This window comes from Pinus tabuliformis, chromosome 5_1 (genome assembly GCF_031772625.1).
Source record: "Pinus tabuliformis cultivar Carrire ecotype Pingquan chromosome 5_1, CPIR1, whole genome shotgun sequence".
NCBI classification, from domain to species: Eukaryota; Viridiplantae; Streptophyta; class Pinopsida; order Pinales; family Pinaceae; genus Pinus; species Pinus tabuliformis.
Window position 1 is genome coordinate 723596224 of NC_142305.1, and position 144179 is coordinate 723740402.

Here is a 144179-nt window from a genome sequence, read left to right on the forward strand (position 1 = left end):
AGCCAAGACATTTGTTATTAATATCTGCAGAAATTTCTTCCAACAACTTCCATCTGAAACCCAAATCATCCTCAAAGCAGTCGATTCTTCGTTCAAGACACAGTTGACCAAATTGGAAATGATCTAATTCTTCAATTGACCATACAGAAGTGGACCCATCATTGAGAAGGCATATCAACTGATTCATGTATATTACTAACGACATACAATGTATGTCAGTGATTGGGACAAACGAAAAACCCCACTCATTTTTTATTACGTCGAACCAATAGATTGTATACCCATACCAAGGATAATGTTCATACTCCTTGTCGAGATACAACCAAAAAAATTTACTTTTATAAAACACTACATTCTTGGGGGGTGAAGTGCCATCAAATGGAACAGCAGCCCTTTTCCATACCCTATGAAGACTACTACAAACATAAAATTTACACTGCATTCCATCATAGATATGTTTTAGAACAACCCAGTCATATTTTCTGCTGCTTACATTTTCCAATAATGAAAAGAACCCCGAGTCTCCAATTCGTATTAGCCCTATGTTTTTAAATTCCTTTGTAAATGGATTTGTTACAAAATAGTTGTGCATTAGGTAGCATTCTGTTGGTAAGGATAAAACCACCATTGGTCCAACAATACACTCTACTCTGTATCTTGAATCTATGAATCCCAAATGAAATTGATATATGTGGCCATTCTAATTAAGGTATTGAGCAGCAAAACATTTGTCTTCACTATTGAGGAAATGAACAAGAAATCCCAATTGGTTGGTGGAGACATTCTTGAAACGTAAAAAGAAAGAGGGGTTCTGCAAAGCATACTTCCATTTTTTACATACAGTGCCAAACCTTATCACAACCGATAAAGGGAGCCATAGCAAGACAAGTTCAAGAAATTCGAAAGGAAGAGAACTCCAAATAGCTAGATCCATGATGAAACAGTGAAATCACCTAATAGTAAAAAAAAAAGGTATTTGATATCAACAAAAAAATTTGATGTTGAATAAAATTAAAAGTAACATAAATACATAATTTACCACACACAATTTTCCATTTTGTTGAGACTATGTTAATTGAAATCATATTAAAGGATTATGAATCCATCATGACGATAGACACAGTGCAAATAGCCATGGAAGTGGTTGAGATAGTCACTAAGAAGGAAGGACATCTACTGAAAGATGTTAAGAAGGAAGAAACCTATGCAGAGGATTTAACCTTGGGAGAAGGAACACTAACAAAGGAGTGTTTTACAGAGGATGACCAATCTTTTGAAGTTGTCAGAAGTATGGAGAAGTATCTTTCAGAAGATAAAAACTCTAAAGTAAAGGAGGATGGAGAATGTCTCTTAAATGAGAGAAGCAATGATTTATTGTAGCAGAAAGAATTTGATAATACATTGATATTTGAAATTGTGACAACACAGGAACAAGTTGTTGTGCAAGAAGGAGATGAAGTTCAGTTTGAAGAGTTGATATGTGAAGCAACAGTTGAGACTGTTGAACCTTATGATTTCCAAACTAATAATTTGTGTATAAATGCAGGAAACATAAGTAATGATGAAATACTTATAAAGTGTCACAGAGAAATTGAATTGCTTACACTTACTTTGTAATTATGTATTGATTTATATATATGTCCAGAGATTTAATCCCAAATTGAATAAGTGTAAGCATTGAATGGTGGAAGATGAGTGAACTATATCATTCTGTGTATATGTGTGTGTGTGTGTGTGTGTGTGTGTGTGTGTGTGTGTGTGCAGGTGAAATGCAGCGATCACATAGAGAATACATAAAGAGGAGGATCGAGATCGGGTGTTGAATTCATTAGAAGGACCAATCAAATCTCAGGAGGAAGAGTGCGCGGCAAAATAATAGCAGGAAGAAACCTTTAAAGAAGAGAAAAAATGAAGACTTAGCATAAATTCTAAGTAAAAGGAACGAGCGGAGGAGCGAATATTAATGCTCAGGAACCATTAGATTTGGAAAGATCAATGGCTGAGATCGAATCGGGAAGGATAAATATCACATCGGTGGCTTTATTATACAGTTTAACTCCCCCAAGCAGAAAACCCAATTACACTAAGAAACGGTGAAAAACACAGTTGGAACTAAGTGTTGGACTTGAAATATTATAGGGAATGGTTTATATCCCTATTGGGTCCGTAAACATATCGGATTAGTGTATGGAAGAAAAAGGATTCTGGCATTGAGGTTGAATGATATGCAATCGTGTGACTTAATCCCAACTGTCGGATCACAGATCGATCGGGAAGGTGAAATATCACATCGCTGGGGTCATTATACAGTTTAACTCTCGCAAGCAGAAAACCCAATTACACTAAGAAACAGTAAAAAACACAGTGGGAATCAAGTGCCAGACTTGAAATATTATAGGGAATGGTTTATATCCCTATCGGGTCCGTAAAGATATTGGATTGGCGTATGGAAGCGGAAGGAGTCTGGCATTGAGGTTGAGCGATATGCGATCGCACGACTTAATCTCAACCATCAAATCACGGATCAGATTGACAGTCAAAATCTTATCACAAATCACAATCAGAGGAAGCGCAGATTGGAGTGCGTAATGGCACGGCTTGGAGAGCCGGAACCAATGGGCCTATAGTGGCGAATCTATAAGATTTGAGATCCGCTATATATGATTCGGAGAGGGTTTCCTGTGTAATCGATATATTTCCGTTAAAGTGGTTTAATGCTAAAACATACGTTAAGGAAAGGGATTATTATTTAAGGAAAGGGATTTTGGCATAACCCACAAGCCTCAAGGTCGATTATTTTTTAAGGAAATGGATTTTGGTAAACCCCCAAGATCTCTTTTCATCAAAAGCCTAAGATAAACAAAAGGGACTAATATTATAAACCCGAGAAACTAATAAACCCAATGGTTTAATATTATAAACCCAAGGAATTATTGAACCCAACGGACAAATATTAAACACCTAAGGGATCAAGAAGTGCAAGGGATTCATATTACAAATACAAGAGATTAATAAAGATGACCATGATTGATATTATAAACCCAAGTTAATAATAAACCCAAAAGATTAATACTAAAACCCCAAGGGATTATGAACCTAAGGAAATAATATTAAACCCAAGGGACTAATATTATAAACCCAACATCGATAAACCCTAATATAAATATTAAAAAGACTAAAATAAACATGGTTTATTTTCATGGTGAGATAATCCTTGTCACGATGTGACATTCAGCCATGGTTGACCATGCTTGTCTATGATTGACAATGGTTCACCATGATCTATATTATAAACCAAAGGGAATAATAAACCCAAGGGATTGATATTACAAACGTAAAGCAATAATAAAACTAAGGGATCAATACTAAAACCCCAATGTTTTATGAACCCAAGGAAATAATATTAAACCCATGGGACTAATATTAATATTAGTCCCATGGGTTTAATATTATAAACCCAACATTGTTAAACCCAAATATAAACACTACAAACACTAAAATAAACATGGTTTATTTTCATGGTGAGTCAATCTTTGTCAAAATGTGACATTCAACCAAGGGACTAATATTATAAAACCAACATTGTTAAACCCAAATATGAATACTACAAATACTAAAATAAACATGGTTTATTTTGACGTTGAGAAAATTCTTGTTACAATGCAACATTCAACCATGGATGACGATGTTTGGCTATGATTGACAATGGTTTACCATGATTTATATTATCAACCAAAGGGAATAATAAACCCAAGGGATTGATATTATAAACCCAAATGAATAATAAACCCAAGGGATAAATACTAAAACCCAAAGGATTATGAAGCCAAGGGAATAATATTAAACCCATGGGACTAATATTATAAACTTCACATTGAGTAAAGGCAAATATCAATACTACAAACACTAATTATAAACCCAAATGAATAATAAACCGAAGGGAGTAATACTAAAACCCCAAGGGAATATGAACCCAAGGGAACAATATTAAGCCCAAGGGACTAATATTATAAACCCAATATTCGTAAACCCAAATATAAATATTATAAACACTAAATTAAACATGTTTTATTTTTATGGTGAGTCAATCTTTGTCAAAATGTGACATTCAAGAATGGGACTAATATTATAAACCCAACATTGGTAAACCCAAATATAAATACTACAAACACTAAAATTAACATGGTTTATTTTGATGGTGAGACAATTCTTGTCACACTGCGACATTCAAGCTTGATTGACCATGTTTGGCTATGATTGACAATGGTTTACAATGATTGATATTGTAAACCAAAGGGAATAATGAACCCAAGGGATTATGAACCCAATGGAATAATATTAAACCGAAGCGCCTAATACTATAGACCTATCAATTGTAAACCCAAATGTAAATACTACAAACATCAAAATAAACGTGATTTATTTTGACAGTGAGATAATTCTTCTCAGAATGCGAGAATCAACCATGGTTGACCATGATTGATATTATAAACTTAAGGGAATAATAAACCCAAGGGATTGATATTATAAACCCAAAGGAATATTAAAACTAAGGCATTAATACTGAAACCCCAAGGGATTATGAAATGAGGGGAATAATATTAAACCCAGGGGACTAATATTATAAACCCAATATTTGATAAACCCAAATATAAATACTACGAACACTAAAATAAACATGGTTTATTTTGATGGTGAGACAATCCTGTCACGATGCAACATTCCAACATGGTTGACCATGGTCGGCTATGATTGACAATGGTTGACCATGATTGATATTATAAACCTAAGGGAATAGTAAACCCAACTTATTTACATTATAAACCCAAATGAATAATAAACCCAAGGGATTAATACTAAAACCCCAAGGGATTATGAACCTAAGGGAATAATATTAAGCCCAAGGGATTAATACTAAAACCCCAAGGGATTATGAACCCAAGGGAATAATATTAAGCCCAAGGGACTAATACTATAAACCCAACATTTGTAAACCCAAATATAAATATTACAAAGACTAAAATAAACATGATTTATTCATGGTGAGACAATCCTTGTGAAGATGTGACATTCAACCATGGTTGACCATGGTTGATATTATAAACATGAGGTAATAATAAACCCAAGGGATTGATATTATAAACCCAAATGAATAATAAACCCAAGGGATTAATACTAAAACCCCAAGGGAAGATGAACCTAAGGGAATAATATTAAACCCAAGGGACTAATATTATAAACCTAGCATTCGTAAACCCAAATATAAATATTACAAACACTAAAATAAACATCATTTATTTTGATGGTTAGAAAATCTTTCTGACAATGTGACATTCAAGCATGGTTGACCATGTTTAGCTATGATTGACAATGGTTTACCATGATCGATATTATAAACCTAAGGGAATAATAAACCCAAGGGATTAATATGAGAAACCGAAAGGAATAATAAAACGAAGGGATTAGTACTAAAACCCCAAGGGGTTATGAACCCAAGGGAATAATATTAAACCCAAGGGACCAATATTATAAACCCAATGTATATAAACCCTAAGGCAAATATTATAAACATTGAAATAAACATGATGGACCATCATTGATTTTCATATTGAGACAATCCTTATGACAATTCCATGTTGGACCATGCTCGACATCATAATAAACCATGTTTGACTCAGGAATAATAAACCCAAGTGATTGATATTATAAACCCAAGGGATTAATACTAAAACCCCAAGGGATTATGAACCAAAGGGAATACTATTAAACAAAAGGGACTAATATTATAAACCCAAGGGAATAATAAACCCAAGGGATTGATATAATAAACCGAAAGGAATAATAAACCCAAGGGATTATTATTTATTTTCATGGTGAGACAATCCTTGTCACAATGTGACATTCAAGCATGGTTGGCTATGATTGACAATGGTTTACCATGATCGATATTATAAACCTAAGGGAATAATAAACCCAAGGGATTAATATGAGAAACCCAAAGGAATAATAAACCCAAGCTGAAATAAAAATGATGGACCATCATTGATTTTCATATTGAGACAATCCTTATGACAATTCCATGTTGGACCATGCTCGACATTATAATAAACCATGTTTGACTCAGGAATAATAAACCCAACCGATTGATATTATAAACCCAAGGGATTAATACTAAAACCCCAAGGGATTATGAACCAAAGGGAATATTATTAAACAAGAGGGACTAATATTATAAACCCAAGGGAATAATAAACCCAAGGGATTGATATAATAAACCGAAATGAATAATAAACCCAAGGGATTATTATTTATTTCATGGTGAGACAATCCTTGTCAAATGTGACATTCAAGCATGGTTGGCTATGATTGACAATGGTTTACCATGATCAATATTGTAAACCTAAGGGAATAATAAACCCAAGGGATTAATATGAGAAACCCAAAGGAATAATAATTCCAAGCGATTGATATTATAAACCCAAGGGATTAATACTAAAACCCCAAGGGATTATGAACCAAAGCGAATACTATTAAACAAAAGGGACTAATTTTATAAACCCAAGGGAATAATAAACCCAAGGGATTGATATAATAAATACAAAGGAATAATAAACCCAAGGGATTGATATAATAAACCCAAAGGAATAATAAACCCAAGGGATTATTATTTATTTTCATGGTGAGACAATCCTTGTCACAATGTGACATTCAAGCATGGTTGGCTATGATTGACAATGGTTTTCCATGATTGATATTATAAACCTAAGGGAAATAAACCCAAGGGAGTAATATGGGAAACCCAAAGGAATAATAAAACGAAGAGATTAATACTAAGACCTCAAGGGATTGATATAATAAACCCAAAGGAATAATAAACCTAAGGTATTAATACTAAAACCTCAAGGGATCATGAGCCCAAGGAATTATTAATATTAGAAAGTTGAAGAACAAAGAAAACCAATAAACCATTAGGAATTAATAAAACCAAGGTAAAAATATTAGAAACCAAAGGGATCAAAAATGGCATGGGATTAATAGGAATTAAATTTTTAAACCCAACGGATTGATCAACCCACGTGACTATGCGATTGCGCGACTTAATCTCAACCGTTAGATCGTAGATCGAATCAGGAAGGTGAAATATTGCATCGGCGGTGTCATTATACATTTTAACTCCCGCAAGCGGAAAACCCAATTACACTAAGAAATGGTGAAAAACACACTCGGAATCAAGTGCGAGACTTGAAATATTATAGGGAATGGTTTATATCCCTATTGAGTCCGTAAATATATCGGATCGGCGTATGGAAGAGGAAGGAGTCTGGCATCGAGGTTGAGTGATATGCGATCGCGTGACTTAATCTCAACCGTCGGATCACAAATTAGATTGATGGTCAAGATCTGATCGCAAATTGCAATCGGAGGAAGCAGAGATCGGAGTGTGCAATTGTTGTGGGGAAAAGTATCCGATGCGGATGACACTAACCCTTTCTAAAGGTGACAGACTTTAGCAACAACTGAATGACAAAGTTTTCATGTTCATCTTTATAAAAGCACAGAGAGAATAGAAAGAGGATCAACCAACCTGGTGTCTTGCGCTTAGTCGATCCTTGCCCTTCTCGCTTTGTATCCCGTTCCCAGCTCTTTACTCTCCAAGCCGATCCAGCTACACACAGAATCTGCACAACAAAAGGGAGCAAACTACGAGATACAAGCAATCATAATTGAAGCATGGATTAGGTTGCATCAAATATACATGTAAACACAAAAGCATCTATGTAAAACAAGTATATAGAAGAACATGCAAACTTTATTGATAGAAAGTAACAGGGTTCCAGAGGAAGTTACAACCAATGATGTTGGCCCCAATCCAGCAGCACCTCCTCGGCAGCAAGAACTCTCTTCTTCACCTCTAGTAAAACAATCACCCAATAATCCTGGCAGTATACCAACAGCACCTCCTTGCTTATACAAAATTCCAGCCTCCTTTAGACCTCATAGAAGAGCTCTATATATAGGATAGAAGAAGAGAGGATGAGTCAGCTTGAGACTGACATGAAGCTGCCTTGTGTCCTCTCCCTCTTCAGTTAATCTTCAGTTCTTGAGTCCACTTGGAGATCCTTGGTTACACATGGTGATCAAGTACCTCTTACTCATCATAGGGCGAATCTTATGAACCAAGTGTCAGTTTGGAAGCTTCCTGGGCAGTTGACACCTTGCAGGATGACTGTGCCACTTGGCCAATCTCGCCCAGCGCAGGTAGCCTTCATTACTTTTGACTTCCAGCGCAGGTACAGAGTGGGACAGTTGCATTACAGCGCAGAAGCTCAGTTAAGCAGCTGACATGATCCAAAATAAGCCTGTTTTGAAGTGTTTTCAGGTGGAGAACTGATTGGAAGTGCTGTTGTTTGATGACCTTGTTCTTTTAGGGGTAAGAACAACATGTTTAGGGACTGAGGATCCCTGTAATTATTGACATTCCATGCTCCATGATGCGAGGCACAAAAATGTCTATAACAGTTGCCCCCTAAAGTATGAGGCCGTTTATCGGGTGAAATGCTTTATCTAGAGGATCCGAAGTTCGTTCCAGTGCTGAGGAGAGTGCCCTGTAATACAATACAATACAATACATTATTTTTCATTCATCATTATTCTCATGATCTAGCTGAGGCGGGCATTCCCATGCTCAGCTTTTATAAATACATTTTGGTACATATGACAGACGATCGTCTGAAGATAGACTGATAATTTTCTGCTGAAATTATCATCCTTTGAGTAGGATGATCATCTGCTGCAATGATGTACATGGCAAATGCTTTTATATTTCCTGAATATATATCGCAGCCTGGATGGATGAAACTAGATCCGGGGTCTTCAAACTCGTTCGATCTTCACTCTAAGTACAAGTCGATCCATGTGAGAATTGCGCTGAAGTCGAACATGGAAAGACATCGCTTGATTACCGGTCAATAATGAAAACCGTTAACAAGCGCGAGAGGAATCACCAATAATGACGATGACCCTCAAGGTACGGCAGTACAATTCACGTGGCGTGAATAAAGGACTTGGCGTCGAACGCCACGCAAAATCTTCTGGTCGAAGGTCATTGATGTATACCTGTCGCCGGAAGTGAGAAACTTGCCATTGAGGCATGCAAGCTTCAAAGTACTGATGGGGGTGTTCCTAGATCGACTTCTTGGATAATGAGCTGAAGTCGACAAGAAGTGATCCGTCAAAGGAGGGCCTTGATGAATCCCACATCAATGACACGGAACGGGGCTAATGATTTAGTGGAGGTGAAACAAACTGTGACATATGATTCAGGGTGGCGATCATGAAATGGATGAAGGAAAATGTATGGTAGTGGATGGGACACGGTTGACACTTTCTGAATGACCCCTCTTGAACATATAACGACACTGATGTGATGGATCGGTAGCATTACCCCGAATGGATGGTGTGGCGAGGACCATGGTGATGAAACCGGTGAATGAGACAACCCAACCCGATGTGATACGGAAGAAAAGTGTCATGTTCAAGAGTGACTTGCTACCTCTAAACTTTGATGTTCTCCCAATTTTTCCCCAGTCATTTCTGACCAGTACCTCTTTATTTTTGTCAAGCTTGAGGAGGATAACATATGCTTGTTCTATAACCTGCCCTTCGGGCAAGCCCATCGCTAAGATTTAACGAGCCTAGCGATAGGGAAACTCGTTCTCGTCTAAAGACAAGTTTGTCGCTATTTAATCATTTTAACGAGTCTAACGACAAGGAGGACTCGGTCCTTTTCATCTTTAGAGAGTCTGAAAAGGTACAGAAAGTTAACTCCATAATTCCTTTTTCGTCATCTAATCCCTTAAGTCCGAAAAAGTATAAAACAATACAGAAGGGATGGGTGTTCGGTACTTTTAACGAGCCGAACAAGACAAGCGCTCGATCTTTTTGTGTAATAATCCCTCAGGTCCAAAAAGATTAAAATCTAGAGGAGGGATAGCGTTCCGGTCGTTTAACGAGCTGGAAGGCCAAAACTCGGCAAACTTTTCATATTTTACGAGTCAGTGAAAAGAGCTGAAAGAAGACTCGTCTTTTGAGGAACGAGTGATAAACAGGGATAGCATCAGATTCCAGGTATAGGTTGGAATTTTCCAATCACGGCAGTGTTACGAGGATGGCTAGGTGGAATCACTCTTCGCAGCTGTTTCTCAAAAGAGGTAAACACTCAAATGGAAGTGAATGATCGGCCAAATGACGGTGCACAAACACGACCAAGGCTTTTATGGCTGATGAATTTACGATCTCAGAAGGGTATTTACCGGTTCATTTTTTCTGAATGAGCTTGAACTCTAAAGGAAAGCCTGCTCATAAACTTATGTTTATTTTTTAACGAGCATGAACTATGCGCTAAAACTGCTCGGATCTTGCGTTTATTTTTTAACGAGCATGAACTATGTGCTAAAACTGCTCGAAGATAAGTTTGCATGCCCCCAGCATAATAATGCAAATCGAGGTGCATGCCCCCCAAGCTTCATTGCATCCAACTCGGTGGTTGGACTGAAGGTTTACCTCGGGGATTTCTTTCATTTTTTAATGAGGTTGACATAGTAAAAGAACTATCCTCATGACTCCTTGTTTCATTTTTTAACGAGGTTGACACGAGATAAGAACCGTCCTCGGTGCCGACAAAATATCTAGGAATCTTCCGAATCCAACCAGAAGATTGGATTAGATTTCATTTTGTAGGTTTCCACCGTGGCTACTCCCGCCAGATTACTTGGAGGCGGTAGGGCGAAAGTACCCATTAAGGCAGGGTCTTTTAGGAGACCTACTCCGATATTTTGAAACAAAGGGTCGCTTCCATGGATCAGAGGAACGCTTCCTGTAACTTGTGAACCATTAGGGAGGAAATTTTGTTGGTCAATGATCGTAATCCCTCCTTGAGAAGGGAATGCGATTTTCCTAAAATAGGTCGACACAACAGCTTCCATGGCATAAATCCATGGTCTCCCCAGTAGGATGTTATAGTCAAGATTGCCATCGATGACTTCAACATCTATTTCTACTGTTTTGCTCCCTAGTTCAACTTTCAAGTTACTAAGGATACCGTAAGGGGTATATGTCCTTCCGTCGAATGCTTTTAATGTTGTCGATGATCGCGACAAGGTTGGAGATCCTAAAGTTTTCCAGCAACTCATCGACATAATACATGTCGATGCCCCCTCATCAATAATTGTTCGATGAACAGTTTTGTTGAGGGCTTTCACTTGGACGAGGAAAGCTAGTTGAGCTGGTAACTGAGGATCATATCCTTTGTGATCAAAGGATACAAGATTGGAATCTTTAGGATCCACCCCACCAATTGCCGATAACAATGCCTGCCTTTGGGATGGGCAATTTTGTAGTACTTCAAGAGTCGACATAGCAGACGGCGATTGCGCCAAATCTTCCACTATATTATAATGCTGTGCTGCTCTGGCACGAGGATTAAATGTCGACTTGTGTACTACTCCCTTTGGTGGTTTTATTGTTAATTCATGTGTGATGGTGGGTACAACTTCTGCCGAAGTTGTTGTCGAACTGCTAGGTTGATTTTTACCTTTATCGTTCGACACCTGTGGATTCCCGTAATCTTTGTTCCTTGTCGAAATCAAAGCATCATTCTGTTGCTTCGATATTGATAACATAAGCACTTGCGACGGTGAAGCATTTCCACTACCAACCAGATTTTTTCCTCGATCGGGAAACGGATCAGTTAACACAGCTGGAGTTTGCGAACTCTTTAAGAATCTTTTTAGATCAGCTTTGTATGGACATTCTCTCGTCCAGTGATCCTCATCACATATCTGACACCCGTAAGGTGGTTTCCTATCTCGAGGAGGGCTTGAAGAAGTTTTTCGAGGAGATGACTCTCCTTGTTTCTTCTTCTTCCCTTTGTTTTGATTTTTCTTGCTTCCTGGTTGATTGGTTTCTTTGCCCTTATCCGTAGATACCGCATTCACCTCCGAAGCAAGAATCTCTTGATTTGCTTTTTGATTCGAAGTCTTACGGGCTTTCTTATTTGAATCCTTTGTCGACTTAGCGTTTGCAGTTCCAATCACGCCATCACCGGCATGAGAGTCATTATTCGATCCGGGAGGAGGAGGGATTGAAAATTCCGGTCTGGGGGCGTCAGGTATCTTATCATAGAGCGTGCCCGACTGAGTATATACTAAGTCCAAATATTGAGCACGAGCAATAACCTGCTCCTCTGTTACGACTCCTCCCTTGGCCACATCTTCTGTTATTGCCGGCAGAAGCGACTTTATAAACCACTCAGCTAATAGCTGATCTGGAACATAGGTTTTTACCATTCTGCGACGACGACGCCACTCATGTATATGATCAGATATATGTGTGGCTGTTGTCTGCTTGAAATTGGTCAAGATCTCTGTCCCAGTTTCGTACCTTATAGGTAACTGAAAGTGTGTTAAGAAAGTCGTGGCTAGGGAACTAAAATTGTCGAAAGAGGCTCTAGGTAATTCAATATACCATTTGGCCGCCGGACCAGTCAATGTCCTCTGGAAAAGACGAAGCCTTATCGAATCATCATTCAAGGTATTCGACGAACACCACAGATGGAATGTCATCACATGATTCGACGGGTCTTCGCCCGGATTTCCATTGAATTTAGGAATGTCCGAAGGAAGTTTGTGAGGAATCGCTGGCCACCAATGGGCATAGGCGATTGGATCGTTCGTCAATCGATGTAAATCTGGTAATTCTAAGGTCGCCACGAATGGCAACTGCTGATTCAGGTTTGGCGAGGCGTACCCAGGATATGATGGAATCGCCTGAGCAGTAGGTCTTTGCACACCAGTATGATGCAACTGATGTTGATATGACTGATATGGTTGGTGGGCTTGGCCACTGTAAAGTGGTTGGTTTAACCCATTCTGAATATAGGGTTGCCCACTATTTGCAAAGATCTGTTGCTCAGACCCCTGGTACACCTGTTGAAACTGAGGTTGTTGGCATTGCACCATCCATGGTTGTGAAGCCATGTTTTGTTGTGCGACACTAACCGACGGACCAAGATGCGGGGTTATGGTTCCCGTTTGTATTTGTGTCATCCCGGCAGTTGGCGATCGTGGTTGTGTTGCAGGGTCAATAGGCTGTTGCATTACAACTTGGGGTTGACATACAACAGGCATCGATTGAACTTGCGACACGGTTACAATTGCTGGCGTCGTCGGGATACTAGACATAGGTACACATTGTTGCATGGAATATACAACTCTTGGTTGTTGGGGTAACATAGGTACCCAACCACTCGTCGTTACTTCAGTCAAACCTGAATGTGGTTGAAAACTGCCGTATGGGTATCCCCCCGAAAGGGGAAGTGAAAGGGCATATTGCCCCCCATACGGTAACAATCCGGAGCTCAAAGGTATAGATGGCCTTTGAGGACTGGATGGCCCAAAATGATTCCCAAAGGGATCGATTTGTCTAGTTTCAACATAAGAATTACCGGGTATTATACCGGAAGAACAAACTGGAACAGACCAAGTTGTCATAATAGTCCCTGGGTGGACTCCTTCTAGCTGATGAGAGCTAGTCGGGACGGCTGGTATGCCGGCAAACATCGTTGGATTGGCAGCAGGAACTTCTGCTGTCGCTGTGTCGTTTGGCACAGTTCTAGATGTCGACGGTTGTTCAGACATTTAAAGTCTATCCAATAAACTTCCTAACGATTCTTCAGGAACTTCTGGTGGCGATAGACAAACTTCTGATGTAGAAGGAAAAAGAGGGGTACCTACTCCAAAATGAATTGGAGTATTTGCTTGCTGGTCCTCTACGATTTCCTCTATTGCAATCAGACCAGGAGGAAGAGGCAGACCGTCAGGTCCGTAAAAGATTTCTGGTGCCGAAGAAGGGGTTGCTTCGACAGCGACAGTCGTTTGAACAACAAGACTCTGTGGACCGGTTTCAGATGGAACTGGTTCAGTTATGCAAGTACTTGTCTTCAGACTAGGATCAGTACCACTGTCCTTCTGTTGCTGTTGAACTTCTTCAATAGAGGCAGGGATTCCAGAAATATTGGGAGTGACCAGAATCTCAGATGTTGTTGGAACTTCCATTCTAACTTTAAAAGGAGATTTTGACCTGGTCAAGCAAGTTCGCTTCGTCCGTACTACTCTCGGTTCCGGAGACAAAGGCGGTTGACTCGCAAGCCTCCCTGAATGACGGGGTTTTAATTGACTTTCCTCCACGGTTGCGGATTACTTGATCAACTAAAATACAAAAAGGGGAATTATGTTTCCGTATTGAATGAATTTTATTAGACGCTTTTAGACACAACTTTGCTTTTTCATGTTTTAAGAGTCGAGAAAAAGCTAAAGATGACTCTAGTCGCCTTCGATGTATTAACGAGCCCGAAGTGACAAATGCTCGGTTGGACTTTTCCAGTTATAGAGTTTGAAAAAGGCCAAAAGAAACTGCTCTGGAGATCTAGGCAGAGGGTGTGCAGAACCTTTCGCGAAACCACAGAATACGTTTTACGGTACGGGTGGTCGATCTTCGTGAATGCTGTGTTCACTGCATCGCGATCAGTAGGGCGGTCGACACGGCTTCCTAAGGATAAAGGATAAAAGCCTATAGGGGTCTCCCAATATACGCGACGGTACGCGGGAGCTCAAGTCCGTATTAGTGCTATCGTCCCTCAGGAGGAATCACCCACCTTCGTAGAGATCGACAGTCACTACGTTTAACGACGCCGGAACACGTCTCTACCTAGACCTCTACTGTGAGCGTTATGTTACAATGCGTTTTTAGATTCATTCAATATATTTTAAGTTGATCTTGTTTAGCAGTTTGTCTTTCAGGATCACCACGAGATGTATTGGTACAAATTCCTAAATGCAGCTAAAATGATAAGCAAGCTTTACAATCTTTTTAGCTTTGAAAATCCTAACTACTGAGGGGAGAGAAAAACATTATCTTTCCACACAGAGCACAAAGCACAAACTAATGCACTTTCTCCTAGATCAATCACGCAAACTTATCAAAAATGCAAATGCAAGATGCATGTATTTCTTTTCTTTTCCCTTAATGTTGATGTAAGACAAAAAGGAAACTGTCGTATAATTTTCGAATTCAATTTGAAGCGTAAACAAACAAGTTTTGTCTAAAATCAAAAGACACCTTATAGGTACTTGTTTCGACACTAAAAATGTATGAATTCAAACCATAAGATGAAAAACAAACAAATTCAAACAGCCATGAACAGTAATAAAACTAGCTCTTAAGATCACTACGACACTTTTACAGTTCTGGATCTAAGAGGTCACAGCTAGACTAGTTCGCTTTTCACAATGGGAAACTGTAAATGAAACAAGAAATACTAAAAGAACAATCACAGTTTCATCACACAACTGAGGCGGAATAATGGCAAGGACAGTTGGTTTCAGCAAGGTACAATGACAAGCAACAGCAGCAAAAACAATGGTGAAAACAAGGCAAGAAACAGCAGGAAACCCTAGTAGCAATAGGCAAAACTGGTTCAGTGCAGGTGATACACTGTCAGTTTGACATTCAGCGCAGGTAGCCTTCACGGGACCTGCGCTGAAATGCAGAATGCCTTTGGACAGCCTGCACTGAAGGACGAGAGTTGCGTTTTCTACAGTTTCCGGGTCATAAAATGCTCAAAAATTGACAGTTTTTGCTGAAATCAAAAGCTATAGGTCAAGTACAAGCTAAGGGATGATCAAGAGGATGAAAAGCTATCACAAAGAGCACAAGAGTCTTTGTGGATCAGCTCTTCAAATCATAAACTTGCTCAGAAACTGAGCCAGAGCAGCTGCCCTCTACTTTGCAATTGAAGGACTCAATTGCAGTTCGATTTGGTGCTCTCCTTGTTTATGAGATGAATAGCAAGAAACACAATAAACCAACAAGATACTAGGGTCCCCAGCGGAGTCGCCAGTTTGTTGTGGGGAAAAGTATCCGATGCGGATGACACTAACCCTTTCTAAAGGTGACAGACTTTAGCAACAACTGAATGACAAAGTTTTCATGTTCATCTTTATAAAAGCACAGAGAGAATAGAAAGAGGATCAACCAACCTGGTGTCTTGCGCTTAGTCGATCCTTGCCCTTCTCGCTTTGTATCCCGTTCCCAGCTCTTTACTCTCCAAGCCGATCCAGCTACACACAGAATCTGCACAACAAAAGGGAGCAAACTACGAGATACAAGCAATCATAATTGAAGCATGGATTAGGTTGCATCAAATATACATGTAAACACAAAAGCATCTATGTAAAACAAGTATATAGAAGAACATGCAAACTTTATTGATAGAAAGTAACAGGGTTCCAGAGGAAGTTACAACCAATGATGTTGGCCCCAATCCAGCAGCACCTCCTCGGCAGCAAGAACTCTCTTCTTCACCTCTAGTAAAACAATCACCCAATAATCCTGGCAGTATACCAACAGCACCTCCTTGCTTATACAAAATTCCAGCCTCCTTCAGACCTCATAGAAGAGCTCTATATATAGGATAGAAGAAGAGAGGATGAGTCAGCTTGAGACTGACATGAAGCTGCCTTGTGTCCTCTCCCTCTTCAGTTAATCTTCAGTTCTTGAGTCCACTTGGAGATCCTTGGTTACACATGGTGATCAAGTACCTCTTACTCATCATAGGGCGAATCTTATGAACCAAGTGTCAGTTTGGAAGCTTCCTGGGCAGTTGACACCTTGCAGGATGACTGTGCCACTTGGCCAATCTCGCCCAGCGCAGGTAGCCTTCATTACTTTTGACTTCCAGCGCAGGTACAGAGTGGGACAGTTGCATTATAGCGCAGAAGCTCAGTTAAGCAGCTGACATGATCCAAAATAAGCCTGTTTTGAAGTGTTTTCAGGTGGAGAACTGATTGGAAGTGCTGTTGTTTGATGACCTTGTTCTTTTAGGGGTAAGAACAACATGTTTAGGGACTGAGGATCCCTGTAATTATTGACATTCCATGCTCCATGATGCGAGGCACAAAAATGTCTATAACAGCAATGGAAAGGCTTGGAGAGCTAGAACCAATGGGCCTATAGTGACGAATCTATAAAATTTTAGATCTACTATATATGATTCGGATCCGGTTTCCTGCGTAATCCATATATTTGTGTTAAAGTGGTTTAATGCTAAAACATACGTTAACACTCCAATATCGCATATCGGAGTGGAAGGGGCAATGAAGATATATATATATATATATATATATATATATATATATATATATATATATATATATATATATATATATATATATATATATAGATATATACGTATGACCGTGGAAGGAGCGATGGCCGATTGTGATGAGGTTAAACCTTGGAAAACATGACAAGGCTGTACGGAAGGGAAAAAATGTATGTTTATGTGAGCATTTTCCTTTGTAAATGGTTTATAAGGAAATATGCGTTGATAAGATATTTATGTGTTAAAAACATATGTAACCAAAGGTTTTGTAAGGGGAAGGTTATATATGTGTGATTTAAGGTTTTGTAAAGGTTGTGAAGTGGTTTTAAGTCTCGATCTTTCGGGAGAAGATCAACGGTAGAGAAGTAATAAATTTTGGGAGAGTGTTTAAAAAAACGACTAGAACCTTCTTTTTTCTACGGGCTACGTGACTATGAATATTATAGAGTAATAACACATTTATATCACTACATTGTAAACAATAAATAGAATTTAAGCCATAAATACATTGATATCAATACATGAATGTATTAATAGTATAAATCTGAAGAATATTGATATAAACACCTAGAACATGAAATCCCAACAATAATATTATAAATGTAAACAATATTTTTGTTTACGAAAGACGTGAACGAAGTGAAGGGATCCACACAGAAGACCACAACAATCAGAAATTCAAGAGAAAGATATAAAATAGTAACACTCCCATTGGAGAAAAGCAATATAAATGAAAAGAACACATCTAAATTACACACATTGGATTTAAAGTAGAACATCATAATAGGAAATTTTAAGACTAGAGATATACAATTTTGTACATAAAAACAACATTAGTGTTTAAAATAATCAATTTAACCAACATTGCAACCGCAAAAAGAACATTGAGTCTTAACATATATTTTTTGTTTTGTTTGCATCAAATAATTCGACTACAAAATTGAAGTTCAAAACTATAAAGAAGGTCACAATGTTATCAGTTGTATTTCATAGTGATATCGACTTCAATCGCTCCTCTTCCTTCTTCCTAATTGTAACATATATGCTATCTTTCATCTTGGCATAACGTTGGAAAGAAAAAGGTGGTGCAATGCATAAACCATCTATTTATTTCGCTCTTAATATGGCTGTGAAGGTAAGGCATTGCTACTCTTTATTCCCAATATCAACTGATATTCGTTCTAAAGTCAATCCTTGTGACTTGTGGATTGTAGGAGCCCATGCCATCTTCAAAGTAATTTGTTTTCGATTTCCTCTTATCACTGGGGTGATAGGGACAATGTTTCGATTGCTTGCATCAAATGGAACACCAACATACTTATCAAAAACAATAGTTGTGAACATTGGAAGTCGAGGAGGGTTAGAGGTAGGCGGATAGAATATATCCTTAACAAAACCAAGTGCACCATTCACCAAGCCAGCTTCAACCCGTAAATTACATGTCAACATAACATGCTGACCACAACACAACAAAACTTCACAGTCCAATTGATCATCATCAACACCACCGATTTTTCAATGCCTTGAATACTTAGCAACACATCATGCAATTGGAGAATTTAATGATTTTAACATATGCCTATTACGCAAGGAGACAAAATTATTTGTTGGAAACATGTGAACTGTTGCATTAAATAAATCTCTTTCTAAAGGATGCAAACTCATATCAACCCAAGACATAAGAAACTCCCAATCTTCAAGATTGGGTTCTACGTTTCTTATGTTATTGAGGACTCTACGAAAATAAGATTGTTTCTCATTATTCCCTTGTTGGCGAAAGATTGTGTCAAGAGTGACAAAAATGTTGAATTTGTTCGACAAGACTTTCCCTATTGTATTACCTACATACAAAGGCTTATCTCTGACAGGAGGCAGTTGGCCAAGGTCTCCCACAAGGATGATGGATCTGCCACCAAAAGGATAATTCTTTTTCTCTAGAAATGCTTCTCATAATCGAGCATCTATTTTCATAAACAAGCTTGATCCTAGAAAGCTAGTTTCATCAATCAATATATATCTAACATGTCACATTTCTTCTTAGAATACTGTAAGTGACTGCCCCTGTAGTGACTGCATATCTTTAATTGGAATTTTTAGAGCTGAGTGTATTGTTTTTGCATGTATGTTAAAAGCAACTATTCCTGTTGGGGCAAGAAGAAGCAAAGGGCTTCTTCCATCACTTGACGAATTATAAAGAGCTTCAAAAATACATTGGATAAGGAAGGGCTTCCCAGTGCCCACAGTGCCCTGAATAATCATAAGAAGAGCTTCACGAATCTCATATTCAGCAAAGTTCCTTAAGACAATTTCAAAAGCAAGTCATTGCTTTTCTGACAAAGAATCTGGAGATGCAAATGTTCTATTTGAAAGGTCAACAATATCACCCGCTAATTTTTCATTCCTTATAAAATTAATAGCTTCCTCTGCAACATCATCAGAAATAGTTGTACTTTCCCAGTCAAAGGATATATCAAAGTCCCTTCGACCAAGGGTGTGAAGATCATAAACATTCACATCGTTTGGTGGAACCAAATGAGAGAAAATCTGTCATTCTTGAAAATCATCTTCAAGATCCATTTCCTGGTTAGAAAAATCACCATCTTCTTCATCTTCGATATTGTCTATAATTAATGGGTGTTGATCAACATGCCATGCTCGATATTGAAAATTCCTCCAACTTTCAATAATAATTTCAGCTGAAAGGCCAATTTCTGCAGGAATGTCACGAAATGGCTTGTAAAATAGCAATTATGTCCAGCAAAAGGTTTCAAATTCCTCTGAAGCCTCACCAGGAATAGAATAAAACCGTGGCAAAACCCGAACAATAGCATGAACATCTCTAGGCTTCCATGGATCTTTTTTACGCTTGCTATCAAATGTCCAAGATCTTGTTGTTTCTATCAAAGATAGATGTTCAAGGAAAAAAGGTCTCTTCTGATAATGTTGAACGAAAGTATTCTCAGATGAACATTGCAAGCCATCCCTTGATATTTTCCTAAAAACCTTTCTTCCAACATTTAAGGAAACAAATTTCCAACTACAAACAACAAGAGGTAGCTTAAGCAACATATGGCATGTTTCTTGTGCTCCAATGTCACGGTCAACAATCGTTTCTACAAGAAACTTTCTATATGCACATAAAACATGATCGTCAAAGGCAATAGAATTTGAAATTCTAGCTAACATATGATGATAAATTTCAGACCTTTTTTCTACTTTTGATGCATACTTAGCAATGTATTTCAACACAGCATAGCAAGAAAGCACTGGCTGGCAATCAACATTTGCACGCCACATTGTTAGAAGGTCAATGTTATGTACATTAAGCCTGTCATCATTTCTTGTTGGCTCATATTTTTTTCTTCCTTGATCATCTATGAACAATCTTGATTCACCACAAAGATCCCATGGAGCATTGTATCGACATGTTAGAATAGCGCCCTTTTTGCGCAAACAAGAATCCACAGTACACTTTGTGTGCCTTTGGACATGGTTTAACAATTCTTCATAATCATTATGAGGATTACAAGAGAAAATCTTACCAGTATTCAACAGGCAAGGATCATCATTGAGGTTTCGTGGAACCATTATGTTGCGATGATGTATGTCACGCGGATTCCATGCAGTTACATATTTGTTGAAGAATATCTTTGCAAGTTGTACATCAGAACTATTTGACCAATCAAGTATTTCCATGTCAGGAGCACCTTCTAACCATAGGAAACCATGGATATGTGCTGAACCTCTGTGTTGCCACTTATATCTAAAATAAATGGAGATATAGTTACTACAAACAATATAAATAGAATCATAATAAAATTTGAAAAAGTATAGAAAAAAATTCAACACAAACCTGTACCAAAAGTCTTTAGCTTTAAGATATTTTTGGATAACTTCCTCTCGAAAAATATTGAATCTGTGGTGCATAAATGCCGCAACAATATGAGGGTACTAGATAACATTCTCAATTTTCATACGATGCTCATTTGAAGAACCAGAATGTGAATGTATGGGCATGAGGTTATGCAACTCTAGCCACTTTGTGTTAGCTGCACTCAAAGTAAAAAATAAAGATGGACATCCTAACTGAGTAATCATGTCCGTCAATTCAGATCGACACTTAGTCCAGTATGCCCTTGTACCTCTCAAAGAAGAACCAAACTGCATAAGATGCTCAGCCAACTTATTATCTGGTAAATCAAAAAGTTGGTGACGCAACTCCTCAACTTTTGTAGGTGAGTTATCATGTAAATGTTTCTTTGAAAAAACTGCAGCAGTTGCTTGGCTCCAATGCCACATTATCATGTTTAATAAGTAATATCGAAAGCGAGGATGGCTTCCAAATCTCTAAGCATAGTACTTAAGAAGATGCAATGCATAATCATGAAGTTCAACATTACAAATACGTGGTTGCAACCAATCAGCATCACTAGTGGGGAACAATGTTGGGAATGCCATATTGAATAACCCCTCTGTATTATATTCATTCAGTGGATAGGTTCCAATAGTGGGCCAATCCATGTCTTGAACATGTGAAGAATGAACATTATCAAGAAATGCTCTAATTTCTTCCACTTCTCTTCGTTCATTTGGTAGGCGAGCAACAAAGGAAGAAGGATGAGAGGGCAAATGGTCAGCATGAAACTCTTCATTATTAGTTTCATTGATCTCAGATTCTTCAATATGACAATCAACAAATTTAAGCCTGGAGGAGACATCTGTTGATCTTTCGGGCAGAGCATTCACTGAATCATAATCAATTACAACATCTCGATAGTATTGATCACGCTGGATTTTGAAAAGCAATGCATCCATCACTCGAGATCTTTTGACATAACACTCATAATATTTAGACTCAGCACCATGTCTCCTCATAATTAGAACATCAATATCTTCAACACATCGGGGAAGGCTTCGTACAATTGTAGAAATATCTCGAGGAAAGCTAATTGTATGACCACTATACTTATATTGCCCAGCTCAAGCATGTGTCACTTGCAAAATGGGATTCACACGTGCTATTAGCATTTCTTCAACTTGAGTAAGAACTATTAAAATATGAGGTTGCTCACCAAGATGCATGTTATTATATCGAGAAAAATGATGGGCTCCTCTTTCACTCCTACATTGTCTACAAACAGGTCCTTCAGAATGTCTCACAACAAGGATTCCGAGATATGATTCTTAGCAAATGTGGCACATCTAGACAACTAACAAGCTATTTGTCTGTGCTCAAAACCTTTTATGCACTGCAATCATGTTTTCATCAAAATGAATATGATATCTACTCGTCGAACCATGTTGAAAACCATTTCGATGACTAAAATATCTTCTAACATTTACTTCATCTTCAATAACATGAGATTCCCTTCGCAAATTTGAACCATGTGGAATGGATCTATGAGAATGTCTTTCCAAATTTATGGTGTGCATTTCCCAAACCTGAGAGCATGTAAATGTCTCTTTGTCATAAAAGACTTTAAAATTTAACTTCCAACTAATTATAAATGAAGAAAATGAAAAAGAATCAAATGCATTTGAAATTTACATTTGTGTCTTCATGTGAATGAGGGTTATGAGATGGTTGCTCTTGGATTCTAAGAACAATGGATGGAACATTTTTGGATGTAGTTTCTTTGCCTCTATTCAAATGAGTTGTTTCCTGTTTCAAAAAAATGAAATACGTTATAAAACTAAATGTCAAAAAAAGAAAGATTCAAAAATTGAAAACCATCTAATACATTGAACATCTACATTAGTTTTACAATTTTATCATTTGGATTCCAATTTGTCAACCTAACGAGATGACATCATGGTTTCTCCATGAAATGTTACAAAACACAATTTCGAGGCAATTGTAAATGAGAAAATGAGAAAAAAATCAAATGCACTCAACATTTACATTTGTTTGGCGATGTGGATGAACGCTATGAGATGGTTCCTCTTCACTTCTAACATCAGTAGATGTAACATCTACGAAGTTAATTTGTATGCCTCTATTGGAATGACTTCTGTCATGTTCAAAGAAAATAAAATACGCCATAAAATTCAATGTCTAAGCAATTAGAAATTTAAAAAATGAAAAGCAAATCAAAAACATTGAAAATTTACATTAGTCTGGAATGTAGTAGAACAACCACTATTGCAGCAAAAACCAAAATATAATTGTGTTACCTCCATTGTGCCATGCGAAATGCTATCAAGGATGACTGATTCTCTTGGTGGGACCACATTATTTTGAGAAGCGGATTTAAAGGTCTTTTGTTTTGAGCAGCTGGATCCAAATTATCAAACAAATGGCCAAGTAAACTATCATCGAAATCATCACACAAAATGTCATCATTACCTCCACCATGGATGTTTTGCAACCTTTGGCCATCAGAACATGCAATTGGACACACAGAAGGGTTAGGGTGGACATTTGCATGCACAATATCGATATGGCATTCTTCCCAATTGCAATATGTTTCCCCAATGTTATGAACATTTTCAGAAGAGCATCGAACAACAAGATTATGCTGAGGAGGAGCATATCCTGATAATGAACTATCAACAGGAAATGTTCTTTCCATTATATCGTCCATACTACGATACTTACAAGGAACTATAGAATCATTTTGAAGAGTGGCTTCACTCATTTTTCTCTTATATGTAGCTCTCCTATGTTCATTTATTGCATCCTTATTTTTTTGATACTATAAAGAACGACTTTCATTAGACTCTCACATGATTGTGATGACAAAGTTCTTTTTCTTGTACGCATGATTGTGCCTTTGGATGACATGTCTACAATGATTAATAATTATTCATTATGGAATCATAAAAATGGAACATAAAAAGTGTATATGTTATTTTTTTCCAACCATATAAACTTATCAAAATGTATAAGGCTTTTTCCAAATGCCTAAAAACAAAAACAAAAAATTTCAAAATGGCAAAAAAAACAAATGAATTCTTCCAAATGGCTTAAACAAAAAAAGAAGTCTAAATTTCCATGTATCATATTATAATCAAAATGGAACCCATACTATTACGACACAACAATCTAAAAATTTGGAACTATATATACTATCAAAATATAAATATAAATATTAAAATGAACATAAACATATAACACTGTTTGAGAATCAATGACAAAAACCAATAAAAATATAATGTATAACATAAATCATAGAAATTATAATCATATAAACAAAGGAAAAAACATAACATCGAGAAACATCTACATGTAAATAAGAAAACTTTAGTGGAAACAATATTAAATATTTTACATCACAAAGATCGATACAAACATAATTTTAAAGTATTACCATAAAGACACATAGTATGTATAGAGGCAAAAATGGAAATATTTTCCACAACCACAGAGAGTATATAAAATGGAAATATTTATAAGAACTCCTAAGAATACTAATATCCTAAGAATCCATCACCATATCCAATGGTGGAATCTCATCAACAGAATCCATACGGGTAGCAATTGCAAACCATCTCCATACTCAATCAGATTATTGCAGTCCTCTTGTGCTGGGTACCAAAACCGAGACATCTGCTCATTAGTTGAATTATCAATATCTATTGGAAAACAGATGTGAGTTACCATGTCATATAATAGGAAAGGAACTTCACTGTAGTTGCACATAAGAACCAAACCATGGACTATTCGGAACGGAAGATAGCCAGGACATTTGTTATTTATATCTGTAGAAATTTATTCCAACAACTTCCATCTGAAACCCAAATCATCTTCAAAGTAGTCAATTCTTCGTTCAAGGCACAGTTGACCAAATTGGAAATGATCTAATTCTTCAATTGACCATACAGAAGTGGACCCATCTTTGAGAAGGCATATAAACTTATTCATGTATATTGCTAACGACATACAATGTATATCAGTGATTGGAACAAATGAAAAACCCCACCCATTTTTTATTACGTCAAATCAATAGATTGTATACCCGTACCGAGGATAATGTTCATACTCCTTGTCGATATACAGCCAAAAAAATTTACTTTTATAAAACACTGCATTCTTGGGGGATGAAGTGCCACCAAATGGAACAACAGCCCTTTGCCATACCCTATGAAGACTACTACAAACATAAAATTTACACTGCATTCCATCATAGATATGTTTTAGAACAACCCAGTTATATTTTCTACTGCTTACATTTTCCAATAATGAAAAGAACCCCGAGTCTCAAATTCGTACTGGCCCTATGTTTTTAAATGCCTTTGTAAATGGATTCGTTACAAAATAGTTCTGCATTAGGGAGCATTCTGTTGGTAAGGATAAAACCACCATTGGTCCAACAATACACTCTAATCTGTATCTTGAATCTATGAATCCCAAATGAAATTGATATATGTGGCCATTCTAATTAAGGTATTGAGCAGCAAAACAATTGTCTTCACTGTTGAGGAAATGAACGAGAAATCCAAATTGGTTGGTGGAGACATTCTTGAAACGTAAAAAGAAATAAGGGTTCTGCAAAGCATTCTTCCATTTTTTACATATAGTGCCAAACTTTATCACAATCGATAAAGGGAGCCATAGCAAGACAAGTTCAAGAACTTCGAATGGAAGAGAACTCCAAATAGCTGGATCCATGATGAAACAGTGAAATCACCTAACAGTAAAAAAAAAGGCATTTGATATCAACAAAACAATTTAATGTTGAATAAAATTAAAAGTAACATAAATACATAATTTACCACACACAATTTTCCATTTTGTTGAGACTATGTTAACTGAAAACATAGTAAAGGATCATGAATCCACCATGATGATAGACACAGTGCAAATAGCCATGGAAGCTGTTGAGACAGTCACTAAGAAGGAAGGACATCTACTGAAAGATGTTAAGAAGGAAGAAACCTATGCAGAGGATTTAACCTTGGGAGAAGGAACACTAACAAAGGAGTGTTTTACAGAGGATGACCAATCTTTTGAAGCTGTCAGAAGTATGGAGAAGTATCTTTCAGAAGATAAAAACTCTGAAGTAAAGGAGGATGGAGAATGTCTCTTAAATGAGAGAAGCAATGATTTATTGCAACAGAAAGAATTTGATAATACATTGATATTTGAAACTGTGACAACACAGGAACAAGTGTTATGCAAGAAGGAGATGAAGTTCAGTTTGAAGAGCTAATATGTGAAGCAATAGTTGAGACTATTGAACCTTATGATTTCCAAACTAATAATTTGTGTATAAATGCAGGAAACATAAGTAATGATGAAATACTTATAAAGTGTCACAGAGAAATTGCATTGCTTACACTTACTTTGTAATTATGTATTGATTTATATATATGTCCAGAGATTTAATCCCAAATTGAATAAGTGTAAGCATCGAATGGTGGAAGATGAGCGAACTATATCATTCTGTATATGTGTGTGTGTGTGTGTGTGTGTGCAGGTGAAGTGCAGCAATCACACAGAGAATACATAAAGAGGAGGATCGAGATGGGGTGTTGAATCCATTAGAAGGACCAATCAAAGCTCAGGAGGAAGAGTGCGTGACAAAATAACAGCGGGACGAAACCTTTAAAGAAGAGCAAAAATGAAGACTTAGCATAAATTCTAAGTAAAAGGAACGAGCGGAGGAGCGAATATTGATGCTCAGGAACCATTAGATTTGGAAACATCAATCGCTGAGATCTAATCGGGAAAGAGAAATATCGCATCAGCGTGGTTATTATACAGTTTAACTCCCCTAAGCGGAAAACCCAATTACACCAAGAAACGGTGAAAAACACAGCGGGAATCAAGTGCCAGACTTGAAACATTATACGGAATGGTTTATATCCCTATCGAGTCTGTAAATATATCTGATTGGCGTATGGAAGTGGAAGGAGTCTGGCATTGAGGTTGAGCGATATGCGATCGCGCGACTTAATCTCAACCGTCGGATCGCGGATTAGATTGACAGTCAAAATCTTATCACAAATCACAATCGGAGGAAGCACAGATCGGAGTGCGCAATGGCACGGCTTGGAGAGTCGGAACCGATGGGCCTATAGTGGTGAATCTATAAAATTTGAGATCCGCTATATATGATTCGGAGCGGGTTTCCTGTGTAATCCATATATTTCCGTTAAAGTGGTTTAATGCTAAAACATACGTTAACGCAAGCGGAAGGGGTGATGAAGATACATATATATACATATGATTGTGGAAGGAGCGATTACCAATTGCGATGAGGTTAAACCTCGGGAAACATGACAAGGTTGTACGGAAGGGCGGAAAGGTATGTTTATGCGAGCATTTTCCTTTGTAAATGGTTTATAAGGAAATATGCGCCGATAAGAGATTTATGTGTTAAAAACATATGTAACCAAAGGTTTTGTAAGGGGAAGGTTATATATGTGTGATTTAAGGTTTTGTAAAGGTTGTGAAGTGGTTTTAAGTCCTGATCTTTCGGGAGAAGATCAACGGCAGAGAAGTAATAAATTTTGGGAGAGCGTTTAAAAAAAAGACCAGAACCTTCTTTTTTCTACGAGCTAGTGATATCACGAAGATTTTATACACAATTGATTCCCTTCTTTTTTTCTATGGGCTAGTCATCTCATTTGAATTAAAGTGGAAAAATATCGTGGAAGGAAAATCTGTACATACCTGTAAGATCGATTTCTGAATGCCTTTGAAACTTGAAAAAATAGTAAGGAATAATTGAATCACACACGAACTACACCAAATTATCAGAGACAACCGCGAGAGCATGGAAACAATTAAAAATGCAATCACTGAGAAAGCGTTTCTCCAATGCTGAAACTTGAAAAAATAGTAGGGAATAATTCAATCAGACACGAACTACACCAAATTATCAGAGACAACCGTGAGAGCTTGGAAACAATTAAAAACGCAATGAGATTTGCCACCTTTTTTACCAGATAGAAGCCGAGAGAAGCTAGCATTCCAGTTATCCTTCAACAATTCCAACAACCTTAAGTGCTAACAAAGAAATGCATGCATCCATGGAGCGTTTGATTATAATATATGGAATGGGCCCTACTATGAGGTTCAAACTTTTGTAATGTAACTAAAAACTCAAAACCCCTGGTGGAGGAGAATACGAATAGGCAGAACGTTTCATATTTCGACTGTACTTAACTGAATTAAAGAAATGTTTCATCAATCGATGCCTACATACCTCATTGTCGTGGTTATTGATGATTGTCGGGCATAAATGCTTCAATCGTCATTGTAATGGATGAAACGTGTCCTTATTACTTGAATTTATCCCTACATACCTCATCGTTGTGGTTATGGATGATTGTTGGGTTCGATTGTACTTAACACTAATTAAAGAAATGTTTCATCAATCGATGCCTACATACCTCATTGTCGTGGTTATTGACGATTGTCAAGCATAAATGCTTCAACCGTCATTGTAATGGATGAAGCGTGTCCTTATTACTCGAATTTATGCCTACATACCTCATCATCATGGTTATGGATGATTGTCGGGCATAAATGCTGCAATCATCATTGCAATGGATGAAAACGTGTTCTTATTACTCAAATTTTGAACATTCATACGTTTCAGAATGCAAAGAGACCACTTTCAAAGATGGGTGTTTGACACTAATTTTTTTATTTCATTTTTTCGTAATCCTACATACGTGGTTGTCAACAAGAGGCACAGTAAATTTTTAATCATGCTTTGTAAAAAATTAATTTAAGTATGGTTTAAACATGTGATCTAGGCATGCAAGAAAGTTACTGTTGCGAATTTCATTTAGTGACAACTACGAAAATATACTAACATCTTTCAATTCAAGCCATCTGATGGAAAAGATTAATTAAAAAAATGATTAAGTTGCGATTCCGATAGGGGCATAATTAACTATATTTTACATAGATGTTTGTAATTTAAATGGGTTATTATTAACTTTTTGTATTGTATGATACTTTTAATAGCTTTTAAAATCATAAAATTTCATTTTAAGAGTAATTTCTCCTCTAAAAGTAATTATAATTTCCAGCTGCGTTTTGCTACCTCAAAGTATCATTTTCAAGTTGACATGAATTTCTTCGAAAACAAATTTTACATTCCAGGGGCTTTCCCTGCTTGGAAATATTATATTTTAAATCGTTGTTATGTTGTATTCGTGAACGTAATTATACTTTCCGTGCTCGGTAAAATCTTATTTATAGTTTGTTTTCGTGTTGTAGTGTTTGTTTCGTCACTTGCTTGTTGGGGAAGGCAAGTGTTGTCTTAATCATTGTAGAGAAGGAAAGGATACAGAAGGCGAAGCCGTGTCGATGTTGACGTTACCCCTTAAGAAGAGGGGCTATTGACTTATCGTTTTTTGTGGGTGTTGGATGACTAATCAGCCCAGGCAGAAGGATTGCGTCCGAATCAAGAAATGGAAAGGCAGAAGGTGCCGCGTTCTTCTTTGTCTCCTTCCTCCTGGACTCATCGGGACTTTCCTACTACCAGGGAGATGTCCTGCCATTTCTCCTCCTTTCACTACCTCCTCTTTATCTCACCTTAGCGAATGACGCGCAGTACGGATAGGGGTAGGGCGGGGTGCTTTTAAGCGAAAGGAGGGAGGCAGGTACCCGGCTAGGAGGAGTCAAAACAAGGTTTCATCAACGCCGTCGCGATCTTCAAACCTATTGTTTCCTGTGTATTGATTTCAAGAGGAGAGTGGGACAGGAGGGCAGTCTCTGGAGGAACAAAATTCAGGTAAGCGATGATTCAACCTGGCAAGATCTGCAGGTCAGTGGGGGCACAAAACAGGCTTTACCTATCTTAAACGAGATTTCGTGAAGTAAGAGACATTTAAGGAACTTCGTCGACATTTCATCGCCACTTTGACTTAACCTCACCTGAGTCACCTCCCCTCCCATCCTCTAAAAGGTTGCCAGCCTACCACTTCTAACCCATCCGATTAATCTCGAATAACGAACGGAGGCATATTGATCTCCGTTTCCTTTCCAATGGCAGCGGCAATGCGGAGGGCATGGGGATATGATGCATTTCTGAGCTTCAGAGGGTCAGATGTTAGAAAAGGCTTCGTAGATCATCTCTACAGTGCCCTCACGATCAGCAAAGAAATCAATGTTTTCCAGGAAGCCAATGAAGTAAAAGAGGGTGAGAATATCGATGCAGCTATAACGCACGCCATTAAATGCAGCAGAATTAGGATTCCTATTTTGTCCCCAGATTATGCAACATCTGTATGGTGCCTCAACCAGGTGCAGGGAACGATGATTCCTCTGTTTTATAAAGTAACTCCTTCGCAGGTGCGTCCTCCATAGCGATATGGCAGCCCATTTGCACAGGCATTCCAACATTATCGCAGTAGCCGAATTCACAAAGCAGAAGAAATTGAAATATGGAAAGCGGCTCTGTTCAGAGTTTCTGATTTGTCATGATGGACACTCGACCACACAAACGGGTGTGCCACCGCACCCACTAAAATTATATGGAGTAGTCTACCTAGGCGGAGGAATGGCCCGTTTTCCGTCACTGCCCAGAAAATCCTCCGGCTTCGGCCGCCGGCAATCCCTCCTAGCTCCGCCACCCTCCCCTGGCAATCCTGACATTCCCTGACAATGGATCCGATCGCAGCTGGAAATCCTGACATCCCCTGACAGATCGAGGACGAGCTGGAATGGTAGCCGTGAAGAGTTATTGCCGATTACAATTCGAATTGAGGAGGTGCGATCCCACCGCTGCTCACTCACCTTCCTCCTCAAGCTGGCGCCTCCCGCTCTGCAATTTCGCTCTGCAGCTCCAAACCCAGGGACAATCCGCTCTGCAGTCCTACTTTCCTATGTTTTAAATTTCGACCTAGAAACAATCATCTTTTAATCATCTTGAGACCTGTAAACCTTGGTGGATAGCAGTTTCAGGCTTGTAAATCCAAACATACGCTTCTGTTGGTATGGAATTCTCACATCCTCTACAGGTCCGTATATCCTGAAAGGGGCAACAATAGATTTTTTTAAGATATTTTTATGCCCGGGACCTGCACCTGGTGTCAATTACTAACTAGCACAAGCATGTCATGTCACTGGCAGGACATAGAACCCTGGTAAAACCATATTAACTACCCCTTCCACCCACCAAGAAAGCCGCACTGGATAATATAATAGAAACTGATACTACATACCTGAAATAGTTGGAAACATCCTCCTCCATGAAGGTGCTTTCAGCAGGAAATGTCATGTAAATTTGACGGGATCCAGAGCTGACACCACTCAAATAGTAGGGATCTCGTTCACTTGGCCTATAAGTTGTGAACCTGTTAGCATCCTCTGCTAAAACAATGGCGTGCTGACCATGAGGCCTATCAATGAGGCTTACTGTATTCTTCAAGCGTGCTAGTAGATTTGTCAAGTTGTATCCTGCTTTCCCATGCCTCTGGCTCTCAGTCAAGTATCCCTTGGCTTGCAGGGTTTTCCCAAATCTCTCGTAATAGAGTTGAGGTAGGGAAGCAATGGAAAAAGGGGCCCGTCTTCCTCTCAATAATTCTTGAAGTTCTAACTCTAATCTCTCCAATGATTCCACAGAGAAAGCTTCTTCGAAGCGGGGATCCAAGCGAATTGAACTCGAGACGTTGTCAGAGCGTGAATAACGGTGAGTAAAACGGCAGCTGGAGCCATGCTTGCAATATCCCCTGGCAAAATATAGGCATGGTTTCCAAGAAATTGGCTCACAGCTTACAGAAACGTCTGTCATGGAATAAGATCGTCTGTGATTCAATCCTGTCTCACTTCCATTCAAGAAAAAGAGCATCTCTGTATAGACATGACTATCATTTGGTAGGCTGTAGGAATCAAGATTCTCAGTGGGATAGAAGAGATGATCTTGGTGCTGACAATCATCCCTGAGGTTCAGTAACTGGTCATGATAATCTAAAAATTTGTGATCACTGGGTAAGCTTTGTTGGTGGCTCAAATTGATAAAGTCGCTGTGCTCATCAGTTACAAAACGGTTTGGATTCAAGACTTCATGATGGGCGAACAACGTTGAATCCTGTTGTTGCTCATGTGGAATGTGAGTTCCCCCATGAAAGCCATTAGGTGTTGGAGAAGAGAATGAGTGAGACAACAAATTAGAAAACTGAGTGTAGCGCAGAGGTGACTGAAGAGGGGACAGAGATGATAAACCAAACTCTGTCTTGGCCTTGGAAATCATGCACTGTAAGAGTGTATTAGGCCCAAATTCCAGGCGAATCATTTCTTGATCTCCCAGGTCTTGAAGAAGCAAATACCCAATAATCTTAGACACATTCTCTGGTTCTATGCTCTCAATCCTTGTGAACACAATCCTTGTTGCTTCATATGTATCCATTTTTCCTTCTACAACTGGAAACATCAAATCCATAATGTACACTGCAACACAATATATTACGATTACATTACATTACATTTCCTACAACTAACTTAACTTCTGAAAAAACCACACAATGCATTTTCAAAAGCTCACCGTAAGGCCACTCAACCTAACTAATCTGGTCTAACAATCCTTCTCCATGAAATTCATAGAAACACACAGAAATTGAAACTCTCTGCTATCAAATACTGGGAACAAAGAAACTGAATCAGTAAAGCTTCCAACCATTGAAACTTGGTAATGGGCAAAACAATTTTATAAGAAGCCTCAAGGGTTCAAAAATAAGAATGTTGGGAAATGATGATGCTGTACAGGATGGTATTTATGACACACCATAATACACTATAATTCTCCCCCCTTTAGTGTAATGGTACCTTTGTGAGGGGACTAATATACATAAATGTTTGAGGTAGGCTTTATTTCATTCTCGTCCAAAAGGCTAATAGATGTTTAAGTACTTTTCATATTCCCTTTTTAGCCAATGAACTCAGTGAAGCGCGAACTCTTCCCCGTTCTTTTACAAGCTGTAGAGACAGGTCAGTGTTCTGAATTAGTTTTCCAGAGGGGTTTCATCATTTTCTTAGTGCTTTCTTGCTGTAAGATTTTTTCACAGAATTGCTTTCGTTCAACACCACTTTGAATTGTAGCACAACAATTCAAGTATATTGCTTACATCTTCTGCAAGTCAGCGTACATTTCTATTGGGTCAACTGTCTCTTTGATTCCTCTCTGCCTACACAAACCATCGTTTAGTGTGGTTGTGCTAGTATTTCCCTTTATCTAGCATTTTAACCTACCTCTAGAAAGGAAAGACAGAACAGTATGCCCCACAGAAAATCAACTGCATCTGCAAGTTTTGAGAACTTAAGCAAGTAAATATAGTATATTTATGACACACCATAATACACTATAATTCTCCCCCCTTTAGTGTAATGGTACCTTTGTGAGGGGACTAATATATAGAAATGTTTGAGAATAATGAAGCAATATGTTCACTGTGATCTGAATTAATCTATTCACACATCCTTCGGAGGGGCTAATTTATTTGGGCCAATATCCCTTCTAGTACCATTAATGATTCTACTTATTGTGGTGCTTTCGTATTAGGAGGTCATACTTCTAGTACTAGATATAATCCCATTAGAATTCATTATTTTGGGAGTTCCTTTATCCCTAGGGGAAATCCCCTTGGGAAAAATAATCCTTCTACTACTACAACTAGTCTAGAGGTTCAATACTCTAAGAAAAATAATTCCTTCATCTAGAAACTACACTATGGAGGGACCTTAAGCTTTGTTTGGGGTGAAAGCTTTATTGCTAGACCCATTTAATCGAGATCAACATCCATTTTTAACATCGCTTGATTTACTGAATTTGGAGAAACTTTCAAATGGCCACATCCTCTGTGATCCTTAGTGTCAACACGTGCTCGTTAAGTTAACCTTTGACATATTGAAATTCAATGGTAAACTAAAAGAGACCCTGGCCACACACACCACCACCTACCATTTATATTGTTCCTTGAACTCCTGGTGGATGATAGTATTAGGTTGTGTCTTTCCAATAAAGCCTAGAAGAATATGCCACTAAATAGTACATTGAACTTGGTAAGACATCTTACCATGATTATGCCTCCTTGGCAGGAACATTTATGAACCATTTCCAATTAACTTTAAGGAAAGAGATCACAAATGATCTCCAACATACCTTTAAGTAGGACACTTCCATTCACATTTCCAATCATATTCATGAGTGGAGGTAATATAAGTGGTTGATCATGACTACTAAAAAATTGGTTTACTTGATTCTTGTTACCTCAAATTGTGAAAGATGTAGGTATGGTTAGGGTGGTCACTGAGGAGTAAGATATATTGTATACCCAAAATATTGACTTAATATATTCATAGTTGAGCACCTTGTGTGATATTATTCCTCGTGCTCCTCAACCATTGACTGATCCACCACATTGAAAACTAGGACCGCATGCTAATGGTGTAATTGATTTCATCTTACTAATGCTATAAGCTAATTAGCTGATCAATTTGGGAAATTGATCATTACATCACAAGCCCTTGAAATTTCACATAGTTCTCAACAAGTGAAGTCTCTTGAGCATACCATTGAAACTACTACGGTGCAATCCATGCAATCTAAAAACTCTCAGAAACATGGTAGTAAAAAGGAGAAGAATAAGTAGAAAAATTCTCCCACAAATTTCCTCGAGACACAACAAACTCAAACTGGGATGGGTTGGGGCACCACCAAATGCAAAAGTAACGTCAAATTTATTTGTAAGATTTGTTAAGTTGACCCTTTGACAAAATTCCCATGAATGGATGAGATTCATCACCTCTTAACACAACTAGCTATTGGGTAACAACTTGCTATTTAACACATCCATTCCTTGCCCAAACCCAACAAAAAATGGTTACAAATCATCCTATTCCTCTACCTAGGGAAATTGAGGACCATATTTCCTGTTCCTCTACTAGAGTAGTCTACCTAGGAGGAGTAGTGGAATGTGAGTGTAATGATTGCCTGCTATAAATTTCACATATATTATGGCAGCACCGAGAATCTTTGAGGACAGACTACTAGTAGAGTTGTGATGTAAACGTACATTGTAGAGAGCCCTTTCATTCAAGTCTAGTCCTGCTTAGCGATGGTCACCCTAAAAAAACATGGCCAACATTCATTGGATTGCATCTGTTCATGTTGTCAAAGGAATCTTTCCTTTAAGGAATGCCTTGTTGAAAGTGAATGAGGCAAGAAGCAACATCTTAAAGGAAATGCTTGCATCCCAAATTTTTTGCATCCTTTTGTGCTATTTATTTTTGTCATTATTGAGTGATTGATATTTTAGACCTCAAAAAAAGCATAAAAGAGGTTTTATATTTATATATATGTTGAATAACTTGCTAAGATTGAAATTTTGGTTTTGATGTCTTTGCATATTGTTTGACCAGATCAGTTCAAAATGGGCAAGCGAAAGAAATGGCAATATATCATGGATCTTGAGGTGCAAGACCTCAAAGGCAAAATGGCGTTCTCTAGTAAAGACACAAATCAAACCCCTTATTTGGAATTGAAGCCTGATTTGGTATTTTTGAAGAAGGAGTGTTTAATTTAAACTGTCCTAGAATCGTTCTCATCACCAATGCTGGATTGTGAGTTGCTGGCAAGTTTGGAAGTGAGGAATAGGGCATGTGTCTTTGTTGCAGAACCTGGTGGTGCATTTATATATCAGACACCCATATAGCAGTTGTACCTACTGTCAATAAGTTTGTTTTCAAGGAGCTGAACAGCAACTGTGATTAATGCCTGCTTTCACCCTCTAAGAGAAAGCATTTCAAGTTTTAGCTTCTAGTTGTATTACATATGAGATTTCTCACAACTTGGTAGTTCTTATTTACCAAATAGAAAGCACTGTGCTGATGAATTTTCCTGGCAGAGATTAATGAAAGCTTTGTACCATTTTTCTGGGCTATCTATATGTAAGCCGTTTCTCTTATAAATATTGGTAGTTAAGATATGTTAAAATATCAATTTTGCACTTGATTCTGTTAATGCTGGTCTTTTAGATTAAAGTCAAGCGAGTTTAACTGAAAAAATTGCTCAATTCAACTCTCTTCAAGTAGTTCCTGTGGTGTTTTAAGAAACTTATTTGCCCAATTCTCGTGGTGCTTAAGAAACTTATTTGCCCTTGCTCTGATTTTTTTTTGCTCTGTAGTAAATGTACTGTAATTTAATTTTCTGCAGTAAATGTATTGTAATTTAATCTGACATATCACTCTCTGCCTTATGTGGGTAGTTGGAGATTTGATTTTGATTTTTCCATCTTTTGTTTAAAAACATGTCCACAGGTAAGAGGTTCATACCATACTTCATATATGTTTGATTGCTTGTGTTAGGAAGTTTGCTATCCTGGATCTACTTCCCATGTTTTATGTTTAATTCACAAGACTCTCAAGTTTCTATTAAAACTGGCTTACAACTTTTTCAAGTTTTTACTAAAATTGCCTCTTTGTTTCTAAACCAAGGCCTGTTTGCAGTAAAGCTAAGTAAAGGCTTATAGGCTTATGGGGATTTTGACTTTTGATGCTATTGGATTACTTATTTTCATCTAAGGATAACAAAATGGAGCAATTGATCCTATTGAGACAGACACTGGTTTCTGTTTTTAGAAGGTTCTATTAAAATTGGCTCACGTCTCTTTCATGTATCTACTAAAATTGGTTCGTTGCTTTTAATGCAAGATCTCTTTGCAGTAAAGCTAAGTAAAGGCTTATGGAGAATTTGACTTAAGGTCCTGTTGGGTTACTTATTTTCATCTAAGAAGGACAAGAGAAAGGAGCAATTTTTTCTTTTCATTCCCATCAATTACCATAGCATCGTTTAAATTCAGTGATCTTGGCATCAATGCAATGCATATTCAGCATGTTAATCCGGATAAAGAAGCACATTATCTTTTGAAATGGATGAAATATGTTATTAATTTATTAATATTAATGTATATTTATTTTGATTTTTAATTTATTAAACATGGAGAAGATTAAAACCATGGAAGCTTTAGATTTGAGCAGAATTAAAAAAAATGGAAATTTCAGAGTTGAGTAGAATTAGGGAAAATGTAAAGTTTAGAATTAAGTTGAATTTATGTTCATTTTTTAAGCTACACTTACAGGATTTTGAACCAGCGATCTTCACATAAAAAGGATTTGGAATCAGCGATCTTCACATAAGAAGTGCCTTAAAACAATGAGCTTTATCATGGACTCTTCTAAGCCCATGGATTAAATTAAATTAATGTTAATTTATTTTATATTTTATATTATTTTTTAAATATTAAATAATATAACCAGTTTCAGGCTACCTCTAGAATTTGGCTTACCTGAAATTGTTGATATCACAATTTTTTTTCTTTAAACTGTGATTTCAACAATCTAGGTTGATTGAGAGAACCTGTTACACTCTAATATTGCAACTTCGAGTACTTGAGATTCCGAGATTTGATTTGTGGACAATAGATATAAACAAGAAAGATTGTATGAGTGCCCTTTATGAACAAGTATGTCACTTGTTTATGTACAATATCTCATCACATGCATTGTAAAAGTAGTTAATTTCATTTTATAAATAATAAAACTGAGAAATAAGATTTTGCAAGTAATCACGAGGGTCAATTGAGTTTATTTCTAGTGTTTAAAAAGAATGATTGCTATCTTTGCTACTCAAATTTAATTGTCATTATATAATGACTTTAAATCTTGTTATACGGTCTTGAACCCTAAAAAAATCCATGAAATGCTTGATTTACATTAAAAAAAACAAATACTCATATAGATTGAACAGATAAATTGGCAAAATGCAACTTTACTTTCGAACTATCTCTCAAAGTCTTCCAAAAACAGGTACTATCCAGCCAGTTATGTAAACTGGAAGAGAAATAAATTGAAACTAGTTTCAAGAGAAATATGTGTTATTAAGAATAAATTGCTTATAAACATAGTAAAGAAACCTTTCATCACTGATCAACGACCAACGAACAAATCACATAGCATATCAATATCTCTCCAGAAACAAAGATCTGAGAAGGTGTTTGGAAGGATCAGACAACATCATAATGTATTGATGATAATCACAAAACCATGAACCAGTTACTTTTCTCAAAATACATTTGTCCATGTACATGGAATATATTACATTTGTCCATAAATTTGTCTCCCATACAAAAAACCGTAATCATTGCATGTTGGGGAAAAATAAAACATTAATAGGTTCTTCTTTAGTGAAAGAACCATGCTATGATAGACCCCAGAAAAATGATAACAACAACCCATTCGCACAATGGGGATTTATATTGATGGTGATCAATGATTTCTGTTGCAGTGGATGGTGATCCTATGTCATATTTGGCATCTACATATGTGCTTAAAAATGCTCTGGACATTATATCAGTGGACATCTTTTCAATATCTGCAGAGTGATTGATGGTAAAATGTTGAAATTGACAACTCCAATTTATTGCTTCCTTATGAAGAAGTTTTAAATTGTCCTTCCCAACCCGATAGATAGATGCCTTTCATCTGATTACATATCAACTCCGAGTTGGTGAAGACTTCAATATCATTGACATCATGTTGTTTTGCCTCTTTTAACCCTTCAACAAGGGCAATGTAATATGCCTCATTGTTTGTCGTCATTCCAGGCACTTCTCTCTTTCCATGAAATAAATGATTTGTTTCCATATTGTAAAGGACGAATTTAATAATTGCTCGACCTGGATTTGGAAAGCAAGACACTTCAATGCATAAACGCAACTTTTGCACCATTTTTTACACTTCAAAAACCTGAAAAATAAATAACAATAAATTCATGTTAAACAAGTAGACAATTATCTATTTCCTAATACTCAACATGTTTTTCAATCATATATAATTAAAAAAAAAGATAATTTGTGTTCATTTACATTGCAACACTTTCAATACTAGCAGCTATTCTGCAAAAAACACATTTAGCAATCACCACTTTATATAGATGAAATGCTCATTATAGGACCCAAATACATCTATGAGTTTTAAAATAAATGATACTCAACAAAGTGAATATTGTATGCATTTCCCTTATTTTTGGATGTGTGAATAGGACTAATTCTGATCATAGACTAATTCACATCATTCTTTGGTGTGTCTGTTGATAGTAAGTACAGATTCCCTTATTTTGGGATGTGTGAATAGATTAATTCAGATCACAGTGAACATATTGCTTCATTATTCTCAAACATTTTTGTATATTAGTCCCCTCACAAAGGTACCATTACACTAAAGGGGGGAGAATTATAGTGTATTATGGTGTGTCATAAATACCATCCTGTACAACATCATCATTTCCCAACATTCTTATTTTTAAGCGACAGCCAGAGTGTGTACATAAGGTATTCAAGGAGCTGAAGAAATTTTCATCCTTTACAAGCCTGAAACTGCTATCCACCAAGGTTTACAGGTCCCCTGACTCGTTTGCAAGGGTTTTGATTAAAAGATGATTGTTTCTAGGTCGAAATTTAAAACACAGGAAAGTAGGACTTCCTTTAACACATGATGTACTCTGATTTGCATAAAAATCACATCTTGTCATGCAATTTGTCAAAAGCTTGGGCTACCATCATCTTTTCACAAAGGAAATCACAAGTTATTCCAATTTACGCAAGCATTAGATCACAAACTGAGCTAGCATAAGTTTCTCATTCCAACGTAATGCGTTGTGTTGAAGCAACAGGCAAACAATCTGCCAGATCACAAATACCAGCCAGTGTTCAATAAGCATCCACTTGGTAATTGGAAGAAGATTCCCAACATAGTAGTGGAGCATTAGATTTCTATTCAAGAATGGCATTAAGGGCATGGTCTAGGTTGAATCTTGGTCTATGCTTCGTATCATTTACACAGTGTATTCCAATTGAACCTTCTGCATGTGGTTGATAGAAGGTTCAACTGGACAAAATAACCTTGCTCTAAACACAACTATAGAAGCCTGGAGATTGGTATTGGCTGGAAAATTTCAATCGCTTCATAACTGTTGTGACTTTTACAGGAACATTCCTAGCATAATATCTCCAAGAATACTTGGAAACTGCTTCTAGAATTCACTCAACATAAACCCACAAATCTCAAAGGCTATGATCCTCAGGGCAGAAGATAAACTCAACTTCATAAAAAATATGGAGTGCCTCTGTTAAATACAGCTCTGTCTACTCAATTAGCATTGCAAGCAAGCAGCCAAGCAGTGGACCAATCTAGAATGGAGGCTTTGATATTGCCATTTCTAGTTTCTACAAACAACACCAACTTCACATGCCTTCAGAAGAATGGTGAGTATAGAGGTGATCGTAGAGAAGTTGCACTCAGAATTGCATTGAACAAAAAAACTAAAAGCCCTGATTGGCATACTGAACAACAAAGGTACATCTTGTTATTCCATTGCCCACTAACTGTTGTGCAAGCTACACTGAAGACAAAGATCTTTGTACAAGACATAGAACAAAGGTCAGAGGTCAGAGGTCAGATATTATTACTTGAATACACATAGAATTGTATCTCATAAATAGGCCATAGGCAGAAAATAGAGAAATGCATTAACCTTACAGCCACAGACTCAAATTAGTAATGTCGCAAATCCAAAGGAGTAGTTAATGAACATCCCCTGCCTCTCTAGCTACAGAGAGAACATGAAAATAAGTCCTTTATATCACAGGTTAGCTTAGTCAAAACTTCATCCAAGGAGATTGTTTCATGTATATAATTATGTAATCACAAGTCATTTTAGTGCAATTTTGGAGTGAACTTCACTTGTGTTTGCGGTGTTGGTTTATCATCACTCAAGAAACTCAATATTGTATGCAGTTCCCTTATTTTTGGATGTGTGAATAGGAATAATTCTGATCATAGACTAATTCACATCATTCTTTGGTGTGTCTGTTGATAGTAAGTACAGATTCCCTTATTTTGGGATGTTTGAATAGATTAATTCAGATCACAGTGAACATATTGCTTCATTATTCTCAAACATTTCTGTATATTAGTCCCCTCACAAAGGTACCATTACACTAAAGGGGGGAGAATTATAGTGTATTATGGTGTGTCATAAATATACTATATTTACTTGCTTAAGTTCTCAAAACTTGCAGATGCAGTTGATTTTCTGTGGGGCATACTGTTCTGTCTTTCCTTTCTAGAGGTAGGTTAAAATGCCAGATAAAGGGAAATACTAGCACAACCACACTAAACGATGGTTTGTGTAGGCAGATAGGAATCGAAGAGACAGTTGACCCAATAGAAATGTACGCTGACTTGCAGAAGATGTAAGCAGTATACTTGAAGTGTTGTGCTACAATTCAAAGTGGTGTTGAACGAAAGCAATTCTGTGAAAAAATCTTACAGCAAGAAAGCACTAAGAAAATGATGAAACCCCTCTGGAAAACTAATTCAGAACACTGACCTGTCTCTACAGCTTGTAAAAGAACGAGGAAGAGTTCGCGCTTCACTGAGTTCATTGGCTGAAAAGGGAATATGAAAAGTACTTAAACATCTATTAGCCTTTTGGACGAGAATGAAATAAAGCCTACCTCAAACATTTCTGTATATTAGTCCCCTCACAAAGGTACCATTACACTAAAGGGGGGAGAATTATAGTGTATTATGGTGTGTCATAAATACCATCCTGTACAGCATCATCATTTCCCAACATTCTTATTTTTGAACCCTTGAGGCTTCTTATAAAATTGTTTTGCCCATTACCAAGTTTCAATGGTTGGAAGCTTTATTGATTCAGTTTCTTTGTTCCCAGTATTTGATAGCAGAGAGTTTCAATTTCTGTGTGTTTCTATGAATTTCATGGAGAAGGATTGTTAGACTAGATTAGTTAGGTTGAGTGGCCTTACGTTGAGCTTTTGAAAATGCATTGTGTGGTTTTTTCAGAAGTTAAGTTAGTTGTAGGAAATGTAATGTAATGCAGTGTACATTATGGATTTGATGTTTCCGGTTATAGAAGGCAAAATGGATACATATGAAGCAACAAGGATTGTGTTCACAAGGATTCAGAGCATAGAACCAGAGAATGTGTCCAAGATCATTGGGTATTTGCTTCTTCAAGACCTGGGAGATCAAGAAATGATTCGCCTGGCATTTGGGCCTAATACACTCTTACAGTCCATGATTTCCAAGGCCAAGACAGAGCTTGGTTTATCATCTCCGTCCCCTCTTCAGTCACCTCTGCGCTACACTCAGTTTTCTAATTTGTTGTCTCGCTCATTCTCTTCTCCAGCACCCAATGGCTTTCATGGGGGAACTCACATTCCACATGAGCAACAGCAGGATTCAGCATTGTTCGCCCATCATGAAGTCTTGAATCCAAACCGTTTTGTAACTGATGAGCACAACGACTTTATCAATTTGAGCCGCCAGCAAAGCTTACCCAGTGATCACAAATTTTCAGACTATCATGACTAGTTACTGAACCTCAAGGATGATTGTCAGCTCCAAGATCATCTCTTCTATCCCACTGAGAATCTTGATTCCTACAGCCTACCAAATGATAGTCATGTCTATACAGAGATGCTCTCTTTCTTGAATGGAAGCGAGACAGGATTGAATCACAGGCGATCTTATTCCATGATAGACGTTTCTGTAAGCTGTGAGCCAGTTTCTTGGAAACCATGCCTGTATTTTGCGAGGGGATATTGCAAGCATGGCTCCAGCTGCCATTTTACTCACAGTTATTCATGCTCTGACAACGTCTCGAGTTCAATTCCCTTGGATCCCCGCTTCGAAGAAGCTTTCTCTGTGGAATCATTGGAGAGATTAGAGTTAGAACTTCAAGAATTATTGAGAGGAAGACGGGCCCCTGTTTCCATTGCTTCCCTACCTCAACTCTATTACGAGAGATTTGGGAAAACCCTGCAAGCCGAGGGATACTTGACTGAGAGCCAGAGGCATGGGAAAGCAGGATACAGCTTGACAAATCTACTAGCACGCTTGAAGAATACAGTAAGCCTCATTGATAGGCCTCATGGTCAGCACGCCATTGTTTTAGCAGAGGATGCTAACAGGTTCACAACTTATAGGCCAAGTGAATGAGATCCCTACTATTTGAGTGGTGTCAGCTCTGGATCCCGTCAAATTTACATGACATTTCCTGCTGAAAGCACCTTCACGGAGGAGGATGTTTCCAACTATTTCAGGTATGTAGTATCAGTTTCTATTATATTATCCAATGCAGCTTTCTTGGTGGGTGGAAGGGGTAGTTAATATGGTTTTACCAGGGTTCTATGTCCTGCCAGTGACATGACATGCTTGTGCTGGTTAGTAATTGACACCAGGTGCAGGTCCCGGGCATAAAAATATCTTAAAAAAATATATTGCTGCCCCTTTCAGGATATATGAACCCGTAGAGGATGTGAGGATTCCATACCAACAGAAGCGTATGTTTGGATTTACAAGCCTGAAACTGCTATCCACCAAGGTTTACAGGTCTCAAGATGATTAAAAGATGATTGTTTCTAGGTCGAAATTTAAAACACAGGAAAGTAGGACTGCAGAGCGGATTGTACCTGGGTTTGGAGCTGCAGAGCGGAATTGCAGAGTGGAGGAATTGCAGAGCGGGAGGCGCCAGCTCGAGGAGGAAGGTGAGTGAGCAGCCGCGGGATCGCACCTCCTCAATTCAAATTGTAACCGGCAATAACTCTCCGCGGCTGCCATTCCAGCTCGTCCCCGATCTGTCAGGGGATGTCAGGATTTCCAGCTGCGATCGGATCCATTGTCAGGGAATGTCAGGATTGCCAGGGGAGGGTGGCGGAGAAGGAGGGTGGCGGAGCTAGGGGAGGGTGGCGGAGGGCGGAGGGATTGCCGGCGGCCGGAGCCGGACGATTTTCCGGGTGGTGATGGAAAACGGCCATTCCTCCGCCTAGGTAGATTACTCCAAATTATATTTAGCCTGTATCCCATTCCTTTGTTATTTGTTTGATTGATCACTGTTTTCATAAATGGAAAGTTATTTGTTTAAATGCCGTTATAAGAAACTGAAATTATGCAATTATGTTTGTACAGAGTGGACTCTTAAGGACAGACACTGGGTTGATGAAGTTACTATTTTTCTCTCTCCATTTTATTGTCTGACCCATCGACGTTTTCCAACTGTGTGCAGTTATGAAACGGCGTTGGTTAAACGTGTAGTTGATGACGTGCGTGAACATTGCAAAAGAAAGTAGCCGAAGGATTAATAATTACGAATTGCTTAACTTGTGTCGTTACAACAGAATCTTGGTTGAGTTCAATGTGGGTGCTCGCGTGGGATATGCGGTTATCCTATTCTCCATTATTCTGTCCGCTATTCCATTCTGGTCACAATGTAAAAATGTGATTTCCGCAATTTTAAATTACGTTTGTTTTTTAATTGATTCCAGGTTATTAAGTTTATAAAATAATGATATAATTATGTGGATAAGTGTGTTAATAAGTGTAATTTTAATTTATTTATTAATAATTAATATGCGGATACTATGGATTTAATTGTATATAATATTTTTAATAATAATTATTTAATTTTATAGTTATTTTATAAAATATTTTTAATAATAATGATAAATTAATTAATTAATAAATTTAAAATTTATTTAAAAGATATTTATGTTTGTTTTTCCTTTCAATTTAATAAAAAATGTTATAAAATAAAATAAAAATTAAATTATATAAAAATTATTTTTAATGTAAAATAAGTTATGATATTTTGGATACTTTTTATTGATAAACAATGATATTAGTTTATGGTATTGCAATATATTATTATACACAATAATATCTATCATGAAGTGGGGATGAATCTTTATGATTAAAAATCTTGTTATATGTTTCTTTATATATATGTGTAAAATAAATATTTAAAATAAATTTATAATTCAATTCTTATATATATATATATATATATATATATATATATATTTTAATGAGAATGTAAGATGTATCAGAAGATAACTTTTTGAATGTTTATTAGTATTTATTGGTAATTTAATTTATAATTAAGAAAAATAATTATCTTCTCAAGAGAAAGCCATGGATAAGCCTAAGACCAAGTTGGCCCAAGAAGTAGATAAAATCTGCCTAAAAGGAGGGAATTTGACCCTCAAGAAAGGCTATATAAAGGAGAGGAACTCTAGTCATTTGGTCACTCATCTCACACAAGTTTGATCTACAATAGCTAAGAAAAAAAAGTGTAGCTTTAGGACGAAGAAGAGGAGTAGAAGTCGAATTTTGTCAAAGATTCTCTTTTCTTGTCTCACAAGAGTTTGTGATGTTGCCACTTGCATGAAGATGAAATTACGAAGCAATTGCAGGAGGCTGTAATTGCAAACAATTGCAGGAGCCGAAATTGCAAAGGTCGAAATCATGTTGTTGGGGCCAGAGTTGCAGTAGCGTAGATGCAATATCGAACTTGTGGGAGTTGTCTCAAAGAAGGTGTGGCTGGGGGATGGCTTGGGGCTTGGAGGGTTTGTTGTAGTCTTTGGGACTTGGAAATCTCTTTTGTAAGTAGATTCTAAAAGGAAGAGAAGCATTTTCTGGATTTTCCTCTTGGAAGAGTTTTGCCTTGACTTAGAGCATATATCTTGTGTACTTTGTCTTCTTGTGATCTTCATTGTTTTGGTAATAAAATCCAAAAAACATCACAAGTAATTATTAAATTAAGAAAAATCATCTAAATACCCACTCTCCATTTTTCAACCATACAAACATAGTGATGAGGTGTACTACGTGCACCTCATAAGTTGAAAAATACATAAAATGACATTTTAAGGAACTTATTAAAATCTTCCATGATCCATCTATTTTTCATATAAAATGTACACGTATGCCATGTCTCCTCGTTAAATCAAAGGCATGTTTGATGAAATCAGTAAACCATGGTGAAAATTAACTACAAGAGAAATGATAACACCAAGGGAATTGTCTAAACATCTTACATTATTAATTACCTTATAAGTTCAATTGTTGATCCATCTTGGACTGTCACAGTTGATATATTGGCCCCTAAATCCAGGAGTAATTGTACAGACTCTACATGCCCATTTAGTGGTGCCATGTGAAGGGCAGTAATAACTCCATCTATTGGTTTGTTCGCAACCCTAGAGAGAAATACAATAAAACTATGCATATGACAATACTAGCTGCAAACCCAGATATTCAAATCGTAGCCATTTCATGCATCAATACTTGTGTGAGATCAAAATTGATTAATGATTCTTCTTGCCCTTGGTCTGCCCTTAAGTCGTTCCAGAAATCAGGTACACTGGGTACAACATCAACAAAAAGTCTCACGCATCAAGAATGGCCATTTACGGATGAAAAATTAAGAGTAGTTCGAACATTACGATAGTCTTCTCTGTTGACCTGCAAAGTCGAGTGAAGTTTGAACTGTTGAATTAAACTTCCTTGAATATTGGTTAAGATATCTCACGGAAATAAACATTTGCGAGACTCCAAACATGGTTGAAAATATCTTACATTTTCCTTATACAACGAAAGTTCTTGGACCACCTCCCAGTAACAAAATCTACAAGCTTGCATCAAGGTTGTAAGTGGCATTATAAAGAATACAAAATGCTAATAAAATAAAAATTACTTGTTGGAGTAAGACAAAATTTGGCTCTAATACACATGTTGAACTAAGTGAAATAAAGATAGCTTCATAAATTAAATTGAAGTAAGTTGCAATAAATCTCGTGGGTACTTTAGAAAGAGCATCAAAACGTGCAGTGTTTATTCACATTAGTTAACTTAATAACTGAAAACCATAACAGAACTTATTCAAAACTACCAGTTCCTAGTACATAACTTATGGAGCTGTCAGAAATGGACCTAAGGTTCTTTAATACCATGGGTAAATAGGAAATTGACTTGAACCAAGCTATTGAATCAGTAGCTATTTCACAAATTAACTTTCAGGTGAACTATGTCATAATATCCATGGTTCCGTGAAAACTTATCTTGAAACAAAAAAAGAGTCTCATATCGACATTTCTGCAAGGTCCTCAATTCAGTGTTCACCGCAACTTGGAGACCATGTTGTGTATGCAATTCCCAAAAAAAATACAAGATGTAAAACAACCACTCTGCGATTCCATCAATTATATTTATCTCGTGTGGCTGGGAAGAATATTTTTTATCCGCTCCACCTAATAGGTTATAGATCTGTGGGCATAGAAGAGAGAGCCCTGGATTCATTTTGGCTCGACCAAGAACTTAATTAGGGAGCATACTGAAACAAATTGGACATGTGAAACAAATTGGACATGTTAAACAATGATAGTGCATGAAAAGGGGTTCAAAAGGAAGTTGGTGAGAGGTGAATATCTATTTCTCTTGTTTCCCAATAGATTAGAATATGGGCATTGATCCAAAATATACCTTATTTGAGGTATGTATGGAAGCTAGGGAGGAAAACCTATCTCCGTTAAAACTCCACGCATTTCATTTGTTTATAAAGATGTATACCAAATCCTATATGGCTTTTAACTTTTGTTCAAAGGATTACAAAATGACGAGGTTTATCTTACTCTTCGGTGCTCATGATAGGAGGCTAGGGAGTAAGTCATCGGCACAATGAGCATACTGTATTATTAGTTATCAGGGTTTTCATCTTCATGTCGAAGCTTCTCACTATCTATCCATTTTTCTAATTCAAGATAAATATTCAGAGTAATAAGGATTATCAATAAAAGAGTGAGTGTTCCTTATGGTTCAATAGCTTGTCTTAAAAGTAACAGAGAAAGTAACAACTCTAGGGACATCTAATAAATATTAGGATCCCATCCATGCTAATTAATAAATATTAGGATTTCATCCATGCTAATTAACAGTTGTTTATGTTTCCATTTTACACCCTCCATCTAGTTATAGATTTTGTTGATGGTGTTGGACTCGCCAACATTCAAGGGATCTCCCCAGTATGAAGTACCAACTAGACCTCACATCATTTAGTGTAGGAGACTCATCTGGTATGATGGTCTGGTTGTCATTATCTTAATTGTTTGCCTTAGCTCTTGCTTGTTAGCACGTGGGAGTGGTCTGTTTTTTCTTCGAACAACAAGGTTTACATCCCTAGTGAGTGCTAGTGTTACTTGTGTCAAGGTTATTTCACCGCAGAGAGAGGGGGTGGAAGTGAGTGTTCAGTCGAAAGGGAAAAGTCCCAAGTCTGTCAGAGACACACAACACAACAAGACATGCATAGCTTCTAGCGGAGCAGTCCACACGGATGTGGCAGTCATAGAGACAAGAAGGAATAACACGCATAACACTCAACAAGAGCAGTCTGTGTGAGTATGACAGTGATTATAAAAAGTTTATGGAAAGGTTTTGTCTCATGTCCGATGAGGCAGCCCATGCGGGTAGGACAACATTAACAACTTATACAACACATTTTGAAAAACATATGTATTAGAACAACCGAAAAATTTCAACTGTTTTAACATAGGTTAAAGAAACATGCATTACAAGTGTTCCAATATTAGTTTTACAAACAATTACAATACATGTGTGAAAATGCGCTGGCCTAGTGCCAGGTTTTTGAATTAAGTGAAAGTTCCAAGATACATTGACACAGCATACATAACTAACCCCATCAGAGAGGTGTTGGAGCCACTACTCGCTCCTTAAAGAAAAGATTATAGACTCTCAAGGCTATGTGGGAGGAGACAAGGTGAAAAGTCCTTTGCATGTACAAATGAGGGGGTATTTATAGCCAAGGGTGAAATTGGCACTTATGATTGTTCGACTTCCCTCATGACTGTTTGACTTATTTGACTCTTCAGCTTTACATGACTCTTTGTGTGACATGTGGGCCTTTTGGACTTCCACGTTACATTACATTGATTTACAACAATATAGTAGTGATGTGGCCGACATGACTCATGACACGACTTGACACGATAGTGCTGCTATGTTCATGTTGCTGCTAGTGTGCATGTCGAGCTGCAGTGTTGCTGAGTGATGGATATGATCTTGGTGTATCGTAGCTTCACCTCCACATGGCAAGGTATGTGGAGTCTTCGATGGTCTTGGTGTTTGCTTGATGTCATGTGTGTACATTGCTCTTTTTCTTTTACTTTGGCATGCTTCACATGTTCGTTTGCTCGCTAAAAAATATCCTCACATGAATCGCTCATTCGTGGAAAAATCTCCTCGCATGCATCGTCTGTTCATCTATTCGCGAACAAATCTCTTCGCATGTTCTCTCCTTGTTCATCCCATTCATCGTCGTGTCGTGTCTCATCCATGTACCCGTATCTAAAATCACTCATGACAAGACAACATCAAAACCATAAACCTCCTAGTCTACCATGATGAATTGTGTTTGCTTTCAAATACATGTGACTAGGAGAGAGGATAAGGATATGAAACTGCACAAGGTAGGTTTCAAGCGACGATGCAGGCTCCGGGCACTACTAGTGAAAATTTTGCAGAAGTCACTTAGAGGCTGAGATAGGTAATCCAGATCAGCAGTGACTATCTGCGGGATTTGGCTTGGTTGGGAGGCAGATTTGCACAATTTTTTGAGGGAAGCAGTGCAGGAAACATAGGAGCTTGGTAGAAAAAAATTACACAATTCCTCTAGGAAGCTAGCAGCGGGCTACAGGGAAAAAATGTGCATTTTCTTCAGGGAGTTAACAGCAGGCTGCGAGAGTACTGGTGACAAAAACAACGTAATTGCTGGGAGGTTGACCTAGTAAACACCTCTGCGTAGTTTATGAGCTGAGCAGGATGCTGGGTAGCTGAGGGACTACTCATGAAATCATCGTAGTTTTCTAGGTGAGCAGCGAGCCAGCTCACTAGGTGCCTGGGTAGAAAAACTGCATAATTTGTTGAGGGAGATAGTGATGGACACTGGGTGTCTGTCCAGCATGTCTTCCTAGTTTCTCTAGTCAGTGGAGTGGGAAAGGTCTGTAGATTTTGCACAATTTTTTGGGGGAGTAAGTCTTAGGGTCACTTCCTGGTCAAGGTTTCCAGTTGACCAGCTGGAGGGTTGGTTGATTCGCTTGTGGCAGTGTAGATTGAGATGGTTTGTTGAGTAACTTCTGTGATATTCTGGTTGACAGTCAATCCGGTCGATTCTAGGATTGCGCAATGCAGGCTACCTGGGAGACAACCTCAAGCTCTACACAATTCTGGGAAGCAGTAAATGTTCGTTGAGGGTTGAAACTGCGAAATGCAGCTCAGTGAGGGTCCAGTTGTTGGGGACGGGGGTGATCTGGTCGTTAGAACTTCAGCAAAATGAAAAAGTGTGTCAGTGAGTGAACTTGTGCATATGCGACCCTCTGAACACACACTCAACATGAATCTACGACAAGACGCCTCAAACCATCAAGACAACATATACTCAATGTGATTGACTGACAGTGCAAGCGACAAGCATGACACTTGTGATAGATCGTTGAACGACCTCTACAATGCTTGCACAACAATGCTTACAACTTTGTGTGTGAGTGTGACAGATGTTTTTATAGAGAATACAACTTTGAAACTAGAAGCGGGGACCTTGTGCATGGCCAGAACATGGCTACAAGCGTGACATTGTGACCACCATGCAAAAAAATGGTCGTTCAATGGTTAAGCGAGAAAGGTGCAAATACTCACTACGTGTTCAAACGATGAGCCCGAGTGCTTGCAAACATCAAGAAAAAACCCAACAAAGGCTCCAAAATTGGATGCAGGCCAAAATTTTGGAGGGTGTTACGACTGCTACAACACTTGGTGACACATTGGTTGAATTCCAGATTCTCTGTTTTGGTCCATTTACAAAAAAGGGCCATGGTCTTTGAGGAAGTATTGAATCATTGTGCAGGTTACTTCAACTTCCCCACTTACCCCATGGAATGAAATGGTTCACCTTTTTCCAACTCAGTTGAACACAACAACAAGTTTAAGCTTGATCATAGTGTTTTGAAATCAAGAAGGGTAGTTTGGCTCGTGAGTTAAAAAATTTTAAAGTATAAGTTTTCATCTCTGGTGTTGCTTTGCTACCAGTAAAGCTTGGACAGTACCCTAGCAGAGTCACGCAGGGACACACGCATTGCTCCACTCCCAGCGAGCCTGGTTAGTACCCCGATGGAGTTGCATGCTTCAATTCTCTGGGCAGGAAGCCTTTTTCTTCTTTCGACTTTGTATTTTTACTTTTTTTAAGAGGTCTGTGCATCGACACTTATTTATTTTTGGGGCAGAAGAGGGATCCCGACTTATTGAGAACATAAGAGGTTGTTCCTTCAGAGAAGCATGTAAGAAATCTGACATAGGTTTGTTCATTTAGATTTCCCCTTCTCCGTTTCTACTAGTTGGATGAGCTTGATCATACAAAGCAAAAGGATGAGTACAGGTATGGGGCCTCCTAGTGTGGATGTAGGTTCATGGTTGGACCCAATCTTCCCTTGCAGACAACTCATATTTTCCATCAAGACTTCATCGGCTGAAGGTTACAACCAAGCACAAAGAAGACAAATATAGGACACGCCAAGTGCTGCAGTGTCACAAGACTCTTTAGATCTTAGCCACATACTCATTCAAAAGCCAGAACTCAGTAAAGGGTAGGAATTATTTACAAAAACAAAAAATAGAAGGATACTAAACAAACAAAAGAAAATGAAACAAAATAAGGAAGCAAAGAAGAAAAGAAAAACAATAAGCAGTAAACAGACTATGTACGTAGCGTGGGGTGCAACCTCGACTTACTAAAAGTAATGCTTGAGATCTTGGTCGTTGAAAGCGAGGTTATCAATCCTCCTATCAAGTGATTGCAGATGATATGTGTGTGTGCCAAGCTTCTCATGGATTGTGTACGGACCAATCCATAGGGATTGTAACTTCGTATGCTTGCCTTTGTCTTCATGGGGTTTATCCATTTTCAAGACTAAGTAACCAACATAGAAATTAACTTTCCCTGCAGATTTCCTATCGAACCATCTCTTGATACGGTTCTGGTGAAGTGTAAACTTTTCTCTTTCTTTCATCCTTTCTTCCCATAGTTTGTGAACTGTATCCATCGTACATTAAACTAGCAGATAAGGCTTGCCTTAGGATTCTTGAGACAACTGAAGTGCAGGCAAGTATATGTTGGGTGGTAGGATGGCTTCTTTCTAGTAGACTAGGAAGTATGGTGAGGTATTTAGAGAAGGTTTGGGTGTTACACGATCAGCCCATAAGGCATTCGTCAAGGCAGAGTGCCAGTTACGCTGCTCAAAGTAAACAATATTTTTTATTATACGGAAAGGTTTTTGTTCGTGGACTCTACGAGATCGTTTCCCTATGGGTAGTAGTTACATGAGTGTTGCAACACAATACCATTTTGCAATGCAAAATCATAAATATTTAAAGATGAAAAGTAAGTTTCATTGTCAAACAGAAGTGATACCGAGACGCCAAAGCGTGAAATGATGTTATGTTGGAGGAAGCTGATGACTTCCTGGTCATTAACCTGTTTAAGCGGAACTACTTCTATCCACCACGTGAAATAATCAGTCACTGTCAAAATGTAGTGGTGTTGTTTCGACGAATGTGGGAAAATTTCCCCAATGATGTCTATGCCCCATTTTTGGAACAATTCCGTCACTGCAATAGGGTGCAGTGGGGCTACTGACCTTCATGTTCTATCGGTGCATTGTTGACAGACTGAGCACTTGGGGGTGTAAGCATGTGCATCCTTGAATAATGTGGGCCAGCAGAAACTGTCTTGCATAACTTTGTGTGAAGTGGTATTTCCCGCAAAGTGACCCACATCTGGTCCATCATGCAGATCTTGCAAAACCTTCTCTGGTTCATGTGCCTCTAGGAACTTGATCAAGATTCTTTTACTGTGCTTTCTATAAAGCACTCCATGCACCAATTAATAGGATAAATATTTAAGGCATAGTGCCCTCTTCTATCTCATGGAAAAGTAAGAGGTTATGGTACCGTTCTCAAGGTACTGGAACACATCTTCGTACCAAGAGTTTCCAGTTGCAATGCGAGGTTCTCGCACTACATCATACATTTCAATTTCATGCTCCCAACCGGTGAGCTCTGCTTCCTCCTCCTGTGTGTGCACTACCTCAGCTACGAGCCTAAAGAGGCCATGACCCTTGACAGTGTGAAGTGGCTTGATGTCAATATCATAGTCTTGTAAGTCCGTCATCTAGTTTGCACGTCGTTCACCTAGCCCTTGTTGTACAAGAAGTGAGCAGATTGTTGGGTGAGGCACATACACTATGCAATGGTTCTCCATCAAGTAAGGTTTGAAGTGTTTCACCATATTGTATACTGCATATTATTGTTTTTCAACAGAAGGGTACTTGACTTTGGGTCCCTGAATGAATGAACTCATGAAGGATATGGGACATTCGTCATTCAACTCATCCTTCTGAGTGAGTACTGCAACAAGCGAGTTGTCGGAGGTGAAGGTGTATAACAGGAAGTCTTTGTTGAAATTTGGGTTGTAGAGTGCAGGCACTTCCACAAGAGCCTGCTTGACAGGGGTGAATGCGAACTTTTCCCTATTTCCTTAGTTGTAGACTACATCCTTCTTGATCATGTCTTGCATTGGTTTTACTATCTACACATAGTCTGAGATGAGCTTCTGGAGGAAGTTTATCTTTCCCAAGAAGGATTGCATTGCTTTCTTATTGGTTAAGTGAGGGATCTATGTAGTAGTCTGGACCTGGTCTGGATCAACCTTGATCCCGCTTTTGGCAACGATGTGCCCAAGGAGGTTCCCCTTAGACACTGCAAGTATGCTCGTTTTGGGATTCAAGGCAATCCCTTATTTTCGGCATTGCTCAAAATTTTTCTTCACATGGGATATGTGGTTTTCCCATTTTCTTGAAAGCATAGTCTCATCATCAAGGTAAACCATTACGATCTGTCTGATGAGTCCACGGAAAGCGATGTCCATGGCACGCTGAAAGGTTGCACCTGCATTCACAATCCCAAACGGCATTCATCTATATGTGAACGTACCCCACTTCGTACGGAAGGTAGTTTTAAGTTGATTAGGTTCCACTACTAGGACCTTATTATATCCTGAAAATCCATAAAGAAAGGAAAACATTTGTGCCCCATATATTGTCTGCAAAATGTGTTCCATAAACAGAATAATGTAATTGTCTTTGTCTGAGGCATGGTTCAAGTTCTGGAAATCAACACACAATCGGATTTCCCCAGACTTCTTACGTACAGGAAAAAGGTTTGAAACCCTTGTGGAGTGACAAATTCTCTATATGATCAGTGCATCCAGCTTGGTGAGATCTTTCTGTATGAGGGGTTGAAGTGACAGATGTACTTTCCTCAACTTCTGCTGATATGGTTTGACCCTTGCTTTGATCAGGAATGATGTGTTGGATTATTCGCATGTCGTAAGTTTTCAGATCATCATATGTGCACGCGAACACATCTCGGTACTATTTAAACAAGAGGACAAAGACTTTCCACTCCTACTGTGTGCAACACAAACCGAGATTGATGAACTTCAGATCTTGTTCTGTCCCCAAGTTAATCAGTTCGTGCATTATGGTAGAGTTGTGTGTTTTATTGTTCCTTGGCCACTGAAACATTTCTTGCAAGTCATAGAGATTTTCCAAAGATACCACGCCCCTGAGGATAAGGTTTCCTCTCTTGTTTTCAACCCCAACTCCTAGAGACTGCTTCTGCTCGTCTTCATCCATCACTGCATCCTTGAAGATATTAGTGTTGGCCATGAAATGTAGTATCTATTGATCGTCGTCAAACATGCATAAATTGGTTATGTTATCTAGGATAGAAGGTCTTGAACCAAGTGGATCTTGAGACACAGTGGCATGGGAAAAGCTCAAAATTCAAGGTGGCAGAAAGGCAATTATCTTGACATCAGATCGAAGTGCTTGTCGCGCTGATTCCAACGGTGCAAAAGACACTCCAATCTGAGTCTGAATGAAGGAGATAGAAGCAATCAAAGTTCTAGGTTGACTTGTAGGAAACAGAGGAAAATGAAAGTCCAAGGATTCTCCTAGAAATAGTCCCATTGCGTAGATCTTTTCATTCTAAATCTACTGCAACTTGAATGGGTTCAAATGGACTTCGGATGATGAAGTTATTGCAAAATGAATTTGTCTTTGTTCCTTTGTAAAAGGAGGCATTTCTTCTAAAAATAGGTTTAAAGCCTTATAAAGGAAAATCCAAATTAGAAGGGTTCAAAGGGTGGACTTAAGGGCAGGCGGAAGGAACCCCCGATCAGCGATCTCCAACTTATCACAATTGGGGGCAGGTTGTATGCGATATTGGGACCCAGACCAGGCAACATACAATATTGTTGATATCAGCGATTGACGTCGGCGTATGCCAAGTTATAAGGGAAGAACCCCTGGGCCGTAGCGATTGCGATATGCCAATAGCGACGCGCGATCTTCGCTGCTAGATTGGAAAATAGATCAATGGTCAGGATATCGGCGATATTGGCGATCGGCGATTGGCGATCGATGATATCGGCGTTCAGGGATTGGCAATCGACACAATCAAAGGAAAGACCCCAAGGCCGTTGTGACTTGCGATAAGCGCAGACTTGACAGGAGAATAGGGCTGATTTGATATCATTTGAGTTTCGGGTTTAAAGCTTTGCGGTTAGATTTTTCAATGTTTCCGTGTATTATTGTTTTAAACGAAGAAAGGCTTTTTTCAGGGATTTGTTGTGAAGAAAGGTCAGATGGTTGGATTCATCATGCCCCTTGATCCTTCCATTAGAACAGCTTCTATTCTAAACAAACAGACTCCCCACTTTAAGCCCCTTTGTAACAAAAATGTTATAAAACTCGATGGATGTAGAAAAGTGCAAAGGGAGAGGATAGTGCATGTGGTTCGAGGCAGGAGCTTGCAGGAGGGGAGAAAGTTCATTTTGTCAAAACATGACAAATTTTTTATGGTTTCAGCCCTTCTTGATGCTATGAATGCAATGGCGCTAACCGTTTCTCCATCTGAGTTCTGCATTTTTCAGCCATTTTCTAGAATGGAGTTATAAGACTCCTTTTTTGTAACTGATGACTATATTCTTCTTTTTTATGCCATTTAATGAATGAAGGCCTCCTCATTGATTGAGCAGGGCCCAGAGACATATTCCAAGTTGAACGAACTCTGTTATCAAGATTCTTGTCTTCTTCTCAAGCTTTATGTGTTTCTTCTTCTTCTCTCATGTGCACATTAAATTTCTATGTTTAAGCTACAATTTCTACATGTGATTCTTTAACACATCTATAAGCAGAAGATCCTGGATCAAGTGGTATATGAGCAGGTATTTTTAGATATGAATTGCATGTTTGTATGCTAGCAAGAAACAGGCTCTGAAGAGGTGAAGGGAAACTAGAGCCTTTCGATCCCGAAGTGAGGCGTGCACATCGAAAGAGAAACATGGCAAATGAAGAGGCTTGTCTTGAAGAGGAGCACAATTTCCGCAAGACCTTTGATTCAATGGTAGAGAATGTCGGTTAGTTTCTTTCAAGGCTAGAGAAAGGAGAAGAGAGAAAACCAAAAGAATAAGGTTCAACGCATGGAAATGGTGGAGAAGAGCCCCCTCCTTCTCCTTCCACGAGTGAAAGTTCTTCTTCCTCTCATCACCATAATCGTAGAAATTCAAGGGATGCATCTAAGAAATATTTTCTTAAATTAGATGTCAAATTTGATCTTCCCATTTTTAATGGTGCAAGTAATGCAGAAAAGCTTAATAATTGGATTAGGCAGATTGAGATCTACTTCAGGATTCAGTAGATCATGGAGGATGAGGCAAAGATTCAGCTGGCCTCTCTTCGGCTGAGCAGCACCGCTCTTGTCTGGTGGGAGAGAAAATTGGAAAGCAGTAACAATGTGGTTAACCTTTTTTCCTCATGACCTAATTTCATTTCTATGTTAAAGGAACAATTTTATCCCTTCGATTACAAGCAAAAAACATTGATGAATTGGCAGTATTTAAGGCAAGGCAAAGGCTAGGATGTTCAAAGTTTTAAAGAGGAGTTTAGAAAGCAAGCCCTTAATTTGGGTATTGCACTTGATTCACCTGAAGTAGTAACTAAGTATATTGGATCATTACATAGTTACATTAGGCATTCATTATTATTGTTTGAACCAACTACTGTTGATTCCACCAGTGTGAAGGCAATTCATCTTGAGAATAGGGGCAAAATTGAAAGAGATCATCATTCCAAGAAACCACCTTTCAAACCTCCCAAGGGAAAACCTAAAGTGAAATGGAAAGGAAAGGAGAAAAAGATGGCATCAATCAAGAAAGAAGAAGGAGGAAATCCTTATTGCAATCACTACGAAAAGGAAGGTCATGACGACGATCACTATTGGAAACAGTACCCGGAAAAAAGACCAAAGAAGTATGGAAGAAAATGAAAGTAGAAGATAGTGGCAATTGTGTAGCAAGACCTTAGATTTGATTCGGGGGATGAAGCATTAATCACAGCCATAGGAACAAAAGGTACTCTTACACCTCATGTTAATTCTGAATCACAAGAAGGCACTAGTTCAATAGATGAGTCTCTTCCTAATGAACGAAAGAGATTAAACTATTTCATATTAGGTTTATCATAAATCATACGAAAGTGGAAACTCTATTTTATACTGGATCCCAAGCAAACTTAATTTCAGAATCCTTGGTAAAGAAGCTAGGCTTGGAAACTACACCACATCCAAAACCTTACCCACTTGGATGGATACATGATAAAGCAAAAATAAATGTAACTAAGCGGTGTAATGTTAAATTTGTGATTGCTTCTAAGTTAGTGGATGAGGTAAAACTTGATGTGATACCATTGGATATCTGTGGCATGGTGTTAGGGAGTCCATATCTATATGATAGAAAGGCAATCTTCTTGTGTCATGAAAAAAAATACCAAATCACAAAATATGGGGTAGAATATATTGTAAGGGCTTATCAAACTAAAATCAATGCCAGCCTTGTAAGTGCAGGACAAATGAAAAGGTTGGTGAATTCTAGTAAGGGTTGCATGCTTATGGTTGTAAGGGGAAAATAGGAAAAATTAGTCGATGCTTTCCATGGTTATGATCAGGAACATAAAAAGGAATTATGTGAATTAATTTCTAACTATGATGAGATGTTTCAGGAATCGAAGGGATTCCCTCTGTAGAGGGAAATCCAACATGAGATCCATTTGCAGCATGATGCTCCTTTACCAAATATTGGCATGTACAGGATGTCAACCATTGAGATGGAGGAAATCAAAAAGCAGGTGCATGAATTGCTGGACCAAGGGGTCATCAAACCGAGCACTTCTCCATGTGGCTCACCGATTGTCTTAGTGCCAAAGAAAGATGGCACATGGAGGATGTGCATGGATTACCGAGCACTAAACAAAATCACGGTGAAAAATCATTACCCTCTTCCACGCATTGATGACTTATTAGATCAGTTAAAGAATTCTATCTATTTCACCAAATTGGATTTGTGTAGTGGTTATCACCAGGTCTGAATTGCAGAGCAGGATGTGTGGAAAACCGCCTTCAAGACCAAACAGGGGTTGTTCGAATGGATGGTGATGCCATTCAAACTTTGCAACGCTCCAACCACTTTCATGAGGGTCATGAATGATCTCTTTAGGCCTTTCATTGATGAATTTGTTCTTGTATATCTAGATGATATCCTTGTCTTTAGTAAAAGTTGGAATGAACATGTATGTCATGTGAAGAAAGTGTTTGATGTATTGAAAAAAGAAAAAATCTATGTAAAATTGTCAAAGTGTGAGTTCGGGAAAACCTCTTTGGTTTACCTAGGTCATATTGTTGGTCCCGGTCAGTTAAAAATTGATCCTTCTAAAGTTGAAGCAATTGTAAATTGGCCTAAGCCCACTAGTGTAACCGAGGACCGCAACATTTTAGGTGCAGTCCAGTATTGGAGGATATTTATTGCCAATTTCTCGGTTATTACAGCACCTTTGCACACATTGATAAGTGTGAAATAGGTCTTTCAATGGGGAGGAAAACAACAGAAGTCCTTCGAAACATTGAAGGAAAAGATTAGCACCGCACCAGTCTTAGCCTTACCAGATCTCCAACAGCCATTCGAGATCGAGATAGATGCCAGCAGATATGCCATGGGAGTTGTACTGATGCAGCAAAAGAAGCTGATATATTACCATTCCAAGAAGTTCTCTCAGGGTGCGATAAACTATCCCACTTATGTCAAGGAGCTTTATGCCTTGGTTCAAAGTGTGAAAAATTCGAAACACTACTTGATCGGCAAGGAGACCAACATCCATACAATTCATCAGCCGTTGCAGTACCTTCAGTCACAAACCAAGTTGCAACAATCTCGTCATTTCAGGTGGATGGGTTTTCTTGAATAGTTTCATCTAGTAATAAAATATAAGAAGGGCACTAACAACAAAGTGGCCGATATGCTATCTCGCCCTCCTATTTCTGCTTCTGTTATTTTTCATAATGCTTCATTATCTTTTGAGAGTTATGCTGAACAATATGCTAACGATGATGACTTTAAGGAGATTTATGCAAAACTAACCCATGGTTCACAGGTGGAAAACTATCACTTGCAGGGGAAATTGTTGTATCACCTTGGTAAGTTACGCATTCCCATAGGGGAACGAGTACATGTAATTTGAGAGGCCCACACCTCTCTTATGTCTGGTCACTTTGGTGTCGAAAAGACTTTATGTCATGTACAAAGATTTTGTTTTTGGCCTCATATGAAGAACATTGTGACTCGCTATGTAAAGGGTTGTGTGATGTGTTCTGTTTCAAAGCCCTCTAATAGAAAACTCGGGCTCTACACACCACTCCCTATTCCGAGTCATCCATGGGAAAGTGTGTCGATGGACTTTGTAGGAGGTTTTCCTTTGTCCAGAAAGAGTCACGACTATTTGTATGTCATCGTTGATCGTTTTAGTAAGATGTGTATTTTAATGCCTTGTAAAAAGCAGATCACTGCAAAGCAAACTGCTTATCTTTTCTTTCAGCATGTTTGGGTCCATTTTGGGTTGCCCACATCGATCGTGGCAGATCGGGACTCTCACTTTCTCGGAGAGTTTTGGACCAGCTTATGGAAGATGATGGACACCAAGTTGAAAAGAAGCACAACATTTCACCCACAAACTAATAGACAGACAGAGGTTGTCAATCGCACCAGGGTACATGTGTTGCGAGGCTATTGTGGGAAACATCCTAAGTTGTGGGATGAGCATCTTCCATATGTGCAACATTGCTACAATTGAGCAGTGTACTCATCTACACAATGTTCACCATTTGAGACATGTTTTGGCTACCTGGAAAAGGACCCTTTTGATATGGTCTTTGGAAGGGAAGATGACTCCAGTGGACGTAATGACAAGGACAAAGTGCAATAGTTCATTCAGTGGATCTAGTTGATTCACCAAGCAGTACAAGAGTAGTTGGAGAAACGTCAAGCTCATTACAAGGCTTGACATGACAAACACTGAGTCGACCATCAATTTCAAGTGGGCGACAAAGTGTGGTTCCATATCAGCAAGGATATGATGAAGGGAGAAGGGAAGAAGTTGTGACCAATTTGGTATTGTCCATTCACCATTTTGGAGAAGATTGGAAACAATGCCTTTCATCTCGATTTACCGATATATGCCGATGTACTCCGTAGTGAATGTGGAGAACTTAAAGCTATATGAGCCACCACTAATTATGGACACCGGGGAGGTGGGCACAGTTCCCATAGTTGATGATTTTGCACCAGAGTATCTCAATGAGTTACCTAAAAACATCATCCTTGACAGAAGAACCAAGACTTCATGATGAGGAGATGTGGAATACCTTCGAGTTGGTTTCAAGGGGATGCACCCTAGCAAGGCAAAATGGCTAGAGAAGGAAAGAGTGAGGGAATAATTCCCTCACTTGCCAATTGACTAATAAGGCTTTTGGTGGTCCAAAAGCTCCTCAATGGGGAGGATTGATCTAGGTGGATCTTTAGACATAGTGGCATGCGAAAAGATCAAAATTCAAAGTAGCAGAAAGGAAATTATCTTGACATCAGATCGAAGTGCTCTTCGCCCTGATTCCAACGGTGCAAACGACACTCCAATCCGAGTCCGAATGAAGGAGATAGAAGCAGTCAAATTTCTGGGTTGACTTGCAGGAAACAAAGGAAAATGAAAGTCCAAGGATGCTCCTAGAAATAGTCCCATTGTGTAGATCTTTTCATTCTGAATCTACTGCAACTTGAATGGGCTAAAATGGACTTCGGATGATGAAGTTATCGCAAAAAGAAGTTGCCTTTGTTCCTTTGAAAAAGGAGGCATTTCTTCTAAAAATAGGTTTAAAGCCTTATAAGGAAAATCGCAATCAGAAGCATTCCAAGGGCGGACTTAAGGCCAGGTGGAAGGAACCCCCAATCAGCGATCTCTGACTTATCACAATTGGGGGTAGGATGTATGCGATATCGGGACCCAAACCAGGTGAAATGCAATATCGATGATATTGGCGTCAGTGATCAGCGTTGGCGTATGCCAAGGTATAAGGGAAGAACCCCTGGGCCATAGTGATTGCGATATGCCGATAGCGACGTGCGATATCCATCGTCGGATCAGAAAACAGATCAATGGTCAAGATCATATCTACGATCAACATAGTCAAAGGAAAGACCCCAGGGCCATTGCGACTTGCGATAAGTGCGGACCCGACAGGAGAATAGGGCAGATTTGATATCATTTGAGTTCTGGCTTTAAAGCTTTGTGGTCAGATTTTTCAATGTTTCCGTGTATTATTGTTTTAAACAAAAAAAGGCTATTTTCGAGGATTTGTTGCAAAGAAAGGTCGGATGGTCGGATTCATCACGCCCACCGATCCTTTCGTTAGAACGGCTTCTATTCTAAACAAACAGACTCCTCGCTTTAAGCGCCTTTGTAACAAAAATGTTATAAAACTCAATGGACGTAGAAAAGTGCAAGGGGAGAGGATAGTGCACGCAGTTTGAGGCAGGAGCTTCCAAGAGGGGCAAAAGTTCATTTTGTCAAAACTTGACAAATTTTATAGGGTTTCAACCCTTTTCGATGCCACGAACGCAATGTTGCTATCCATTTCTCCATCTGAGTTCTGCACTTTTCAGCCATTTTACAGAATGGAGGTATAAGAATCCTTTTTTGTAACTGATGATTGTTTTCTTCTTTTTCATGCCATTTAATGAATGAAGGCCTCCCCATTGATCGAGCAGGGCCTGGAGACGTAGTCCAAGTCGGACAAACTCCGTTATCAAGCTTCTTATCTTCTTCTCATGCTTTATTTGTTTCTTCTTCTTCTCTCATGTGCACATTAAATTTGTATGGTTAAGCTGCAATTTCTACATGTGATTCTTTAACACATCTATAAGCAAAAGATCTTGGATCAGGTCTATACAAAATTTCAACAGTAAATCTATCCCTAAGCGGTGACATTCCAGAAGCTTTGTTTGCCAAAGCATTGGCAGCTGCATTACACATTCTTGGTACAACAGTGATATTTAATGCCTGAAAGTTAGATATCAGTCGCCATACCTCTTGCTGGTAACTTTTGATATGAGGTGATAAACAATGTATGGTATTACGTATCTATTGTACCACTATTTCTGAATCACCTACGACTTTGAGTGCAACCACGTCGAGGTTAATGGATTTTTGCAAGCCCAATACGAGTGCTTTGTATTCAGCAATGTTTTTTGTGCACTCGAACTCCAAGCTTCTTGAAATTAAATGTTTCTTGTTTTTTGGGTCAATGAAGACACACCCAGCTCCTAAGCCATCATGTGTCTTTCATTCGTCGAAGTCCATGGTCCACAAATCATCTATACACAGACTGCTTCATGATGGCTCGCACTATTGCTACTACTATTGCTACCACTACTGCTACTACTACTAATGTTACAATGCACTGTACAAGTTTCATTTCCATCAGTTGGGCAAGGAAGGAGACCCAACTATGTGTCTAGTGGGGTCAGAGATGGTTGTGTGCGATAACACTCCAACATTGTTTCCAAGAGGCATTTACCAAACATGATCTCTGCGAAGGCCAAAAGTTCGTTCTTTCCATTGATGGGAGTGACATTATGTCTCATTGTGACACAGACAAGTTCCCTCTGTGGACAGAGGCAACCCCTCTAACCCTAGAGTGGGTCTAGTCATAGCAAAGACAATACCAAAGCAAATTTCCTTAGAAAGTTGGTGCCATGGAGGCTTACCTTCAAACCATTGTTTGATGGAGTTCCTGTTATGTTTCTCCAACTTTTGTTCTTCTAATCACTTGTACCTGAAATCAACATACAGAACACAACCACAAACATAATAAAGTACGACAAAAACTATATACTTAAAGAGTCAAGGAGCTTAAAGCTATCATTATGCATTTAGACATATGATATAAGAAATAAGTTGTTGATTTGTATTAATATAAATCAAAGTAGAACTTACAACCAAGCCTTGACGTCATAAGCCTCCTCGAAGGGTCCTTTCAGCATGTCCCCACAATCATTCACTCGTATACTTTCTTAAAAAAGATGGACAACTCTCTCTACTACCCAAAGGCTAATACTAGAATACTCTTATAATCAAGTCAACTCCACTCAAAACCATCCCAAACTAAGTTACATGAGAGGCTACTTCCACACACTAGCAAAAACTCTCTACACTTACTATTGAATTCTTGGACTCTGAAGCTAGCTGATCTCAATCATGCAGGAAGTATTTATAGGCGGAGGAGCTTCCATAAAAGATGGGAGAAAGAGCTTATCTCTTTAAGGGGTTGCACAAAAGATGGAACAACTATCCCAAAAGAGAGATGCGAGCTCATCTGACCCAACAACCAACCCTAAGACCGCCCATGAAGCTGTTATACTTCGAAGCTTTCACGAGTTGTTTAAAAGACTTGCCAAAAGTAGATTGTCGCTGGTGTAACACAAAGACAGAGCGAAGACTTCGCTAGGGCTAATGAAATCTTGGCCATCTTCATGGGTGGAACAACTGTTGTCCCGCAACGACCCAGAAACACAAGTAAAAAAGGGTCTACTCCAAGAGAATTAAACTGTAATATTCTTCCTGAGATGATAAGGAAGACTTTGACACATAATTTGCAACATGGCACAAGGCAGATGTCAATAATATGGACCGGAAATGTCCAAAATTAGGGAGTGCGGGGTCTATGACAAATTACTGTGTAACAGATGCCCCCTAAAGCATGAAGGCCGAGAGAGTGGGAGGGGTGAAATGCTTTACGAATCCATAACTGAAACAGAACACCATTGCAGAGAACCTGCAACGCAAGTACAACTGATATCTCTGATACATGAGTACATAGTGAAAGGAAATATATGTGCATAAGGCATGGGCGCAGCCATCCATAAGATAAGCATAAATGATTTGTGGTATGGATGCAACCACCCAATCAAAAGGACCATATGAAAGACTCAGGTATGGTTACAACCATCCAATCAAAAGAGTCATGTGTACAATCATGAACCAATCTGCACAACCTGGGCTCGTGTAATCTGGACCCAGGGTCTTGAATCCCAACCCGATCAATGGTACAAACTCTAATATGTGAATAGATGTGCTGAAGTCGAGCATACTAGAAGATTGCTCGATTACCGGTCAATGATGAAAACTGTTAACAAGTGCAAGAGAGACCACCAATAATGTCAATGGTTCTCAAGGTACCGCTAGTACAATCCATGAAGTGTGAAGAATGATATGAAGTTGAACACCCATGAAATCACTCAATCGAAGGCCAATGATGAAAGCCTATCGTCGAATGTGAAGAACTTGCCATTAAGGCATGTAAGCTCCAAGGTACCAGAAAGGAGTGTCTAGATCAACTTCTCGGATAATGAGTTGAGGTTGACAGGAAGTAATCGGTCGAAGGAGGGCCGTAATATTTTCCACATCATCGACGTGAGACAAAGGAACATGATAAATGTGGATGAAACAGAGACTCAGAGGAAGATGTGTAAGGGCATAAACGATGGAAGGATTAAGTTCTTGAACATATCGACGACACGACTCTGGAGTGCGACAACATTTTGGTACCAAGGGATCAAAGGTCATGATGATGCAACAGGGATCAGATGGAATGAGGCAAAATGGATAACCCAAAACTAGGAAGGCTAATGATAAAGCGAGGATATCTCACCTTGACACGAAGTAGAAAGAGTGTTGATGTTCAAGAGTGACAAGCTGCCATAATTAATACAACCAACAAATTACTTCTAAATTTTCCCGCACCATTGCTGGTGAGTACCCCAATTATTCTTGAAACACAAGCTTGAATGGGATAGCATATGCTTGTAATGTAAGTTTTTCCTTGGGACAAATCCGAACTAATCAGCTTTTAACGAGCCCTAGGAAGGAGAAGCTCAATCTCATCATAATGACAAGTCCAATGTCGTCAGGGTTTAACGAGTCCAACATAGGTAAAACTCAGAGTCTTTTTCATATTTAGAGAGTTTGAAAAAGACATGGAAAAGAAAACTCCAAAGATCCCTTTTCGTAAATTTGTCCCTCGAATCTGAAAAGGTAGAAAACAATACCCAAGGGAACCTATTGACCATGAGAGATCAACGCATACCTTTTTCGTAAGTAATCTAGACCAATTCGTAAAAGGAGTAAACTTATACTGGGTAGATGACGCGTTGTAGCCTTTAGCGATGTCAAAGAGATAAGAGCTCAACGATCTTTTCATGTTTCGTGAGTCAGAAAGGAGCTTAAAGATTACTCAAAAAAGGAATTTTTTTTGTTTTTACCGAGTTTGAAGAAGTATAAAACACAACGCGTGAATCATCTCCAGAGTACTTTGAAACTTGATGCTACACAAAAGCAAATGTAAGATCTGATTTTGATGTAAACATGCATGAAATACTAAAAAATAGACCAAAAAACCCTAATTTCCAAACCCTACTTTTGCAAAAAAGCTTATAAGAAGGGCTATGAGGTAAAAATCAATTTACTGTTCCCTTTTTACCTTGGAGTGAAATTTTACTCTCGTGCATTTGTGATTTCAACAATTGACTGGAGGAGTTTCAGAAGCTTGTAGGCAAATTCATCCAGTCTAGGTAGGCACTCCACTTTGTCCTGCATTTTTAAATAGAATGTAGCTCATTTTTGGGTAATTTTAGCCATCATATAGGAAGATTTTGGAATGAGGATGTTCACGGCAGTCATCACGGGTCACCAGCTCAGGACTGTGATGAGCCAGAATTTTCAACGGAGAAAAATAGAGCTCTTCGCGACTGTACACCAAACAGTCGTGAAGAGCCCTAATTTTCTAAATGGTGGATTTTGGCTTGGCACACCTGTTTGAAAAACAGGCGCGACGAGCGTCGATAACCAAAATTTCACAAAAATTAAGCCATTTCACGTGGTTTAAAACACAAATAGAGTGCTTACGATTACAATGTGTGTGTTTGCAGGGATAAAATCATGGTGATAGAGTGGAAGGAGCAGGAACATAGCAATGATGATGAATTGGCCATGGGGGATCCAAATTGCTTGGACGTGCTCCGAAATTGCGGGCTTCTGAAATTTTTTATGGTGCCCTATCTGAGAGCACAACTGGACCTACTCCAATATCTGGTTGGAGCATGGGATCCGAATGAGGGGAAATTCAACATCCAGGGGCAAGAGCTAGAAATTGATGCCAACGACATCTATTTCTTGACAGGGTTATCATGGAGGGGGGAAAGGCCCCGAATGACAGGTACCCAGATCACAGGGGAAACGATGGATATGCTCATAGGGAGGATGTGTCCAGAGGCCCAAAAATTGGATAAGGGTGGCAAACTGAAGATTGCCACAGTGGCTAACTTGTCCTTGAGAGTCCTTCTTTCCACCATCACTAGAGCATCTGGTTCGCAGGCCCCACATGAGGCCACCAAAACACAACTCCGGCTGGCTACTGACTGCCTAAATCCTACTGTGTTCAATTGGGCTGAGGTGGTAGCAGACAACCTCAAATGACAGTTGACAAAATGTCAGCGAGGAGACACCAAATAGTTTGGATACAGCTCGATCCTCGTACCGTTCATCTTGGAATGGCTCCCCATCTTCCAGAGACAGGAGGTGGCTGTGACATGGCCATCACCATGGGAACCGCAGATTAGTCGTTGGGCCATTTTGATGCATCGAGGAGGCATCAGCCAACAGATGTCATGTAGACCAGAGTTCTTCGAGTGGCTAGATCGCCATCTCATTGTTGTAAAGGATTGGCCCTATGCTTGGATGAACTATAGGGGTGAACCAGACATAGTACTCCCACTCGAGGAACACTTGGATGACGGAGGTAACAAACTCATTTTTTTTTATTTTTATTTTTGAAAGAGTTTTATAATTTTTAATATTTTTATATATATGTCCTGATTATTGTGCTTTAATCTTGTAGATGTTGGACCAGAAATATGGCAGGTTTGTCTCCCATTGCTCACAGATTTGAGAGGGAGTTTGAGCTACCTCCCCCTGGTGGAGATGTAGAGGATGAGATTGCTTGAGACTTGGAGGGCTTGACGGAGGGGATCCCGAATTATGCTGGATTCAAGGATGTCCCTCGACAGTACTAGTGACACACAGTAGGGGTGTCTAACAAGATCCACCAACTCCTCAGACGTGTTGTTCAAGCAATGGTGTGCTATAGGGAGCATCAAGACGATTAGACTGCTAGGTTTATTTTCTGCAATTTTGAGAGACATGTTGTCTCATGATGTAAACTGGACACATTTTTTTGAGCACTACAATGTGCAACACACGATATATATATATATATATATATATATATATATATATATATATATATATATATATATATATATGTTTTATGAAATTACCATGTCTCATGGTTTAGTTTTATAAATGTCGCAAATGTCTATCTAATACATGATTTGCCAATGCATCTGTTAATGTATTTAGCCTTCTAGGAATGTGTTGTTATGTAATGAAATCAAAATTCCTTTCCAGTAAATGAACACATAAATACAACCTTAAAATGTGAGGGTTTCTGACAGAATAATTCCTGTTGAGCTAGAGAACAACAAGTTGTGAATCTAGGTTTATGATCAAAATGCGAATATTGAGGGCAACAACCTCAGTCAATAACTCAATAACTGCACTATATTCAACGACATTGTTCGTAGTGCATCCTAGACAAACACCTTGAAAATTTACCAACTCACTGTGAGGATCATAGATAACCCATGCCGCGGAGGAAAGATTCTGGGTACTGCAACAGGCACCATCAGTGAAACTGACATAAGGTGTGATAAACATCTGCGAAAGAAGCAAAAGGACACGATAAGAAAAAATGCTTACACACCAAACCTAACATGTACAAAAATGAAAACACACTTATGTACATAGAAATGCACGAAAGACTCATGCATAATACTTCTTGAGTTAAAGCCCGTTCTAGGGCTTATCTAAAGAATTGCGCTCATAATCAATCAGCTCATAGGCACCTTTTTGAGAAACATGTTTCACAATGTAGGGTCCATGCCACATGGGTTCGAATTTCCCTGCCCCCAATGTATCATGAGCTTGATCATACAACAGGACTAAATCCCCTTCAACAAAGGAACACAGATTGACTGTCCGATCGAATTAAGCTTTCAATCGCTTCTTCTATGCTTCAATGACCAATGAAGCAAGTCAACGAGTCACATCAAGCCGTTCTAAGTAAAGAAGACGTTCCTCCGTTGGAGTGGTATTTGGTAGTAATTCGATAGCTAATTTGAGAGAAGGGATTTCACATTCAATCGGAAGGGTAGCCTCCACACCATAAACTAGTTGAAATGGTGTAAATCTGGTAGAATCCTTAACTGAAGTTCTATAGGCCCATAGAGTTGAAAACAACATCAAATTCCATTTGGATTTATGCATTCCAATGGTACGTTGAAGCATGGTGACTAACACTTTGTTTGCTGCTTCAACTTGGCCATTGGATTGAGGATAATATGGCATCAAACTGTCGTGATGCAAGCCCAACTCGGATGTCAACTCGGCTATCATGTAACTACAAAAATGAGAGCCATGATCTGTGATGATGGCTTGAGGGACTCCAAACCTGGCAATCACATGATTGAATAGAAATTGAGCAGTTGTCTTACCGTCATTAGTCAATGTAGGCATCGCTTCAGCCCATTTTGTAAAGTAATCAACGACAATGATGATATACCCATGCCCCTTGGCCGAGCGAGGGTTACAGGTCATAAAATCAATGCCCCACTTTACAAAGGGGCCAATGGTAATGACAGGGTGCAAAAGAGAAGGCGGCGCATGCATCTTGCGCTGGTAGATTTGGCACGTATGATAGGAACGGACGGCAAGAATGCAATCCTTGAAAATGGATGGCCAAAAATAACTAGCATGAAGAATCTTCTGAGCGGTGGCATAACCAGACATGTGACCACCACAGGCACCAGAGTGACAGTCGTTCAAAAATTTCTCAGCTTCCTCCAGGGTTAAACAGTGACAGAGAATAGAATCAACACCGACACAGTATAACATGTCTCTAATAATACGATATGGTTGAGAATGATGGCGAACGCGTCGCCGAGCATCCTTAGACAAGTCAGAGAAAAATGAAGATGTCTAGAGGTAAACGATGATGTCACCATACTAGGGAGCAAGGGTACTGATCAAGAAAAGTGTATCGTCTGGAATGCGGTTCTCTATTCGAGAAGGAGCAGAAGCAGATGGTAAGGAGCAAATAAACTCAACGAAAACTAGTGACTTCTTAGACTTGGCAGTAGTGAACTCCAAATCAAACTGCTGGATGATAACAATCCACTTGGAGTATTTTCCCCCCAGCAATTGACGTGACAGAATATATGTCATCGGGTTGCAATCAGAAATCACAAACGTGGTATGCAACAAGATGTAGTGATGAAATCGTTGAATAGCCTGAACAGCTACCAAGGCCAACTTCTCAACATAAGAGTAATGAGTCTCAGTGTCAAGAAGGTTGTGGCTGAGATAATAAATGACATGCTCGAAACCATCATCATTTTCTTGGACCAGAACCATGCCAATGGTACTATCACTGGCGACTAGATAAAGGAAGTAATCACGATGATAGTTAGGTGGATGCAACAAGGCAGCAGAGACAAGAAGGGTTTTGAGTTTCTCAAATGAGTTTTGGGCAAGGTCATCCCAAATGAATGGAATGTCCCGCTTAAGCAGACATGTATAACCTTTAGCAACCTTAGCATAGTTAGGGATAAAACGACGCAAGAAATTAGCTTTCCCTTGCAAACTCTGCAACTGATGCAAAGTAGCAGGAGGCGAGAGATTCAAAATAGCTTCGACCTTGAGCAGATCAAGATGAATACCCTCCTTAGAAATGACAAACCCAAGGAGCCTACCAGAATAAACACAAAAGACACATTTATGTGGATTGAGACGAATATGATAATGTCTACAACAAAGAAAAATCTGACGGAGGTGGTCTGGATGGTCTATGTGTTTAAATGAATGAGCTAGAAGGTCATCTAGATAAGGCTGAACAATGTCTCTAATATTGTGAAACATATAGGACATTTCTCTTTGGAAGGTTGCACCGACATTCTTTAGGCCAAAAGGAAGCTTTTTATAAGCAAAAGTACCCCATGGACAGATAAAGGCAGTCTTATGTTGATCGGTAGGAAAAATATTAATCTGGTTGTAGCTAGAGAAGCCGTCCATAAAAGAGAATATTTCACTCCCAGCACAGTCATCAATAAGTTGGTCGATAAAGGGAGTGGGGTAGTTATCTTTTGGACACACGCGATTGATGTCGCAATAATCAACACAAAATCGAATAGTGCCTTGCTTTTTAGTCACAGGGACAATGTTAGAGACCCAATCTGTCAATGGAATAGGATAAATGAACCTAGCTTTGAGAAGTTTTTCAACCTCCCCTTTAATGGTAACTGCCTTTCTTGGGTGCATGGGACGTAAATGTTGACGAACTGGTTTCGCATCAGGATATGTAGGGATCTCATGCACCACAATACTTGGATCGATACCAGACATCTCTTCATATGACCAAGCGAACACATCGTGAAACTTTCGGAAGAGACTAGTGTAAATCTCGATCTTCACAACAGAACAAGTTACTCCAATGTAAATATTTTTGACAACCCCTAGTTTAATAGAGATGTCAATAGGAATGGTTAGCATGATATTTCCCATATTCCCTTCAGAGAAAACCTCATGAGTTAAGATGGGCATCTGAAGCGATTGAGAAGGAATATGAGAAGCAAAATTATCTAGACAGGCAGTCATTGCCCCAAAGCCAGGAAGAAATGATGAATGATGATGACTATCGACCCAAGCAGGATCCTCAAAAGAAAAAGTTTCAAGAATAGCCTCATCAGAAGGAAACATTTCTTGCAAAGGACCAGGAGAAGAAATATCTCCAAGCCAAGGGGATTGCACATACGTGTCAAGAGGTCTACTCAAAGGAATAGATTAAGAAGAAGAAGCCGAAGCCGAGACGATTTCAACGTAGTTAAGTTTAGTAGGGCTCAACGGTATAACATCATCCCAAGAATCCACCTAATCAAGGGGAGGAATCACCCAAGGATCAAGGTTAACAGAAATCATATTAACGGAGGTGACATTAGGAGGTGGGAGGGGAACAACGCCCATGAGGGCAGGAGCTTTAAAAAGCCCAACACGCACACTCTCATAAGGAACATTGGTATGCTCCACATATGGAACATTGCCTTTCGAGGAAGAAGAAGCAAATAAGGACAACTAATTGACCATAAAAATTTTCCCCTGGTGAGGAAAACAGAGTACGTAGAACAGCAAAGAAGCAACGACATGCATAGCATACGTCCAACTTCGACCCAATAGAAGGTTGTAATTCAAATTAGTGTCGACAACCTCTACTTCGACTTTGACCGTATTGCCTTCCAAGGTGATGGGCAAGCACGAGAGAATACCAAACGGACGGGAATATCTTCCATCAAATGCCTCCAGGGTATTTGGAGATTGACTCGAAGTGGGGGAACCAATGGCTTTCCAACAGGCAACAGATATAATACAAGTCGATTCTCCCTCACCGATAATAGTATGATGAATAGTCTTTGAGTTAATCACCACTTGGATGAGAAAAGCGATTTAATAAGGCAAACGCGACACATGATTTTCAAGATCGAAAGTAACCAACTCGGAATCATCCGGATCAATTCCACCAATGGCGGATAGTAATGACTTCTATTGGGAAGGACAACTCTGGAGAACCTCCAAAGCAGACATCGCCGAAGGAGCTTGCGCTAGATCCTCAACAATGCAATAGTGCTGTGTAGCATGAGCTTTTGGATTATAGAAATATTTCTAGAGAATTCCTTTAGCAGGTGGTCAAATGACGGACTCATTACTAGGCCTTTCAATATGAAGAGGGAAAGAATTGGATGGGGGAACACTAGAACGGACTTCGGGTTCTTTACTAGCTAATGGAGCATACTCTTTCGCTCAAGTAGATATGTGACTAGGAGAAGTCCCGGCCATGAAGACCTAGGAACGAGACAAGGAAGAGGATTGAGGCTGGTCCACCATTTGAGTTTGCGGGGAAGGAAAAGGTTCTTTAAGCATGGTAGGAATCCATGAAGTCCCCTTAAGCAAACGACTTACTTCGGACTGTCGAGGATAGTCTTTAGTGAAGTGATCCTCATCACAGATAAAACAAGGATACTTAGGTTTGCGTTTAAAACCATCATCAGCAAGAGTCTTAGGAGGTTCTTGCTTTGGTGTGTCAGGTTTATTTTTACCTTTCCTCTTCTTCTTACCCTTCGAAGTTTTGTCTGCCACGGTGGACTGGACGGTGTTAACTTCTGAGGTTTTCCCAGGATTGGATGGGGACTGAGAAGCAGTTTCAGTAGGAGCAATGGATTTCTGCTTCACAAAAGTCGTGGGAGACTTTCGAGAAGACTGAGCGATGGAACCAATAACACCATTGACAGAAGGCGTTGATGGAGCTTTTGAAGTCCCAGGTCGTGGAGCATCAGGCAAGACGTCATAAAGCATGCCAGATTGGGAATATACCAAGTCAAGATATTGAGCACACGCAATGGCTTTCTCTTCAGTAATGCATGCCCCCATTGCAATATCTCTAGCTATTGGACTAACAAAAGAGGTAGTGAACCAATCAGTCAATAGCTGATCAGGGATCCAAAATTTGATCAAACGGTGACGCCTTCTCCATTCATGAATATGATCAGAGATGTGAGTAGCCGTGTCCTGTTTCAGAGATGTAAGAAGATGCGTTCCCATTTCATAGCGAATCGGTAACTAAAAATGTGTAAGGAATGCCATCGCAAGAGAATTAAAATCTTGGAAAGTCCCACGAGCGAGCTCAATGTACCACTTTGCAGTGGAACCAGTGAGAGTCCTTTGGAAAATATGGAGATGAATAGAATCATCAAGCCAGGAATTAGATGAACACCAAAGATGATAAGTCATGACATGAGCCTGGGGGTCTTCTCCAGACTTGCCTTCGAATTTAGGACAATCACCAGGGATCTTGGTTGTAACAGTCGGCCAATATGGATTATGAAGTATAGGATCATTTGTCAACTTCGACACATCAAGCAGTTCCAAAGTCACAAGAAATGATAACTAAGGATTGAAGGACATCATAGGCCTTTGATAAGGACTAGCATTAGAGTTCCAACCAGGGCCTTGTTTCTCCCATGGATCTTATCCTGGAGGATTTTGTCCATAAGGGTTATAGTTCGGCGGATTAAAACCATACCCTGGTTGTTGACCTGGATTTTGACCTCCAACAAACCATTGATGACCAGCTTGACCAACAGGGGCAGCATATGGCTATTGAAAATTCTGATAAGGATTAACCTAAGGTTGCTAATAGTTTTGATATGGATTACCCTGAGGTTGCCCTTGGGGTTGCTGAGGTACTTGAGGACCATACTGAAACTGAGGCCCAAACTGCATCTGGGGCCCAGGTTGCATCTGATAGATAGGTTGGGTTTGGAATCCAAACTGAGCCTGGGGATAGGGTTGAGGTTGGGGACCAGGTTGAGCTTGAGGTCCGGTTTGCATTTGAACACCAGGTTGACCACTAGCCGGATTGACCTGACCAAAAAGTTGTCCTTGTTGAGTAGCAGGTTGGCCTTGTTGGAACTGAGGCTAACTTAACTGACCAGAAGGTGGTCCTTGCTTAGCAGCAGGTTGACCTAACTGACGGAAGGTTGTCATTGCTAGGCAACAGGTTGGCCTTGCAAGAACTGAGGTTGACCTACTTGACCAGAAGGTTGTCCTTGGGAGAAAGGAGGTTGTCCCGAATACACCAAAGATGAACCTGTTTGGGCTAAAGGTTGTCCCTAAAAGGGTTGTCCTTGCGAACCCAAAGGTTGCCCTTGCTGACTATGAGTCTTCCCTACTGAGGCATAAGGTTGTCCCTGAACGGGTTGTCCTTGTGAGCCATGGTAAGTAGTGTGATTCCAGGAAACTGAAGGTGGAATTTGACTATCAACTAGAGCCATCTGAGGAAGAGGTCTAGTATAATAGATATGGGCTCCATGGTGATCGAAATAGTGTAGAGGGTTATGTGGAATGGACATCTGCTGAGAACCTAGAGGGTTATATGTCGTATTTTGAAGAAAAAACCGATATTGATCATAAGACAATCCCCCCGGAATGGAATTCAAGGAGATAGGCACATTACCTGTAGGTTGGCTAACTCCATATGCCAGAGGCAAAGGACCACCATCAGTGGGTCCAGAAGATATCCCAGTAACAGCAGTGGCCACCGAAGATGTGGTAACCTCACTAACAGGAGGAGCTGAAGATGCCACACAAACAATGGGTATCGATGGAACAGATGTAACTGATGTAACCTGCATCCGAGGGATGTAGGTCAAAGCCGACTGAGTAGACACAAACAGCACTAAAGTCGGGACCCTTGTATGAGACCATACAAAGCTCTGATGCAGAGATGTAGAACCAAGTATGTCGGCTAGAGCATGATAATGAAGTGGTAAAGAAACATCTGGAGAGGTGTGAAAAGGGAAACCCTTTGGAGGAAATTGATACTCACCAATCGACACAAGGCTCTCTTGACTACTTATGGGACTTGATTCATCCATGTCGGAAGAGGCCATAGGAACTGAAGCACCAAGGGGAGTAGACGGAGGATCCTCATCTAAAAATTCCCAAATGTTGGGAGCAATGTTCAAAATTGAACCCTTCCTAGCCCTTCTTTAGGCTCTCGACCCTTCTTAGAAGGGCTAAAAAAAGATTAAAATATCAAAATCACTCATCAATTACAAAGGTTAGATTAAATTTTTATATCTCAAAAGAAGGTAAATATTTTTAATAACCTGTCAATACTTTTTTAAGTTTACGATAATTTGGAGTCTATACTAGCACATAAATCACTCTCACTAGTGATAGTTTTGTAGAACAAACTAGTCAAAGTACAAATGACCTCATACAATTTAATAGTTATGTCATGATTTTGGGACGTTTCCCTGAGGCCCCGAACTTACGCCAACATCATGAAACTTGCAACAATAAGACATGCAACAGTCATGGTACTATTACACCTAACACAAGGTAGCATAGCACATTGAATAACCATTCAACAACTATGCACGTGCTCTCGCTCCTCCGTGATTATCCTTGAGTGCTCTTTCCCTGCATCCATTTTTTCCATTTTCATTTGAATTGCAACCCATCATCCATAGAAGGAAAGTTATCATTTGACGCTAGACTATAAGGTATTTTTCATTATCCTCCTCATATCTTCATTAACATTTGGTTTTTCATTCTATGGATTCTTTAATGCAACACTCCTTGAAGTAATGGTAGCCTTCATGGTCACACAATGTATCCTGGGCACCATAGAACCCACACCCTAGAAAATCAACATTGTGTCTAGATACCATGAATGCAACTATTTGCCATCCTTTCATTCCAGGCATGGGTGGTCGAGTTGTTTTCTACATTGTTAATGGTGCAAATTTTTATTGTCATAATTATATGAATCTACCAACTATGAAAATAATATCTATCTTATATCGAGGGTATTGGACTCCACAACTATAATGCTCTCATTCAAACTCTTGCTTATTTTTCTTTGTTGCTTAAATCCATATAGATTTCTTGTCCAAGTACCATTTTTCATGAAGTGTTTGTTCTCTATCATAAAGCTACAAGTTTCCTTGAATGTTACAAAACATAATTCAACAAATCAATGAATAACCTATCAAGAAATCTATAGTCAAATCCTATGGCATCTTGCTAAGGTTGAATTTTTTCTATCTCAATCTTGCTAAGGGATTTTTAATTTATGTATTTACTTATTCTATTTTTATTTATTTATTTAATAGTTTAAATCTTGAAAAATGTCTCCTATTGGTCGTCCTAAGAAGGATAAAATGCAATTGTCAATTGTTGAATCATTTGGTCTTACACAACATTCTAATCAACCATTTTAAATGAAGTTGATGTTCATCTACATGAATATGATGAATCAAATAGTGTAGAGTTTGTCGAAATAGAAAACACATCAAAGAAACACAAAATAATATTCAAATCTAAATGGAATACGAGGCTTCCATGGGCTTATGTTTTAAATCATTTAATAGTAATGAAAGGATAAAATGTTCTTGACGTGTTAAATTTAAAAGTGAGACTCCATATTCAAAAGAGGGAACTACCACTCTTCAAGTTAGTGGTATAAGTGGCCATGCAAAATCAAAAGCTCAATTTTTGTTTTACAACTTTTGGAGGGAAAAAGCGATTGAAGTAATATTCCAATCACTAAACATGTAGAACTAATGGTAAATGCGGGTAAGGAGAAAATTATATCAATGATTGAAAACATGTATTTTTTTGCTATACATGATTTATCTTTAGAAATGTATAAGTAAGTATGTGACTTGAATTGGTATAAATTCACTCCACGCATGCTTCTAACACATGAATTTTCTGCATACACAAATACCACACCAAGAAAATATTTTCTTCAAGTTGCTAAAGAGGCATATTGGAACAATCTAAAAGAGAAGATTTTACATAGGTCATTTTACTCAATTCAGTTGATGAAATCATTGATCAAATTATGGAACACCAATTGATTGTTTATATTAAATATTTGAAAAATGGGGGAAGAGGTCAATTTTTAACAAAGTTTATATGTATACTTCAAATAAAGGATGGAATAACTCAATGTATGTATGATCTAGTGAGAACTCTTTTAGCATAAATGGATTTATATTTGATGAAATTTGTTGGTTTTGGTTCAGATGGTGCATCTTCCATGAGGGTTATTCATGAAGGTTTATCTCCTAAGCTTCGTATGCTCCTGATTTATTAGTTATCCATTGCATAGCTCACAAGCGATCATTAACAAGCAATGGGGCTTCATCTCATTTTCCAAAGTTGCAATATATTAACAAATTTGAAACAAAGTTTGTTCATGGCTTGGAAAATCAACTAAAGGACATGGAAAATTGAGAGAGATAATATATATATTTCAAATCACTAAGTTAGTGGTCTTACAATTTCATCAAATTAGGTTGGTCTCAAGAGGAAAGGTCATGGAAAGACTTGTTAAACTCGTGCATTATTTGTTAGGATTGGGAGTTAGGGGAGATAAAAATGTATGAGTTGGAAACAATATTTCAAGTGCAAATTTGAATCCATATACTTGTTGACATGCTTGTTGAATTAAATAAGTTGAATCAAAAGTTTGAAGAGGATCATGTTGATATTATATATATTGACACTACTTTAGATATTTATATTAGCATGCTTTGTAAACGATTTTTGGAAAGCATTTTTGGTGTAGATGCAATGCATATGTATTCTTTTTTAGTTAAAGCATAAAGAGGAACCCTTGAATTTGCAGATAGCATAGGTATGGTACATTTACATCCATTGAGGTTCGAAATTTTTCCAAAGATGAAAATATTCGGGGCTACTATATGATTGTATTCTTTTGGGAAAATATTTTATTGTAAAGGTAATTAAATCTTTAGATAGGAGATTCATAGATTTACATGTATTTAATGTGGCTAAGTTTTTCACTTCTCAACATTATTATGAAGAAGTGAATGATATAGACTGTCCAACAAAAAGATAGTTGAAATGTTTATGTGAAAACATTTAGCGTTGGAGAATCATCTATTGTGGATACTGCTAGATGTTTGGGTGAAATGAATGAATTTATTTGTGCTATTTGTAAATCATACCCTAAAAATAATATGTATGGCATAAGACCTATGTGGATATGAACATGAATGGTTTGAAGACTTTCCATATTTGATGCAATTATGGCAAACTATTCTTGTTATCCCAACAACCACATTAGTGTGTGAAAGAGGCTTCTAAAAATTAAACAAGATAAAAAATGATGGTAGATAAAGAATTTCATTGGAGACACTAGATATGTTAATGTTTATATCTCTAAGTGTACATCATGCTCTAAATGAGGTAGATTGGAATGCTACTTATGATGTATGGAAATAAATGAAAACTAGAAATCCATTTCTATTGGGAAAATATATTTATTTTTTCAATTATGTAAGTCCAAATACTTTTGAAGATCATCAGATGAATAGAAGAAACATATGTTTACCTTTTCTAATGGAATTTGAGAATTTTTTTTGTTTATTTACTAGTTATATTGATATTTTATAGAGTTTTATTGAAGCTACTCTTTAAATTTTAAAGATTTAGAATTGCATTATTTCATTATGGAATTTTTTTGAGAAGTTTATTTAATATACACTTTTTAGTAGAAGTGAACTTTTTTGTATAACCTTTCATCCTTGAAGGATCAAATGAATATATGCCCTTCCATATGAAATTAAGAGTAGGCCTTCAAATTTGATCACTGGTTGGGAGGAGTCCAATTGATATCAAAAGATTCCCCACTTGGAGCTCGAGAGGTAAGAGGTTGAACACTTGGAACAATAGAAAGAGAGCCACTAATAGTCGGTACCTTAGATGGGATGAGGGAAGAAGGCTCTCTGTCACATGGTAATGATGACAAAATACATGAGTCCGCTAGGATGGCCTAAAATAAAAAAACCCAGGAAAAAAGATATGATTAGGAGCTCTTTAAATTCTTTTCAAAGATATTACTCATGATGTGGTCGAACTTTAACAGGTAGGATGTTATCATGGGCAAATAAATTTTATGACGCTAGAACAAAACTTTGCCTTTTCATGTTTTAAGAGTCGAGAAAAGGACAAAAGGTGACTCTTATCACTTTCCAAGTTTAATGAGCTTGAAAGGACAACTGCTCAAATGATCCTTTTACTTTTAAGGAGTCGAAAAGGAATGAAAGTGACTACTCTGGAATTTTAGGCAAAGGGTTAACGAGGCAAGTGTGAACTATAGAATACCTCCCGGTGAACCAAGAAGTACGAGCAGGCTATCTCCCTGAACGCTGTGTTTGGTGTATCACGTCTACAAGATGGCCGAATTGGCTTCCTATGGATAAAAGGATTACAACCTAGTGGGGTCTCCCATCATATACACGACAGTACAGGGAGCACAAGTCCGTACTAGTACTTGTTGAATCACAAAAGGAGGAATCACCCAACCTTAGTGAAAACAACAACCACTAGGTTTAACGATGCCAAAACACGTCTCTAGCCTAGACCTTTAGATATAAGCATTAAGTTCCAATGCATTTTTAGATTGATTGAATGAATTTTAATCGTTAATCTTGAATTAAAATTTCAGTTTCAAGGCCCTACCGAATGTATCTTCTGAAGCTCCTAGGATGCAACTAGATGAGTGAAGAAGCCATTTCTTTTCAATGAATGACTAACTAAAGTAAAGTGGGAGGTTCATTTCGAAGAAACCAAAGCGGCAAGCAAGAAAATCAAGCAAACCAACTAAGAGGAAATAGAAATGCAAGCAACCTAATCAAGAAAATGAAGAACACAACTTTCGCTTTTCAATTTCTAAATGGCAATAACTTACTAATGCAAAAAGTTTTTCATATTTCCTAACACTAGACGAATGAAATATTTTGATTTTTTCAAATGAATAGCAAGGAACTAAACGAAAAACTTGAAAACATACTAGTTTTAAGATTTTCCGAATGAAAATCACTCAATAAATGAAGAGAAACCTTTTACTCTAAAATGAATCAAGACTCAAAACCAAGAAGATGTTTCTTTTTTCAAATTGGAAATATTTTCTCACTGACTAGGAAACAATGTGATCTATGCCAAGTGAAGGAAGGGAACCAAACGACCAAGACTCGAAAGCTTTGGTAACCAAACGTTACGTACCAATCAGGAAGATGAAAAAACTATTAATAAAGAGATGCCTCAAAGTACACGAGGGATCATTCCAAACACCGCCCAAAGATATAACGAGCGGGTAGCCCAAGAAAACTAATGTTTCAAGAAACCCTAAGGCAAATAGGCCACACAGTTTGAACGAATAAGTTTCAAGGGAATAGAACTCGAAATCAAATATTCTAGTAATCAACAATTTGACACATAGTAAAAGGCAGAAGAGAAGCTCAAAAGGACAGGGCACACTGGTCCATCAGCAAGCAAAACTTTAAAATTGAAACCTACAGGAATCACCGTGAGCCTAAAACAGACAAAATGCACCGACAATAAAACGCCGCACCTCCCTAACCAACAACTTGGCGACGTCGTCCCAAAGTACACTAGTTAATGAGACCGAGCCGCTTTCAGAGCTCTTTGTGACTGTGGGGTAACTTAAGCGCGCCAAAAAGCAGAAGGCGCACCTAAACAGATAATGTAGACGTGACTATCTTCGCGACTATCACAAAATAAACTCCGACGACCTTAAGCCAAAGGAAAAAATTCAAAAACTAACTGAGGGAAGACTAGACCTATCACTCATGACAAAGGGAAGACTACCAGGAGTAGTCAAAACAACCCAAAACATGAAAAATCCATCCCAAATGTAAAGGAGACAATAAAACAATAACAAACTCAATTCAAGGGACAAAAAACAAATCGCTCCCTAGTGGAGTCGCCAACTTGTGACATAGGCAAGTTCCCTCTGTGGACAGAGGCAACCCCTCTAGCCCTAGAGTGGGTCTAGTCACAACAAAGACAATACCAAAGAAAATTTCCTTAGAAATTTGATGTCATGAAGGCTTACCTTCAAACCTTCGTTCGATGGACTTCCTGTTGTGTTGCTCCAGCTTTCGTTCTTCCAATCGCTTGTACCTGAAATCAACATACAGAACAAAACCATGAACATAATAGAGTACGAAAAAATCTATCTACTTAAAGAGTCAAGGAGCTTCAAGCTATCATTACGCATTTAGACATATGATATAGGAAATAAGTTGTTGATTTGTATTAATATAAATCAAAGTAGAACTTACAACCAAGCCTTGACATCGTAAGCCTCCTCGAAGGGTCCTGTCAACATGTCCCCGCAAGCATTCACTCGTATATTGTCTCCCAAAAGATGAACAACTCTCTCTCCTACCCAAAGGCTAATACTAGAATACTCTTATAATCAAGTCAACTCCACTCAAAACCATCCCAAGCTAAGTTACATGAGAGGCTACTTCCACACACTAGCAAAAACTCTCTACTCTTACTATTGAATTCTTGGACTCTAAAGCTAGCTGATCTCAGTCATGGAGGAAGTATTTATAGGAGGAGGAGCTTCCATAAAAGATGGGAGAAAGAGCTTATCTCTTTGAGAGGTTGCACAAAAGGTGGAACAACTATCCCAAAAGAGAGATGTGAGCTCATATGACCCAACAACCAACGTTAGGACCGCCCATGAAGTTGTTATACTTTGAAGCTTTGACGAGTTGTTTAAAAAAATTGCCAAAAGTAGATCGTCACTGGTGTAACATAGAGCCAGAGTGAAGACTTCGCTAGGACTAGTGCAATCTTGGCCATCTTCGCAGGTGGAACAACCGTTGTCTTGCGACGACCTAGAAACACAAGTAAAAAAGGGTCTGCTCTAGGAGAAGTAAACTGAAATATTCTTCCTGAGATGATAAGGAAGACTGCTACACAAAAATATCATCACCATGATTATTTGCAATCAGTATGGGTCTATCATTACTTGTATTGTTCTCCTAAGCAAGTCTTAGACCTCAGTTCTTCAAATCAAGCTTTGGAAATGAGAGAAAGACATTAAAAATCAATGTAACTCTGGTTCCGCACTTTCTCTCGGTCACCTGCGGTCCCGCACCTTCTGTGTACAAAAACTGCGGACCTGCCCGCTCTGTCCCTAACGGTGTAGGTGCGGACCCCTGTGAAAGTCAAAAGGCGCAAGTTTTATCTTAAAAAACTCACTTTGGGTTAATTCTAGAGGTTTCTAGAAGGAATTTTGACGTGGATTGTTCGCTCTGAGGTGGTTCATGCATCCCAAAAGAGAAGGAGCTAATCCCTTGATGAGAGGAGCTATCCCTTTGAAGGAGGGCTTTATCCCTTTGAAGGAGGACCTAGTAACCTCCCTCCATTGCACTACAAATACAGGCATTGGGCTGGTTGCTGGAGAGGTTAGAAGCTGAAAATTTTTGAGGGTAAATGTTGGTGAAATCAAGACTTCCTAGTTGAGCTTAAGAGGAGAGATCACACATCTTTTTGGCTTCATTGGGGAGTGAGTGAAACTTGTCAAAGTAGAGGAGACTTCTTGCTGGACCCTTGGAGGAGCTTGTACAGCGTCAAGGCAAAGGTTGTAAAGTTCTTCTTCTTTTGAATTAATACAATCAAATTCATTTTTCTCAACAAGTATCTTATGTTATTTGTTTCATGGACTCCTTGACTTTCATGTTAAATATGTTTTATGCAATTGGCTTTTCAGGTGCTATTTAATTTGTTTGCCTTGTTTGTGTTTGCAGATTTGCAAAAAGGAGCTCATTTGTATCGAAGAAGCGAGGGCATCCACAAGCTTGCGTTGGACCTAAGGTAGGCCCTAAAAACACTTGTTTGCTATTGTTTATCAAAGCATATTTAGAGAAAGATAGTGTCTGGTTGGTTTGCTTGTCATTAGGTCTTCTTTAGATTCTAGGAAGGTCTATCTTGTCCGCAAGATCGACTTATTCCGTGTGACAAAATGGCGACTCCACTGGGGAACTTGATTGTTTTCCTTGTTTTTACTTTGACCTGAGAAACTGTGTTTTTGTTTATGTTTCTGGCATGTTGTGTGTGGAATTGGGTAGATTTAGTAGATCTAGGATTATTTTTTGTTTTTCTTAACTTTGGGAGAGGATCGCACCCTCGGCTTGGGACACAGTGCGGACCTATCCGCACTTTTCCTTTTAGCACAGAGCGGTACTGCACCTATGCTAACTGTGGGCCTGCAGACCCTGTCAAAATTTTGGAAAACCTAAGATTTTCTCTTGTAGTAAGCTTAGGATTTGTTTAGGTGTTTTTAGCCTCTGCCCAGATCTGCACGTGACTTGTCAGGAACTTTTCTTAGGTTAATTCCATTGGCATTCCTGTTTTAAGCTTTTATCAATTGGGTGTTTTGAGTCTCTTTTTTGAGAAATTCTTAATTTGATTTCCTTTGGTCATTACTTGGAGGTTTGTCTCAGTCTTTTCACAATTTTTCATCTTTTTGCTTTTGTTTTTGCAAAAAAATTTCCCCCCTCATTCGCCGGGGGGGGGGGCCTAAATTGTGTATGAGTGTTAATCGCCTTTGAGTGTTTTTATTTTTTGATCTTTGGAACTCTCACCCAATTTTCTTGACTTGCACTTGATTGGTTCTTAGATTACATTAGAATCATCTTGTGTTTGAGAATTCTCTTGCATAGATCACATTTGCATAATTAGAATTCTCATTTTCAGAATATGAATGAAAAATGTGCATAGATTACATTTGCATACTTTTCAAGTGAATTGTGCATAGATTACAATTGCATAGTTTACATTTTGAAAAATCAATCGTAGATTTAGATTAGTTTTCTTTGATTTGAATTTACACAAAAATAAAAATAAAAAACAGTTTGGGAATTGATTTGCATCAGTTTTTCTTGATGAAATTAGTGCATTAGAGAATTTGTTATATTTTCTCTTAGTGATCAATTTCTTGCATTGTTGGAAGTGAAAGGAAACTCTCTCCTTACTTTAGTTAGGATTCATCGAATTGAAAAGATTACATTATTGCATTCAGTTTTGGGTCGGGTCATAACACCATTGGTTTCATATCCATTTACCCTTTTGAGTAATAACAGCCTAAATAACACAGCGCTTAATTAAAATTCATCTAGTAATTTTTACATTTTTAGGGCTCTTTCCACCAATCTAGCTTAGGCTAGTGTCTTGGAATAGGTTTTAGTTAACTCTCCAAGACAGTAAAACAAACAAGTAGTCGATCTTGCGGTAGGGAGAAATTCCAATTGTTACATCTATGCTCTGGGAAAGCTCCTCTTAAAGGAGAAGCATGAGATCGTGTCTGAACCAGTGTGGGAATCAATCCTTCCTCATTGGGAACGATGCTAGATATTCACGTATTAAAAACGGTAAACCTCGGATTAACCATTGTCGAGGAGCCTGGGGTCACTTGTTGGTAAACCTTGGATTATGTCAAGGAGCCTTCAAGGGGATTGAGCTTGTTACTCTGCCCTTGCGTGCGTATCGGATCGTAGACTATTCCCCCAGGTATATTTGTTTCAGTTGGTAACCTTAGTGGCCATAATCCATAGGATTCTTTCCTAAGGTGACGGTGGAGGGAAGATCCCACTGTACCTAGAGCAGACGTCGACTAGACTCACTTGGATTTTCTGGGGGGTTCTCTTCACTCGAGACGGTTTAGTGGAGAAATTTGTGCCAGTCTATTCATTAAGCAGGTTGTTGGGGTAACTGTTCCAACCGCCATTTCTGTTTTGAATTCTGCGACGTTGGATTTCATCACCAACTAGTGTTTTCAGTACGGAAAGCTACTGTTTGTGTGTGGTTTGACTCCTAGATTTGATAGCGCGTGTTAATTTGTTTGTTTTTACTTTTAGAGACCATAGGTGTGAATTGTGAATTTTAATTGTTAGGTGTGAATTGTGAATTGTTAATTTTAGTTTTAAATTCACTGAAGTTGAATATAATGGCAAGTGTTCCGGAATTTACCGACCAAGGAACCCCTCTTAACGAGAATCCTAGTACCTTTCTTTATTTTGGAAATGTTGGTCCTCCTTATATGGCTACTTTTTCATTACCTGGATTTACAATAGGTTTACCAATATGGTTATTTTCAACTTCGTTGGCCCCAAATACTCCAATTGTTCCACCTCAACCGAATGCTTCACCTCAACAGAGTTCACCATCTCAACATCACCAACCTTCTGTTGGCCCTTTACCTTCTTCGCCTAATTTTTCTTCCTCCATTTCTTCCTCTTCGCTTGGTAAAAACCTGAATGCTAGTAACCAGGTGGCTAAGAAGAAGAAGAAAGGGAAGAAGAAGAAGAAGAAGAAGAAGCAAGATAAGAAAGAAGTCAACTAACCAACCACGACTGTAAGTGTTAGTTGTGTTGAGGAAAACTCCGACATGCATCGTAAACCCAAATACCCTTGCAGGCTTTGTAAGGGTGACCACTTCCTTATCAATTATCCTGGTATTCCAAAGGTCTTGGAAGTATGGTCAGAAAAATCTCATCAACATTCCATTGATCCATCAACCAGTGATAGTCAGGTTCTTGGGAAAAAGGGTAAAGTTAGGTTTCCTTGTAAGTTATGCAAAGGGAGTCATCAAACTCACAGTTGCCCTCACATGGATGAAGCCTCAAAATTGTTGGAAAACCTTACTGTTCCACAACAAGAATTTCCAACAGGTTACCGTAAACTTTCTCCCAACCTACCGTCAAATGACAGAGTGATTGATCTAATTTCAAGTACAGTCGATCACACTCTTCCATTGGAGAGTGAAACTCATGTCACTCAGGTTGATGATCCATTAGTTGATCAAGTGGTCGATTCAATTTCACATTCGGTCGATCCCACTTTCCCTTTAGAGAGTGAACTTCATACCGCTCAGGTTCTTTTTGTTACATCAGATTCCTCTACGCCGGGGGGCATTTCACCTGTTTCTATGGAACCCCCTCCAAGTACTGAGGTCTTTTCCTTTGATTGGAATAGATTGACAGAACCTCGTCTTCCTTCCTCCATCCCTTTCCAAATCATTGTCAAGGTTGGTGGTAGGGACATGCATCGCACGCAGGTAGATGAAGGTGCTTCTGTTAGTATTTTATCCTCAATTGCTTGGAAAGCTTTGGGTTCCCCTCAGCTTGCGCCTATTATGCAGAATCTAAAAGCTTTTAACAGAACCATTAGTGAACCTTTAGGGATCCTTCCTAAGTTTTCTATTACCTTGGAAGGTAAAACTTTCTGTATTGATCTTATCGTAGTTCGAGGTCCCTTGGATTTCAATTTACTCCTTGGGCGAGACTATGTTTATGCAATGAAAGTTGTTGTATCGACACTCTTTCGCATGATGTCTTTCCCTCACAATGGAAATATTGTGAATGTAGACCAGCTTTCGTTCCCTAGTCTTGTTTCAACTACCAATAATATGACAACCCTAAATGTTCCTGACTCTCAAGTGGTATCTACCCCACCACAGGTTAATTATGTGGCAACTGGTCCCATGTTTTCAGTTACTGATGTAAGTGAGCCTCTCACTGTTTCCTCATCTTCCTTTGATTTAGATCCGGTAATTGACATGGAAAACTCTATGGGATTACTTGAACATGATGTTCTTATCCCTTTTGAGTCCCTTGACATGTGTTCCTTCCAAAGAACTATTCTTACTTCTGATGAAGACCTTTTGGAAGCCATGATCAAGATGTGTCCATTGACATGTCTTTCTTCCAGTTGGAAGCCATGATCAGTGAGTCGCGAGGATAGTTTTTTTCCTGTATCAACCTCGTTAAAAAATGAAACAGGCTGCCATGAGGACAGTTCTTTTCCTGTGTCAACCTCATTAAAAAATGAATCAGTTGGTCAAAGGATAGTTCCTGTTACTGAGTCAACCTCGTTAAAAAATGAATCAGGTTTGAGGACGGTTCTTTTCCTGTGTCAACCTCGTTAAAAAATGAATTAGTTGGTTAGAGGAAAGTTCCTGTTATTGAGTCAACCTCATTAAAAAATGAATCAGGTATGAGGATAGTTCTTTTCTTGTGTCAACCTCCTTAAAAAATGAAACAACTCCCTTTTCAAGTTAAATCTTGAAAGTAAACCTTCATTCCATCCACCTGGATTAATGCAATGAATCTTGGGGGGCATGTACCTTGATTTGCGTCATTATGCTGGGAGCATGTGAACTTATAACAAGCATAGTTTTTTGTTTCAAGCTTGCGTGAACATGAAACTGAATCCGATCATAGTTCTTTTCCTGTGTCAAGCTCATTAAAAAATGAAACAAATCCTCCTCTAATTGAGTCGAGAGTTTGACTAGATCTCATAAATGTTAAGTTGTATATTTAGGTTAGTTATTTTAGTTTTTTGCATAATTTTCTTACAGTTGTAGGTCAAGTCTTTCAAATGATCTCGTAACTAAACCTTCATTTCATCCACCTAGTTGAATGAAATGAAGCTGGGGGGGCATGCACTCTAGCAGTTATGCTTAGGGGGCATCAAGCACAGTTTTCTCTCTATTTCAAGCTTGTGTAAAAATGAAACTACTTTGAAGCATAGTTTTTCTCTGTTTCAAGCTTTTGTAAAAATGAAACCTATCTCGAGTTAATTTCAGTGATTTTCAAGACTCGTTAAACTCATGAAAATCCCGAGATTATTTTTCTATCTTTCATTCTCGTAAAACAAATGAAAATGCCGAGTTTTTTTCGTCGTTTCCTGCTCGTAAATTAAATTGAAAGTCGGCCATATGAGTACATTTTTATCATTTTTTCGAACTCATTAAAACTTATGAAAAAGTGAAAAACTATGAGTACATTTTTATCATTTTTTCGAACTCGTTAAAACTTACGAAAAAGTGAAACCTTAGAGTCACCTTTAAGCTCTTTTCTGACTCCTAAAACATGAAAAGATCGCCGAGTTTTTCTTTTTAAACTCGTTAAAACGGAACTAAAAAGACGGTCCACTTACAGCGCTTTTCTGACCGTAAAAACATGAAAAGATTGCCGGATTTTTTTCGTTTCAAATTTGATATTGGTTATAAACGACGTGTCATTGATTGCTTTTTTAGTTTTTCGGATTAGGGGCACTAATTACGAAAAGTACTCCTTGGTCGTAAAGATCGAGCGGTTCTCTCAAGTATTATTTTATACTTTTTCGGGCTTGGGAGACACAAATTTACGAAAAAGGTCAACCCTGGAGTCTTCTTAAGTTTTTTTCAGACTCTCTAAAATTGAAAAGCGGTGAGTTTCTCCTATACTGGACTCGTTAAAACTTCACAGTAAAGGACCTGTTCAATTACAAACAGGAACGAACCACTCCTTCTTAGGGTTCGAATTTAAACTAAGTTGGACTCATCCAAAGGATGAGCTTATAATCAAGCAAATGTTATCCTCCTCAAGCTTGTCAAAAATAAAGAGGTACTTGCCAGAAATGGTGGGGGAAAAGAGAGAAAAATGAGCCTGTTTGTCATACTTTGTAACCACTCTTGAACACGACACTTTTATTCACCTGGGTTGGGAAATCCTTTGCCTAATAGTTGATCAAACCACATTGAAAGTCTTCAGCTGGTTTCTCGGTATTAACTTTGTGTCAATTGTCACTAAGCCATCTGTTGTGTCGTTATGTGTTCAAGAGGTCACTACCAATAAGCCATTCATCTGCAAAATATCTGTCATCCATCTTGACCATCCATGAGTCAGTCCTTGCAACTAAATTTCTTCAACTTGATCTATGATTTCGTGTTGTGGGCTGGCCTGCGACGGATCGCTTTCTATTGACTTCAGCTCATTATCTAGAAAGATGATCTAGAAATCGTCAGTACCTTGAGATCTACATGCCTCAGTGGAAGGTTTATCGCCTTTGATGACAGGTTGCATCATTGACCTTCGATCAAAGGATTCCGTGACATGTTCGACATCAACACATTTATTCGCATCTCATGGATTGTACTGGGTACTTTGAGAGCCATTGACATCACTGGTGGTTTCTCTCACACTTGTTAACAGTTTACATCATTGACTGGTAATCAAGTGGTTTCTACCATGTTCGACTTCAACACATTTATTCGCATGGATAGAATCGTACTATTTCGAGAAGTAGAAATGAAGACCCTGGATCTAGTTTCCACAATCCAGGCTGCGAGGAATTTTGTATTCATTATATAATGGACTATTCATAAACAGATGGCTGCATCCATACTGTGTCCACATGATTCTATACTTGTGATGTTTTACAAGATCATTCCTGTATCAGAGCAGTAGTTAGTTTTTCTAGTCAGTTTTAATCTGAGTATGGGAATGCCTACCTCAGCGATGATATGATCTCATATATATAACTTGCATTGAATGTTTTTACAGGTTCCAACCGGGTTCTCCACAAGATGACCCTCGAAATGATAAAGTACTTCACTCTTCCTAAATGATAAGAAATCCTCATCTACTACAGACTTCGCACTTTAGGGGGCAATCTGTTACACAAAAATATCGTCACCATGATTATTTGCAGTCAGTATGGGTCTATCATTACTTGTACTGTTCTCCTAAGCAAGTCTCAGACCTCAGTTCTTCAAATCAAGCTTTGGAAATGAGATAAATACATTAAAAATCAATGTAACTCTGGTTCCGCACTTTCTCTCATGGTCACCTGCGGTCCCGCACCTTCTGTGTACAAAAACTGCGGACCTGCCCGCTCTGTCCCTAACGGTGTAGGTGCGGACCCCTGTGAAAGTCAAAAGGCACAAGTTTTATCTTAAAAAACTCACTTTGGGTTAATTCTAGAGGTTTCTAGAAGGAATTTTGACGTGGATTGTTCGCTCTGAGGTGGTTCATGCATCCCAAAAGAGAAGGAGCTAATCCCTTGATGAGAGGAGCTATCCCTTTGAAGGAGGGCTTTATCCCTTTGAAGGAGGACCTAGTAACCTCCCTCCATTGCACTATAAATACAGGCATTGGGCTAGTTGCTGGAGAGGTTAGAAGCTGAACATTTTTTAGGGTAAATGCTGGTGAAATCAAGACTTCCTAGTTGAGCTTAAGAGGAGAGATCACACATCTTTTTGGCTTCATTGGGGAGTGAGTGAAACTTGTCAAAGTAGAGGAGACTTCTTGCTGGACCCTGGGAGGAGCTTGTACAACGTCAAGGCAAAGGTTGTAAAGTTCTTCTTCTTTTGAATTAATACAATCAAATTCATTTTTCTCAACAAGTATCTTATGTTATTTGTTTCATGGACTCCTTGACTTTCATGTTAAATATGTTTTATGCAATTGGATTTTCAAGTGCTATTTAATTTGTTTGCCTTGTTTGTGTTTGCAGATTCGTGAAAAGGAGCTCATTTGGATCGAAGAAGCGAGGGCATCCACAAGCTTGCGTTGGACCTAATGTAGGCCCTAAAAACACTTGTTTGCTATTGTTTATCAAAGCATATTTAGAGAAAGATAGTGTCTGGTTGGTTTTCTTGTCATTAGGTCTTCTTTAGATTCTAGGAAGGTCTATCTTGTCCGCAAGATCGACTTATTCCGTGTGACAAAGACTTTGACACATAATTTGCAACATGACATAAGGTAGATGTCAATAACACGGACCGACAGTGTCCAAAATCAGGGGACGTGGGGTCGATGACAAATTATTGTGTAACACTCATGCATCTCTCGGATAACACCCGGACTTGATTGATTTTTCCCTTGTATGGAAGCTGCAAGTGCAACCAATATATAGAAAATTATTTGTTCATCTTGCTAGACCAGTCTCTGTTGAGTAGTAAGACATACACTTCCGGTATGTCCACAACAAAAATGTTTATGCATTGGTGAACTCCGCTGTCATGAGATAGTCAGATGATCACATCCTGAAGTTCACCAATGGCTGGTGTGGATGTTCAATCGAATTGGATGATCTATGCAAATGTCTTACTCCATTGCGCATTAATATTTTTGGCAATGGAGAGTAGAATGGCATTTACTGCCACGCCAGAATCAACCAAACAGTTGCGAACATTACAATTAAATATTTAAAATGAAAACAGGAATGGAGGGAAAACAGAGTTTGCTTCTTCCATCCAAAGTGTGTTTAGCACAGTTGAAAGTGATCTAGGAGGTGTGCTTTCTCCCTTGTTGGTAGAGGTTGCATTGTTCATTGATGTCTACCCCAGTGCATGTAGCACGATGTCCTACTGAATCTGAATCTTAGCTAACCTGAACAAACTAATGTTTGCGCGAGTATTCTTCATGTCTTCCACAATATTGTAATCTAGAGTGGGTAGACTCACTGAGATGTCCCAGGTGAGTTTGGTGTTCATGTTGTCTAACAGAGTGTTCTGTAGTTTGCTGCTCATGGATGTACTCTTGTCGGTCATTGTCTTCTTGGACTTTCTTTGTATGTTTATTCTTTTGGACGGCTGGTGGATCAACCTTCCACAGTAGTTTGAGGCTTTGTTGCATCTCCCCAAGTGTAGGGGGATCCCTTGACTTTTGAGATTGTAACGACCATTTTTCTTTTGGGGCTGCTTCTCAGTGTTTTTCTTTTGCGCTGCTTGTGAGCACTGATACATGTTAATCACCTGCGCAGCATTTGAGGTCTCATTAGGTGCAACATCTTCGTCATCATCTATGTCTCTTGGCTATCCCTGTGTACTTCTCATCATGTTTGTCATGTGATCGCATATTGTGCTTGCAACTCACTTCTAATTTGAATGAGGCCCTTCTGAGTGCTCATCTTCATGAAATGAGAAAAATTCGTTGTTCACGCACTGTTCGACCTAGAACACTCAGCTGGGCCTCTCCGCAGTTTTAGTCAGGAAGCGATTGCTCCTGATGACATGCTTCCTTGTCATTGTCTAAAGGGTAGGCTGCTCACATATGTGTCAATTGTTTGTTGTTTGAGCTCGGACACTTTTTTTGTCAAGTTCTTGACGAGAAGAGTAAGGGTTTCAATATCACTTGTTTCCTTGTCTTTACCCTTGATCACCACAGCCTGGGGCTTCCTGCTAACATCTCTGGAATCCTTCATTGGTTCATCATCCTTGATGAATCCAATCACGCATAGGTCTTTCTAAACAATGATTTCATCTTTACAATTTTCTAACAATGTTGGTTTGGAAGCTCTCTTGACGAACTGCACAATGTTGGTTGGTAGTGTGGACGTGTAGTAATCGATAGTGATGGAGTCATGAGGTTTTATGTCTATTGCAAAATTATTCAATATGCACAAAAACCTCTAATTGAAATATTTTACCTTTTCTTTCCCCTCTATCTTCAGGCTTCCTAATTCTTTGAGTAACATGGCTGGGGTCTTGTCATCAGCAGAATTTTCCAGAAACATGTGTTTGAACGTAACCCAATTATGGATAGAGTTGACAGGAAGGTTGTGATACCATTCTGGTGCGTGGCCATCCAAGGTACAAGGAAACAATTTGCATTCAACGTCATCATATTGTACCTCAAGTGTCTGTAGATGTAGGTAGAAGTTGTCCAGATGATCTTCAACCTTCACTGCTCTGTCACTCTCGTATTTCATGAGGATTCTCTCTGAACGCTTTTGCATCTTGTGCAAAGAACCTAGGAGAGCCAATGGTCCCTGATTCATCCATTCCAGATTTTGGTTCACCATGTCTTCTTCTTCTTCGTCCTCCTCCTATTCTTCAAAATCTGACGGTTCCGGCTCTGAGTCTATTGGTTCCTCTCTGCCTCCCCCTCATCTACTGCCTTCCACTCCAACTCCTGTACCAGAATTGGATCCCAATATCATAAGGGTGTCTCATTCTCCCTATTGGAAGACCAGAGGTTCCTTTCTATTCTCAACAGCTTCAACCAGACGTTCAAGTGTGGCAAGAATTGCTTCTTCCACCGATGATACAAAAACCCTTGTGGGAGTGGTTTTTGGCCTTCTTGATGCATATGGAAAATGTTGTATTCCTGGGATCAGTCTGACTTCTTTCACGAACTGATGGGTGATGGGACGGACAGAGTGGAGGTGTTTATCTGAAATTTCGTGTTAACGTATGGGAGGTGAGGAGTAACCAAATTCAGAGTCATGCGTAGGTGAGATGGAGTGCGAGTTACTACCTTGACCATATGATTAATGAGTGGGGTTGAGAAGAAATTCAACTATAAACAACTGACAACCCTCCTTCTAGAGCAAGAAATGTTGACAGTGTTGGAGCCACCAACATTCAGGGGATCTCCATAGTATGAACTCACAACTAGACCTCACACTGTTTGGTGTAGAAGTCATATCCAATATGATGGCCTAGTTTCCATTATCTTAAATGTTTTCCTTAGCTCTTTCTTGTCAGCACATGAGAGTGGTCCACTTTGTCTTTGAACAACGAGGTTCACGTGCCTGGTGAGTGCTATTGTTACATGTGTCAAGGTTCATTCACCACAGAGAGAGGGAGTGGAAGTGAGTCTCCAGTCAAAAGGGAAAAGTCCCAATGCTGTCAAAGACACACAACAAAACAGAACATGGGCAGCTTCCAGCAGATCAGCCTACACGGATGCGAAAATCACACACAAACGATTGTTATAACAAGTTTATGGAAAGGTTTTGTCTGATTCTTAGTGAGGCAGCCGACACGGGAAGGACAATGTTAACAAATTATACAAGACATTTTCATAAACATATGTATTAGAACAACCAAAAAAGTTCAATTGTTTTAACACAGGTTAAAGAAACATGCATTACAAGTGTTCCAAGATTAGTCTTACGAATAATTACAATACATGTGTCAATACATGTTGACCTGTTTTTAGGCTTCCGAAATAAGAGAAAGTTCTAAGACACTTCAGTACACCATACATCGCTAACCCCATGAGAGGGGTGTTCGAGCCACTGCTCGCTCCTTAAAGAAAATATTACAGACTCTCAAGGCCATGTGGGAGGAGCCAAGGTGAAAAGTCCTTTTCATGTACAAATGAGGGGGTATTTATAGCCAAGGGTGAAAATGGACCTTGTGACTATTTGACTTCCCTTAGGACTATTTGACTTATTTGACTCTTCAGCTTTACATAACTCTTCATACGACATGTGGGTCTCTTGGACTTCCACATTACATTACATTGATTTACAACAGTATGGCCCATAGTAGTGATGTGGCCGACATGACTCATGACATGAATTGACACGACAGTGCTGGTATGTTCATGCTACTGTTGGTGTGCATGTTTAGCTACAACATTGCTGAGTGATGGATATGCTCTTGGTGTATCCTAGTTTCACCTTCGCATGGCAAGGTGTGCGGAGTCTTCGATGGTCTTTTTTTTCCTTAATGTCACACATGCACGTTGCTCCTTTTCTTGTACTTTGGCATGCTTCACATGTTCATTCATTTGCTAAATCATATCCTCACATGCATCGCCTGTTCGCAAAAAATCTCCTTGCATGCATCATTCCTTCTTCCATTCGTGAACAAATCTCCTCACATGTGCTCTCCTTATTCATCCTATTTTTCATCGCATTCTGTCTCATCCATGTACCTGTATCTGCAATCACTCACGATGAGATGACATCAAAACCATAAAACGCCTAGTATACCATGATGCATTATCGTTCACTTTTGGATACAGGTGACTATGAGAGAGGACAAGGCTATGAAACTGCGCAAGACAGGTTTCAAGCTAGGATGCAGGCTTCGTGCACTGTTGGTGAAAATTGCGCAGAAGTCACTGGGAGACTGAGATGGGCAATCCATATCAGGAATAACAGACTGCGGGATCTGGCTCCATTCGCAAGCAAATATGCGCAACTTTTTGAGGGAAGCAGTATAGGAAACAGAGGGGCTTGGGAGAAAAAACTGTGCAATTCCTCCGGGGAGCTAGGAGCGAGCTGCAGGAGGCTTGCTGAGAAAAAATGTGTATTTTTTTTAGGGAGCTGACAGTAGGTTGCGGGAGTGTTGGTGAAGAAAAATGTGCAATTGCTAGGAGGCTGATCTGCTGAACACCTTTGCATAGTTTCTAAGGTGAGTGGGATGATGGGCAGCTGAGGGATTGCTCATGAAATATGCATAGTTTTTTGGGTGAGTAGCAAGACGATTGACTGGGTGGCTGGGTGGAAAAACTGTGCAATTTCTTGAGGTAGACAGTGACAGACACTGGGTGTTTGTTCGGTATGTCTGTGAAGTTTCTCCAGTCAGCGGAGCGGGCAAGGTCTGCAACTTTTGCACAATTTTTTCTGGGGAGTGAGTCTCGGGGTTACTGCTTGGTTAAACTCTCCTGTTGACCAGCTGGAGGGTTGGTTGATTCGCTTGCGGGCAGTGAAGATTGAGATGGATTGCTGAAGAACTTCTGTGCTGTTCTCGATGACAGTCGGTATGGTCGATTCCAGGATTGCATAGTGCAGGCTGCCTAGGAGAAAACCTCAATCTTTGCGCAATTATGAGGATCAGTACATGTTAACTGGGGGCTAAAACTGCGAAATGCAGCTCAGCGAGGGTCTAGTTGTTGGGGGAGTGATTTGGTCGTCAGAACTTCAACAAAATTGTTAAGTGTGTGAGCGAGTGAACTTGTGCATATGTGACCTTGCGAACACACACTCTGCATGACTTGACGACAAGACACCTTAAACCATCAAGATAATATATACTTAGTGTGACTAACCGACGGTGCGAGCGAAAAGTGTGATGCTTGTGATAGATCGTTAAATGACTATGACGAAGCTTACCCGACAGTGCATACAACTTCGTGTGTGAGTGTGACGGATGTTTCCATAGTGAATATAATTTTTACACACAAAGCAAGGACCTTGTGAATGGTGAGAACATGGCTGCAAGCGTTACATTGTGACCAACATACAAAAAGATGTCCATTGAACAGTCAAGTGAGGAGGGTGTGAGCTTAGAGGATGAGCTCGAGTGCTTACAAACATCAAGGAAAAACCCAAGGAAGGCTTTGAAATTGGATGCAGGCCAAAATTTTGCAGGGTGTTGCAGCCGCTACAACAGAGTCATAACGAGCAGATTATGCTCCATGTGTAGATATAACCATTGTTACCAAGTTTGAGTTTGAATTTGTGTTTGAATTCGAATTCGATGCGAAAAAAATTGGAAAACATTCAAGAGTAGATTTTTACAAATATTTAAATATATTATTTTTCCAATATTTTTGAAATTTTGAAATATACAAATATAATATTGAAAATCTAAAAAACTCTTATTATTTTCAAATAATAATCCAATCAAACCAAAAATAATTATTTTCAAATAACATTAATCCAATCAAACCAAATTCTATATTGTAACAATTAACAGCAACATTTATTATTCTAGATAATACAAACTTTAAACATTATAATTTAATATCCACTCAAATTAAAAAGAAAGAAACTATCCAAAAAAATCGCTCAAATAAATATATCACACATATATTTATGCTATATTACCTATCCTAGATAATCTATTTATTACTTTGGTTAACCTTTTACATATTTTATTAACAACCTTTCTAGAAAATATACATTCCTAAAATCTCATCGATTAAAAAACCAACTTTACCTTTCATTAAGACTTAACCTTCCATCTCACGGGCCTTGGAAACTTTCTCTGCTATCCATCAAATCTAAGTTCATTAATGGAAAGTTGTATGCGATTTTAACAGTTAGTTGTATGCAGTTTTCTGGATGCAAAAGGGTTTTTGAAGAGAAGATGGCCCACGTGGAGAAATTTTGTTATCTTCTGTAAACTGAATCGGTCGTGTGTAAACTGTTGTGCTCTCTTGTAAACTCAGCATGTCGTACCAAACTTCAAATTAGCGAATTAATTCACGAACCGAACCACCGTATTTTCAAATTTTTTCTATCCATTCGACCGAATTTGGTAACTATGGATATAACTGTAAAACTATAGTAGGTATCAGGTGTAGTTATAACGAATGCAACAAAAGTAAACATATCCATAGGGACAGAATTCCACTTATGGATCGGGCGCAGATTTGCGAAAGACATTTAGAGAGTTATTTAGCTCTCGATCATAAGAAAATGCAAGCACATGCATTCAAAACAAAGGTTTGTTTTATCCCTTGATCACGAGAAGCAGTACAAACTGAAAGCCACCTGTCAATGTTTGAGCCTTTGAGTGTGATCAGTCCTTTAAGGGACTTAAACATGTATATTTCTCTCTTGTATGGTCACTAAAAAAACAGAATACAGCCCCCCAAACATCTACATGATTTGACAAAAATGCTAGCAGATAAGTTACAACTCGTTAAACAAGACATAAATGACTTCAAACCACTATGCAATTCCTAAATATCTTTAGGATTTTGCAGAACTAGTGGAAGATAAGTTGCAACTCATTAAACAAGATAGAACTAACTTTCCTGGAAATAAAATACCATATTGATCAATCAAATTATCCAAATATGATAAAGTCTAGAAAATACCCCAAAAAAAATGCAAAAAAATTATGCCCACCTTACAAATAGTTGCAGATATTTACATTAACCTAGATTTAAGCAAGTGAGAGACCATATGCAAAGATAAACCTTTTTGAAATATACAATCATTTAATAATCACTTACCATAGTTGGAAAATGCCAAACTAAAGAAAAATAACTATCTTATACATGATTGTGTCCTTGAGCTTCTAATTAATGCAAGGGAGAATTTCAAACACTAAAGGTCAATTACTTTGAAAGATGCGGGTTACATTCCAATAAATCCTTTGCTTCTTGCAAACCTCCGTCTCTCGTAAAAGAAACCAGTCGTTCTCTAGAAGTAGAACATCCAAAGGACTTTCCCATGAAATTCAATATTCTCATTTTGTTTAATAGGGCTTCAGATCAGTTATGGATCTGGATAGCTCTTGAAACTCCAATCTACATAACGATGTTCAAAATAATAGTGATATTCACCCCTAATGACTGAAAATCATTACTTCCTGCTTTTGGATAGTGTTTTTCTAATCAAATAATCAAAATTCCGCAACAGAAACAAAGAAAAATAGAAATACAAAACTAACATAAAAATTTATGCATCTTTGCTTGTTGTGATCAATCATGGGATAATAAAATACACATTGTATATCCTAGGGCCGTGTCCTCTAGTTTTTATAAGAACGAATATTTGAATAATATAGAGACAAAAAATTATTTAGATACATACAAGAACACATAAATTTGAAAAAGGGGAATTCCAGAGTATTTCCATTAAAGTGCTCGCAATGGATGTCGAGGAATGCTTATACTAATTAAGCAGTTTCTTTATTTTATCAGTCGAGGTGCAAGGAGAAGATGATAAATATTCACCTATTAATTTATTAAAGAAAACTTTAACATAACATATTGTAGGAGAGGGCCCTGAAACTGCTTTAAACTTACAATTCAATCGACTTATGCAACGCAAATCTACATATGAAACCAAAATTTTAAAGCGCAATTTGTTGTGAAACTTGAGAAATGATGGCTCCTATCTCAAGTTGTACAAAAAAAATGAACTTAAAAAATTAACAGAAAAACTAACATTAATATAAATTGAATCCAACATAAAAAAATATACTTAAAAAAACATATTAATAAATATCAATGGTACATATGAAATCCATCAAACCCATTTCCCTAATATCTTAACCTATAATTCATGGATCTATGCGCACCAAAGTTTTGAACATGCCAACAAAGTATCTCAACAGCAAAAACCTAACACCAGGAAATTAAAAGATCATTTTTAAAAAGAAAATAAAAATTATAATAATGCATCAATCTACATGTTTTGTATCCTACCTAATTCTTACCTAAACTTACACACTGTGAGATGTGCATGCCTCCTTGGGTGATGAAGTTCCTTGGGATCAAAAAATTCCTATGATTTAACGAGAGTCTTTACATGCATGAACATAAAGCACGGGGGCTAAATAATTTCTAGGTGGTCCATGCAAAGATTCTCCAAAAGCCACTTTCCACATGTCCCATATTTGAAATTTGTACATTCTTACACATGCAAGCATTTGAAAGTAGGGCCTTGGGATTATTTTCATTAAGGGCATTGACCAGAGTGGGAATGGTACCCAACGCTCCTATTTTGACCTTGATTTCATCCATCAAAAGAACGTTGAACATATTAGCTGTAGCATTTCCTTAGGCCTCCATGACGTCGATGTATCATTGTCTGAGATCTAGAGTGTCCAATGGTTTCCTTGAAAGACAACGGTGAAGATGTCATGGTGTAGACTGAACTAAGATCTATAGCACTTCCGAAGAATGAAAATATTCAAGAGGTTGTCTTATTAAAATAAAACCACCACCGGATCAATAAAATTCATGCAACTAGGGCTCTACCCCCTACTTCATTGATGACTAGTCATTGAGAGGAAGAAGTGTTTCCAAAGGCGAAAGGGTAACATAGAGAGTAGATAGGCAATCAATGATTGGGATCTCTGAGCACCACAAAACTATATCCAATCTAAGGTACTCGGTTAGCTTTACTAATTCTTTAGTGTGGTGAATTAGCTTCCATTGATTTTCTCTATAGTTTGGTCATTTTCTAATATTAGATGATAAGGAGGTTGCCTGCAAATTGTCTTTACTTATGACAAGGGCTCTCACCAAACCTTCTAAACATAACTCCAGTGAGATGGGCTCTATGCCGCAGTAAATACATAGACCATTAGGTTGAGTGTTGGTCTTTTCCCTAAGGACTGGAAGTTGGGCTATTAGTACCATTGAACTCGTGTTTTCTTGGAGGATGATAGGTGGAGCTATTAGGAAAAATTCATGATTTGATGAATCATTCTACTAGCACAAAGTTGTTGTAGATTGAGAGAGAGGAGTGGGTGAGAGAGAAGGAAGAAATTGGGAAATAATTCCTTTGGCTATGTTTGGAAACCCTAATTCCAAACAAAGAGTGCTTTGCATATAGGGAGTCTTCTTATGTGGATATGTGCTAGATTCATGAAAATGTATTGGACACGTATATTAGCTAGTCTTTAGTTACAGGTGGATCTGTCAAAGGATTGGAGTCCGTTGAGAGATGGTGTGGATGTGTTCAGTTGCAAGCAATGTTCTTAGCACAATAGGATAAGGTAAGTGATGTATTGTTGTGTTTAGTTATACACTGACAATTACATGTTTATGGAAATATGATGCAGGGAATTGCATGGCAAAGAGATATTTCCATGAAATCTTGAAGAAGGATCTAGTTGAGTTTCCCCGGGAACCATGGGAATTGAGTCATGGTGTTTGTTGTTAGTATTGTGTTTTTGGTCTTCTTCTTCTTTTTTTTTTTTTTTTTTTCTTGCGGTTGATTTGCAACTTTATTTATGTCTAGAGTATGGCCATACCACTTCATTTGCGGAGTCATGTTGTTATTGGTTTTCATGGTTTTCTTTCTATTGTTGTTTATGTTCTTTCCTTTTATGTTTTAAGTCTGGGGAATTGGTTGGGAAAGAGGAAAAGTTAATGGAGCTCGGGGCGGATCTATGTGGTACCCAACAGGTAATGTAAGACACAAATGAAGCTCAATGTATGAGTAAGCGTAGCGGAAGGTAGAACTACGATAGTCGATTGGACTAGTTGGTTCCATTGTAGTAAATGGACGATGATAGAACAATCATGGGAAAGGTAATCAGGAAAAGGTAAAGTAAATGGATCTGAGGTGTCAGATGCCTTGGCTATGTTGGGACTGTTGTTCTCAATATTTCACATGTGTTGCATGAATAAAGGAAGTTCTTTTAACCTTCACCTTATAATATCTGGAAAAAAATTTGTGATCATGATTATGTTGATGTTTATATATGTATACATGTAGATGTGTATGTATGTCTTGTCTGACAGGGTGATAATGAATCATGATTATTTTATGCTAATTTTTATATGTACATATGTATGCATGACGTTGACTCACGAGATCATTAGTATTTTAGGATATATGTATGTCTACATGTATCTATGTCACTATCTAACACGGTCATCAAGAATCATTCTTATGGAGGAATGATTGCTTACACAGGCAAATGACATGAAGAGGTTCCTCGTCTATAAGGAATCAAGTGGGAAGAGTAGTCATGAAAAAGATATGAGGTTAGTATCATGTGAATATGAACTTATATTGTATGCTTGTATTATGCCTATGCTAATGTTATGGGTAGGTTATACCAAGGGATACATTAACGAAATGAAAGTAGTGTGGTCTGAGACATGTTGGGACAAGCATGGATGAGACACTAGAAGCAAGGTTTCATGGTAGAGGTAGTGTGGTTTCGGATGTGTGGTATTATTGTTGTGCATATGTCATACATGTTATACATGTTGCAAGTGTGATGATTGTGAACATGTGTTATATACCTAGGGGGGATAATATGGGGTACCAAGGGAGGTACCCAAGGTAATAATGTAATAATGGGATGGGCCATAGTAATAAATAAGGTGGTTAACCCATGTCATGTAAGGGACCACAAGTAGTTAATAATAATGTAATGGGCCCATGGTATTAGTTGATGGTATGAGGTAATGACCCATGGTATTGTATGTATGAGGCCTATATAGAGGCTAGAGACTCCACATGGAGGGATAGGAAGATGAAGAGAAGTATTCTTGTATGAACAGGCATATGGCTTGTGGAGAGTTCTCCTTCCTTAAGGAGTGAATGTATGGTGTTGCCCTACCTTAAGGGTTTGATATCAATAAAGAAGAATTTCTATCTATTTTGATCTTGTTATTCTTGGGTTATTTCTATTCTCATATATCTTGTGGATCAGATCTACAACAATTGGTATCAGAGCACTTTCTTGGGCAAACAGTGGAATTTTTTTTTTATTTTTGCAGGGATTTTTTGGGTGGCGAATTTGCAAATCAGATCTGTACGTTTTGGTGCAAGATTTGTAGAATCTAATTGCAGATCTGTATTCCTTGTGAAAAAATGGGCCCATTACATTATTATTAACTACTTGTGGTCCCTTACATGACATGGGTTAACCAACCTATTTATTACTATGGTCCATCCCATTATTACATTATTACCTTGGGTACCTCCCTTGGTACCCCATATTATCCCCCCTAGGTATATAACAACATGCAATATTGTGCATATGTAGTGTGTGTACATGTTGTTTATGCAATATTATGTATAGGGTGTTGGTACAGATACTGTTGTATGAATGTTACATATTCAGTGTTGGGTATATATGGTGCTATGTACATGTTCGATATATAGTGTTGTGTACATTTTGTGCTATGTGCATGATGGATATGTGGTGTTGTATGCATATGATGATCTGTGCTTGTTGGATATGTAGTGCTATATACATGTGGTGTTGCGTGCATGTTGTACCTATGGTGCTATGTCATTATGGTGTGGTGTGCATGACTGTACAAGTGGTGTTGTGTGCATGCGGCATTGTGTACATGTTGTACAATTGGCGTTGTATGCAAGGTCTATTGTGTACATTTTGTGCTTGTGTCGTTGTGTACATGTGTTGTCACGTACATGTCATGCATGTGGTACTATGTACATGTGGTATTGTGTACACATTGTACTTGTGGTGTTGTGTACACATTGTGCAGGTGGCGTTTTGTACATGTGATGAAGTGCACACGTTGTGCAGGTGGCGTTGTGTACATGTGATGATGTGCACACGTTGTGCAGGTGGTGTGGTATACAAGTGGTACTGTGTACATGTTGTACATATGGTACTAGTGCATGTGTAGCATTGTGTGCATGTCATACATGTTGGGTTGAGGGCATGTGGTACTAGGTATGTGCATTGTATAGGTGCATGTATTGTGTGGTATTGTACATCAAGTATAGACTTATTTGTGTTATATTGTACATTAGGTGTAGGTGTATGTATAGTGTTATGCATTGAATGTAGGTGTATGTATTATATTGTATACATTGGGTGTAGGTGTATGTGTTGTATGTCAAGTATAGGTGCATGGTGTTGTATGCCGTGTGTGGTAGTAGGTATGTGATGTACACTATGTATATGTGCACATGGTTGAGGAGAAGGCACTGGGTGTTTTTTGGGTGTGGAAACCGATCTAGTGTGCATATGAAATAAGAACAAAGGCAGAAGTAAGATTGATTAAAGGATAAGTATTGGTATATTATTTCAGTTTTATTATGCATGTGATTTATGATTCTAGTATATGATGATTACATGTGAGTTATGTTTCTAGTTTATGATGGTTACATGCGGTTTATGATTTTGATCTATGATGGTTATGAGCTAACCTAATGTGATGTCTTTTTATACATGATGCTAGTTCGACTTGTCATGACAGGAAGTAAACAAGATTGAAAGTGAAACTTATTGACAAGCTACCAATGAGGTATGATGTGAATTTATTTTAATTTATTTGGTATCTAAGGGAAGTTATGTGCTTGGTACAAGAAGCATGGAAATGCCTAGTTGGGTGGTTAAAATCAACTGCAAGTATCAGAAGAAACAATGAAAAGAATTGGAATATGTAGCAGTATGTTGGTAAAGCACTTCAGGAATAGGGCCATTATGGGACAATGATACCCAATTATGTCCATTAATTGTCATGAGCATTTTATGACCTGTATGATGGTTTTAAGGTGGGTATATGCCTTGGTTTTTGTATCTTCCAATGTTAGGAAGCCTTTACAAGGGATGGACTGCCCATAATGGGGGTGCCAGCGGAACTTGGAAGGTGAACAACAGTATGTCAGGGTTGAATGATTGCCTGAGGGACTGTGTAGCAGAGAAGGGAAGGTCAGGGATGGATTTGTTTTGGTCATGAGCATTACCAGATGGAATAAGATACACATTGGGAGTGCACCCTGGATCAATGAGCTGGTATCTATTCACTGAGAGGACAAGTGGTGAAGGATTATAGAATTGGACATTAGATGTAGTTTTACTATGGCAGTGGATTCTATACTTCCAGTGAAGGAGGTCAATCTTGGTATTACTTGAGGGTGGAGGTGTGAGCCTCTCGATTCCCTTGTTGCAGATGCAAGCATCATATATTTTTACTTGTTGGTTGAGAAAATGTGTATAAGTGTATATTATTGTAAAATACTATATCGAGATGGATTTATAAAGCTCCATAGTAAATATGATTATTTGATGGTTGAAGAAAATGTGTATGTGTATATGTGATTATTGTAAATACCGTAATGAGCTATGTTATAAATCTCCACTATGCGATATGTTGTCATGCTGTCATGATGTTTTGTTTTCAATAGTCTTGTTGGCTATAGATGTCATTTAACACTGAGTATGGTGTTCCCTCACGGGGGAGAGTTCTGTAATAGCCCTAGTGAAAATTCCATGTAAAAATATATGTAAGGCCAAGGTGACAGGACACATATTCCAAGTTGAATTGTGGGAGAAACATCCTTATGGGTGTTGATTCGGTTTATTATGGCTAAGGAAATTGGTAAAGGCAATGGCTAAGGCTTTGGAAAGGCAAAAGGCATTTTTTAGAATTTATTTATGAAAATAATGGAAATTAGGAGAAAAGGAAGGTGAAAGGTCATGGTTTGCATGTGAGGAGTGTTACGCAGTAAATTGTCACTGTCTCCCTGTCAGTCTCCCTACTGCCTCATGAAATCAAATGCACCATGCTCTTGCTCTCTAAACTGGCCAAATGACCCACTTTGCCTAAGTTTATTGCATCAGCGCGTCTGTCATTAAAATAACCGCGCTGACTGGCGGCTTATAGTGTTACTGGTGCGCTGCCAGCGCGGAAGCACACGGGTTTCCCGCGCTGGTCGAATTTTATGCGCCAGCGCATCCTATGAAAGTATCAAGCCGCGCTGACACAGTCTTATCTGTTTATGTGATGCGTTGTCAGCGCGTCAGTTCAGTGTTACACCCGCGCTGATCCAGTTTGGGCGAATTTGTTCAAACAGCCAGCCTTCCAGATGGTTCCAGGTCTGGTTGTTAGCCTTGTGAGTGTCGCCCTCCCTTCTATGGCATGTCTGTTCGTCATTTGGAACCACCTTCCTTGAAGATAAGCTTGTCCTTCCACCATTCGAGGAGACTCCTTCTCCTATTTAAACCTCCACCATTACCATGAGCAGTTAGTTTGGATAGTGTGGAATTCATAGTGCTTAGAGTGCTACTGTTAGTAGGTAATTGGTGTGACAAGTGTGGTTTTGCTAGAGGAAGCTTAAGGAAGGTTGTGAGTATTGCTTGTGTGAGAGAGAGCTTTGTTTGGGAGATTCTACCTCCAAGGGTGAATGTTTAAGAGACTTGCTGGCTGGACCCTCAAGAGAAGGACTCAGCGTCAGAACATTGGTTGTACCTTTCTCTGTTATTGATTTAATAATAGATGACTACCGTTATGGTTCCATTCTCATTTGTCTTTGTAATGGTTAATGCGAATTACATCCTTTCTGACTGATGTATAATTGCTTTTATTAGATTTCACACTTGTGTTTGTCTTTCTCTTCGTGTGTGTAGGTATCTATTCACGGAGATCGTGGAAGATCGTGACTGGCCAGAGCGAAGGAGCGAGAGCGGCATCTCTTCATCAAACAATAGTGTTGGAATCCAAGTAGGTGTTCTTTGCCTCTCTTTTAATTGCAATTAGGAACTTGCACAGTAGCATTGATTGATTGTTGCTAGACCCATTTTGGGCTAGTAGGGATCGCCTCTATCCGTAGAGGGGATTTACCTCTCCAACAATTTGGCGACCATACTGGGGAGCTGGCCTTTTGTCTCTTTTGTCCATCTTTGTGTTTGAATTTGATTGTTCTCTCTTTTTGAAATTGGGGATTAGTTCTCTGTTTTTAGCCCTCCTGGTTCAATCTGGGAAGTGTCTTAATTGTTTAAAGAGTTCTGGCCTTGGTTTGGGAGTTTTTGGCTTGATTTTGCCTCTTTTTTAACCTCAACGCGGTTTATATCAAAACAGTTGCGCTGACAACGCATAGCTGTTTCTTTAAACCCGTTGTCATCGCGCTTGTACATGAAACAGTCGCGACGGTTCTGAAATCGAACCAGCGCGCTTAATCTGTGTCCTTGTGCGCTGACAGCGCCAAGTTGCTACGCGTGACCTCTTGTCAGCGCACAGTTGTTGAGCGCTACCCGCGCTGATCCTGTAAAATTGAATTTGTTTCAATTTTGCCTCCTGAGCCTGTTGGTTTCACTATCTCCAGCTTTTTCTACTTGGTTTATGACTTGATATTTATTGTTTGAACTGTTACACACTTGCTTGCGAAGTCTTGTTGGACGAATTTCATTTTTGTGTCCCGTGACCTAGTACCATCATCCTGTTTTCACTGGATCGACCTTGTTTTATTCACTTGTTCACTTGTTCACAAAAGTTCGTTGTTGCTTGCCTTTGCTATCGTGGAAACCTTCCTCTTTTTGCTTTCTTTGCTTGTTTGCTTGAGGTGATTGTTGTTGAACCGATCCTCGGATTGTTTCACTGCCCAAGTCACAGATCACAGTTGCTAGGGTTCAATCAGCTCCTTTCACGCTTGTTGTGCTTTGCATTGAGTGATTTTGCTTCTTGTTGCTCGGTGTTGCTGTCTCTCAAAATTCATTTTAAAGTGCATAGTGCCATTGAAAAAGAAATCAAACTAGCATCTTTTGCATTCAATAGTTAATGGAAAGAAGAGCATTTCATTGATTTGTGTTCTCAAAAAGAAAATTTTTATTTCTTTGTCATTAGCTGCATTAGATTGTTTGATTATTTGAGTTCATTTTGTTTGATTGAAAGCTCTTAACCTTCTCATAGTTAGAATTCATCGAACGAAACGGTATTCTTTGGCATGTAGTTTGCATCTAGGTAATTGTGAGAGATCATACGATAAGGCCTGAAACCGAAACTTAATTCAAGATCAACCATAAAATAAACTGAATAAATCTAAAAATGCATTGGAACTTAACGCAAATATTGTAGAGGTCTAGGCTAGAGACGTGCTCTGGCGTTGTTAAACCTAGTCACTGTTGTTTCACATTACGGTTGGGTGATTCCTCCTCTTGTGACTCGATAGTGGTCTAGCACGGATTTGAGCTCCCACGTACCGTCACGTATATAGGGGAGACCCCACTAGGTTATCGACCTTAATCCATAGGAAGCCGAGTTTGCCGCCTTGTGAACCGTAACGCACCGAACACAGCATTCGGGAAGATTGACTACAGTACGGAAAGTCCTTGGTTCTCATACGATTGCCAAGGTGTATAAGCAGTTTTACGGATTGCTTGGTAAACCCTTTGCCTAGAGTCTCCAGAGCAGTCACTTTTGATCCTTTTCGGACTCCCTAAATGAAAAGGTGCCAGTGAGCTTCTTGTCACTTCGTGCTCATTAAATATTCGAAGGAGACTAGAGTCATCTTTTCGTCCTTTTCTCGACTCTTGAAACATGAAAAGGTCAAGTTCAGTTCCTATGTCTTAAAAATTTATTCGGCCACAATAACATCACCTGGTTAGATTTTGTATGCGTTAGTTTGAGTAGGGTTTTTGTCGTTAGTTTCCTTTAGGGTTTTGTGTGGGGTTTGTCATCCTGGCTGACCCGTCAACTCCTGGTCCAAGTGATCAAGGTTCTTCATCTTCTGTTGCTCCTGAGGTACCAGTTGTAAGTGATACTCTTCCGGTTATCCCGAGTATCCAGTCTATCAACGTACGTGCCCTGGGCGACCCAGATTACGAAGAGGATTGGAACCCTATCTGGGAGCCTGACGAAGACGATATTCCTATTACCCCTCCCGGTATGTCGTCTCTGATGTCAACTTCCCAAATGGATGAGACATCACCCAGCGCAGGTGAGACACCCGTGGTGTCAAGCATTGAAACTCCCATTCCAGCTACTTCTCCACTCCCTCCACGGTATCAATCAATGAGGGATAGAATAGCTGCCAGAATGCCTTCTACGACTATATGGGATCCTAGTGTCATTACCACCACGGAACCCTTTCTTTCACAACCCCCCAATACGCCTATTACCTCAGTTCCCACAAATCCAACTGTTTGTGTAGCGTACTCAACTCCAGTCGTCAGTGCTGTGACATCATCTTCATCTACAAACCCTGGGGCTGGTCCCTCTCACAGTCAAGTGAGCAGTAGCCAACCGGGGGTTTCATCTGGAGTCATCGATCCTGCACAAAGTGCTCAGCCCTCTTCTGGTCCTGTGCCAGGAGCGGGGCCGTATGATGCCCATGGGCAACCCATTGTGGACCCGAATTACCAAGGTCCGCTCTTTTATTATGATTCTAACGGTCAGTACCTCGAGCAGGTTCAATCCCTGCCTCGTCAACCTTTCGTTGAAGTCTCGACACCGTTAAACGTTACTTATGATCCCGTTACTCATACCTTTCGTGGGCGCCAGGAAATTCCTGGGCAGCCTCAAAGACCACCTAATCTAGGCCAGCCACCTTATGTGCAAGCCCCCCAAGGGCAACCACTTTATGGCCAGTCTTACCCAGGACAATCTGGGGGCCCACAAGGACAACCCTACCCAGGACAACCTTCGGCCATGGGAGGTCCACCTTTTTCCTATCAGAGTCAACCTTCTGGTTACCCAAGGCAACCTGGTACCCAGCAAGGTTATTCGTCTGGTCAGCCAGGGCAGCCTTACATCCAACAAGTCCAACCTGGTCTTCAGCAAGGGTATCCCACTGGACAAGCTGGGAAAAATTACACCCCTCAAGGTCAACCAGCAGTCCAACAGGGGTATCCTTCTGGGCAGGAGGGGCAACCCTACATGCAGTAGGGCCAACCCACTGTCTAGTCTAGTCATCCTTCTGGGCAAGGGGGGCAACCCTACGTATAGTAGGGCCAACCCACTGCTCAGTCCATGCAACCTTCTGGGCAAGGGGGGCAACCCTACGTACAGCAGGGCCAACCCACTGCTCAGCCAGTACAACCCTCCGGACAAACGGGCCAGCCCTCTGTGCAACAAGGCCAACCCACTGTCCGTCCTACTCATCCAGCTGGACAGGCTAGCCAACCGCAAGGTCAACCAGCCATCCAGCCAGCTCGGCCATCTGGTCCGCAAGGACAACCCCTGGTTGCTCAAGGACAGCCTGGCACCCAGCAAGTACATCCCTCTGGGCAAGCAGGCCCATCCCAGGTTCAACCAGGCCAACCTTCCGGCCAGATGATCCAAGCCCAGCCGGTTCAAGGACATTATTCTGGGCCTCAAACTTAAGTGGGTTATCAAATGCAAGGCGGGCCTCAGCCCCAGCCTTCCTACCAAGTGCAGCCTGCTTATCAGGCTCAGTATGGAGCCCAGCAAACATATGGCTACCAGCAACCCCAGGGGCAGACTCAGTTTACCCCTTACCAAAATTATCAACAGACGCAGGTCACTCCTTACCAAAATTATCAGTATGCTGCACCTGCGGGTCAAGTTGCTAATACGTGGGGTGCTGGGGGGCAGACCCAGGGTCAACTGTCTGCATATGGACAGAATACATATGCGCGGAACCCCTACGAACAAGGTCCCCATGCGCCGGGCCCTTTTGGGCCAGGTCCATCGGGACAAGGTTCTTATGCGCCAGGCCCTTTTGGGCCAGGTCCATCGAGACAAGGTTCTTATGCGCCAGGCCCTTTTGGGCCAGGACCATCTGGACAGAGTTCGTGGGGGCAACCACCACCTGGTTGGAACCCTAATACTGCCTCGAACCCATAGCCACAAATGTCCTTTAACCCTCAGTTGCCATTCTTAACGACGTTGGAACTTTCGGATGTGTCCAAGTTAACGAATGATCACATTCTGCACAATGCGTATTGGCCACCAGTTCCAACTAAAATACCCGGTGATTGTCCAAAATTTGATGGCAAAGCGGGGGAGGATCCTCAAGCACATGTTATGACCTATCACCTTTGGTGTTCATTGAACTCATGGCTTGATGACTCTATCCGGCTTCGCCTCTTTCAGAGAACCCTCACCGGTTCAACCGCTAAATGGTATATTGAGCTCAATCGCGGCATGTTTCAAGATTTCAACTCGCTGGCTATGGCGTTTTTAACTCATTTTCAGTTACCCATTCGGTACGAGACAGGGACCAATCTCCTTATGTCTCTAAAATAGGACACGGCAACGCACATATCTGATCATATACATGACTGGAGAAGGCGTCGTCGCTTGATCAAATTCTGGATTCCTGATCAACTCCTGACCGATTGGTTCACAACTTCCTTTGTCCCTAAAATTGCAAAGGACATCGCTATGGGAGCTTGTGTAACTGAAGAGCAAGCGATCGCGTGAGCTCAGTACCTAGACTTAGTATACTCTCAGTCGGGTACTCTATATGATTATTTGCCAGACGCCCCGAGGCCTGGGCAGACCAAGGCTCTGCCCAAACCATCTGTTGACGGAGTCATTGGCTCTGTTAATTCGTCATCGAAGAAATCGGCCGCAAACCCTGGGAAGCAAAAGCAGAACGCTTCTAATGAAAATGCTTCTCAGGGCCAATCCAATCCTGGAAGTACCTCTAAGGTAAACACCGTCCAGTCCACCGTGGCGGATAAATCCTCAAAAGGGAAAAAGAAGGGGAAAGCTAAAGATAAATCTGGTCAGCCCAAGCAGGATGCCCCTAAACCTCCACCCGAGGAAGGAGCTAAGCGAAAACCTAAGTATCCTTGTCTCATCTGTGATGAGGATCACTACACTAAAGACTGCCCAAGGTGGTCCGAAGTTAGTCGGTTATTGAAAGGAGCTCCTGGGACCCCTGCCGTGCTTAAAGAGCCTTTCCCTTCCCAGCAGACTCAAATGGTGGCAGACCCGTCTCAATCCTCTTCCTCGTTCGGTTCTCAAGTGTTCATGGCTGGCACGATCCCCATCCATGTTTCAACTCGAGCGAAAGATTATCCATCTCGTGCCGAGAAAGAACCGGAGGTTCCCTCCAGCGCTCCTCCGTCTAGTTCTGGTCCTCTCCATATTGAAAGGCCCAGCACTGAGACGATCCCCCGACCCCCTCCAAAAGGTGTACTCAGGAAGTCATCTTACAACCCTAATGCTCGTGCTGCCCAGCACTATAGCATTGTTGAGGACTTAGCTCAGGCTCCGTCTGCTATGTCCGCTCTAGAAGTCCTCCAGAGCTGCCCCTCCCAGAGGAAGTCCCTACTATCAGCGATTGGTGGCATCAACCCGGCAGATTCAGATTTGATTTCTTTCGATCTCAAGGGTTTTACGCAGCAACTGCCTCACCAAGTCGCTTTCCTTATACAGGTCATCATCAATAACAGAACGATTCATCGTACGGTTATCGATGAAGGTGACTCAACCTGCATCATGTCTGTTGCTTGCTGGAAAGCGATTGGTTCCCCTGCTTTGAGCCAGTGCCCTACGACGCTAGAAGCTTTCGATGGAAGAGAATCTCGTCCTTACGGTATCCTCCAACGCTTACCCATTTCTTTGGAAGGAAAGACCGTAGAAGTGGAGGTCGAAGTTGTTGACGCCAATCTCACTTAAAACCTCCTCCTCGGACGGAGCTAGACATACGCCATGCAAGCTGTGGCTTCCTCCCTGTTCTGTGTCATTCGTTTCCCTCACCAGGGGAAGATTGTCACGGTGGACCAACTCTCTTTCTTCGCCTCTTCTTCTGAAGGTAATGTGCCATTCGTGGAGCATACCTCGAAATCACTCGTGAATGTGGGTGCTGGACTTTTCAAAGATCCCACTCTAATGGGAATCTTTCCCCACCCACCCCCAAATCTCGCCCCTATCAACATGATCTCTGTACGCTCAGATCCGTGGGTTCTTCCTCCTGCTAATCAGGAAGACTCTTGGGGTGATATGATGCCGTTGAGTCCTGCCGAACTCAACTACATCGAGATTGTCACTGCATCGACTCCCCCTCATGAACCTGCTCTTCCGAGCAGTGTTCCCGATTCATATGATCATTTCCCTTGGTTAGGAGATGAGGCTACGTCGGATCCACTGAAGGAAATATTTCCCTCCGACGAGGCCATCATAGAGACTATGTCTCTCGAAGAGCTGCCTTGGTCAGATCACCACCATCGCTCTTCGTTCCTCCCTCCCCATCCGGAAATGACCGCATGTCTCGAAAGGTTTGCTTCATGTGTCCCATCACCACCCCTCCAAACACCCATTCAGCTTTATCAAGTGTCAGAGGGCAATATGGGAAATATCACGCAAACCCAACCGATCGACATCTCTGTCAAACCAGGGATCGTCGAGCACATTCATATAGGAGTCACTTGCACTCCTGAGGGAGTTCAACTCTATACTGCTCTATTTCGCGAATTTCATGATGTCTTCGCATGGTCCTATGAGGAAATGCCCGGCATCAATCCTAGTATAGTGGTGCACGAAATACCTACATATCCAGATGCTAAGCCTGTGCGTCAGCGCTTACGCCCTGTGCACCCCCGAAAGGCTGCAGCCATCAAAGCCGAAGTCGAAAAGCTTCTTAAAGCTGGTTTCATCTACCCCATTCCTCTTACAGATTGGGTGTCTAATATAGTCCCTGTGAATAAAAAGCAGGGCACTATCCGGGTCTGTGTTGACTATCGTGATATCAATCGTGCCTGTCCGAAGGATAACTTTCCTACGCCCTTCATCGATCAGCTTATTGATGATTGTGCAGGAAGTGAAATTTACTCATTTATGGACGGCTTCTCTGGCTATAACCAGATCAACATTGCACCCACGGACCAGCACAAGACAGCTTTTATTTGTCCTTGGGGCACCTTCGCCTATAAGAAGCTTCCTTTCGGTCTAAAGAATGCCGGTGCTACATTTCAACGTGCAATGTCTTACGCCTTTCATGATATTCGTCACATTGTACAACCTTATCTGGATGACCTCCCGGCTCATTCAGCTAAGCGTCAGGATCATCCCTCTCATCTTCGCGAGATTTTCCTCCATTGTCGACACTACCGTATAAGGCTTAATCCTCATAAGTGTGTCTTCTGCGTAGAATCTGGCCGACTGCTCGGGTTTATCGTCTCCCGAGAAGGCATCCGTCTGGATCCCCTCAAAGTTGAGGCCATCTTGAATCTTCCTCCCCCTGCCTCTTTGCAACAATTACAGAGTTTGCAGGGCAAAGCGAATTTCCTTAGATGATTCATTCCGAATTATGCCGAGGTAGCTAAGGGTTTCACACGATTATTAAAGCGAGACACACCCTTTCGTTGGGATGCCATCGCCCAGGAGTCTTTCGAGCGACTCAAGGACCTCCTTGTCTCGGCTCCACTCTTAAGACCTCTGAACTATCACCGTGATTATTCTCTCTATCTAGCTGCCGCTGACACCACCATCGGCATGGTTCTGGTGCAGGATGATGATGATGGTAACGAGCACGTTATCTATTACCTTAGTCGCAATCTCTTGGATACAGAAACTCGCTACGCGTATGTCGAGAAGTTGGCATTGGTAGCTGTCTGCGCCGTCCAACGATTCCGGCACTATATCCTGTTGTGCACAACGACCGTGATTTCCGACTGCAACCCCATGACCTACATCTTGTTGCGTCAGCTGCTGGGGGGCAAGTACTCGAAATGGATTGTCATCCTACAAGAGTTTGACTTGGAATTTACTGCTGCCAAGTCTAAGAAATCTCTGGTCTTTGCAGAATTGCTCTGTTCTTTGCCATCCTCTTCTGCACCATCTCGTTCGGAAGAGCATATCCCGGATGAAACATTGTTTTTGATCAGCACCCTCGATCCTTGGTATGGGGACATCATAGTCTATTTGCAGACGTCTTCCTTCCATCCTAATGTATCGAAAGACGCTCGACGAAGGATTCGTCACCAATCTCAACCCTATCGCATTATTGGCGATACCCTGTACCGCCTCGGCGTTGATTCTGTTCTCCGCCGATGTTTGACTCTCGAGGAGGCTGAGCGGGTGTTGAATGACTGCCACTCTGGTGCTTGTGGCGGCCATATGTCCGGATATGCTACTGCCCAGAAAATTCTCCGTGCTGGTTATTTCTGGCCTTCTATCTTCAAGGATTGCATCCTTGCCGTCCGTGCATGTCATGAATGTCAGGTTTACCACCGGAAAATGTGTGCACCTCCTGCACCACTGCACCCCGTTGTTACCATAGGTCCATTTGCCAAATGGGGCATCGATTATACGTCCTGTAACCCTCGTTCGGCCGGGGGGCATGGGTACATCATCGTCGCCATGGATTATTTCACCAAATGGGCCGAAGCGATGCCTACATTGAACGAAGACGGTCATACGGCGGCGCAGTTTTTGTTTAATCATGTCATTACTCAGTTCGGAGTCCCCCAGGCTATTGTCACAGATCACGGAAAACATTTCCGTAATCACATGATGACGGAACTAACGACCCAGTTAGGCTTGCATCAAGATAGCTCGACGCCGTATTATCCTCAATCCAACGGCCAAGTTGAAGCCGTGAACAAAGTTTTGATCACAATGCTCCAACGTACCGTGAATACGCACAAGTCTAACTGGCATCTGATGCTGTTCCCTGCTTTGTGGGCTTACCGGACGTCTGTGAAGGACGCCACCGGTTTCACTCCTTTTCATCTTGTTTATGGACTGGAGGCCACCCTTCCTGTTGAGTGTGAGATTCCTTCGTTAAAATTAGTTGTCGAGTTGCTTCCCAACACCACTCCGGTGGAGGAACGGCTTCTCTATTTAGAAAGGCTAGACGAGACCCGTCGCTTAGCTTCTCTGGCTATTGAAGCACAGAAGAAGAGGGTTAAGGCCCACTTCGACGACACCGTTCGACCTCGTTCCTTTGTTGAGGGAGATCTAGTACTGCTCTATGATCAAGCTAAGGATAAGCTGGGGGTAGGTAAACTCGAATCCATGTGGCTAGGCCCCTATATCGTGAAGAGAGTTTTGCAAAAGGGGGCATATGAGCTGATCGATTACGAAGGAAATCCTCTTGACAAGCCCCGCAACGGGCTTTATTTGAAAAAATATTATGCATGATCTCGTGCACCTAGTTTGTACATACGTGTGTTCTTAGCAAGTGTGTCATGTGTGCATGATTTCTAGTTTTGCTTTGGTGTGAAGGCGTGTTTGCCTCTTATTTTGTTTTCTGCTTCTTGTGCAGATGTCTAGTACACCTTACGTTGGCTTCGTCGATGGCGCCTACCGTAGTACTTGCAATTTGTCTTCTGCGGCGTGGGCGATCTACGATCCTCACGGCGAGTTGCTAGATCTTCAAGGCGTGTGCTTGGGCCGTACCACCAACAATGTTGCCGAGTACAGTGCTGTAATTGAATTACTAGCCGAAGCAATTGATCTTGGCATCCGTGCTTTAGTGGTAAACTTGGACTCTCAGCTTGTTGTCCATCAACTCAACGGGCGATATTCCGTCAGAGACCAACGCATTCTAAGGTTGTATTTACGTGTGAGATTGTTAGAAAGGAATTTTGATTATATCACATATCAGCATATTCCGAGACGATTAAATATGTTAACCGATGCATTGGCAAACCATGTGCTGGATAGACATTTGCATAATAGATAAGCATCATGCAAGAAGAGATAGAAAACATAATAAGACCATAGGATAAGCATATGTAAATAATCTCCTTTCTAAGCATAGTTTGCATGTGTGCCTGCATATGTGTTTTAAGCTTACATAAAAAATTAAAATACATGGGTCGTGTGTTGTGCAACTGATACATTAGATCACATTTGTATTAGACATTTGCATAACATATAAAAAACATCATCACATGTGAAACGATCCATCCAAAAACAGTATATATATATATATATCTATATATATATATATATATATATATATATATATATCGTGTGGCGCACTGAGGCGCTCAAAAATAAGTGTATATGTCCAAAAAATAAAGCCGGTGTCCTCGGTACATCCGAGACATATGTCTCTCAAAACATCAGTGGAAGTAAAACCTAGGTGACTACTGAGCCGGGTTATGCTCTCTATAGCATACTGCTGCCCGTGCCACTCGCCTCAAAAGGCGGTGCATCCTGGGTGCCACCCCCACTGTGTGGATCTGATGCTCTATAGGGACCTCCTCGACCCCCTGGTAATCTGGCACTCCCTCCAGCAAACCCTCGAGGTTGCGAGCTACAGTCTCCGACGTATCAACTCCTGGAGGAACTAGGGCCAGGGCTCCAGCTCCTTGCCCCTCTCTCCGTGCCGTTGGGGCTAGGCCAATGGGTCTCACGGGTCCCACATCTGCACACCGTGACATTTATCAAGACATGTACATGAAAAATCAAAAAACATCAAAAAAACATTGAAAAGAGATCAAGTGTCATACCTCCATCGTCCCAATGCTCTCCTGCGGGCAGTAGCATGTCAGGATCATTGCGGAAGTCCATGCCAGCATATGGCCAGTCCTCCACAATGACAACCTGTCGATCCAGCCACTCTCGGAAATACACTCCCCAAGACACTGGGCGGCCTCCACCTCCACGAGGCATGATGCGGGCCCATCGACTAGCCCTCGTCTCCCGAGGACCTCTAGGTGGATCCACGGCCATGGTCTGTAGTTGTAGGGTTGGCACCCGCTCCAGCATAAGTGGAAGTAGAAGCGACCCATATGCAAACTGCTTCGACTCTCCACGTCGGCAGTTGTTCAGTTGCCTCTTCATGCTAGTCGTCACAGCTGCTGCCCAGTTGAAAATGGTGGGCTGTAAGCACTCCAGAGCTAGTAGTAGTTGGGTCTTTGAGGCCTCATGATTGGCCAAAGAGCCCGCTGCCCGTGTCACCAGAAAGAGTATGGTGCGAAGAGGCATGTCCGCCACTGTCGGGATACCAACTTTCCCGCTCCGTGTTTTCACAGCCTGTGGGCACACTCGAGCCATGAGCTCATCAAGAGTCTCACCGCTGGGTCGTTGCCCCTCCAGGATGGGCATTCGGCCCCGGCGCGATAATCCAGTCAAAAAATAAATGTCCGTGGAATCAAACTCAATGTCCTGGCCACGGATCGTGAATTTGCCATCCACTGGGTTCCAAGCTCTGATTAAGAGCTCAAGCAAGTCAGGTTGCGCCCTCAGGCGTGGAGTCAGGAAGAATTTCAAGAACCCGCATGCCCGCATTGCATTTCGGCATTCGGCAAGTGCATAGGCGGCTATATCCTCATCATCGTGAGCTCTCTCTTGCCAAACAAAAGACATTTTGCCCTGCAAGACCATGAAAAAATATTAGGTTGCTAACCGTTGAGATTTGTACGTCCAATTCTTTAAAAATAAATCTTTACGGCGCCAGCGCGACTGTTTCTAAAACAGTCACGCTGAAAATGGCGCACCGTTGTTTTTTCATTGGGTCAGCGCGGAAGCACATGTGTTTTCCGCGCTGACCCATGTGGTGGTACGTGTAAATATAAATCGATCAGTGCGGACCCGAGCGGGAAACCCGTGCTGACCGAGAGCGCACCAACGCTCAAAAAATTCGCCCAAAGGGCCACATCCCACCGTGGAATTGCTCAAAAAAGGGCTCAAAATGAAATGCAGGGAGAGGAGAACCTACCTGGAACAAGCTACCGGATGAATGGTGTCTGTACGGGCTGGAAATCGCTCCGTCAACCTTGCAGCTCCTCAACGTTCTTCACAACTCAAGATGGTAACAATGGTAAAAAAATGACTTTTAGCCCCCTATTTATGGTAAAAAACTCATAATTTGCTATAATTTCTTGTCAATGTGGGTTTTTGTCGTATTTTCAACATGGATCTAGCTCTAATGTCACTTAATTATGCCTTTATGCATGTTTTATTATGTTTTTATACATATCGAACAGGTTTATGCGGGTGGTGTTCTTGTGCAGGTTATAGTAACTGGTGTGGTCATAACGATTTTTCGCACACTTGGTCCCAAAAAATGTCGTCTTTAAGCTCTTTTCTGACATGAATCAAGAAGAGATGGCCGAGCTTCCTCTCGGCTCGTTAAAGGGAATGAGAGGCGGTCGTTTTTAAGCTCTTTTTCGGACCGTGTAACTTAAAAAGATTGCTGGGTGTTTGTCGTTTCGCACTCGTTATTGGCTCTAAAACGACGTGCTTCCGACCGCTTTTTTACTTTTTCGGGTCGAAGCTACTATTCACGAAAAGTACTCCTCGATCGTAATGGTCGGGTGGTTCTTTCGAGCATTGTTTTATACTTTTTTGGGCTCGAGAGACACAACTTTACGAAAAAGGACCCCCCCTGGAGTCTCCTTTTCCGCTGTCTTTTCAGACTCTCTAAACAGGAAAAGACGCCGAGCTCCTCCTTTGTCAGGCTCGTTAAAACTTAATGACATCAGACATCGTCGAAAATGACACCTCTCCAAGCATATGCTATCCCCGTCAAGCTTGTCATCCAAAAATAACCGGGGTACCTGCCAGAAATGGTGGGGAAAATGAAACTGTAATAATGGTCGTGTCGGCAATATGTCGCTCTTGAACATGGCACTCATCCGCATTCGTGTCTGGGTGGGGACTTCTCATCTTGTTTTACACTGGCCTCCATGGGTTTGGGTTATCCTATTTGACCTATCATCTGCTCACTACCTTGTCACCATGACCTCTGGTCATTTGATGTCAGATACTGCCAAATCCGCTATTGTGCCGCCGATATGTTCAAGAGAAGTTGACCTTTGCAAGATTACCACCTCCCTCTGATGTCTCACACAAAATATTTTATCCTTCTCTGTCTCGTGCCGATGATGTGGGAAACATTATGGCCCACCTTCGATCAAGGTTACTTCCTATCGACTCCAACTCATTATCCAGGAAAGTGACCTAGAGACTCCCCTCAGGTGCCTTAGAGCCTGCATGCCTCAATGGCAGGTTCTTCGTGTTCGACATGAGGTTTTCATCATTGGCCTCTGATCGGATGATTCTGCGGGTGTTCGACACCAGCTCATTGATTCACACGCCGCGGATTGTACCTATAAGTACCTTGAGGACCATTGTCATTATTGGTGGTACCTTTCGCATCTGTTAACAGTTTTCATCATTGACTGCTAATCAGACGATGTTCATGCATGTTCGACTTCAGCTCATGTATTCACACGCTTGAACTTGTACTTTGTTCGGGTTGGGATGGAGCGCAAGACCCTGGTTTTTGTCTGTTATGAACCAGGCTGCGATTTTGTGGATTGTTATTACATGACTCATTGATGGATGGCTGCGCCCATACCTGAGTCTTTGGGATGGCTACGACCATACCCTCTTATCTTTATGGTCTCTTCAGCTGGGTGGCTGCGTCCATACCACAGACCTTCTTCATATGTCTTTTGGATGGCTGCGCCCATGCCTAGACTACATGTGATCAAGATATCAGTTGTACATTCATGCAGGTCCTTCTTGGTGGTGTTTCAGTTCAGCAGTTTTGGAAAGCATTTCACCCCTCCCACTCTCTCGGGCCTCATGCTTTAGGGAGCATCTGTTACGCAGTAAATTGTCACTGTCTCCCTGTCAGTCTCCCTACTGCCTCATGAAATCAAATGCACCATGCTCTTGCTCTCTAAACTGGCCAAATGACCCACTTTGCCTAAGTTTATTGCATCAGCGCGTCTGTCATTAAAATAACCGTGCTGACTGGCGGCTTATAGTGTTACTGGTGCGCTGCCAGTGCGGGAGAACACGGGTTTCCCGCACTGGTCGAATTTTATGTGCCAGCGCATCCTATGAAAGTATCAAGCTGCACTGACACAGTCTTATTTGTTTATGTGATGCGCTGTCAGCGCGTCAGTTCAGTGTTACACCCGTGCTGATCCAGTTTGGGCGAATTTGTTCAAACAGCCAGCCTTCCAGATGGTTCCAGGCCTGGTTGTTAGCCTTGTGAGTGTCGCCCTCCCTTCTATGGCATGTCTGTTCGTCATTTGGAACCACCTTCCTTGAAGATAAGCTTGTCCTTCCACCATTCGAGGAGACTCCTTCTCCTATTTAAACCTCCACCATTACCATGAGCAGTTAGTTTGGATAGTGTGGAATTCATAGTGCTTAGGCTGCTGCTGTTAGTAGGTAATTGGTGTGACAAGTGTGGTTTTGCTAGAGGAAGCTTAAGGAAGGTTGTGAGTATTGCTTGTGTGAGAGAGAGCTTTGTTTGGGAGATTCTACCTCCAAGGGTGAATGTTTAAGAGACTTGCTGGCTGGACCCTCAAGAGAAGGACTCAGCGTCAGAACATTGGTTGTACCTTTCTCTGTTATTGATTTAATAATAGATGACTACCGTTATGGTTCCATTCTCATTTGTCTTTGTAATGGTTAATGCGAATTACATCCTCTCTGACTGATGTACAATTGCTTTTATTAGATTTCACGCTTGTGTTTGTCTTTCTCTTCATGTGTGCAGGTATCTATTCATGGAGATCGTGGAAGATCGTGACCGGCCAGAGCGAAGGAGCGAGAGCGGCATCTCTTCATCAAACAATAGCGTTGGAATCCAAGTAGGTGTTCTTTGCCTCTCTTTTAATTGCAATTAGGAACTTGCACAGTAGCATTGATTGATTGTTGCTAGACCCATTCTGGGCTAGTAGGGATCGCCTCTATCCGTAGAGGGGATTTACCTCTCCAACAAGGAGGAAAAGGAAGGAAAACAATGGAAAATGAAGAAAATAGAGGCCTCATTAATAAAATGTCTTATGAGGATCAGTTGGCAAGGGTTGATCAATTTAGTTTTGGAGCTCTCTCATACTCTTGGATACTTAGAGTTTTTCTTGGAGCACCCTTGGAGGGCGTGGCATACTTGGAGTTTTGGATAAAGAAGGAAAAGGAAGAGCAAGAAAGTGCAAGAGGGCATCGGGATTAGTAGCTACATCAGATTTTCTTGCAAGTACTGAGTTTCATGTATGTTTCCTTCACTAGTTCTGGCATGAATGGCATATGCATGTGGATTCTTGGTTGTGATATTTCATTGGCATGGAGGATGGCCTGGATTTACAGTGGATTGCCTAGCCTTGCCATTTCCTGGATAGCCATGATGATTTTTGGTTTACTTTCATTGTTTTGTTTTGGTTGGTTCTCATGATTCCTTAGCTTGGGTTGAGTTATTAGTTCCTCGAAGGCCTGGTTAGACAAACTCTCTGGAAGCCCTGTAACAGCTTGGGTTGAGTTACTAGTCTTAGAAGCCTTGGTTGGAAAAATGCTCTTGAAGCCCTTGGTGGGTTGAGCTACTAGTCCTAGAAGCCTTGGTTGGAAAAATGCTCTGGAATCTCGACGACAACTGTGGGTTGAATTACTAGTCCTAGAAGGCTTGGTTGGAAAAAACACGCTGGAATCCTAAAAAGGCTTGGATGGAGACCAATCTAATGATGGTTTTGTGGTGTCCAATTGTGAGTTCGAATCATTGTTTGATGGGTTGAGGTGGATGGCCTCTAGAAGTCCTGGATGAGTTTTGATTGATGTGTTTTATGAGATCCCACAGTCATGCTTAGAATATGACACAGGGGTGAATGACTAAAGAGAGATTTGGCTCAGCCATTCTATGGTTGGGTGGAATGTGAAAGTACCATCCCAGGTTTGGATTTTGCATCATTAATGAGATATTATTTCCCCTTGTATCTCTATGAGCATTATGATGGATTATATGTGGTTTATATGGTTGTGATTTCATTAGTATTAATGTACCTATTATGTTTGTTATTTACATGTTTTATGACAACAGCCATGAGTGGCTCTCATCATGTTCTTAATTTTTATTGAATGATCAATGTATCTATGACCTAATGTATTAAATGAAAGCTAATGTGATAAGGAGACAATGCCTCATAGAAAATCTCAGATAAGTATGATATCCCTACAGTTAGCTCTATTATTTACACCTGTAGATTACATGTCGATGATATGTTTGACGAAATGCCTGTCATGGCTACTAGGGGTCCAATAAAGGTCTTTAATAAGTATTTTATTTAGTACTTTCATTTCCATGTTGGTTTACTGGTTTGAAGAGATGGATCAGTTTTTGGCAGTGACCTCGGCTCTAGGCCTGAAAAAGTGGCTCAAATCCTATATTCGGTTAGCACAACACTGACAATCCTGGTCCACAGTCACTGAGAGTTAATTTAGGTTTTTGGTTGCTCCCTTGCCCATAGAATGAGAGCGACTATGGCCCAAGAGACCTAAAACAATAGTGGGACCTAGGGACAGGCTGTCTAAGTGGTTGACTTATCTTCTAAGGATCTGTTGTTGATGTTGGATGTCTGTATGGTGTGTTTCCTTCGGTTCCACTTCCTTAATGTGACTTAGGTGGTCAAATCATATCATAGTGGCCTCTCGCCACATGTTTGCCCCGACTAGCTAGTTTCTTGGGTAGATGTGGAAGGACGGTCTTACATCTATGTGTCCATAGTCTTACTGATGTATATTGTGACATAGATCCACATTGTATTTGTTGGTGGCTATGATTTTTTTGATTTGTCACATGGATCCACTATGTATTGTTTGTGGCCATGTATTAGCATTTTATGTCATGGATTTGTAATGTATAGTTGGAAACCATGTTTATTTTATATTTATGACCGAGCAAGGGTATGCCCAACTCGAGGATGTTATTAGCAGGACTAGGACTTCATCATTTGGGTTCCTTTGATTCAAATTTAAATTCCTAACTACTTCCTCCTATTTTGAGGTTTTAATTTTGTTGTAATGTATTTCAGCCACCATTTTCTCTTATGACCTCATGCATTAGGGGGCATCAATTATAACCTATTTTACCCACATTTGAGTCAATTGTAGGAGCCTTTAACTTTTTTACCTTGATGTACATATTGTACCTTTTATTTTGTGATATTTAGAGTAGGGACACTGATTAGTCATGCCTATTCTATATTTCTCCACTATTCTCAATCCACATTCAGAGTTTCAGACATAGGTTCTCACTTTGCAACCAACATCTAACTTGTTCCTCCTATAATTACACGTTCTCAAGGAAATCAACTCAACTGATTAGCTCTATGAGTTGGTTAGGTGAAAATGATTGTATATGTTTCCTAAATTCTCTTCCCTATAAATGTACAGATTCATTATACCAGGGAGGCCTAAAGGACTATATATACTTGTCATGCCAAAGGGAAAGGGAGAACTACATACTCTACTATAGTGCGAGAGCTCTACTATTTTAGTGAGGCCATACTTCTAGAAGGTAGAGATTAGGTTACAAGCTTAAGAGGATATTTTTCTTATGCCATGAGGGATACCATTTATGTATGCCATTTGATTTTAATGAAAAATTAATTCCCTTCATCTATATTGGTGATTTTTGTTTCTATCGACATGTTGTTTATGAATTATCAATAATGGTTATTATGCTAACATAAACTTGCAAGAAGAGTTTTAGGTAGTGTGTATTAGTTTTGTTTATGAAGGTTTTTAGCTTGGTGTTTGGGAAGTAGGAGATTTGGTGTCCCTCAAGCTCGTTGCTTCAACTATCTACTGAATCTTTGAGTGAAAGGTATGGCTTCCCATATTTCCCTTCATCTTATGTTTTTTTTTTGCATATTATAATATTGTTCGAATCACTCGTTTCACTTTAATTACACACACATCTATTTGGTGAATCTATGGAAAGATTAATGGACTAATAGCCCTTATGATTATGTAATTTTAGTCAAAACAATGTGTAAGGAATCTAATACAACCCTTAGAAATGTCAAGTGATGGAATTGTTTTGGAACACCACATTTCATGAGAAGGTATTCAAGTGGATCTAGAAAAAGTTAAGGTGTTATTGGACTCTCCCACTCCTCATTCACAAAAGGAGGTATGTAGCTTCCTGGGACATGCTAGTTACTATTGATGATTCATTTAGGATTTTTCAAAAGTTTATCGTCCGTTATTTGCTACATTAATTAAAAATTATGAGTTTGTGTGGACAAAGAAATGTCAACATGCTTTGGAAGAATTAATGTCTAAAGTTTCAAAGGTTTTGGTCTTAAGAGGACCTAATTAGTCCCTCCCATTCCATCTCTCCATAGGTACCTTAATCAATATTAGAGGAGATGTAGTAGGACAACTTGAAGAAGGAGACTCGTACGAAATCTACTATGTCATTAAGAATCTCTCGCTTGCAAATATAGATTACATGATAAATGAAAAGGAGTACCTTGCAATTATCTAGGTAATGAACAAATTCTCATAGGTAACATAATAATATTACACATTGACCATGCTGCTATGAAGTATTTAATGAATAAACCAATTATGAATGGTATAGTTACTAGAAAGTTATTGTTGTTACAAGGATATGATATTGCATCTATATAATGAATAAATTTTGACATTACATCACAAGTTATCCAATAATATTAAACATTAGTCATGCTGATATAATGAATAAACCAATTACCAATGGTAAAATTACTTGATGGATATCGTTATTACATGAATATTATATCACCATCCTATACAAAATAGGAAAGGATAATGCGCTGGCCTAATGTGAGGTTTTTGAATTAAGCGAAAGTTCCAAGATACATCGACACACCATACATAACTAACCTCATTAGAGGGGTGTTGGAGCCACTACTCGCTCCTCAAAGAAAAGATTACAGACTCTCAAGGCTACGTGGGAGGAGCCAAGGTGAAAATTCCTTTGCATGTACAAATGAGGGGGTATTTATAGCCAAGGGTGAAACTGGACCTTGTGACTGTTTAACTTCCCTCGTGACTATTTGACTTATTTGACTCTTCAGCTTTACATGACTCTTCGTATGAGATGTGGGTATTTTGGACTTCCATGTTACATTACATTGATTTACAATAGTATCGCCCAAAGTAGTGATGTGGCCGACATGACTCATGACACAACTCGACACGGTAGTGCTGGTGTGTTCATGCTGCTACTGGTGTGCATGTCGAGCTGAAATGTTGCTGAGTGATGGATATGATCTTGGGGTATCGTAGCTTCATCTACGCATGGCAAGGTGTGTGGAGTCTCTGATGGTCTTGGTGTTCGCTTGATGTCATGTGTGCACGTTGCTCTTTTTCTTTTACTTTGGCATGCTTCAAATTTTCGTTCATTCACTAAAAAATATCCTCACATGCATCGTTTATTCATCTGTTCGCAGACAAATCTCCTCACATGTGCTCTCCTTGTTCATCTTGTTCGTCGTTGCGTCATGTCTCATCCATGTACCCGTATCTAAAATCACTCATGACGAGACAACATCAAAACCATAAACCTCCTAGTCTACCATGATGCATTGTTGTTCGATTTCGAATACATGTGATCGGGAGAGAGGAAAAGGATATGAAACTATGCAAGGTAGGTTTCAAGTTGTGATGCAGGCTCCAGGCACTACTGGTGAAAATTGTGCAGAAGTCACTCAGAGATTGAGATAGGAAATTCAGATCAGCAGTGACTATCTGCGGGATCTGGCTCAGTTGGGAGGCAGATCTGCATAATTTTTTGAGTGAAGCAGTGCATGCAGCATAGGGGCTTGATAGTAAAAAACCGCACAATTCCTCTAGGAAGCTGGCAGCGGGCTGCAGGGAAAAAATGCACATTTTTTCAGGGAGCTGGCAGTGGGCTGCAGGAGTACTGGTGACAAAAACTACGTTATTTCTGGGAGGCTAACCTGCTAAAAACCTCTGCATAGTTTCTGAGCTGAGCAGGATGCTGGCCAACTGAGGGACTACTCATGAAATCATCGCAGTTTTCTAGGTGAGAAGCAGGCCAACTCACTAGGTGGCTGGCTAGAAAAAATGCATAATTTGTTAAGGGAGATAATGATGGACACTGGGTGTCTGTCCAACATGTCTACCCAGTTTCTCCAGTTAGCAGAGCGGGTAAGGTCTATAGATTTTGTACAATTTTTTGGGGGAGAGAGTCCCGGGGTCACTGCCCGGTCAAACTTTGTAGTTGACCAGCTAGAGGGTTGGTTGATTCGCTTGTGTGCAGTGTAGATTGAGATGGTTTGTTTAGTAACTTCCGTGCTATTCTAGTTGATAGTCAATCCATTCAATTCCAGGATTGCATAGTGCAGACTACTTGGGCGACAGCCTCAAGCTCTGCATAATTCTAGGCAATAGTAAATGTTCGCTGATGGTTGAAACTACGAAATGTAGCTCAGCAAGGGTCCAGTTGTTGTGGGGGGGGGGGGGGGGTGATCCGGTCATTAGAACTTTAGCAAAATGAAAAAGTGTGTCAACGAGTGAATTTTTGCATACATGACCTTCCAAACACACACTCAACATGAATTGACGATAAGACCCCTCAGACCATCAAGACAACATATACTCAGTGTGATTGACCGATAGTGTGAGCGACAAGCATGACACTTGTGATAGATCATTGAATGACCTCTACAATGCTTTCACAACAATACATACAACTTTGTGTGTGAGTGTGACAGATGTTTTCATAAAGAATACAACTTGGAAACAGGAAGCGGGGACCTTGTGCATGGCTAGAACATGGTTGCAAGCATGACATTGCGACCAACATGGAAAAGGATGTTCGTTGAATGGTCAAGAGAGAAAGCTACAAAGACTCACTACCTACTCAAAGGATGAGCCCGAGTGCTTCAAACATCAAGGGAAAACCCAAGGAAGGCTCCAAAATTGGATGCAGGCCAAAATTTTGGAGGGTGTTGTGGCTGCTACAACACTTGGCGACACACTGGTTGAGTTCTAGATTCTCTGTTTTGGTCCATTTACAGAAAAGGGCCTTGATCATTTAGGGAGTACTGAATCATTATGTAGGTACTTCGAATTCCCTACTTACCCCATGGAAGGACATGGTTCACCTTTCACCAACTCAGTTGAACACAACAACAAGTTTAAGCTTGATCATAGTGTTTTGAAATCGAGAAGGGTAGTTTGGCCTGCGAGTTAAAAAATTTCAAAGTATAATTTTTCATCTCTGGTGTTTCTCTGCTGCCAGCAAGCCTAGACAATACCCTGGCAGAGTCACGCAAGGACACACGCATTGCTCCACTCCCAGCGAGCCTTGTTAGTACCTCAGTGGAGTTGCATGCTTCACCTCTCTCGGCAAGAAGCCTTTTTCTTCTTTCGCCTTTGCATTTTTATTTTTTTAAGAGGTCTGTGCATTGGCACTTATTTATTTTTTGGGTGGAAGAGGGATCTCGACTTATTGAGAACATAAGAGGTTGTTCCTTTAGAGAAGCATGTAAGACCTCTGACATAGGTTTTCTCATTTAGATTTTTCCCTTCTCCATTTCTACTAGTTGGATGAGCTTGATCATACAAAGCAGAAGGATGAGTATAGGTATGGGGCCTCCCAGTGTGGACACAAGTTCATGGTTGGACGCAAGCTTCCCTTGCAGAAAACTCGTATTTTCCATCAAGACTTCATCGACCGAAGGTTACAACCAAGCACAAAGAAGATGAACGCAGGACAGGCCAAGTGCTGCAGTGTCACAAGACTCTTTAGATCTCAGCCACATACTCATTCAAAATCCAGAACTCAGTAAAGGGTAGCACTTATTTACAAAAATAAAAAATAGAAGGATATTAAACAAACAAAACAAAACAAAACCAAAATAGGAAGCAAAGAAAAAAAGAAAAACAATAAGCAGTAAATAGACTATGTACATAGGGAGGGGCGCAACCCTGACTTACTGAAAGTAATGCTTGAGATCTTGGCTGTTGAAAGGGAGGTTACCTATCCTTCAATCAAGTGATTGTAGAAGATATGCGTGTGCGCCAAGCTTCTCACAGATTGTGTATGGACCAATCCATAGGGATTGTAACTTCGTATGCTTGCCTTTGTCTTCATGGGGTTTATCCCATTTCAAGGCTAAGTCACCAACATCGAAATTAACTTTCCCTACAAATTTCCTGTCGAACCATCTCTTGATACAGTTCTGGTGGAGTGTAAACTTTTATTTTTCTTTCATCCATTCTTCCTATAGTTTGTGAATTGTATCCATCGTACATTAAACTAGCAGATAAGGCTTGCCTTAGGATTCTTGAGACAACTGAAGTGCATGCAAGTATATGTTGGGTAGTAGGATGGCTTCTTTCTCGTAGACTAGGAAGTATGGTGAGGTATTTAGAGAGGGTTTGGGTGTTACACTATCAGCCCATAAGGCATTCGTTAAGGCAGAGTGTCAGTTACGCTGCTCAGAGTAAACAATAACTTTTATTATACAGAAAAGGTTTTTGTTCGTGGACTCTCTAAGATCGTTTCCCAGTGGGTAGTAGTTAGATGAGTGTTGCAACACAATACCATTTTTCAATGCAAAATCATAAATATTTAAAGATGAAAAGTACATTGCATTGTCAAACACAAGTGATACCAAGACGCCAAAGTGTGAGATGATGTTATGTGGGAGGACGCTGATGGCTTCCTGGTCGTTCACTTGTTTAAGTAGAACTACTTCTGTCCACTGTGAAAAATAACTAGTCACTATCAAAATGTAGTGGTGTTGTTTCGAAAAATGTGGGAAAATTTCCCCAATGATGTCTAGGCTTCATTTTTGGAACAATTTCGTCACTGCAACAGAGTGTAGTGGGGTTGCTGACCTTCATGTTCTATCGGTGCATCGTTGATAGACCAAGCACTTGTGGGCGTAAGCATGTGCATACTTTAATAATGTGGGCCAGTAGAAACTAGCTTGCATAACTTTGTGTGTAGTGGTATTTCCCACAAAGTGACCCCCATCTAGTACATCATGCAGATCTTGTAAAACCTTCTCTGATTCATGTGCCTCTAGGAACCTGAGCAAGATTCTATTACTGTTCTTTCTGTAAAGCACTCCGTGCACCAATTGATAGGATAAAGCTTTAAGGCGCAGTGCCCTCTTTTGTCTCATGGAAAAGTGAGAGGTTATGGTGCTATGCTCAAGGTACTAGAACACATCTTCGTACCAAGAGTTTCTAGTTGCAATGGGTTGTGCTCGCACTACATCATACATTTCAATTTCATGCTCCCAACCGGTGAGCTTTGCTTCCTCCTTGTGTGCGTGTATTGCCTCAGCTGCGAGCCTACAGAGACCATGACCCTTGACAATGTGAAGTGGCTTGATGTCAAGATCATACTCTTGTAAGTCGGTCATCTATTTTGCACATCATTCACCCAACCCTTATTGTAGAAGCAGTGAGCAGATTGTTGGGTGAGGCACATACACTATGCAATGGTTCTTTAGCAAGTAAGGTCTGAAGTGTTTCACCACCTTGTATACTGCATATTCTTGTTTTTCAACAACAAGGTAGTTGAGTTTGTGTCCCTGCATGAATGCACTCATGAAGGAGATGGGAAATTCGTCATTCAGTTCATCCTTTTGAGTGAGTACTACAACTAGCGAGTTGTCGAAGGTGAGGCTGTATAACAGGAAGTCTTTGTTGAAATATGGGCTGTAGAGTGCAGGAACTTCGGCAAGAGCCTTCTTGACACGGGTTAATGTGAACTTTTCCCTATTGCCCTAGCTGTAGACTGCATCCTTCTTGATCATGTCTTGCATTGGTTTTACTATCTATGCATAGTCTAAGATGAGCTCTCAGAGGAAGTTTATCTTTCCCAGGAAGGATTGCATTGCTTTCTTATTGGCTGAGTGAGGAATCTGTGTAATAGTCTGAACCTGGTGTAGATCAACCTTGATCCTACTTTTGGCAATGATGTGCTCAAGGAGGTTCCCCTCAAACCCTGCAAATATGCTCATTCTGGGATTCAAGGAAATCCTGTATTTTTGGCATTGCTCAAATTTTTTCTTCAGATGGTGTATGTGGTTTTCCCATTTTCTTGAAATCATAGTCTCATCATCAATGTACACCACTATGCTCTATCCAATGAGTCCACAGAAAGTGATGTCCATGGCATGCTAAAAGGTTTTGCCTGCATTCACAAGCCCAAACAACATTCGCCTATATGTGAACATACCCTACTTTGTACAGAAGGTAGTTTTAAGTTGATCAGGTTCCGCTACTAGGACCTGATTATATCCTGAAAATCCATAAAGAAAGGAAAACATTTGTGACCGATATATTGTCTACAAAATGTGTTCCATAGATAGAACAGTGTAATTGTCTTTGTCCGAGGCGTAGTTCAAGTTCTAGAAATCAACACATAAGAGGATTTCCCCAGACTTCTTACGTATAGGAACAAGGTTTGAAACCCTTGTGGAGTGACGAACACTGTATATGATCTGTGCATCCAACAACTTGGTGGGCTCTTTCTATATGAGGGGTTGAAGTGATAGATGTACTTTCCTCAACTTCTGTTGATATCGCTTGACCCCTTTTTTGATAAGGAATGATGTGTTTGATTATTCACATGTCGTAAGTTTTCAGATCATCATATGTCAACACGAACACATAACAATGTAAACTTTGAAACGGGAACTGATACTGTTACCCGTTTCGTAGAGATAGCAAAAAAGTGACCTGATTTTGAAAAGGGCTGATGCAGAATGAACATGGTTTTTTTAGAGCATATTTTTTGGCACTTTAATTTTTTTATGTACATTACGTTTTAGAATCGTTTTAGAATGGTAGTGATTTTCATGCTGATTTAAAAAAGCGAGTATTTTGCATCACCACCTTTTTTTAAAAGACCTGTGTTTTGGCTTTAAATTTTCTAATGTATAAAATGTAAATAATTATTTTGTAAATTTGATCATTTTTGAAGTGGCCATTTTCTTCACATTTTCTTGTTTTTTATTTTAATTTTAAACTTTTTTTTAGTGAGGTTTTTATTGTTTTGCATTTTTAAATTAGGAGGTCGATATTTAGAATTTTCGATATTCTACATATTTATACATCCTTAATTAATTTTTGAATCCACATGAAATAATTGTTTCTAAAAAACAATATTTTTTAACAATGGACAGAAAAATAACCATTTTTAACATAAATATAACTAAAAAATTACATGTTTTGATAATTTTTTGCTAGAATTGACATGTCAAAATCACAATTTTTATACAATAATTTTAACCAAAAATAGTTAAATAATAGTTTTTTTTATGAATTTCATGTCAAAAAAATAATAATAATCATTTTTTTTTCAAAAAATAATGATTAACTTTAAAAATCAATGCGAAAATCACATATTACAAATATTGAACGTATAACAACCCTAATTGAGTGTTTATTATTCTCATAAAATGTCAAAGTCAAAACAATGCAAAGCTTGATTTACAAGCATAACTTAAATTTAATCAAAAATGTCACGTAATCCAAACTCTTCGTCCTCTAGAGTTTCATCATTGTCTTCTTCCACAATATTTTCTGTTTCCTTTTGCTCACTTTCCTCTTCTAATGGGTCTTTGATGTCTGCGAATCTCCCAATGTATGTCTTTCCAAACATTCCACATAATGGTGGTTGGGGTTCCTTTGCCTTTTTTGCCACACGTGATTCACTAAAGTCCCCTTTATTCAACCCAATTTCTTGCATTGCATTTGGAAGAAATTGAAGAACATTAATTCTTTGCTGAATGAAATCGCACTGTACTGGATCTTTTTCAATTGCAATGCCATTTCTTCCTTTTTGAAGGCAACATGCTAGCGTTGTGCCTAATTATCAAGCACAAAAGAAATAATGAACTAAATTAGTACAATGACATATTAATTAAAAAATAACACATTGAAATTCAATTCCATATAATAAAACTTACCTGAGCCAGAAAATAAATCCAGAACTCAATCTCCTTCATCTGAAAAATGTCTATAAGATAGTTAATCAATAATTGTGGTTTTTGATAAATGTTAACTACCTCTCCTTTTGCTTTTGATTCCGAGAATCAACCAGCCACTAGCCGGGCAGGCGGCTGGTGGCTGGGTGATTCCCACCAGCCGAGGGGGCGGCTGGTGGCTGGTTCATTCCCAGAATCACCCAGCCACCAGCAGGGTGGGCGGCTGTTGGCTGGGTGATTCCGGGAATCAACCAACCACCAGCCAGTCGGGAATCAACCATCCACCAACCGCCCGCCCGGCTAGTGGAATCAACCAGCCACCAGCCACAGCCAGTCGAGAATCAACCACCCACCATCCGCCCACCCCGCTGGTAGCTGGTTGACTCCCGGAATCACCCAGCCACCAGCCGGGTGGGCCACTGGTGGCTAGGTGAGTCCGGGAATCAACCAGCCACCAACCGGGCGGCCAGTTGGTGGTTGGTTGATTCCCGGAATCAACTAGCCACCAACCGCCTGGTTGGTGGCTGGGTAATTCTGAGAATCAACTAGCCACCAGCCCGACGGCCGGCTAGTGGCTGGTTGATTCCGGAAATCAACCAGCGATCAGCTGCCCTCCCGGCTGGTAGCTGGGTGATTCTGGGAATCAACCAGCCACCAGCCGGGCGGCCAGCTGGTGGCTGGTTTATTCGGGAATCAACTAGCCACCACCACCAGCTGGTGACTCAACTGCTGGTTGGTTGAATCCTAGAATCAACCAGCCACCAGCCGGCCGCACCAGCCACCACCCGCGCGCCCGGCTGGTGGCTGGGTGATTCCGGGAATCAACCAGCCACCAGTTAGGCCACTAGCTGGTGGCTGCTGCCCAACTGGTGGCTAGTTGATTCCCGGAATCAACTAGCCACCAGCTGGCCGTCCAGTTGGTGGTTGGGTGATTCCCGGAATCAACCAGCCACTAGTCGGGCGGGGGAATCACCTAGCCACCAACCGGGCGATCGGTTGGTCGCTGCTTGATTCTAGGAATCAACCAGCCACTAGCTGGCCGCCCGGCTGGTGCCTAGTTGATTCCAGGAATCAACCAGCTAGCAGTAGGACGGAGACCCCAGACGGGCGGGCGGCTGGTGGCGGGTTGATTCCGGGAATCAATCAGCCACCAGTTCGCCGCCCGGCTGGTGGCTGGTTGATTCCCGGAATTAACCAGCCACCAGTCGCCCGCCCAGCCAGTGGCTGGTTGATTCCGGGAATTACCCAGCCACCAGGCGGGCGGCTGGTGGCTTGTTGATTCCGGGAATCAACCAGCCACCAGCCGGGTGGGCGGCTGGTGGCTCCGCCTGGCTGGTGGCTGGTTGAAGGAATCAACCAGCCACCAACCGGGTGGCCAATTGGCGACTGGTTGATTCCCGGTCGCCCGGGTGGTGGCAGGTTGATTCCGGGAATCAACCAGCCACCAGCCAAGTGGAGCCACCAGCCGGGCAGGCGGCTGGTGGCTGGTTGATTTCGGGAATCAACCAGCCACCAGCTGGCCGCCCGACTGGTGGCTGGTTGATTCCCAGAATCAACCAGCCACCAGCCAGGCAGTGATTCAGGGAATCAAATAGCCACTAGCCGGGCAGGCGGCTGGTTGATTCCCGGAATCCCCTAGCCACCAGCCGGGCGGGCTGCTGGTGGCTGGTTGATTCCCGAAATCAACCAGCCACCAACCGGGTGGCCAGCTGGTGGCTGGTTGATTCCGAGAATCAACCAGCCGCCCCCCTGCTGGTGGCTCCGCCCGGCTGGTGGCTGGTTGATTCCAGGAATCAAGCAGCCACCAACCGAGTGGCCAACTGGTGGCTGGTTGGTTCCCGGAATCAACCAACCACCGGTTGGTCGCCCGGTTGGTGGCTGGTTGATTCCGGGAATCAACCAGCCACCAGCTGGTCGCACGCCTGGTGGCATGTTGATTCCGGGAATCAACCAGCCACCAACCGAGCGGAGCCACTAGTCAGGCGGACGGCTCTTTGCTGGTTGATTCCGAGAATCGACCAGCCACCAGTTGGCCGGCTGGTGGCTGGTCGATTCCGTGAATCAACCAGCCACCAGCCGGACAGTGATTCCGGGAATCAACCAGCCACGAGCCGGGTGGGCGGCTGGTGGCTCGTTGATTACGGAATCACTGCCCGGCTGGTGGCTAGTTGATTCCCGGAATCAACCAGCCACCAACCAGGTGGCCAGCTGGTGGCTGGTTGATTGGCTAGTGGAATCAACCAGCCACTAGCCGGGCAGCCAGCTAGTGGCTGGTTGAATCCCGGAATCAACCAGCCATCGACCGGGCGACCGGTTAGTGGCTGGTTGATTCTCGGAATCAACCAGCCACCAGCCGTGTGGGTGGCTGGTGGTTGTGGCTGGTGGTTGGTTGATTCCAGGAATCAACGAGCCACCAGCTGGCCGCCCGACTGGTGGTTGGTTGATTTCGGGAATCAACGGGCGGCCGGCTAGTGGCTGGTTGATTCCCGGAATCAACCAGCCGGAATCAACCAGCCGCCAGCCACCCTCCCAGCTGGTGGCTCCGCCCGGCTGGTGGCTGGTTGATTCTCGGAATCAACTGGACACCGGCCGGGTGGCCAGCTGGTGGCTGGTTGATTCCGAGAATCAACTAGCCACCAACCAGGCGGCTGATTGATTCCCCCGCCTGGCTGGTGGCTGGATGATTCCGGGAATCAATGAGCCACGGGCCGGGCGGGCAGCTAGTGGCTGGTTGATTCCCAGAATCAGCCAGCCACTGGTCGGGCGGACGGCTGGTGGCTCGATGATTCCGGGAATCAACCAGCCAGCAGCCGCGCGGCGATCTGGTGGCTGGTTGATTCCCGAAATCAACCAGCCACCAGCCGCCCGCTCGACTGGTGGCTCTTCCCGGCAAGTGGCTGGTTGATTCCGGGAATCAACCAACCACCAATCGGCCACCCGGTTGATGGCTGGTTGATTGGTTGATTCCCGGAATCAACCAGCCACCAACCGGTCGTCCAGTTGGTGGCTGGTTGATTCTGGGAATTAATCAGCCACCAGTTGGTCGCCCAGCTAGTGCCACATTGATTCCGGGAATTAACCAGCCACCAGCCGGGCGGGCGGTTGGTGGCTGGTTGATTCCCGGAATAAACTAACCACCAGCGGGGCGGCCAGCTGGTGGCTGGTTGATTCCCGGAATTAACCAGTCACCTATCGGGCGGGCGGCTGGTCGCTGGTTGATTCCCGGAATCAACCAGCCACTAGCGGGGCGACCAGCTGGTGGCTGGTTGATTCCCAGAATCAACCTGCCACTAGACAGGCGACCAGCTGGTGGCTGGTTGAATCCCGGAATCAACCAACCACCAACCGGGCGATCGGTTGATGGCTGGTTGATTCCGGGATTCAACCAGCCACCAGCTGGTCGATCGGTTGATGGCTGGTTGATTCCGGGAATCAACCAGCCATCAACCAGGTGGTCGGCTGGTGGCTGGTTGATTCCGGGAATCAACCAGCCACTAGCCGGGTGAGTGGCTGGTGGCTAGTTGATTCTGGGAATCAGTGAACTACCAGCTGGCCGCCCGGCTGGTGGCTGGGTGATTCCAGGAATCAACGAGCCACCAGCTGGCCGCCCGGCTGGTGGCTGGTTGATTCTGGGAATCAACGAGCCACCAGCCGCTCGCCCAGCCGGTGGCTGGTTGATTCCGGGAATCACCCAGCCACCAGCCGGGCGGGCGGCTGGTGGCTGGTGGCTGGTTGATTCCGGGAATCAACGAGCCACTAGCTAGCCACCCGGCTGGTGGTTGGTTGATTCCCGAAATCAACCAGCCACCAGCCGCCCCCGCGGCCGGTGGCTGGTTGATTCAACGAGCCACCAACTGGCCGCCCGGCTGGTGGCTCATTGACTCCCAGAACCAACCAGCCACCAGCCGGGCGGCCAGTTGGTGGCTCGTTGATTCCCGGAATCAACAAGCCACCAGCCGCCCTTCCGACCGGTGGCTGGGTGATTCCCGGAATCAACCAGCGACCGGCTGGGCAAGCGGCTGGTGGCTCGTTGATTCCTGGAATCAACCAGCCACCAGCTGGGCGGCCAGCTGGTGGATCGTTGATTCCCGGAATCAACCAGCCACCAGCCACCAGCCGGGCGGCTGGTGGCTGGTTGATTCCCGGAATCAACCAGCCACCAACTGGCCACCCGACTGGTGGCTGGTTGATTCCGGGAATCAACGAGCCACCAGCCACAGGCCGAGCGGGCGGCTTGTGGCTCGTTGATTCCCAGAATCATCCAGCCACTAGCCGGGCGGCCAGTTGGTGGCTCGTTTATTCCCGGAATCAACCAGCCACCCGCGGGGCGGGCAGCTGGTGGACTAGCCGGCCAGCCAGCTGGTGGCTGGTTGATTCCCGAAATCAACCAGTCACCAGCCACCCTTCTGGCTGGTGGTTCCGCCTGGCTGGTGGCGGTTTATTCCCTGAATCAACCAGGCACCAGTCGGGCAGCCAGCTGGTGGCTGGTTCATTCTGGGAATCAACTAGCCACCAACCGGGCGGCTGATTAATTCCCCCAGCTTGGCTGATGACTGGATGATTCCGAGAATCAACCAGCCACTGGCCGGGCGGGCGGCTGGTGGCTGGTTGATTCCGGGAATCAACCACCGGTGGCTGGTTGATTCCCGGAATCATCCAGCCACCGGCCGGGCGGCCATCTAGTGGCTGGTTGATTCCCGGAATCAACCAGTCACCAACCGCCCACCCGTTTGGTGGCTGGTTGATTCCGGGAATCAACCAGCCACTAACCGGCCACCCGGTTGATGGCTGGTTGATTCTCGGAATCAACCAGCCACCAACCGGCCACCCGGTTAATGGCTGGTTGATTCCCGGAATCAACCAGCCACCAACCGGCCACCCGGTTGATGGTTGGTTGATTCCCGGAATCAACCAGCCACCAACCGGTCGCCCGGTTGGTGGCTGGTTAGACCGGTTGGTGGCTAGTTGATTCCAGGAATCAACCAACCACCAGCTGGTTGCTTGGCTAGTGGTAGGTTGATTCCGGGAATCAACCAGCTACCAGCCGGTCTGAGCCACCAGCCGGGTGGGCGGCTGGTGGCTGGTTGATTCCCGTAATCAACCAGCCACCGGCGACCCGCCCGGCTGGTGGCTGGTTGATTCCGAGAATCAACCAGCCACCAACCGGGCGGCCAGCCTGTGGCTGGTTGATTCCCGGAATCAACCTGCCACTAGTCGGGCGGCCAACTGGCGACTGGTTGAATCCTGGAATCAACCAGCCACCAACCGGGCGGGTGGCTAGTGGCTGGTTGATTTCGGGAATCAACAAGCCACCTGCTGGCCGCCTTGCTAGTGGCTGGTTGATTCCGGAAATCAACCAGCCACCAGCTGGCCGCCTAGTGGCTAGTTGATTACCGGAATCAACCAGTCACCAGCCACCCTCCCTGCTGGTGGCTCCGCCCGGCTGGTGGCTGGTTGATTTCCATAATCAACCAGGCACCAGCCGGGCGGCCAGCTGGTGGCTGGTTGATTCCTAGAATCAGCCAGCCACCAACCGGGCGACTGATTGATTCCCCCGTCCGGCTGGTGGTTGGACGATTCCGGGAATCAACCAGCCACCGTCCGGGGGGGCGGCTGGTGGCTAGATGATTCCGGGAATCCACCAGCCACCAGCCGGGTGGCCATCTGATCGCTGGTTGATTCCCGGAATCAACCAGCCATCAGTCGCCCGCCCGGCTGGTGGCTGGTTGATTCCCGGAATCAACGAGCCACCAACCGGCCATGCGGTTGATGGCTGGTTGATTCCCGGAATCAACCAGCCACCCACTGGTCACGCCACCCGACTGGTGGCTGGGTGATTCCAGGAATCAACCAGCGACCGGCCGCCCGCCCGGCTGGTGGTTGGTTGATTCCGGGAATAAACCAGCCAGCAGCCAAGCGGCCGGCCAGTAGCTGGTTTATTCCCCGGAATCAACCAGCCACCAGCTGGCCGCCCAGCTTGTGGCTGGTTGATTCCGGGAATCAATCAACCAGCCACTAGCTTCCCGGCTGGTGGCTCGTTGATTCTCGGAATCACTTAGCCACCAACTGGGTGGAGCCACCAACCAGGTGGGCGGCTGGTTGCTGGTTGATTTCCGGAATCACCCAGCCACTAGCCGGGCAGGCGGCTGGTGGCTGGTTGATTACGGGTGGCTGGTAGCTGGGTGATTCCGGGAATCAACCAGCCACCAGCCGCACAGTTGCCCGCCCAACTGGTGGTTGGGTGACTCCCGGAATCAACCAGCCACCAGTCAGCTGCCCGACTAGTGCCTGAGTGATTCCGGGAATCAACCAGCCACCAGCCGCCCGCCTAGCTGGCAGCTGGGTGATTCTAAGAATCACCTAGCCACCAGCCAGACGGGTTGCCAGGGTGGGGCGGCCCGGAATCTCCCAGCCACCAACCGGGCGGGCGGGCGGCCCACCGGTGTGGTGCTACCCTAGGCTGCACCACCCCGACGGCCCGCCCGCCCGCCTGGCTGGTGGCTGGGTGATTCCGGGAATCACCCAACCACTAGTCCCCTGCCCCGCTGGTGGCTGGGTGATTTTGGGAATCACCTAGGCACCAGCCGGGCAGAGGGAATCTCCCAGCCACCAACCAAGCGGGCGGGCGGGCCGCTGAGGTGGCGCGGCCTGGGCTGGTGCCACCCTGGTGGCCCGCCCGCCCACCTGACTGGTGGCTGGGTGATTCCAACCGCTTGGGTGATTCCCGGAATCACCCAGCTACGAGTCGGGCGGGCGCGGGCGCGGGCGGCTGGTGCCTGGGCGATTCCTAAAATCACCCAACCACCAACCGGGCGGGCAGGCGGGGTGGAGAAAATCACCCAGCCACCAGCCGGGGGGGCGGGCGGGCCGCTGGGGTGGCCCGGCCTGGGCTGGCGCCACCTTGGTGGCCCGCCCGCCTGCCCGGCTAGTGGCTGGGCGATTCTGGGAATCACCCAACCACCACCTAAGCGAGCGGGCAGGCCGCTGGGGTGGCATAGCTTGGGCTGGTGCCACGCCGACGGCCTGCCTGCCCACCTGGCTGGTGGCTTGGCGATTTCGGGAATTGCCAGGCCAGCAGCCGCTCGCTTGGTTGGTGGATGGGTGATTCCGGGAATCACCCAGCCACTGGGCGGGCGAGCCACCCGGGTGGCGCGGCCTAGGCTGGCGCCACACTGGCTGCCCGCCAGCCTGCCCGGCTGGTGGCTGGGGGATTTCGGGAATCACCCAGTCACAAGCCATGCCACCCCGCAGCCTGCCCGCCCGCCCAGCTAGTGGTTGGTCGATTCCCGGAATTTCCCAGCCACCAACCGGGTGGGCAGGCTGGCCGCTGGGGTGGCACGGCTGGGCTGGCGCCACCCCAGCGGCCCGCCCGTCCACCCGGCTGGTGGCTGGGCAATTCCTGGAATCATTTTTCTTTTGTATCTAGCATGTTATGGTTGAAAACATGTTGAATTTATACTTAGTAAAGAAAAATAATATCCTACCAAAAACATTAATGTGTTTTTTTCCTCATAAACAACTTTGTTTGGCACATAAAATTTTGGTTTTACTAGCATTTTTTAAAAATTTTGATAATTGACCCTAAAAAAAAGAAGTCATTGTTCCAGTATCATCACTTTCGTTTTTAAGCTATATTTTGCATGAAAATTTCGTAGTAAATTTCGTAGTCACTGCCATTTTTAAAACATGTTCAAAATTGACCCCTAAAAAATAAAATCATCGTTCCAGTTTACACACTTTTCATTTTTAGCATTGTTTTTGATGTTTTTTCGGGGTTTTTTGGCCAGAGTTCTCGTTTTGAGTTTATAGTTCCCGTTTCAAAGTTTACATTGTTACATCCTAGTACTGTTTGAATAAGAGGAGAAAGACTTTCCACTCCTACTGTGTGCAAAATGTACCGAGATTGATGAACTTTAGATCTTGTTTTGTCCCCAAGTTAATCAGTTCATGCATTATGGTAGAGTTGTGGGTTTTACTGTTTCTTGGCCCCTGAAATATTTCTTACAAGTCATAGAGATTTTCCAAAGATACCACACCCTTGAGGATGAGGTTTCCTTTCTTGTTGTCAACTCGAACTTGTAAGACTACTTATACTCGTCTTCGTTTATCACTACGTCCTTGAAGATATCAGTGTTGGCCATGAAATGAAGTATGTATTAATCATCATCAAACACACATAAATTAGTTATGTTATCCGGGATAGAAAGTCTATACAAAATTTCAATAGTAAATCTATCCCTAAGCGATGATATTCTAGAAGTTATGTTTGCCAAAGCATTGGCAACTACATTACACATTCTTGGTACAGCAGTGATATTTAATGCTTGGAAGTTAGATATTAGTTGCCATGCCTCTTGCTGGTAACTTTTTAGATGAGGTGATAAATAGTTTATGGTGTTACGTAATTGTCGTACCACTATTTCCGAATCACCTACCACTTTTAGCATGATCACGTTGAGGTGAATGGATTTTTGCAAGCCCAACACGAGTTCTTTGTATTCAAAAATGTTGTTTGTGCACTCAAACTCCAAGCTGCTTGAAATCAAATGTTTTTTATTTTTTGTGTCAATCAAGAAACACCCGGCTCCTAAGCCATCATGTGTCTTTGATTTGTTGAAGTCCATGGTCCACAACTCATCTGTACACAGACTGCTCGACGTGCTTGCACTATTGCCACTGCTATCGCTACCACTACTGCTACTACTACTAATGTTAGAATGCACTGTACAAGTTTCATTTCCATTAGTTGGGCAAGGTAGGAGACCCAACTACATGTCTGGTGGGGTCGGATCTGGTTGTGTGTGATAACACCCCAACATTGTTTCCAAGAGGCAGTTACCGAACATGAGCTCTGTGAAGGCCAACAATTCGTTCTCTCCATTGATGGGAGTGACATTGTGCCTCATGCATCTCTCGGATAACACTTAGATTTGATTGATTTTTCCCTTGTATGGAAGCCACAAGTGCAACCAATTTGTAGCAAAGTATCCGGTTAGCTTGTTAGACTAGTCTCTGTTGAGTAGTAAACCATACGCTTCCGGTATGTCCACAACAAAAATGTTTATGCATTGTGAACTCAGCTGTCATGAGATAGTCGAATGATCACATCCTGAAGTTCACCAATGGCCGGTACGGATGTTCAATCGAGTTGGATGATCTATGTGAATGTCTTACTCCATTGCACATTAATATTTTTGGCAATTGAGAGCGGAATGACATTGAATGCCACGCTAGAATCAACCAAACAGTTGTGAACATTGCAGTTAAAGATTTAAAATGAAAGTAGGAATGGAGGGAAAATAGAATTTGCTTCTTCCATCCAGCGTGTGTTTAGCATAGTTGAAAGTGATATGGGAGGTGTGCTTTCTCCCTTGCTGATAGAGGTTTCGTTGTTCATTCATGTCTGACCTAGTGCATGCAGCACGATGTCCCGCTGACTTTGAATCTTAGCTAACTTGAATGAACTAATGTTCGCCTGAGTATTCTTCATGTATTCCATGATATTGTAATCTAGAGTGGGTAGACTCACTGAGATGTCCAAGGTGAGACTAGTGTTCATGTTGTCTGATAGAGTGTTCTGCAGTTTGTTGCTCATGGATGTACTCTTTTCCGTCGCTGTCTTCTCGAGATTTCTTTGTGTTTTCTTCTTTTGGACGGCTAGTGGATCAACCTTCCTCTGTAGTTCGAACCTTTGTTGCATATCCCCAAGTGTAGGGGGAGCCCCTTGACTTTTGAGATTGTAACAACCATTTTTCTTTTGGGGCTGCTTCTTGGTGTTTGTCTTTTGCACTGCTTGCGAGCATAGATACATGTTAGTCACCTACCCAGGGTTTGAGGTCTCATCAGGTGTAACATCTCCATCATCATCTGGGTCTCCCAACTATCCCTGCATATTTCTCATCATGTTTGGTATGTGATCGCGTATTGAGCCGGCAACTCACTTCCAATTTGAACAAGGCCCTTATGAGTGCTTATCATCACGAAATGAGAAAAATTCGTTGTTCGCGCACTGTTTGACCTGGAGCACTAAGCTGGAGCTCTCCACAGTTTTAGTTTGGAAGTGATTGCTACCTGATGACATGCTTCTTTGTCTTTGTCTAGGGGGTTGGCTGCTCGCATATGTGTTAACTATTTGTTGTTTGAGCTTAGACACTTTTTTTTTCCAAGTTCTTGACCAAAAGAGTAAGGGTTTCAATATCACTTGTTTCCTTGTCTTTACCCTTGCTTGCCACAGCCTAGAGCTTCCTACTAGCGTCTTTGGAATCCTTTGTTGGTTCATCATCCTTGATGACTCCAATCACACGCAGGTCTTTCTCAACAACGATTTACTCTTCGAAATTTTCTAACAATGTTGGTTTGGAAGCTCTCTTGACGAACTTCACAATGTTGGTTGGCAATGCAGACGTGTAGTAATCGATAGTGATGGAGTCATGAGGTTTCATGTCCGCTGCAAACTTATTCAATATGCACATAAACCTCTAATTGAAATATTTTACCTTTTCTTTCCCCTCCATCTTCAGGCTTCATAATTCTTTGAGTAACATGGCTGGGGTCTTGTCATCAACAGACTTTTCTAGAAATATGTGTTTGAACGTACCCCAGTTATGGATGGAGTTGGTAGGAAGGTTGTGATACCATACTAGTGCTTAGCCATCCAAGGTACAAGGAAACAATCTGCATTCAACGTCGTTGTACCATACCTCAAGTGTCTGTAGATGTAGGTAGAAGTTGTCCAGATGATCTTCAACCTTCACTGCTTTGTCACGATCATATTTCATGAGCATTCTCTCTGAAAGCTTTGGCATCTTGTGCAAAGCAAGTAGGAGAGCATATGGTACCTAATTCATCCATTCCAGATTTTGGTCAGCCATGTCTTCTTCTTCTTCGTCCTCCACCTCTTCTTCAAAATTTGACAGTTCCGGCTCTGAGTCTGTTAGTTCCTCTCTGCCTCCGCCTCCTGTACCAGAATTGGAGCCCAAGATCACGATAGTGTCTCGTTCTCCCTATTGGAAGACCGGACATTCCTTTCTGTTCTCAATAGCTTCTACCAGACCTTCAAGTGTGGCAAGAACTGCTTCTTCCATCGATGAGACAACAACCCTTGTGGGAGTGGTTTTTGGCCTTCTTGATGCATATGGAAAATGTTGTATTCCTGGGATCAGTCTGACTACTTTTGTGAACTGACGGGTGATGGGACAAACAGAGTGGAGGTGTTGATCTAAAATTTCACATTAAGGTATTGGAGGTGAGGAGTAACCAAATTCAGAGTCACGCGTAGGTGAGATGGAGTGCGAGTTTCTGCCTTGACCATATGATTAATGAGTGGGGGTGAGAAAAAATTCAACTATAAACAACTGACAACCCTCCTTCTAGACCAAGAAATGTTGATGGTGTTGGAGCCACCAACATTCAGGGGATCTCCCTGGTATGAAGTCACAACTAAGCCTCACACCGTTTGGTGTAGAAGTCCTATCCAGTATGATGGCCTAGTTGCCATTATATTAAATGTTTTCCTTAGCTCTTTCTTGTCAGCACATGAGAGTGGTTTTCTTTGTCTTTGAACAATGAGGTTCACATGCCTAGTGAGTGCTAGCATTACATGTGTGAGGGTTCATTCACCACAGAGAGAGGGGGTGGAAGTGAGTCTCCAGTCAAAAGGGAAAAGTCCTAATGCTGTCAAAGACACACAACAAAACAGGACATGTGTAGCTTCCACCAGATCAGTCCACACGGATGTGAAAGTCACACATAGATGGTTGTTACAACAAGTTTATGGAAAGGTTTTGTCTGATTCTCAGTGAGGCAGCTGACACAGAGAGGACAATGTTAGTAGATTATAAAAGACATTTTCATAAACATATGTATTAGAACAACTGAAAAATTTCAATTTTTTTAACACAGGTTAAAGCAACATGCATTACAAGTGTTCCAAGATTAGTCTTACAAACAATTACAATACATGTGTGAATACATGTTAACCTATTGTCAGGCTTCTGAATTAAGAGAAAGTTCCAAGACACATCGGTACACCATATATCACTAACCCCATGAGAGGGGTGTTGGAGCCACTGCTCGCTCCTCAAAGAAAATATTACAGACTCTCAAGGCTATGTGGGAGGAGCCAAGGTGAAAATTCCTTTTCATTTACAAATGAGGGGGCATTTATAGCCAAGGGTGAAACTGGCCCTTGTGACTTTTCGACTTCCCTCATGACTGTTTGACTTATTTGACTCTTCATCTTTACATAAGTCTTCATATGACATGTGGGTCTCTTGGACTTCCACGTTACATTACATTACTTTACAACAATGTGGCCCACAGTAGCGATGTGGTCGACATGACTTGATCCAGGTGTATCTTCAAACAGTGGCATGGGAAAATCTCAAAATTCAAAGTGGCAGAAAGGCAATTATCTTGACATCAGATCAAAGTGCTCGTTGGTGTGATTCCATGGTGTGAACGACGCTCCAATCCGAGTCTGAATGAAGGAGATAGAAGCAGTCAAATTTCTAGGTTGACTTGTAGGAAACATAGGAAAATGAAAGTCCAAGGATGCTCCATGAAATAGTCCCATTTCATAGATCTTTTCATTTTGAATCTACCACAACTTGAATGGGCTAAAATGGACTTCGGATGATGAAGTTATCACAAAAACGAAGTTGCCTTTGTTCC

The 144179-nt window shown here is 40.8% G+C and overlaps 1 protein-coding gene and 2 pseudogenes across 1 annotated transcript; 2 read left to right on the forward strand and 1 right to left on the reverse strand.

Moving 5' to 3' along the window:
• Window positions 1-30182: 30182 nt before the first annotated feature.
• Window positions 30183-30491, forward strand: LOC149166962 (toll/interleukin-1 receptor-like protein pseudogene; annotated as a pseudogene).
• A 177-nt stretch (window positions 30492-30668) lies between these two features.
• LOC149166963 (zinc finger CCCH domain-containing protein 18-like) lies at window positions 30669-41804 on the reverse strand. Its single transcript, XM_089430318.1, has 5 exons — window positions 41787-41804; window positions 41569-41626; window positions 31349-32573; window positions 31068-31155; window positions 30669-31007 (listed from the first exon to the last, which is right to left on the reverse strand). Exons 1-5 carry the CDS (start codon window positions 41802-41804, stop codon window positions 30669-30671), a joined length of 1728 nt encoding a protein of 575 aa, XP_089286444.1.
• Window positions 41805-42120: 316 nt separating this feature from the next.
• On the forward strand, window positions 42121-67081 carry LOC149166964 (zinc finger CCCH domain-containing protein 18-like; annotated as a pseudogene).
• Window positions 67082-144179: the final 77098 nt, after the last annotated feature.

Excerpts from the sequence above, each read along its gene's own strand:
- LOC149166963 (XM_089430318.1), bottom strand. Across the intron at positions 32,574-41,568 it reads TTTACAAGCTGTAGAGACAG|TGTACATTATGGATTTGATG; the intron begins GTCAGTGTTCTG and ends ATTGTGTTGCAG. Across the intron at positions 31,008-31,067 it reads TGAAACTGCTATCCACCAAG|GAAAGTAGGACTGCAGAGCG; the intron begins GTTTACAGGTCT and ends TTTAAAACATAG.